At 43.0% G+C, this 142,998-nt stretch overlaps 5 protein-coding genes across 11 annotated transcripts in view; all 5 read left to right on the plus strand.

Moving 5' to 3' along the window:
* Ssmem1 (serine rich single-pass membrane protein 1) overlaps positions 1 to 1,671 on the plus strand; it is an 8,311-nt gene extending 6,640 nt beyond the window's left edge. The window contains exon 3 of the mRNA XM_090333297.1: positions 865 to 1,671. Within this exon, the coding sequence (XP_090189423.1) occupies positions 865 to 1,361 (497 nt within the window). The 3' untranslated portion in view covers positions 1,362 to 1,671. The remainder of the gene's footprint in view (positions 1 to 864) is intronic.
* A 23,352-nt stretch (positions 1,672 to 25,023) lies between these two features.
* On the plus strand, positions 25,024 to 50,101 carry Cpa2 (carboxypeptidase A2). Its single transcript, XM_090333305.1, has 11 exons — positions 25,024 to 25,190; positions 28,841 to 28,922; positions 29,690 to 29,824; positions 30,343 to 30,438; positions 31,961 to 32,062; positions 34,131 to 34,229; positions 35,683 to 35,793; positions 37,308 to 37,398; positions 39,453 to 39,652; positions 43,652 to 43,736; positions 49,903 to 50,101. The coding sequence occupies exons 1-11, from the start codon at positions 25,126 to 25,128 to the stop codon at positions 50,088 to 50,090; spliced, it is 1,254 nt and encodes a 417-aa protein (XP_090189431.1). The 5' UTR covers positions 25,024 to 25,125; the 3' UTR covers positions 50,091 to 50,101.
* Positions 50,102 to 56,391: 6,290 nt separating this feature from the next.
* Positions 56,392 to 78,813, plus strand: Cpa4 (carboxypeptidase A4). The gene is made up of 11 exons (XM_090332240.1): positions 56,392 to 56,475; positions 59,268 to 59,408; positions 59,799 to 59,933; positions 61,489 to 61,587; positions 64,656 to 64,757; positions 66,052 to 66,156; positions 66,826 to 66,936; positions 68,430 to 68,520; positions 71,315 to 71,514; positions 72,412 to 72,496; positions 77,358 to 78,813. Exons 1-11 carry the CDS (start codon positions 56,392 to 56,394, stop codon positions 77,543 to 77,545), a joined length of 1,341 nt encoding a protein of 446 aa, XP_090188366.1. The 3' UTR covers positions 77,546 to 78,813.
* Positions 78,814 to 97,188: 18,375 nt separating this feature from the next.
* Positions 97,189 to 121,406, plus strand: Cpa5 (carboxypeptidase A5). 7 transcript variants are annotated; one of them, XM_090333301.1, is made up of 13 exons: positions 97,189 to 98,126; positions 98,239 to 98,295; positions 98,666 to 98,833; positions 99,633 to 99,714; positions 100,674 to 100,808; positions 111,021 to 111,119; positions 113,572 to 113,673; positions 114,706 to 114,807; positions 115,140 to 115,250; positions 115,626 to 115,716; positions 119,888 to 120,087; positions 120,664 to 120,748; positions 121,116 to 121,406. In XM_090333301.1, exons 3-13 carry the CDS (start codon positions 98,724 to 98,726, stop codon positions 121,301 to 121,303), a joined length of 1,305 nt encoding a protein of 434 aa, XP_090189427.1. In that variant the 5' UTR covers positions 97,189 to 98,126; positions 98,239 to 98,295; positions 98,666 to 98,723; the 3' UTR covers positions 121,304 to 121,406. The 7 variants fall into 7 exon arrangements, with proteins under 7 accessions (XP_090189427.1, XP_090189428.1, XP_090189429.1 ...); XM_090333302.1 differs by lacking the exon at positions 98,239 to 98,295 and having other exon boundaries at positions 97,189 to 97,306; positions 98,068 to 98,126; positions 98,625 to 98,833; XM_090333303.1 differs by having other exon boundaries at positions 97,189 to 97,306.
* Positions 121,407 to 128,062: 6,656 nt separating this feature from the next.
* Cpa1 (carboxypeptidase A1) lies at positions 128,063 to 134,334 on the plus strand. The gene is made up of 10 exons (XM_090332391.1): positions 128,063 to 128,127; positions 128,737 to 128,818; positions 129,203 to 129,436; positions 129,612 to 129,713; positions 130,178 to 130,279; positions 130,400 to 130,510; positions 130,912 to 131,002; positions 131,660 to 131,859; positions 132,555 to 132,639; positions 134,147 to 134,334. The coding sequence occupies exons 1-10, from the start codon at positions 128,063 to 128,065 to the stop codon at positions 134,332 to 134,334; spliced, it is 1,260 nt and encodes a 419-aa protein (XP_090188517.1).
* The last annotated feature ends 8,664 nt before the right edge of the window (positions 134,335 to 142,998 follow it).

Here is a 142,998-nt window from a genome sequence, read left to right on the forward strand (position 1 = left end):
ACAGGTATGACATTGAAATCTGCATTATTAACATGTTCTCTATTACTTTGTTAAGCCTAGACAGTCATCAAAACCACGTGCCAAGCTTTGCTCTCTAGAGTTTGTTCATTTTCACGCTATGGATAGATACTCTTACCTGAACTAGTTTCAAGTTGCTCACATGCTGTCACTGAGCATGGAGTTGGAAGAGATGTACGATAGTACTCCCTTGTAGAGTATTTCCAATATCCATTCACAACAGATATGCATAGCTTCAAGATCATACAGTTTAATAAACTGTAGATGATAATGAGAAAACCATGGTTGTCATGTAACTACTACCTTTTAAGGTTGACTTAATCGTAAGTTTTCATAATTTTTCTGAGAAAAAATATTTATTTTTACACCTGCTAGGTAGTTTTCATAATTTTTAACAATGACAAAAAATGCCTACCCATGTTGCAGTTCTTGCAAATGTAGTAGATTTTGTTGTGAACTGGTATAGGCCAACACACTATTAAAGGATCCATTATAGTTCTTGCTACTCAAATTACATTCAGACGTACCCCTGAATTTCTGAAACATCAGGGCAAAGAGTTAACTCTTTCTCTGGGAAAGTTTGGAGAATTCGCTCTTTAAACTTATATTCTAAAGTCTATAAAACTTTAAAATCAATATCTATATCAAGTGTTTGTGTGATCTCTTTGGTCTTTAAGAGATGGTAAAATGCAGTCAGTTGCCAGTAATTGTAAACCACTGGAGAAACACAGTGACTGGCAATTGGCCACTCATGGTGATCTCACATACGCTGTAGGCCTCCCCGAGTAATGTGAAATCGTAATAACCAATAGTATGCCTAACTTGATTTTTTTTTCTTTTGCCTAGCAAGCAAAGAATCTTCCTATAAGAGGCAAAATAAAGATGATTTCTGGGACTCTTCACAAGTGATGAAGAAATCAAAGCAGAGCCAACTTTCCCCTGTAACTGACTCAGAAGTGGCTTTGGTAAGTGCCTATCTTGAACAAAGACGAGCCAAGCGCCATGCTCAGTTCCACCAAGTGAATCAGAGCCAACAAGACAGTGATACTACTGAATGTGACAGTGAAGAATCTTACTCGGGGGCCTCCTCATGGAAGGAGAGTGAGAGTGAACACCACCCATCACCAGCCAGTATTAAAAGAAGAAAAACAGCTCAGAGGCCAAAGAATCTGGGAAGTTACCAAATTAGGGAAAAGCCCTGCCTCCACTGCAAAGCCATGAGAACCAATGAATGGTTGACACGTCATTTCCTACAAAACAACTCAGCATCAGCCTCCATGAAGGGAGATGCTCAAGAAGAACATTCTATGCCAGATATTAATACAAAATTCAGTAAATTTTGAATGTTCTCATTCTTTCTTTACTTGAAGCCCAATGAAAGAGATGAATAAAACATGAAAAATCATCAGAGTCCTAGGTGAGGAGACTTTTGCAATAAAGCCTTTCTGACAACAACAAACAAAAACATACTTGGAACTCGAGGTAAAATTCTACACAATTCTTTATTTACCAAAAGGCCAGCAAATGTATTTATGGTATCATTTGGAACACTGAAGATCTGTATCCATTATGATTTTTTTTCACTCAAAAGAACCCTGAGTGTATGTCTGTAATACAAATAAGGAAACTCTTTAAAAATATGTTGAGAAACAATTTGTTTATTCAAATTTTGATTATTTCACTTACCAATAAACTAAGTGAAGTTGGTTGGAATAGAATTGGCCCATTCTCTCAAGGCTTATAGCTTCAGGTAATTCTACCAGCGTTTTGTTGTTACATGTGTGCCCATTAGGGGCTGTTGAGGAAGAGATGAAAAGCCTAGAAGAGAGGCCTGATTCCTAGACTAGAACAAGGAGGGGTGAAGCATTAAAGATCTTCTGGTTGGGCCAGGAGTCTAGCTTAGGGGTAGAGTGCTTGCCTAGCATGCACGGAGACCTAGTCTCAATTCCTTGGTACCACATACGTAGAAAAAGCCAGAAGTGGCAGTGCTGTGGCTCAAAGGGTAGAGCTCTAGCCCTGAGGAAAGCCTAAGGACAGTGCCTCAGGCCCTGACTTTAAGCCTTGGGACTGGCAAAATAAAATAAAAAATAAAGATACTTTGGTTGTGTGCTATGCACAATTGTAGTTCCAAGGGCATGACAATAGTTCAGATTTTCTCAGATGCTTGTTAAACTAGAAAGGAAGAATGTATTCAAGACTATTGCAGTAGTGATCAGAAGAGGTAAGCAGCCTAACTCCTGGAAATGGAAGACAAGTAGAGGTTCATAACCAAGAGGAAGGATGGGATCAGTGGATAGAAAATTACTTGAGGGAATTATAGGGATAAGATGATTCTTGCTAAACTGTCTTGATAAGATTATTGTGAAGGCCAAGGGTTTTTTGTTTTTGTTTTTCCAGTCCTGGGGCTTGAACTCAGGGCCTGGGCATTGTCTCTGAGCTTCTTTTGCTCAAGGTTAGTTAGCACTCTACCACTCGAGCCACAGCACCACTTCTGGCTCACTGGTACCACTTCTGGTACCACATATGTGGTACCGAGGAATCAAACCCAGGACTTTGTGCATACTAGCCAAGCACCCTACCACTAGGCCACACTCCGGGCTGCAGGCCAAGGGTTTTTATACTAATTGTGAAAGGTGAGGAACTTGATTAGTTACAAAGAATGAGCAGATATCAAAGTTGGGTGATTATGGGCAGGTCAAGACCGAACAGGTCTAAAATTCAGCCCTAACCAAAAGCAGGGCTTAGAGGAACCTAACGTTTGGTTAAAGACAGAGCCTCCATCATAAAGTAGTTGAAATCCAGACATGGACTGGGATTTTCCATTTAAGTGGAGATCTCATGTGAACAATTCAAGCAGGTCTAAGGGGATCATCATAATTGTGGAGATCATTCCGTTAGATGGAAGAACCCTATATGGGATATAAAATAAGGTCCAGTTCCCAGAGGAGAGGTTTATCTACCTTAAAGGTAGAGTCAAAGATTTTTTTCCTTGTATTTCTATGGACTAGTATAGGGCTAGGCCACATGCCTGATAAATAACATGACTGAATCAGTACACAAAAGGGAGTCCTGAATGCAAACTGGAACAGCTGAGGAAACTAAGCCAAGGAATCCACCTATGATACGGGGGTCAGTATCTACAACTGAGTGAATACATCTGATATTTTCTTTTTCTTTTTGCCAGTCCTGGGGCTTGCACTGTCCCTGAGATTCTTTTGCTTAAGGCTAGCACTCTACCACTTGAGCCACAGCACCACTTTTGGCTTTTTCTGTTTATATGGTACTGAGAAATTGAACCCAGGGCTTCATGCATGCTAGGCAAGCATACTACCACAGAATCACATTCCTAGCCCCATGAATCTGATATTTTCATCTGAACAGGATCAACAAGCTTAACATATTTTATCTAAGTAGCATTGCCTTCACCCCCACAGAAACAGTTCAAAATATAGTAGTAAGTTGCAGAGGCAAGATTTGGACACATCTGGCTTTAAAATTCAGGCTCTTAAGTATTGTGATCTTAATCATTATTCTGTGATTTTCATCTGTGAAGATGAAAAATAGTTACTTCCAGGTAAATTAATCACTATTTCTCACACAGTCATACATGAAATCCAAGCAGAGACAATTCACTGGAACAGGAGGTTGATGGCTATTTTTCAGAAAAAAAGTAAGGGTAGGGCCGGGAGTTTGGCCTAGTGGTAAAGTGCTTGCCTAGCATGCACAAAGACCCGGGTTTGATTCCTTGGTATCACATACTTAGGAAAAGCCAGAAGTGGTGCTGAGGCTCAAGTGGTAGAGTTCTAGCCTTGAGAAAAATCCAAGGACAGTGCTCAGGCCCTGAGCTTAAGCCCGAGACTGGCAAAAAAAAGGGGGGGGGGTTCCTGCCCCAAGTATTTTGCTTGTCTAGACTATAGACTAATGACAGTTACCCAGCCATTTACATCCAAGGCTGCTACTTTTTCTAATCTCATCCATCAGGCTGGAGGGTACCAGAGGATTGAAGGGTAGGAGATAGATTCCATAAGAAGAGGAAATCAGAGTTGGTTAGACACGAGGGCATATAAGTATGAGGGGATTAAAGAGGATAATCTGAGAACATTAAGCCCCAAACAGGCTAAACGTAGGTGGGAGGACATCTAAAGCCAAAGAGTTGCTGGAGTAAAAGAATATGGACAAAAAATGTTTGGCTAGGAGAGTTGTAACTGGATTAATGAGCATAGAACTGGTGAGATGGGAGATGGCTCATGAAAGTGGGGTGAAATGTTGGTTACATGGTTACCTCTGTGCAGAGCCTGGTGTGGTATGGACTGTCAGGATGCATGCCAGGCTCTTTTTTAGTCCTTCCTTGCAGGATGAGATAAATAAGATAATTGGTTTTGATGGGTGAAGCCTGTCATCTGAGCGGCTGACTTGAAGGGATTCTTAAGTTTGCCTCTGTGATCCATCTGTGAAGCTAAGTTTCAGAATGGACTTTTGTGACAATGTCCATTTTTATCAAGTATCACATTTCCTATCAGCAACTGAGAGATAGAGGAAACGTGATGCAGGGAAGGGTCCAACGAAGGTGAATACGATAAAGAGAATATATGTATAAGAGAAAAAGTGGTGAATGAGGGAGCTAGGAATGTGGGTTACAGGATTAAACAGTCTCAAACTCTAGAATCATTCCAGACTAGTCTGTGTGATCCCACTCCCCTCCCCGCCCCCTGCCAAAATTAATTAGGGAGCGTGTAAAGAATGCTTGTCTATTCCAGGCAAACATTTTATAAAGATTATCCTTCATAAGACTGCAAGATAAGTATTATCCCAACTTCATACATAATAAAATAAAGTATGAGCTAATTACATAACATATCCAAAGTTATGTATTTGGTAAATGGGGAGGGAAGGAGCTACAGTTTGGGCTCTATCTAACCATTTGTTTTCTCCCCTAATATAGTACATTATCCATTTTTATAATTACATAAAAAGTTGGGACACCAAACATCGAATCCAATCCAGGCCTCCATCCAGAGGACTGTTGGTAGAAATTCAGCTAAGAGTCATTAGAACGTGACTAGAGATGAGAGTCATTTCTAGGTAGGGAGGCTTCTCAGTATCCACTTGAGTTCCTCTGAAGTGGGCAAGCCTGGCCAGCCTAAGCCAAAAGGGAGAAATGGAGGCTGAGCTGGAAGGTTGGGAGTGGAATTGGACACATGGTCCAAGAGCAGTGAGGTGAGAAAAATCACCTTTTCAAAGTCACCTGCTTAAAAGTTCTTATTTTAGACTAGTGGCTTAGCTATTGTACTCTCTGCTAAGAGAGTACCTGCAAGGGAAGAAAAGCAAAGAAGAGATGCGTCTGGATAAGGAAGAATGTTTGAAATATAAGTTTTCAAAAAAAAATCTTTACTGGTTGTTCCAGAAATAGAGGAATTAAGACATGTCTCATATTATCTGAGAAAGTAGTGTAGGGTGTGAGTAATTTTATCTGTAAGTCTTTTTTTTGTGGGGGGAGGTCATGGGGCTTGTACTTGGCCTGGGCGCTGTCCCTGAGCTCTGCAGCTCAAGGCTACCACCCTACCCTTGAGCCAAGCCCCACTTCCTGTTTTCTGGAAGCTAATTGGGGATAAGAATCTCACTCAGGTCCTTTTGTGTCTGGGCTGGCTTTGAACTTTGATCCTTAGATCTCAGCCTCCTGAGTAGTCTCAAAGTCTTTTAATGGTCACTTTATGTAAATATATCCTGCTTTCTTCGAACTAGTCAATTGTGAGCAGATTGTGAACCTGAGCTCAGCCAATTCCAGCAGAGGAGCAGGGCCTGCTGTGTTCAGGATAAAAAGGGAGGAGCCTGCCTGTTCTGCATGCTTGCTTGCCAGACTTTTAGTTGATTGTTCACCCTTATGTAAAAGTAAACTTTGTCTTGCTGAGTTCCTTTGGAGGCCGTTTCTTTATTCCTATGTGACACCACAACATGCAGAGCCACTTCTAACAAGGTCCATGGCCAAGGGGTTGAGAGAAGGAGAATGAAAAGATGTACCTGTGGTTTCTGGGGCCATGCTCAACCTTGGATACCAATCCATATATGTGTATATGTGTATATGTGTGTATGTGTGTATGTGTGTATGTGTGTATGTGTGTATGTGTGTATGTGTGTATGTGTGTATGTGAGTGTATGCATATATGGATATATATAAGAATATATATTTATATATTCCTCAAATATGTACAAGGGTCAAATATTTTGAGACAGACCACTCACATAATATATTCCACCATATTCTTAGAATTGTACTTTCTTGTTTCAATTGCACTTTCTTTTTCACAGTGAAACTACTGTAGGTGTGTATGTATAGGGAAATCATATTACATATAGCATTCTGTACTGTCTGTGGTTTGGGCAGCCTATGGGAGTTTTGGAACATATTCTCTATGGACAATGAGGACCACTTCAATAGTGAAATTAATTTAGTGGTTGGGAATAACACTTATCAGAAAAAAATAATGAGGTATTTCACATAGGAGAATTGTTTTTGTTTCAGTAAGTGTACAATGAGTTACAAGACAAAAATGAGTTTCTGACTGGGCTAGGTTAGAAAACAAAAGTCAGTGCTGTAGAGTAGTTTTCTTTGGAGATTTCCCTTCATTATCTTGCTACAATCTATGTTAGGGCATTTTTTTCTCTGCATTCCCAATAGTCATATGCTAGTAATTAGTAAGTCTTCATCCACACTATCAACTGTCTAGGTTGGTGAATAACTTGCATTAAATCCTTACTTTTAAAAGAACTTCAAGTTTATTATTTTCAAATATATTAAGGGCTAGCTCCAACTGTGGACCCAGTACACACAAGGGTGAGTTTTGCCTGGGTGAATAGACAAGAGCAATTTGTAATTGATATTTCAAAGAAGACCAAGAAACAGGCCAGCCTTTGTTTAAATCATAATTATCCTGTTTGTATGTAAAAGGATACTTCGAGAGCTCTCAAAACAACTGGTTCTTGTTCATAGATTATTCCTCTTCCAATCTTGTTTACACTATTCAGAACTTCAGAGAACTCTATTCCCCACCCCCATAGATAGTATAAAAGGTTAACTTCAGCTAGCCCTTCCTCAAATTATCACAGATTTCTAATTAGCGAATTCTAAACAGGGTTTCCTTGTAACAATATGCCAAAGACTCATATGATGTGTTCTTTATTGTGATGAACAACATCTGACAGGTTTCCAAGTAATAGGCCACCTGGATATCCTCTATCTGTCAGGAACATGTGGCCCAAGAGGTGGATGGGAGGGTAAAGAGGAAACACAAATCAGGCACAAACTTTCAGGAGCGCTGAAGGAAGACAGAGAGAAAAAGGTCTATTTTCAAAAATATATCATATATGAACTTAGAGGCATCGTTTTTGAATAAAGAGTACATACAATACCCCCAAATTTAAAATGTTATAGATAAAAGTAGAAAATAGCATTAGAAAATGTAGACCAGAAGCTGTTAGAGTGACCTAGGGAAGATGGCAAAAGAAAGGTACATTATAACTAAAATTATACTTGTCCTGTTTTGAACAACTGCTTTTCTTTTTGGTGCTTCATATGAACCTACACCAAGCAACTTACTTTGTGTTGTAAATTTATTCTCTATGCACAAAAGGAAATCTGTGCAATGTTTTTAAGGCAAAAATTTTGCAAACCTCGGTGATACTGTTTTCTAGTTCTTATCTCTTAAGCGTGACTTCTTTCCCAGTCAGATCTTTATACAACCTTACTATCTGGGGCCTGTTATCTACAATGGCCTTTATTTGAGTTTTCTGTCACCATAAAGTTTTATATGTTCAAAATCTCGATTTAGTAGTGAAAACACCAGGCAGGGAGCCAACTTTGCTACTAGCTAGAATAAATCAAAAGACTGAGGGGAGCAGGAGGATAAAAACCAGGTTCCATGCCTGTCTTGGTGGCTCACGACTGTAATCCTAGCTATTCAGGAGGCTAAGAGTTGAGGATGGAGGTTCAAAGCCAGCCAGGGCACTAAAGAATGTGAGATTCTAATTAACCACTAGAAAGTGGTGCTGTGGCTCCAGAGGTAGGGCAGTAGCCTCGAGCTGAAGAGCTCAAGGACAATGCCCGGGCCCAGAGGTCAAGCCCCACTACCAACAAAACAAACAAACAACAAAACAAAACACACACAAAAAAACAGGTTCCAGAGAAGGGTCTATAGCCACAGTTAGTGAGACTGACTGGCAGGTCTGAGTTAGAGTTCTCAGAGAGGCAACGGGCTTGGAGAAATGCATGTGAGGGTCAGAGTTGACTGTTTTCTTTTCTCCCACTCTTGCAGAACCTCCTTTTGTTCTACCATCCCTCTGCTACACAACTTTAGAAATAGGTTCCGATGGTTCTAAGTCAATCATGTTAGTACCATTCCCCTTGATAATGAGTGGTTCAAGCTGATGACTGCCATTTCATTCTAAGAAAGGAAGCTGAAGCAGGTGGGGACATGCTTCAAAAAGTTTCATCTTAAAAAGGTCATGTAGAGAGAAGAAATGGCTTTTTATCTTCTGGTAGATATCTCTAGTCTGCCCAGGATGAGTATACCAGTGACAGTTAGGTAGTGTCCATGGGACATGTGAGAAGGAGTAGGTGTTGTGTTGATGAATTAACAGTTTCTGGAACCATTCTACTTTTGAATTTCCTGGAGATGATATTGTTTAAGCACTATCGGTTGATTTTTCCTGATACTTTACAATTGGCCCAAGATGGTAGTGCTCTTTTAATTTTTATTTCTGTGATTAGTACAACAGTCCCCTTTGTCTTGGAATTGCTCTGTAATGCTTAAATGGTCAATGATGCAACATGAATGCGGGCAGTTCTTCCACATGCACAGATGGTCAGTTCTAGGACCTCTTCAGATAGTCATATCCATGGATGCTCAAGTCCTTTCTTGCATGTACTGGAAATCATCTCTAGAGTACTTATAGTGCCTAATACAATCTAAAATTGGTGTAAGTAGCCATTATATTGTATTATATAGGGAATAATGACAGGAAAAAGAAGTCTGAAAATATTCCCCTTTCCCCAGCAAGATCTGCTGGGGTGATTGATGCTGCAGATGTGGTACTGGATGATATGGGTGATTGTACTCCTTTCGTGGGAGCCTTTTAATAGAGGAACCATTAATAGCTGAGACAAGGTCTTTATGAATGTGTTGCCTCATCCCTTTTCTTGTCTGGGTGCCTCTTCTTCCCCTCAATGTCGTGAACACTGGTACAGCATGCTCCTGCCATCTCTTTCTCACTTTACCTTGAACAGGTACTGATCCTTCAGTAGAACTTTCTTCCAAGCTGAATCCCTTTCTTAGCGTTTGGATTTGGAGTTAAAAAAGAGATTAGTTTCTCTAGATAACTGGACCTAATACAGGCCTTTGGTGTGTGTGGGGGGGGTGGGGTGGGGATGCTCACATTTCCTTCTAGGTAGATTAGCTACTAGGAGAAGCAGGTTATAGTGGAAAGGAAAGCAGGAATCAGAAATACAGAGCATTTGGAGGTTTTTCAAATCTCTAGTTGCGGTTCATCCCTAAGGCTCATGTTACTCACAGCATGACATCATGGTGACATGTTTCAGACACTGCGACACTTCCTTAGCAGCTTTTACAATAAATTTCCATTTGCTTATGCTATCTCAAACATGTCTCTATTGTAGTAAACTAAAGCAAGTGAACAATACCGACAACAAAAATAAATCCTTAAAGTAGTAATATATTGGTAAGTAGCAATTGGTCTGATTATTGACAGCCCCCATTTTGTAGACTTATTGATTTTACTTATATAAATGCATCCATGATCACGGATCTCAAGCTACCAAAGTGCCCTCTACTAAATGTGGAGTTGAGGAGAAATAAGTGCTTTGGCTCTGGTGAGCTGGTCTGAGATGGCTCCAGCATATCACTGTCTGAAAAACACGGCACAACATACTTCTCAGTTCACAGAAGGTTCAGGGACATGTGCTGATGGCTGCTGAGTTAGGAATTCCGGTATACAAATCTTTTAATTAGTTTCAAATGTGCAAGGTCTTAGACTTTGGGGAGTAGAGGATGTGGGATTAAGATTTTAAATCATACTGAAAAAATGCCTTTTCAGTGTAATAATGCTTTCTTGTGTATTGGGAATTTGAAGGAGGTGAAGGGTTTGGACTGAGGGAGGAGAAGCTGGGAAGGCAGCTGGGGTGAGTGGATGGTGGCCTGAGTAAATGCAGGCTTCAGGCCTTGACTTGAAGGAGAGATCACCTTCTCCTGGCGAGGATTAGATGTCTGTACTGCAAATAATTCTGTATATATTGGTGTTTGTACTTTGATTTGAATTTAGTTCTTGACATTTATTTATGCATGGAGAAGTGAATGTGTTGATGTTACTAATAAGAAGAGTAGATCTTATAAACTTAGCTCACTTGAGATCAAGCTGGAAATCATTAAAAATGTTGGAAGGATCCATTTTAGCATCAATCACATATTTGGATTTAAGCCTGTTGACTGTATTCATTTGTGAAACAAGGATCAAAATTAAAGAACGCATAGAAAATGCTGAAGGATATATTCTGTAGAATATATTTAAAGGTGGTGTGAACTAATTTCTTACATGAAAATTAATTCCATGTAGAAAGAAATTAAGATATAATGCAAGGAAATCTAAAAGTACTAGAGACAGGGAAAAAAACCCTAGCAAAAGTTTTCTAATCTAAGACAAAAGAAAGGAAGACTTTTCCAAGTGTAATATAAATAAAATCCAGAAGTCTCAAAGGAAAAGAATGATACTTGGATTCTATGAAAATATTTAAGCTTTTGCAGAGAGAACAAATTGGTACTCAGTAAAGTTAAAAGACAAACTGGGGGAAAAATTTTGGAACCCAAAGAACTTTAGCAATAAGATAAAGCCAAAAAGCTTCATAAAAAATTATCCGAATATATAAATAGAAAGTTCAGGGCCCGGGAGTTTGGCCTAGCGGTTAAAGTGCTTGCCTAGCATGCACAAAGACCCGGGTTCGATTCCTCGGTATCCTACATACACAACCAAGCCGGAAGTGGCAGAGACGAGACTGCAACAAGCGAAAGCAAGCAAGCGGAGCCCAACCGAGTGGTGGCCGGAGCGAGCTGGGCTGGAGCGAGCAGGGCCGGAGCGTGCGGGAGCGAGCCGAGCCAGAGCCAGCGAGGCCGGAGCGAGCGGGGCCAGAGCGAGAAGGGGCCGGAGCAGGGCCAGAGCGAGCAGGGCCGGAGCGAGCGGGGCCAGAAAGAGAAGGGGGCCAATAAAATAAAAAATAAATAAATAAATAAATAAATAGAAAGTTCACAGAATGTGAATTCCAAATGGCCAGTAGAAATATTAAGCAGATATGCTAAACTTCACAGATAAAGAAATACAAAGGAAAAAATGAAAAAAGTTTCTTACTTTAGATTAGTATAGATTCAATTTTTTCTGATACCAATATTAGGAAGATGTGAGAAGTAGATTCTCTGAAAAGCAATGTTGGTAACAAAGAAATCTGTTATAATTTCTTTGGAGGGCAACCTGGGAATATTAAAAATGCTCAATGGTTTACAGATGGTTAACAATACCATTTTAAAGACTTTGTCCAACAGAAATATTCCTAGAAGTGCATAAAAGCATAGATGCCATACTTAAGGATATTTACAATAGTTTTGTCTCTGCTTAGGTTTTTAGGGTTTGTAGTTTCTCTTTTTTATTTTTTCATTTTTTCTCTCACTGTTTATTTTATTTTATTGTCCGGGTAATGTATAGGGGGGGTTACAGTTACATTTGCCAGGTAGTTAGGTGCATTGTTTCTCACATTGATACTCCTTCTCAAGTTTTTGTCCACACTTCACTCCCCCATCCCCTCCCAGTCATCTTGTTTCCCTCTCCCCTTTCGTATTTCAAATAAATAAATAAATGTATACACAATATACCAGGTAACAAAGTCAGATACAGTAACAATATGTGATTAACCAAGGGGCAAAAAAAGAGAAGAGAAATAATATAGTACATTAAGAACAACAATCATACAAGATAAAGCTCTTGTTTCCATATCCTAGAGATCTTTTCATTTAGTCTCATCCCATATGACCTAATGTCCCTAGGATGTGATCTATTGTAATCCTCTGCTAGGAGAGTCCTAGATGTGTACTAATTATTACAAATGAGGGAAACCTTTAGGTCTGGCTTACTTCACTTAATATGACTTTTTTTCTGAGCCTATGTTCCTTTGGGTCTGGCTTACTTCACTTAATATGACCTTTTTCAAGTCTTTCCATTTCCTTACAAATAGGGTGATGTCATTCTTTCATGGCAGCATGGAATTCCATTGGGTATAAGTACCACATCTTGTTGATCCAATCATCTACTGAGGGGCATCTGTGTTGGTTCCATATCTTCGCTATGGTAAATAGTGCTGCAATGAACATCGTTGTGCTAGTGGCTTTACTATGTCCTTGTTTCTGGATGTTTGGGTGAATGTCAAGGAGTAGAGTTGCTGGGTATAAGGGAGCTCTATGTTTAGTCTTTTGAAGAATTGCCATGCTGCTTTCCATAGTGGTTGAATAAGTTTGCACCTCCACCAACAGTGTAGTAGTGATCCCTCCTGGCCACATCCCTGCCAGCATCCCTGTCAGTTATTTCTTGATCATGGCCATTCCAATTGGAGTGAGGTGGAATGTCAAAGTTGTTTTGATTTGCATTTCTTTTATGGCCAGAGATGTTGAGCATGTGTCTATAGGCCATTCTTATTTCCTCTTCAGATAAGTCTCTTTTTAAGTCTTTAGTCCACCTTCTAATGGGTTGGTTGTTTCTTTGAAGATTTGTTTTGGAGAGATTCAATTTTTTTTAGTTGTAGATATATTTTAGATATGAGGCCTTTGTCTGTTGTATGGTTAGTGAAGCTCTTCTCCCAATCTGTGGGCTTTCTATTTAACTTGCTATGTCCTTTGCCATACAGAAGCTCTGCAGTTTAATGCAGTCCCATTTGTCCAAACTTTCTTTACTTCATTGTGTTTCTGGGTCTTTATTAATAAAGTTTCAACCTGTGCCAAGGAGACCTTGCATATATCCTATTCCTTCTTGTAAAGTTTTCAGGGCATCTGCTTTTACCTCAAGATCTTTGATCCATTTGGAATTAATCCTGGTGTAGGGTAACATAGAAGGATCCAACTTTAGTTTTCTGCAGGTGCTTAACCAATTCTGCCAGCATCACTTGTTGAAGAGGCTGTCTTTCTTCCATCCTATTTTTTTTTTTTGCTCCCTTATCAAAGATTAGGTGGCCATGGGTCTGCGGGTTGATTTCTGGGTCTTCAGTTCTATTCCATTGGTCCTCAGGCCTGTTCTTGTGCCAGCACCAAGCTGTTTTGGTTACTATAGCTCTGTAATAGAGTCTAAAGTCTGGTATTGCTATTCCTCCAGCACTGTTCTTTCTGCTAAGGACTGTTTTTACTGTATGGGGTCTTTTATTATTCCATATGAAATTTTGGATTGCTTCTTCTATATACTTAAAGAATAACATTGGGATATTGATGGGTATTGCATTGAATTTGTAGATAGCCCTTGGCAGGATTGCATTTTCATGATGTTGATTCTTCCAATCCAGGTGTTGGTCCTAGGGCTTGAATTTTGGGTCTGCGTGCAGTCCCTGAATGCTTTTACTCAAGGCTAGCACTCAACTACTTGAGCCACAGCATCACTTCAAACTTTTTCTGTGATTAATTGGAAATTAAAGTCTCACAGACTTTTCTGTCTGAGCTTTTCTGTCTGAACTGTGTGATCCTGAGATCTCAGCCTTCCGAGTAGCTAGGATAACAGGCATGAACCACTGGCATCCAGCAGAATCTGCTTTTTAAAAATGATGTGTTTAGGGCCGGGAGTTTGGCCTAGTGGTACAGTGCTTGCTTAGCATGCACGAAGACCCACGTTTGATTTCTTGGTACCACATACTTAGAAAAAGCCAGAAATGGTGCTGAGGCTCAAGTGGTAAAGCTCTAGCCTTGAGAAAAATCCAAGGACAGTCCTCAGGCCCTGAGCTCAAGCCCAGGACTGGCAAAAAAAAAAAGAAAAATGACGTGTTTATTGTGCTGTTTTCTGATTAGAAGTATTCATGCACACTGTAAGATATTCAAGTAACAGTTTTGTTAAAGTGGAAAGAAAATTTTACTATCGAAGATAATTACTACTAACAGCATGCATATTATTTCCATGCCATTTCATGCACAAACACATGTAATAATCTGAACTCTTGCTTTCCAAACCTACTAACCAAATAGATTCAGATTCAAGTTTGAGATGTAATTTTCCACATTCAAGCTCCAGTCACTTTGCTATCCCAAACTTAGAAATTTAATGCTGAGAAAATTTAATATTAAATATAATCTAAATTTACTGTGTAAATTTTAACCATTACTGTCTCATTTTGGAAATAAATCAATTTTGATAGCTAGGGATAATTGCAATGCTTTTATTTTCACATGTTGAATTGTAGCATGCATTGTTTGATAACATGCCTTATTTTTTGCTTGACCATATATGGTAGGCATCATTTCCTGTTAGCAACTAAGGGTCTTTTTTCAGTTCATGTTGGTTTACTTTTTTCTTTTTCTTTCTTTTTCCTTTTCCTTCTTCCTTTCCATGCTCTCTCTTTCCCTTTCTCTCTCTAATGGCTCTCCCTTGAGTCACTGTCTCACTGTATATCCCAGGCTGGCCTGGAACTTGGGATGCTCCTGCCTGAGCTTCATAAGTACTAGTGTTACCTGTGGGTAATCACTATGTCTGCAGGTTATACATTCCTTAAAAATTTTTTTATTACTATATGTTATTTGTACAAGGGATGTTTCATTATGACATTTCCATGTATGCACACAATGTGCCTCATCAGCCGCACTCTAGCACTCTCTCATCCTACTCACTTGCCTTCTTAAAAGAATCTCAGCTGGTTTCATTACTCTACTTTCGCATATGCATATAAAGTACTTTGACCATATTTACTCTCATTCATCCTTTCTACTCACCCTCCCGCTAAAACCTACTGACAACAGAGCCTCTTTCTACTTCTGTGCCATTGATTTTTCAGTGTATACTTAAGTTTTTTTTTAAAGTGGTAAAAAGATGTATATTTATAATTAGCCAGCTGGATGCAGTTTACATGATTCCACTCTTGTGGCAACATCTAAAGCATCCTAATCAGGAGCCAGTGGAACATTAGCCTTCTTCTCTCCATCAGGTCTGAGCAGGGTACTGACCTTAGCTATATCAATGTCAGAGCTTCTTCACTGCCCATTTGATTTGATTGATACTCATTGGCCTTGACATCCACAGTGAACACAGTGTGTTGTTGTCTTCTGTCTTCTTCATGGCTGACTCAGTGGTCAGGGGAACTTGCTGATCACATAGTGGTCAAGCTTGTTTCTCCTGGGACCACTCATTGAGGATATTTGGTCTGTCTCCGGAGCTGCAGCATTTTGGGTTGCCAGAAGGTGGGTGAAGTGTGTATCTTCTTCTTTTTGTGGCTGTGGATGTCTTTCAGCACTGCCTTCTTTGCCTTCAAAACCTTTTCCTTGGCTTTGGCTTTGGGGGAGGGGACAGTAGCTCCCTTCTTTGTGTTTGGCACCATCTTGGTGAGAAGGGCTACGTGTGTGTGTGTGTGTGTGTGTGTGTGTTTGCTTGTATTTGCATATATTAATTGTACCAATAGGTACATAGCATTTTATTTATTTTTGTTTTTTGTTTTTGTTTTTTGTTTTTTTGTTTTTTTTGCCAGTACTGGGCTTGAGCTCAGGGCCTGAGCACTGTCCTTGGACTTTCTCAAGGCTAGAGCTCTACCACTTGAGCCTCAGCACCACTTCCAGCTTTTTTCTATGTATGTGGTACCGAGGAATCGAACCCGGGTCTTCATGCATGCTAGGCAAGCACTTTAACCATTAGGCCAAACTCCCGGCCGGTACATAGCATTTTAATGTGCGTTGTTTTCTCTTTACTCTCCTACTATTCACAATCTTTCCAATTTTGTTTTAATTAAAACAACATTTTGGTGCCAGTACTACTGCTTGAACTCAGGGCTCTGTCCCTTAGCTTTTCCACTCAAGGCTGACATTCCATTCGAACCACTCCTACACTTCCTGCTTTAGGCTAGTTAATTGAACTTTTCTACCTGGGCTGTCTTTGAAACTCTTTTTTTTTTTTTTTTTGCCAGTCCTGGGCTTGAGCTCAGGACCTGGATTTTCTCAAGGCTAGACTCTACCACTTGAGCCTCAGCACCATTTCTGGCTTTTTTCTATGTATGTGGTACCAAGGAATTGAACCTGGGTCTTCGTGCATGCTAGGCAAGCACTCTACCACTAGGCCAAACTCCAGGCCCCGTGGGCCTAACTACTGCTGAGTAGTTAGGATGAAGGATATGAACCACTCACCCCAGTTCATGTTGTGGGGTGTGTGTGTGTCGATGTGTGCTGAGTCTTAGGACTTGAATTCTGGGCCTGAGTGCTGTTCCTAAGTTTTATTTTTCTCAAGGCTAGCACTCTACCACTTGAACCTTAGCTCGACTTCTGACTTCTTTTGGTGGTTAATTGGAGGTAAGAGTCTCATAGACTTTTTTTGCCCAGGCTGGCTTCAAACTATGATTCTCAGATTCCAGATCCCAGATCCCAGCCTCCCGAGCAGCTAGGATTACAGGTGTTAACTACCAATGCCTGGGCCAGCTCATTTTTTAAATTCTTAAATATCATGATTACTTTTGCAACTGAGAAGGATTTGGTTTAATTCATGTTGAAATTAAAGTTCTTTCTTTTTTTTTTTAAGCTCTTGAGAAATAACTACATCATCCTATTATATCAGGTAAGCCTAGGATTTACTTTTTACCCTTCAGACTTTTTTTTTTTATCCATTTCTAAGAAGCTGTTATGTATGTTAGGAGACTATTTAGTCACACACACACACACACACACACACACACACACACACACACACACACCCCAGTCCTGGAGACTACACTCAGCATTGTCCTTGGGCTTTCCCCAAAGCTAGAGTTCTACCACTTGAGCCATAGCACCACTTCCAGCTTTTCTATGTATGTGGTACTGAGAAATCGAACCCGGGTCTTCGTGCATGCTAGGCCAAACTCCTGACCCCTAGTCATGTAGTTTTTGTCTAGACTATGCTGTACAATAAGAGTGCTTTACAAACCATTTACATAATTTTAAGTTTTCTGATATGTAAGTTAAATAAGGTAGAAAGGACAGGTCAACTAATTTTAATAATTTATCTTATTAACCCAATATATCTAAAATATGAGATTTAAAAAATTTAAGTCTTTAAAATCTGGTATGTATTTAACACTTAACTCCATGTTTTGATTTGGCTGCTAAATTTTCATCACTAAAAAACAATGGCCTTGCCAAACATGGTGGCTCATGCCTATGATTCTAGCAACTCATAAGGCTGAGCTCTGAGGATCACAGTTCAAAGCCAGCTCCAGCATTAAAGACCGTGAGATTCATCTCCAATTAACTACCAGAAAACCAGAAATGGTCCTGTGGCTCAAGGTCGTAGGGCGGAATCCTTGAGCTGAAGAGCTCAGGGACAGTGCCCAGGCGCAGGGATAGGGCAGTAGCTTTGAGCTGAAGAGCTAGGAACAGCACCCAGGCCGACAAAAAACAAACAAACAACAATGGCTCTTCTAACAAGGTGAAGTATGCTTGAAGGAAAGATGTTTTACATGGCTCCAGCTTTAAACAGTCAGTTAACTCTAAAATTAAAACAAAACAAAACAATGCCTCAGTTAGACCTTTTCAACAGCCACATGTGGTGTGGCTGGAGCAAATAGTATAAACAGAACCTCCTCCCTGGATAGTAATGGTCTAGACACTGAGTTCTAAGCAGATACACATCTGTTTTCTTTCTTATTTAGAGAATTCTCCAACTGAACTGTACATGATAGGAATTTCATAAATGAGAAGTCTACTCTTGGGTCCTAGAGCGGAGTCATCAAAAATGGATAAATGATGGTGAGGTGATATCTTTCCTGGCAGAACATTTTTTTTTTTGTGTGGGTCATGGGACCTGAACTTGGCCTGGACATTGTCCCTGAGCTCTTCAGCTCAAGGCTACCACCCTACCCTTGAGCCAAGCCCCACTTCCCGTTTTCTAGAGGTTAGTTGGAGATAAGAGTCTCAGGTCCTTTTGTGCCCAAGCTGGCTTTGAACCTTGATCCTCAGATTTCAGCCTCTTGAGTAGCTAGGATTACAGGCATGAGCCACCACGCCTGCCACCCCCACCCCCAGCCCCGCTTTTTAAAAAATTGTTTTTGGAGGTCTTTTGAGTTGGCTGTTGCACATGGCAAATGACTTGTAGAGGAACTATGTTTGTTCTTTCCAACTGACACATATAAAAATGGAATTTGCCAGGCCATGATGGCTCACACCTGTAATCCTAACTGGTCAGGAGGCTGAGATCTCAGGATTGTGGTTCAAAGCCAGCAGGGGCAGGAAAGTCCAAGAGATTTTTATCTTCAATTAACCACCAAAAGGCTAGAAATGGAGCTGTGGCTCAAGTGGTAGAGCTCTAGCCTTGAGTGACAAAACTAAGGGATAGAACCAGGCTCTGAGTTCGAGCCCCAGTACTGACAAATAACCCTTACAGAATTTGGTTAATGAACTCTTAGGCTTCAAAGGCTGACTTGGGAAAAAGGCAAGAGGAGGCTGCATTGACAGTGGTTGTCTGCTGGGGGCAGCAGAGAGCCATGGGGGTGGTAAGCTCTGAGGAGCCCCAAAGGTCAGGAAGGTGAAAAAGAGCATAAGGGTGAACCCAAATCAAGAGTTCATACCAAGAGGAAAGCCAGGCTACAAAGCACAGTGGCAAGAGGGAAGACAAACCAGGAGAGGATGGGGTATACTACCCAGAAGAGGTTGAATATCAATGGTTTTCCTTATCTTGTCAATAGGTTTGGTGTTTTCTTAAATTACAAACATGAGGAAGATACATTATTTGCTCATGGAAGTTGTAGTACTTGAGGGTATAAGGGGGATGGAAAAAGAGGAGAGCTATGCCAGTGACCAACGTGTATTGTACTTATAAACTGATGTGCTGAATTGAAACCCCATTTCTACAACTACCTAATGATAAAAAAATAAATGAATAAATAAAACGTCAAAAGAAAGAAAAGAGTAAAGACAAGTGGTGGTCCCACATACGTATTTAAAAAAAAATTTAAGCCAGGTACAGATGGCTTATACTTGTAATCCTACGTACTCAGAAGGCTGAGTTCTGAGAATTGTGATTCGAAGCCAGGTCAGGTAGACAGTCCATGAGACTCTTATTCCCAATTTACCAGTAAAAAGCTGGAAGTGCAGTTGTGCTTTATGTAGTAGCTATATCACAAAAGCTCAGGAACCTGATTTTGAGTCCCAGGATGGGAACCACAATGACAACAAAATATTAATTTTTAAAAGTAGTTTTGGTGATTGTGTAGCCAAAAAACTTGGGGCCGGGAGTTTGGCCTAGTGGTTAAAGTGCTTGCCTAGCATGCATGAAGACCTGGGTTCCATTCCTCGGTACCCCACATACATAGCAAAAAGCTGGAAGTGGTGCTGAGACTCAAGTGGTAGAGCTCTAGCCTTGAGAAAGTCCAAGGACAGTGCTCAAGCCCTGAGCTCAAGCCCAGGACTGGCAAAAACAACAACAACAACAACAACAACAAAAACCATAATACTCTGTAAACATCTATTTGAATCTAAAAACAATAGTGTTTTTATACAAAATTAAAAAAAATTAGTGCTGGAGGTGAATCTAGGATGTGCAAATTAAGGACATGCTCTACCACTGGAGGAATGTCATCACACTTGCATACATGTTTTGTTTTGCTTTTCTACCTGTCCTAGTGCTTAAACGTAGGGCCTTGATATTGTCCCTGAGCTTCTTTTTCTCTAGGTTGGAGCTCTTTCACGTGAGGCATAGCTCCCTTCCACTTCTGTTTTTGTAGATAAGTATGTCCCAGTCTTGTAGGTAGGGACAGGAGAGACAAGCTGAGAGGGAGAGACAGAAGGGCAGACAAGAATTGTATTCATTACACATTACTTGATTCATGTAACTAGAACCCCTCTGTTTATTAACTCTACAATAACAATAAAAAGAATGGTATAGACTTTTCTGCCTGGACTAGCTTCAAACTGTGATGGTCAGATTTCAGCCTTCTGGGTAGCTAGGATTGCAAGTATGAACCACTGGTGCCTGGCCATGTACACATTTTTTTTTTTTTTGCTGGTTCTGGGGCTTGAACTCAGGGCCTGACCACTGTCCTTGGGATTTCTCAAGGCTAGAGCTCTACCACTTGAGGCACAGCATCATTTGCAGCTTTTTCTATGTATGTGGTGGCAAGGAATCGAACCTGCGTCTTCGTGCATACTAGGCAAGCACTCTACCAGAAGGCCAAACTCCCGGCCCCCATGTACACATTTTTGGGGGTTCATTCATCTTTGGTAAGATGAACTGGTGATATAGATTTATTCTGCCTGATTTAACCAACTACCAGTTAGAAGACACTAAGATTTTTCTGTTTTAAAATTATTTCAAGCACTTTAAATCCTATGTAAGTTTTTGTTTATTTTCAATGATGATTTCATTAGAAAAAAATTCTAGAAGTAGGGTGATAGGCATGAAAGTGTTTGATTTGCCTTGCCAAACTCTGTTTTGGATAGGTCATAACTGGATTTACTCTTTCCTCAGTGCTCATTTCCCTAATTCCTCACCAATTCTGGATACACTAGGCATATATCAGAGACACTGACTAAAACAAAATAAAATGAAACCCAACAATTTTACTAGTTCAATTGGTAGAAAAAAGTGACATCTCATTTTTTAAAACAATGATTTAAGCTCTTGCCACTTAGTCCAGGTTGGTCTCAAACTCAGGATCTTCATGGTTCTGCTTCCTGAATGCTGAGATTATAGGTGCGTGCCCCCACATTTAGCTCTAAAAGGAGGATTTCTTTGATAATTATAGATAATAACTTTTTTTCTGATACTGAGATTGGAACCTAGAGCCCCTTCAGTGACAGGAAAATGCTCTACACTACAGCATTAACCTTTTTTTCCTTAAAATTTTTTTCTAATATTCTGTGTGTGTGTGTGTGTGTGTGTGTGCTATCTCTTTTTCTATTTGTCCACTATGTTTTTTATTCATCCAAAGATTCTGCAATCTTGTAGAGACTCTAAGTGCTCTCTCTATAAGGATTTGATTCTTTCTCATAACATGCGACAAATATTTACTCCTTTTCATTGGTTTTTGGGTGGAGTATTAAAAATATTTTAGGTTTTTGCCAGGTGCAGTGGCTCATGCCTGCAATCCCAGCTACACAGGAGGCTGAGATCTATGGATTTAGGTTCAAAGTCAGCCAGGACACAAAAGGACCTGAGACTCTTATCTCCAATTAACCTCTAGAAAACAGGAAGTGGGGTTTGGCTCAAGGATAGGGTAGTAGCCTTGAGCTGAAGAGCTCAGGGACAATGTCCAGGCCAAGTTCAAGTCCCATGACCCCCCCCCCAAATATATATATATATATATATATATATATGTATGTATATATGTGGTTTTAAAATAAACTTTCTGTTTTAGCATCATTTTCAGAGTAACTTTAGATTTATAGAAAAGTTGTCCAGATGGTAGAGAGAACCCCTGTATACCTTTGCCCAATTTCTCCTAACATTAATGTTGTGTTTATAAGACCATGCTTCATTTATCAAAACAAATGGAAATCCCATAGGGTTATTTATATTTATTTATTTTTTGCCAGTCCTGGGCTTAAGCTCAGGACCTGAGCACTGTCCTTGGATTTTTCTCAAGGTTAGAGCTCTACCACTTGAGCCTCAGCACCACTTCTGGCTTTTTTCTATGTATGCAGTACCAAGGAATCGAACCTGGGTCTTTGTGCATGCTAGGCAAGCACTGTACCACTAGGCCAAACTCCCGGCCCTAATCCCATAGAGTTTTAAAGGTGCTGCAGAAGATGAAGCAGTTTTGATAGGCTATCCATCTTCTGCTATGGAAAAATTTTTGATATTTGGAGGACATTTTTCTCCTCTCAAAACCCAGGATTTTTGTGCATTTCCAGTCAAATCATTAAAGTATATTTCTTTGTAAAATATAGTTTATTCATTATGATTAAAAACTCATTTTTACTATGAATAACCATGCTTTGATTGACAAATGCATCCAGAAGTTTGATTCTGAAGAGCTTTCGAGTCTGGAAATTGTATTGAAAGGTTTAATTGTGGTCATGTGTACTTTTGTCTCGTGTAGTAATCCTTCTTGCCCTGTAGTTAGGCTAGCTCACCTTCTGTGGTTAAAGGGCAAAACCCTGAAAAGTGTACCTCACAGCAACCTCATGGAAGGAACATGCACCATTGGAACACTTTTCTAAAAGAGCTATCATCTTTCTCTTTTTAAATCATAGCTTCCCCAGAGAAGGGTTGATAAAGAAGCATTTGGTCTAAAATAGTTTTTTCCTAGAGCTGCATAGAATTACCTGGGATAATGGGGGCACTGCAGAGTGTCAGAGCTGGCAGCCAGGGCTCCAGAAGGGAATCTTGGCGCTTGCTCTACCTCAGGGAAGCCCTGGGACTTTGTGGAAGCCCTTCCCCTAGGGGGCCTCATTTCTTTATTCCCCAAAGCAAGGGGGCTTTAATGATCTTGTTCCAGCTGGAGCTTTTCTCTTCAAAAGCATTTTATTGGGCACGATGGGTACGTGATATGTGATATTGATTGTGGTGATCATTTCATCATGGATATCTACCTATGTCAAAGCTTATAAAATTTGAAATATGTGTGGTTTATTATATGTCATACGTTTTGTGCAACTTGAAAAAAAATAGATTTCAGTGTAGGGGATGATGGTGCTTGCCTCCAACCCCAGCTACACAAGAAGAACTGGTACCAGGGTCATTGCCTTGAGGCTGGTCCAGGCCGAAGTTCAAGACCTTATCAAAAAAAAAAATAACTAAAAGCCAAAAAGACTGGGGGCAATGGCTCAAGTGGTAGAGGTCCTGCTTGGCTAGTGCAAAACTTAGAGTTAAAATCCCAGTACAGCCCAAGTCAAAAACAAAACTCCACAGATTTCATCCAGCTAATAATCTATTGGATAAAGATCGTTTTAACAGTAGGAATAGAACTATAGGGATTTTCTGGAGCTTTCCCTTCAACTTCCTGTTGAGGCTATACTTAACTCTCCAACTTTTATCTTTTTTCTTTTTTATTGCAGTCCTGGGCTTGAACTCAGGGCCTAGATGAGCCCTTTGTGCTCAAGGCTAGTGCTCTATTACTTGAGCCACAGCTCCACGTCTGACTTTTTCTATGTGTTACTGAGGAATCAAACCCAGGGCTTTATGCATGGTAGGCAAGCACTCTACCACTAAGCAGCATTCCCAGCCCCTGTTTACTTTTTTAAAATATCAGGCCTATCAGTTTGGTTCAAGTGGTAGAACACCATGTGTCTAGCGAGTGTGAAGCCCTGAGTTTGAACTCCAGTACCTCCAAATAATTTGCTAATGTTCACCTATTTGAGAGGTGTTCATTTTTCCCAGTCATGTATTATCCCCAAATGCTCACTGTCCTTTGAACTGAGGGCAAGGGTTGAGGCCTCTTGTAGATGTAGATTAGTAATCAATCTCTCTTTCTTTCCTCCTCCTCCTCCTCCTCCTCCTCCTCCTCCTCCTCCTCCTCCTCCTCCTCCTTCTTCTGTCCTTGAACTCAGGGTCTGAGCACTGTCTTGGAGTTTTCTCAAGAACTCTACCACTTAAGCATAACATCTAGCTTTTTCTATGTATGTGGTACCAAGGAATTGAACCTGGGTCTTCATGAATGCTAGGCAAGCACTCCACCACTAGTCCAAACTCCCAGCCCCAGTAATTTTTTAAATCAGAAATAACCTGAAATAACACATATACACATATCTATGTATATATGCACATGTGTGTATGTATGTATGTATGTATGTATGTATGCTTTTCTCCTTCATGTAGGCGCTTGAGCATTGAAAACCCAGAGATTTATACAGATGAAAAATTGGGCACTCTAGGGACAAATGAAAAACTGCAGCTGTCAGGACTTGATTCTTGTTAGGCTGAATATAGTGAGTGTGAGTGACTTCAAAGCAATGAAGTATGATTCTTAAAAATAGGTGTATTTTCTTCTCTTACAATGAAAAACAAAGTCAGCCAGGCTATGTTTATGGGTAAAGAGGGATTGCGTTTTGTTTTTAATTAAAAATCTAGTTTTGTTAAAAAAAAACCTCGTGTTTGCAATGTGGTCTAATCTCTGCTTAAAGAAAAACTCTAAAGCACTGAAAAATTTCCGGAAAGATAAGTACTCTGTGGTTTTCTTTGGGCAAAGGAATTTACTAGTCATTAAATAAAAACACTTCCTTTTAACCCGAACTTTTCTATAATAAGCAATTTCATTGTTTTAATCAGAAAGACATTTTCATTTGGGGAAAATGCGCAGAAATAGGGATATCAATTTAGTGCAAATGCAGATGGATCACTTTAGAGACAGTGCAAAATTAAATATTAAAAGGCATTCTGCTTTGTTTATTTAATATAGAGTGAGGACTGGAACGGGCCACATCTACAGGGACCTTTAGCAGATGTGGACTGAGCGTTGCAGTTTTAGGGTAAACACTATAAAAATAAACAAATGAGCAAACTAATGGAATGTGATAGACAGGATGCCTGAGTAATTACTATAAATGTTTTGCCCTTATTTATTTTTTTTTGTAAGAGTCCCAGAAAGGACTTTAACCTTTAGGTTTATTAATCTGGCTTCTATCACTGAGCAGAACTAGTGGCACTTTATGTTCTGAATCATAAATGTATGATTTGCCCTTGGTATATGGTGGCAATTTTGTTTTCTTTCCATTAAAGTTTGTTATCTCGTCCTGGGAATGGAAAATATACAGACTAGTATTAGCACACCCCTGGGTGCTATTTACAACCTTGAAGTTTTCCATGCAGGTGAGAATTTTCTCATTCTCAGAGGACCAACAGATCTGCCTCAGCTGTTCTACCTATAAATAAAAGTTCAGGAAGAACTCTGAATTCTGGACTTTGAGTAAAGCCTTGACCATGAGGTTGATCCTGTTATATAGTGTCCTTTTTGGCCTTATCTACTGTCAAGAAACCTTTGTGGGGTAAGTTTTGCTCTCTGGTGCTCATTTGAAGTTCATTTACCGCATTCTTGGAGCCTCACATTGGATATTGCAGGATAATGGGTGTATGGCTGAAGTGTTCTCAAAGTTCTCTTGGCTGGGTGTGGGGGAGAATTGTGGTGGGAGAAATGGGGGGTGATCAAAAAAGAAATGAATGACATTGAAAAGGAAAAATGAATGAAAATTATGAGAATACAGAAATGGATTGCTAATGAAAGGACGTTTCTTTGAGACTAAAGAACAAGACTAAAGACTGGTGCTGGTGGCTCAAACCTGCAATCCTAGCTACTAAGGAGGCTGAGATTTGAGGATCCCAATTCAAAGCCAGCCTGGGCGCAAAAAGTCCATGAGACTTACTTACAATTAAACACCAGAAAGCTGGAAATGGCACTGTGGCTCAAGTAGTAGAGTGATAGCCTTGAGCTGAAGAGCTCAGGTGCAGAGTTCAAGCCCCACGACTGACCAAAAAAAAAAAAAGAACAGAATTGCTATTAGGGGCACACATGCTTAGGCCAGGCTGAACTCTGGTATGTTTAGACAACAAAGGAAAGGTTATGGGTTTTTGTTTAGACAGAGAAATCTATGCAAGCGACTTTGAGTACAAGTTTATTGGCCCTTTAAGTGCCTGTGGGAGCTGCCATGGTGATTGGCAAGTTGGGGCAGTAATTGGGTAAAGCTAGGGTTAAGGTGAGAGTTGGCAGTTTATCAGTTGCTGAATAAAAATGATATTGAAGATAGGGCAGGCAGTTCTGTGAAATAAATTCTGGAGATGGCCTTTTCTTTCCCATGGTGCAAACTCAAATACATTTTAGTGAGGAGTGACAGGGATGAGTCCATTTTGAATAAGGAATTTTCAGCAAATAGATCATCCATAACTTCATTTCTCTGTCCTTATTTTACCCTGCAGTAGTCAGAATGTAAAAATGGTAGATCTCAGGGAAGATCATGATGCTTGGCCATGTATCTCAGGTGTCAGTGTCAGATATTTCTCTTACCTGCTTCCCAGATTTGGTGTCTGGATGGTGAACCTCAAGACACAGGAAGAGCAGGGCTTTGATTCTCAGCCCAGGTTCTCATAACTTTAGACCCATCCTTGCTTGCACAATTCTTTTTCTTCTCTCTCTTCTCTCTCTCTCTTCCTCCCTCCCTTCCTATCTCTCTTTCTATTTTCTTTTTCTTTTTTTGCTGGTCCTGGGCTTTTTTTTTTTTTTTTTTTTGTGGTCAAGGCTGGCATTCTACCACTAGAGCCACAGTGTCACTTCTGGATTTCTCTGAGTATTTTCTTGGAAATAAAGAGACTCATGGACTTTCCTGCTTGGGCTGGCAGCAGCAGCAGCAGCAGTAGTAGAAGTAGGTGTGAGCTGCTGGCACCTGGTTGCTTGCACAGTTCTATGAGGGTTTTAGGTAATATGTTTTGAAGAGTGTTCCAGAGAACTCATGATATAGTCAAATGAATTTGATCCCCCAAAGTAAGTGATTAAATGAATTTGGAAATCAGACAGCAAAACAAACTTAGAGGATTTCTAGAACTTTGACTAAATGAGAATGCATTATAACACAATAAGAGAGAATCTGGATTGCAGCATGGATTCTGATTGTGTGTGTGTGTGTGTGTGTGTGTGTGTGTGTGTGTGTGTGTGTGAACTATGGGACTTGAAATCTGGTCCTGGGCATTGTCCCTGAGCTCTTCAGCTCAAGGCTACCGCCCTACCCCTTGAGCCACAGCACCACTTCTGGTTTTCTGGTGGTTAATTGGTTATAAGAGTCTCACGGATTTTATTGCTGGGGCTGGCTTTGAACCTTGATCCTCAGATCTCAGCCCCCTGAATAGCTAGGATTACAGGTGTGAGCCACCAGTGCCTGGCTTGGACTCTGATTTTTTAAACCATACACACTCCACCTTTGGTTGAGCAACCAAAAGACTTCTGTTCCTTAGAACACACACCAGGAAATGACAGCCTAATACATCGTTCTTTATAGCATCTTCTCCTCCCCTTCCTCCCTTCCTCCCTTCCTCCCTCCCTCCCTCCCTCCCTTCCTTCCTTCCTTCCTTCCTTCCTTCCTTCCTTCCTTCCTTTCTTCCTCTTTCTCTTTTTCCTCTCTCTCTCTCTCTCTCTCTCTCTCTCTCTCTCTCTTTTAGATTGTGGGGGGCTTGAACTCTTGAACTCAGGGCCTGGGTGCTGACCCTGAGCTTTATCACTCAAAGCTATTGAGAGTGCACTTTGAACTACAGCACCACTTCCAGTTTTCTGGGTGTTAATTGGAGATTAGACTCTAGTGGACTTTCTTACCTGAGCTGGCCTTGAACTGTGATCCTCAGATCTCAGCCTCTAGATGGTTAGGATTACAGACGTGTATCTCCTCCTCTTAAAGGAGGACTCTTAGGTATCTATGCACTAACCAAATGTAATGAGCCCCTAGTGGAAGAATTTTTAAGGCATTCGTGGCAGATGAGTGCTTGGAGGCAGCAGAACCTTGAAGCGTTTACGTATTCCACTAGGGTTTATTGGAAATGTGTAGGGCTTGGTTTCAGAAGACCTGCATTCTGGGCCCTGTATCTGTTTCTTCCTTATTGCCTAAATAGACAGGAAATTAGACTGCTTGGAGGAGGCGATAGAAGAATCTAACTCTTCTGCCCTGCCCAAACTCTTCTCTAAGAATCTAGTTGCTATTTTTGTTGTTGGTCATGGGACTTGAATTCTGGGCCTGGGTGCTGTCCCTGAGCTCTTCAGCTCAAGGCTACTGCCCTAAAATATTATTTTTTTTTTTGCCAGTCCTGGGCCTTGAGCTCAGGGCCTGAGCACTGTCCTTGGGCTTTCTCAAGGCTAGAGCTCTACCACTTGAGCCATAGCACCACTTCTGGCTTTTTCTATGTATGTGGTACTGAGGAATCGAACTCAGGTCTTCGTTCATGCTAGGAAAGCATTCTACCACTAGGCAAAACTCCTGGCCTATTTGCTAATTTTGAGATCTCTCTCTGCCTCTTTTCCTTCTTCCTTCTTCCGTGTATGTGTGTGTGTGTGTGTGTGTGTGTGTGTGTGTGTGTGTGTGTGTAAGGAGAGGCACAAGTACACCTTAATTGGTCTGAGTCACAAAATTTCCTGTCCAAAATTTTGGTTTGCAGATGGTGCTCTGATACATTTTCAGCTTCAAAAATATGAATAAAAAGAAAAAAGAAAAGAAAAAAAAATCACATTAACTCTACCCAGATGTGAATCTAATTCCTCTTACAAGCACCAAATTAATTATCCTTTTTTTTAAAAAAAACACTTCTTTCTGAAAAACAGGAACAGACACGTTTTAAAAGCTAATGTTATGAGCAGCAGGTGTGACTTGACAAATTCTCATTAGCTAAAGGAAGGGCAACTTTAATGGCAAGCTTCCTGCTAGGAGCAGATAGCCTCTTAATTATTATTTAGATAACATTTCCTTGGAGGAAATAAAGCCATTCTATCACCTCTTCACTCTGGAGATGTGGGTCAGTATGCTATTTATTAGCTTCTGGGATGTCAAAGAGATTATTGACTGTTGCATTCATCTCTTATACGCAGAGGCTAATAGGAACAGAAAATAAAGGAATCAGTGCCTGGAGTTTTGCTCTTAAGGTCATGTCTGTGGTTAATATTCTTTAGAGACCAAGTTCTTGAGATTGTCCCAAACAATGAAGAACAAATTAAAAGTCTGATGCAACTGGAGGCTGAAGAACATCTCCAGGTATTTGTCCTAGTAATGGCTTTTGTTTCACAGAGGGAATACTGGACAGCTGCCAGTCAAGATGATTGACATCTATTCTGGACTGTATTCTGACTCCTCTGAGATCATGTAGGATGTTAACTCATGGAGCAGGAATTCCAAAAAAAACTGGGCTCTAGTTTCAACTACATGACACTGGGAAAACCACCCTCCTTTCCTATGACTTATTTCCTTGATAAGAAAAATAATGATAGGTTTACCATTCCCCTAGCTCACAGGCATATTATAAGAATGAGATTGGATATTAAATGTGAGTTATTTTGAACACCTTTAGCATTATTTCCCCCATAAAATTAATGTCTAATTAATTTCTGATTAGGAAATGAATTGGTTCACTTAAGTGCCAATTAAAAATTGCCATTAGAGCTGAAGGCATAGCTCAAATGGTAGAGTGACTGCTTAGCAAATGCTAGTCTCTAAGTTCAAACCCAGAGTGGCTAAGACCAAAATTCTGCTAGTTTTAATATCTATCTATCCTGTCTGTCTGTCTGTCTGTCATAGGGGGACATTAATAACCATGCACAGGAGGGAAACACAACACATTTTTCTGTGACTACATATTTATAAAACTCTTTTGGTGTTGTAGTGATTCTATAATGATTCTGATTATGTGGGCTCAAAATAACCTTGGTAACAAATTGATTTACTGAAATCCATCAATACTAAACTATCCATTTCTCCCAGAAAGCCCCACTCTTTGTATTGGCTTAGCCCTTTATCCTTTTCAGCTCGACTTCTGGAAATCACCGACCATCCCAGGAAAGACAATCCATATCCGAGTTCCCTTTGTCAGTGTCCAGGCAGTTAAAGTTTTCTTGGAGTCCCAGAAAATTGATTATTCCATTATGATTGAAGATGTTCAGGTAATTATGCTTTACTGTAGCCTTCTAGAGGCTTGCTGAGCCTGGAGTACTCTGTCAGGGAGGGAACCCATGGGTATCACTGAGGCCTTCTAGGGTGTGGGATAGAGTGGCAAAGAGGCAGTATCTCTTTCCCTTTTGCACTGGATACAAGTAAAATAGGGTAACAAAGAATTGAAGGGACATGGGCAAAAGAGAGACTTCAGCATGAAATGTAAAGTGCAAATGGAAGAGTGTTAGTTAAAATAGGGGCAAGCACACTTTGATTAGTTCTTCATTAGAGGTTAGCTTAGAAAGACAGGCTCTTCTAAGTACTGTCATCTTACACTGGCAGTGGCAGATTGGTCACACTTCCATGAATGCCCCATCTTCTTCCAAAGTGCTACCAGATAAAGGACATGATCTTGAGCATAAGGACAAGATGAGACCAGATTGGTAGTGGAGATTGAGGATCATGATTCCCTCCAAACTTGTAAACAGAAATTCTTTCTATCTACTAACATATCATTGGTTTGTTTTAGGCGCTGTTGGACCAAGAGAATGAAGAAATGCTATTAAATCAGAGAAGAGAACGGAATGGTAATTTCAACTTTGGGGCCTACCATACATTGGAAGAGGTAGGCATTTCAAAACAAACATCAGAGAAAAGTGCCATTCTTTCTTGTGAGAATGGACTGGTGACTTAATGATCTAGTTATTATTCTCCATTTTGTCCTTGCTTCTCCAAGTCTCCATAGGATTTCACAGGCAGTATCCATGTCATTGGTTCAATGTAGGACCTGAAGTCAGCTTGCCCATAATCATGCAGTTATTATGGTAGTGTTCAGAATGTCTTAACTGAGCTAACAAACAGCTTTCCCATACTTTTCCCCTCAAGACTTTGATGCTGATTTCTGACCTGCACTTCCCATAGGGCAGCTGTGGTTTATGGTTGCCACTCATGGGCCATTTGATACCTCTAACTTCCAGACAAAGGTAGGGTCTCCTAGCCTGTATGGTAGCAAAGTTTGTATAGACTTGTCTATCTTTCCTGAGTGGTCTTGGTCCCTTTCTTTATTTGTGTCACATGATACTAGGTGGGCTGCATTTGCTATGTAATAACAGGTCTGCAGAGGTCTGTACAGAGTGGAGGCAGAGGGGTGTGTGTGTGGAGATGGAAGTTGGGAGCTTAAGGGACCAGGTGGGTGGAGAAGAGACAAAGAAAAGTTGTCTGGTAGGCAGCAAGTCTGTAATTCACAATTTTAAAAAGCAAAGAGCTTTGAAATTTATTTTGCTCAATTTTATTTGCTAGCCAAATCTTTTCTGATCTATACTTATTTGAAGGCTAAAATCTGACCTGACTAGTTAATTGGTTTCACTGCCAGAAATATCTATGTGCTTAAATATGAAGCAATATCCCATAGATAGTGTACAATATAGGCAAGTCTCTCCCTCAGTAAATATATATATATATATATATATATATATATATATATATTTATCTTAGTTTGGCACGAGGAAGAAACAAGACTCACTCTCATCTTTACTGGTCCCACACACTGGCCTGGGTCCTTGGAATGGCAAGCATTGGCAACAGCTGGCAAAGCTGTTTTTATCCTAGGAGCTCTTCAGGTGCGCCCAGGTTGGTCTCAGTCCCAGCAGTAGACACAGCCTGGCTGCCTGGAGGACATACAGAATTTCAATGAGGCTTGAAAATCCGAACTGGAGTGGCCTGGGGCTTGGGACTGTCTGGGGCTGGTGTCCCTTCGTCCCTCAGCCTGCACTAGCCCCTTGCATTTTGTGGCACTAACCTCTACACCCCTCCTGCCTTTTTTTGGGGTGTTAACTACCAGTTTGTTTTATTGTGCGAGTTCTCTGTCTGGAAAAGCTGTACCTCCAAGCTGGGGGGAGGAAGCTACAGGCCGACCAGACAAGTGTCATTGTATTGTGCACAGAATTGCCTGTATTGCGGCAAAATGGCTTCTCCTATTCAAATGAGTCAGCATCCCTGGGCTGGGATTCCAACGCCCCCCGCCATACCCCCAGCACCCCCACCTCTTGCAGCGATGTGACCCTGGGACCCATGCCTCCCAGGGAATGGATGGAGGGGAGACAATTGTCACCACGATCACAGCTTTGCAAATATTTTCTCTCTCTCAGATCTCCCAAGAAATGGATCGCCTCGTGGCTGAGCGCCCTGATCTAGTGAGCCAAGTGAATATTGGCTCTTCTTTTGAAAACAGGACCATGACCGTGCTCAAGGTACCCCCCCCCCCCCGACAACGTGGGTGTTGGCTCCCCACTCCTCTAGAATCCGCCTAGCGTGGCCTGCGGAGCAGCTTTCCTTTTTCTTTTTTTCCCTTCAGATCCCTTCTCCTAACCGGTCTTTGCTGGTTTGGAGCATCCTCTCCCCCGCCCCCCCTTTTCTTTTTTTTCTCTTTTCCTGCGCAGGCTGACGCAGGTCTGCAGAGAGAATTAATGCTCTGGTCCTGAGAGATGCGCTCCCGGGGACGGGCTCGCCAATAGGAGCCGAGGAGGGGGAGGACGTGAGGGCCAGGCTGGGGGGAGGGAGGAGGGGAAAGGGGACCAGGAGGGGAGAAGCAGGCTGGAAGGAGGAGAGGGAGGAAGAGGAGGGGAGGGAGGGGGAGGGTGGGAGGTTGATAGGTATTTCAGATTGATCAAGGTGGGGGGGTTCTTTGGTGTTTCTCCTCCCCCCACCTCTCTTCCTTCCTTTCTTTCGCTAGCTTCAACAGTATTTGCCTGAGCGCAGGAAAAACAAATAATTAACCCCCCCCCCAATTTTACAATGCGCCCTTCCCCCAAAGCAGGCAACTAAACTACAAAGGTAAATGCCCTGAAATGAAGGCATATTTTAAAAATGATGGATGAAAAAAGGCTAAGGTTTAACTGCAAGTTGTTAGCCCTCACAGTACTGATGTAATTTCAAGCTTTTATACTTTTCCCTAAAAAAGAGTGAAAATTATTTCTTCAGACTTCCTAGAAAGAGTTTGTTAAGGGGGGCAGATAGTAATGTCACAACTCCCTACTAAATTTGGAAAAATTATGGCTGGGAACCAAACTGACTAACTGGGACAGCTGGAATTCTCCAGAGCTGGGTTTTCCCAAAGCAGATCTGGGAAGAGTCATTTGCCTTTTTATTGACCTGATGTATACAGTTGCTAATTCATTTTTCTCTCTGTATCTCTGTCTCTGTCTGTCTCTGTCTGTCTCTGTCTCTCTCTCTGTCTCTCTGTCTCTGTCTCTCTCATTCCTTTACCCTATATTTCCTGCCATTGAGTCAGGAAAAAATCCAGATTATCCATCAGGAAAATTCCAGATTATCCATAGATTTGGATTTTCCTGGCTTTCCTTTTTTCTAGATCGTTTGATGGGGTTGAGGTTATTCTGTATTTTTGAAAGTTCTCAGCCTTTTACATTTGAACTCTCTAGAGCAAAAGATACAAATCACTTCCAACTAAAACTCCCCACACCTGGGAAATGTAATATTTTAGTGAGAATTTGCATTTCTCATTTACCTTATCTGCTGTGTTTAGGATGCTGCATAGAGATAGGAGTTGATGATGCAAAAATAATCTTTTTCCTCCCTATTTAGTCATCCTATTGGCATAGCTACTGTTCCAAATTAAACCCAGCCACTTAGATCATAAAGTTTAAACTCTGGAAAGCAACTCTGGAGCCTGCCATCCTGGCTCATTTTTCATTCATTCATTTTTTTTGTGTGTGAAACATTCAAAAGATTGTCATGAGCATCCTTAAATTAAGATAATACAGTCTTTGCATACATTTGGAAAAGAGAAACAAATACAAAGAAAACAATTGCCCATCATTCTAATTTCACCAATATGCAATAGTATCCATAAGCATTGTTTTTCCTCCCTTTTTTTTTCTATTTCTCTTCCTTTTTAAAAATCACATGCACACTCACATACACACACCCACACATACACTTGTACTAGTGTTTACAACATGGCATCCTGCTCTGTAACCTGTTTTTTCCCCAGTTTACAATATATAAACATAATCATCATGCCATTACATTATCTGCAATGATTAAAACAAGAACAAAAACAAAAATAAAGATCAAAGGAGGAAGTCTGTTACTCTTGCTAGCCTGCATTAAGCTTATGTTAAATGAAGGGAGTGAGGAGAGAAGAAAAACCTTCAGTGAGAAGAATGAATTCATAGTGTCATATTTGTATCCCCTCCCTCTTTCTATCACACGGAGACCATGCGGAGAGGACAGGGGAAGAGGAGGGGCTGAGGTGCCGTCAGCAGTGGGGCTCTTTACATTGCCTGGCTTGTTTTGCAGTTCAGCACCGGAGGACAAAAGCCAGCCATTTGGCTAGATGCTGGGATCCATGCTCGAGAGTGGGTTACACAAGCTGTTGCACTGTGGACTGCAAATAAGGTCATTTTGCTTAAAATCCCTCACTTATTTGTCTTTCTGGGGTCAGGCTCACTATGTAAGCTCACTATGTCCCTTAGAGCTGGCTGGAGTTCTCAGTCAAGCTCTTCTCTAACCACACAGGCAGAAAACAGACCTAGAACCTTGTCTGGTATTGTCCCATCAAGAGACCATGCACTGTGCCTCTGTGCCTACCACTGGGCTCTCAGTTAAAAGACATAGCAAGCTGGAGGAGATAGAAAAAAGTGAGGCAGACCCCCTAGGGTGAGATTTTAATGAAAGAACAGATTAGAACAAAACTTTGTTCCTTGGAGCTCCGAGGCCTGAGGCCTGATATGCTAGAAATCTCGACAGTCATGAAGGGAGGCTCAGATGAAAAATAAAGACAGGTACAAGAACAGTTTACTTTGATCTACAGACCCAAAGTGGAACTAGTTAAGGATGTTTGGGTTGTTGTGAATAGTTCCCAAATCTGATTTTGAAGTCAAGATGTGGCAATATCTTTCTTCCCCATATTTGCTGGCACATGGGCTGGGTGTGACTTAGTCTGGTATTTCTTAAGTAATTAAAAAATGACATGCTATAAATCAGAATGTTAATTCATGAGCAAAGGAAATCAATCCACATCAGATCATTCAAGCATGTGCAACCACGTGTATACTGACTGATACATTTTTCCCTTCAATTAAAATGCGCTTACCTTTAGGGTATTATGAAATGGATATTTAACAGTTGAATAATAATGCCTTAGGATGGCTGAGCACAGGAAATGAATAAATTTTAATCCAGCAGAAACTTCAACTCTATTGCAATTGATTACAAGTAAAAATGTAATTCCCCTGAATAGAATTTAGCTGGCTCTCTGCATCTTTTGCAAAGTCCTCACATGTTTACATAGTTGGTTCTGAGTTCTTTTGGAAAGTTACCTTGGGTGAGGATTAAGGATTATTAAAAACTTTTTCTTTGGTTCATAGATTGCTATTAGCCACACATACCATTGTTCACCATTTCAGAGACTTCACCTGAATTTATAGGAAGGATGTTACTGCTTTTGAGAGAAACTGGATCCGTGCTCACTCATTTTTACTTCATATAAGTAAATTATTGTGACCAGAATGAAAGAATGCACATTGGCATATTTAACATAATAACATGGAAGAAGAGAAGGAGGGAGAGAAGGAGAAGGAGGATGGGAGAGGTGATATTGAGAGATGCATTGTACTCATAAATTGACATGTTGCCTTGAAATATTTATGTAGAGCTATTCCAAGATAATTTTTAAAAATGAGCGTATTAACTCTGCTGGAAACTGGAGAACAGCGGACCTGGCCGATTCTCACTGATCAACAGTGAGCTCTAGTTCATATTTGGAAAAAGACTCATTGTCTTACTAGTGTGTCCTGTGTTCCTCAGCAAAAAGAAGCCGTGAGGCTCAGAGGTCTGTGTCTCTCCTTAGATCGCCTCTGGTTATGGAAAAGATCCATCCATCACTTCTATTCTGGAAGCCCTGGATATCTTCCTGTTGCCTGTTACAAACCCTGACGGATACGTATTCTCTCACACCAAAGTAAGCTTGGATTTCATTTTTTCCTTCTTCCACAAGGACTCCGGGAGATGTGTAGGAACTTCAAAAACCAAATAAAAGTCATATTTCTGTTCTTGATTTACTCTAAACAGAATGCCTAACCCTCAGTAGTGGCTCTGACATGAGGCATAGAGAGGTGTTTATAATCACCTTTTATTCCAACACATGATGTCTTTACATGTCGCCTCAGCTGGAGCTCATTTCGGCGGCTAGGCTGGGATATTAGAGCACAGTATTCTCTGGGAGTCACCTAGGAGATTTGTTCCAATTATCTCTACGGTTTTTTTTTTTTTTTTTTTTTTTTTTGTGGCAGAATTGATAGAAAAGAGGAGGCGGATGTTACCTGCTGACAATTAGATTGCAGTAGGATTTAGGTAGGCAGTACAATGCATCCTAGCATTTTACTTAGAATCTAGAAGAAATCCTCAGTAATATCTTTAAAAGGAGTTAGACAGTTTTATTCCCCCTTAAAAAAATCTCATTACAAAACACCATTGTGGCAATTGTGACCCTTTGAATATTTGAAATGAATCAGAGCTTCAAGTTTATTCTTGTAGAGTGCTGATGACAGCAGTGGCACTGTCAAAGGAACTCATACTAATGCTTGTACTCATAGTGTGAGATAGATAGTTTGTGAATAAAGGGCTCTACAGGCAGGTGTGAGAAATGCTGCCTCCATGTTCTTTTCAGAGGATCATAAAAAGCATTAAAGCATGAAGAAACCTTTGTAATTCTGCAGTAACCTTACCGATTCAGCCTTACCTTTTCACAAAATATTCAGCCACAAAACTCTTCTCCCTTGCTTTAATTTGTGTGTGTGTGTGTGTGTGTGTGTGTGTGTATGTGTGTGTGTGTGTGTGTGTATAAGAGAGAGACAGACAGACAGAGGCAGAGACAAAGAGACACACACACAGAGAAAGAGAGAGATGGAGATAGACACAGAGACACACAGAGAGACAAAGTGAGGGAGAGACACAGAGGCAGAGAGACCAAGACAGAGAGAGAGCTAGTATTAAGGCTTGAATTTAGGATCTAGGTCCTGTACCTTAGCTTTCTGGCTCAAGCCTGGTGCTCTCTCACTTGAGCCACAACCCCACCTCCAGCTTTTTGTGGGGTTTGTTGGATATAAGAATCTCAGATTGGTCTATTTGAGTTGGCTTTGAACTGCAATCCTCAGAGCTCAGCTTCCTATAACTAGATTACAAGTGTGAGCCACAGGCACTGGGCTCCTTTGGCTTTTTTGTTGTGGTACTTACTTGTGTGCGTTTTATAGAACATGGTTTGAGAAGTGTTTCTTTGAGAAGATAAGAGAAAAATCCCAAATGAGTTCAGTATGTGGACCATCCCACACGCCTGGGGTCGAGGGCAATAAGTGCAGCAACTAAAAGGGGATTTTCTGATAGAAAACAAGGAAATGCAAAAAGGGGCTGTCTGTTTTATTGGGCTAAATAAATATCCTTTTTCTGTATCCTTTTTCTTTTTTCTTTTCATTCAAGAATCGCATGTGGCGAAAGACCCGATCCAAGGTGTCAGGCAGCCTCTGTGTTGGTGTGGACCCTAACCGGAACTGGGATGCAGGTTTTGGAGGTGAGCACAGGGACTTATCCTCAGGGATGGTCAGATTGTTGTCTGGCCAGCTAACTGGTTTACAGAATTCTGCAGTGCAGCCTGCTCAGTCCACTTAAGATTCAAGCCATTTTAAGAAACCTCCTTGAAAAACACTCCACTAAATTCTCTTCAGAGGAGTGCAAGGCTGTCACAGAGCTCTGAGCAGCCTTTAATATATTTCATCTCATATCTTAGTTTTCCCACAAGCTGTAGCAAGCAAGGAGTGTTCAGCTTCTGAACTGAGAAAGCCACATTTTGCACAATGGCGGGAGATCAGGAAGCTGTTCATCAACCACTAGAGGGGGTTAAGATCTATTGGGAGGAAAAGCATTACATCATCTATGGGTGCTTTGAGGAGGAAAACTTATAAAAGAAGTACAAATAGGATCAAGAAATTGATTTGAAATCAAAATATTATCTTGCTGTTCTGATTTTGTTGACCTGTAGTTCTTCTTCTTTGGGGAAGTAGAATTTGTTTGGATTTTCTTCCCTAGCCTACAATTACAGGAAGTGGAGGAGCTGGGTTGTTTCTCTGTAGCATTCCTAACACAGAATCTGCAACATAGAAGGCAATCATTCAGCATTTGTAAAAGAAATGAATGAGTGAGAGTTACCCAACTGAAACAGGACTGCAGGAGGGAATCTGAGAGAATAAGCATGAGTGGTAATTGTCCTCATTGTTTATACAATTTTTTTCTTTTTGTATAGAGGAAAAATAAAGTACTACACCAAAAATATTGAACAATGCCCAGCAATTCTGTGCCATTTCCCTCCACCCCAGGAATGTTATCCTTCCTTTGTATTGTGTGTGTGCCTGTGTGTGTGTGTGTGTGTGTGTGTGTGTGTGTGTGTGTGTGTGTGTGTGTGTGTTTTGGTACTGGAGTTTGAACTCAGTGCCTTGCATTCTTGCTTGGTTTTTCACTCAAGTCTGGCACTCTACCCATTTGAACCATACTTCCATTTCTGTCTTTTTACTAATTAATTAGAGATAAGAGTCTCTTAGATTTGTCTGCATGGGCTTGCTTCAAACTGGGATCCTCAGATTTCAGCATCCCGACTAGCTAGGATTATACAGGTATGATCCCCTGGCACTGGGCATGAAATATTCATATTATCTAATTTTAATGTAAGATGACAGAGGCTGGGAACTGGTGGCTCACACCTGTAATCCTAGCTACTTAGGAGGCTGAGATCTGAGGATCATGGTTCGAAGCTAGCCCAGCATGAAAGTCTGTGACACTCTTATCTCCAGTTAACCACCAGAAAACTGGAAGTGGCACTGTAGCTCAAGGGGTAGGCCAGTAGCCTTGAGCTGAAGACCCCAGGGACAGTGCTCAGGCCCAGAGTTCAAGCCTCATGACCAACAAACAAAGAAAAAATAAAGATGACAGAGGTTGTATGTATACTTTAATTTATAAAGTAGGGAGCTTGGGGAATTTTAAGTTTGACCTGTCTCCTAACAGATTCTCTGGCATTTCAAGCCCCTGCAGGCTGGCTGTGACCTAACCCACTGGGCCTTAGGCAACACTGGCTGTGAAGAGAATCAAGGCCAATGGTGGCCATGTCAAATATGCTTGTGATTTCTTCACTGTAGAAAGGGTGTCAGAGGTTCTTTGCATTTGTGGCGTTGTGACTTGGAAACAGGGATGCATAGAAACTTCTGTTCCTGGACTCTACAAGTTGGCAGATGTCTCAGAAGAATGAACATGATAAATTCCCACCCAAATGGAGGAATTTCATCTATGCTATTAAATTTAGCTTCCTTTCCAACAATTCCCATTGAGAGGAGATGATTTAATTGGAAAGTTCTTTCTGCCATATAGAATAAGCTTATTTGAAAAGAAAAGCTGTGTCCAGAATCATTTCTGTTAGGAATCTATACTATGACCTTAGGAAGAGACTTCATCTAACACAAGGATAATCTTGCTCTGATTTCCAGGGGAAGAATCTCTCGATGGATGTAATAAGACATTTCCTTTCAGTGTCTTCTTACAGCTCACTGTTCTTATTGAGCCTTTTCTGCCTCTCACCAGGGCCTGGAGCCAGCAGCTCCCCTTGCTCTGATTCATACCATGGGCCTAGAGCCAACTCAGAAGTTGAAGTGAAATCCATAGTGGACTTCATCAAGAGCCATGGACAAGTTAAGGCTTTCATTACCCTCCATAGCTATTCCCAACTGCTCATGTTTCCTTATGGATATAAATGTACCAAGTTAGACAACTTCAATGAGCTGGTAAGTTTCTGAAACATTTTAGCCTAGTAACAACATTTATTGTCTGGCCAAATAAGTTGCAGTCATAAAGACTGGGCTCTGAGAAAATGGTGTACTACCTAGAGGTCTCAAAGGTGATGAGGCATAAACTCAGCTACTGAGAAGATTGTGATGTTGTCAAAGTTTGGATTTTCCTAACTGGTTTCCTTATGAAATTAAATTGATCAAATTATTGTTACTTTAGATAAGAAAAAATATGGGTTTTTATTTTTCTTCCTTTTTTTTCTGAGTTAGAGTTGCACTATATAGAACATTGCTGAGCTTTAGTAATCTGATTTAATTCTGTTGCTGAGTGGAATAAAAACCTCACCAGAATTTGTATCTGAGACTGGAATGATGGACAGATGCTCCATGCTAGGTAACAGTGCTCTCGGCAACTCACTTAAAGCTACTTTCTTGGGGTCATGATCTGCCACGACAATGTACTGTACTTCACAATGTCCTGGTATACAATGTAGGGCTCAAGACACTCTGTTTCTTCCTTGGATTCTTTCCCTCACTTTTCCCCTACCAAAAATAATCAAATTGGCCACAGCTTTATATCAGATGGTGACTTCTCAGTAGTCTGTACACAACTGAGCAACAGTTATCCCCAGCTGAAGAGAATGTGAAGATAGTCCCAATCTGGCTTTTAGGCTTGGTTTTCGAAACTTATATGTTAGGGAGAAGCCCAGAATTAAGACCTTTTGGATATTTTATCTTCAAATAGATTATCAGCAGCAGTCCTAGGCAAAAATGGAATAGATTATTCCAATTCAGACATATCTTTTATCTCATCAGTTGGAGTTTAGGCCTGTAGGGCAGTTTTCAGGATTTTGAATTCACTATTATCAAAGAAGAGTAGGGAAAAAGAACATATATTTTTATTTTCTGCCCATAATCCTAAAATACACCATTAATAGACCCAGATAATCTTACATTTTTCAAACCAGATAGTCAATGAGCTATGAGTGGGTGGCTTTTACCTCCATGAAATTTATTTTATGTTGGCAGTTGGTTGGTAAAGGACTTTTTTTTGTGTGTGTAGTTAAGTGGAAATAAGAGTCTTACAGATTTGTCTGCTTGAGCTAGCTTTGAACTATAATCCACAGATTTCAGCTTGGATAACAAGGGTAACCCACAAACACTTCATTTTAGACTTTATAGAGAGTTAAAACCTTTTCTCTATGTCTCTTCTACCAGCTTTGGCTGATTAGCTTGTGCTGGTGAGCATACATATTTCTCTTTGGGAGTTAGATCCATCAGTTAAATGACTAGCAACTTGCTTCTCTGCTGTCTTGCCTTATTTTGTTTAAATCACCCCAAGTTCTTTAATAACTCAAATTCCCTCACCATTCTCATGGCTGTTTTCTGAACATGATTTGTTTTGCCTGTATTTTCCAGGGGTAGATTCTAAGATAAATGTGAATCTTGTGTTGTGGGTTAACCAGAGCAGAAAGGCCATAAGGAGCTGTCATCCAGACATGAGCTTCTACTAATGCAGTTGAGAGTCACATTAATTTTTTGGCAATAGCATCATGGTGTTGACTCATGTTGGGCTCATTGACAACTGACACCTCCTCCCCCAGCTCTCTGAGGCTTCATTTGAGCCAGGTTCCCTCCATCTGGTAATTGTAGAGTTGTTTTCTTGGACCCAAGTTCAAGGCCTTACATTTATCCTTAGCAAGGACAGTAAAGCCTCAATAAGTCAAAATTGGAACCCTTAAGTAATGGAAAATACATTGCTGAGCTCTACTTCTTAGAAAAAGAGACAATCACAGGGAAATAAACCAAAATAAGGATGGAGTTTAAAAAATTCAACTTTCTGGGTATATCCTGTAGTTAGTATGCATCCTCTGTAGTCCCCTCTGTCCACACTCCTGAACCAGGAAAGGTAAAATAATAGAACTTGGAGGGTTAAAACACCTGGATGATCAGCTGGGTATGGTGGCTCACGCCTGTAATCCTAGTTACTCAGGAGGCTGAGATCTGAGGATCAAGGTTTAAAGCCAGCCTGGGCACTAAATTCTCGAGGGACTCTTATCTCCAATTAACCACCAGAAAACCAGAAGAGGAGCCATGGCTCAAGGGGTAGAGTGATAGCATTGAGCTCAAAAGCTCAGGGACAATATCCAGGCCCAGAGTTTAAACCCCACAACCGACAAAAACAAAAACAATAACAAAAAACAACCCACCTAGATGATCAAACAAACAATGAAGGTTTTCATGTTGTATTTCTTTTTTTAATTGTAATTAATAGAAGAGTTACATTATATTCACCAGATAGAAGGTGCATTACTTCACAAACATTGATACCCTTTCTCATGATATGATCCCCATTTCCCTCCCCCCATTCCTCCGCTCATCTTGATTTCCCCCTTCCCTATCTAATTTCAAATAACCAATTAAGCACATATAAAATATATCAGATAACAAGGTGAAATATTGTAACAATATGAGATAACCAAGGGATAGCAAAAGAGATGAGAGATAACATAGTACATTAAAGACAAGCGCTCATTATATGGCTTTTGTTTCCTTATCCTGGAGGTCCTTACATTTAGTGTCATACTATTTGGCCTTATGTCTCTAGATTTTGTTCTATTGTAAATCTCTGCTAGGAGAGCCCAAGGTTTCTACTGATTATGACAAATGAGGGAGACTCTTGGACCTATATTCCTTTGAGTCTGGCTTACTTCACTTAATATGATTTTTTCTAAGTCTTTCCATTTCCTTACAAATGGGGCAGTGTCATAGAATTCCATTGTGTATAAATACCACATCTTGTTGATCCACTCATCAACTGAGGGACATCTGGGTTGGTTCCATATCTTTGCTATGGTAAATAGTGCTGCAATGAACATCGTTGTGCTAGTGGATTTAGTCTGTCCTTGTTTTTGGATGATGGGGTAAATTCCAATTAACTCCAAATAGATCAAAGACCTCAAGGTAAAAGCCGACACATTGAAAACTTTACAAGAAGGAATAGGAGATACACTAGGCCTCCTTGGCACAGGTCAAAACTTTCTTAATAAGGACCAAGAAACACAACAAATCAGAGAAAGGCTGGATAAGTGGCACTGCTTCTGTATGGCAAAGGACATAGCTAGTAAATTAATTAGGAAGCCTACAGAATGGGAGAAGATCTTCACTAACCGTACAACAGACAAAGGCCTCATATCTAAAATATATCAACAGCTCAAAAAATTGAATCACTCCAAAACTAATCTCCAAAGAAACAACCATCCCATTAAAAGAGGGGCCAAAGACTTAAAGAGAGTCTTTTCTGAAGAAGAAATAAGAATGGCCTATAGACACATGAAGAAATGCTCCACATCTCTAGTCATAAAAGAAATGCAAATCAAAACAACTCTAAGATTCCACCTCACTCCAGGTAGAATGGCCAGGATCAAGAAAACTAATAATAACAGATGCTGGAGGGGATGTGGTCAGGAGGGATCACTACTACACTGCTGGTGGGAGTGCAAACTCGTTCAACCACTATGGAAAGCAGTATGGCAGTTCCTCAAAAGACTAAACATAAAGCTCCCCTATGACCCAGCAATTCCACTACTTGGCATTTACTCAGGTTGTATTCTAAAGTCAAAAAAAGTACTCTTGGGGAGTTTGACCTAGTGGTAGAGTGCTTGCCTGGCATGCGTGAAGCCCTGGGTTTGATTCCTTGGTACCACATATACAGAAAAAGCTGGAAGTGGTGCTGTAGCTCAAGTGGTAGAGCACCTAGCCTTGAGGAAGAGCCCAAGGACAGTGCTTAGCCCTGAGTCCAAGCCCCAGGATTGGCCAAAAAAACAAAAAAAAAAGTACTCTTGGGCTTACTCCTCAGTGAAAGTGAATGAAACAATAATGGTATATGCTTCTGTCTTAGTTAACCAGAGCTTCCAGTCTAGATTCATCTATTGGGCAGTCAAGTTCTTGAGACATCTGTTATTCTCTCATCTTTCTTTGGTTATTTCCCTCTAGGATGAAGTGGCCCAAAAGGCTGCACAGGCTCTTGCTGGCCTGCATGGCACTAAATATGAAGTGGGACCAATCTGCTCAGTCATTTGTAAGTATCTTATTGTGCTCACGTTTTTACAAGTGATCCATTAAGAAGATAGGTAACACCGGGCGGGCACGGTGGCTCACCCCTGTTATCCTAGCTACCCAGGAGGCCAAGATCTGAGGATCGAGCTTCAAAGCCAGTCTAGGCACAAAAAGACCTGAGACTCATCTCCATTTAATCTCTAGGAAACTGGAAGTGGGGCTTAGCTCAAGGGTAGGGCGGTAGCCATGAGCTGAAGAGCTCAGGGATAACGCCCAAGCCAGAGGTAGGGTGGTAGCCTTGAGCTGAAGAGCTCATGGGCAGCGTCTAGGCCAAGTTCAAGCCCCATGGCCCCCCCCCCACACAAAAATAGTTACCAAGAAGCTGAAGGCTTTCCATTCTTGGCCCTCCTTCCCCCCTCCATTTTTCTGTTGTTGTTTGTACTGGTACTGGGGCTTGAATTCAGGGTCTGGGTGTTCACCCTGAGCTTTGCTCAAGGTCAGTGCTTTACCCATATGAACCACATAGTAGTGGCTTTTTACTAGTTAATTGGAGCTAAGAGTCTTAGGGATTCTCCTGTTGGGGCTGGTGGGGGTCTGGCGGTGGGATAAGATCAGTGGTAGAACATATACTTAGCATGTACAAGGTTTGGGCTCAAAATCTAAAACAAAAATGAAAATTCAATAGAAATTATAGTTGAAGCCATTTGTCTATTCAATATATAGGAGATAAGAATAAGTTTGGTGATCTACTGTCTGAGGGATTACAGTACAGTGCTGCAGGAAATTCCCTTGTATCCTGGTATAGATTTTGAATCCTTCAAAGGAACAGTCTCTCCCTTATAGATAAAGCAAGACTACACAGATAAGTGCTTAAGAGTTCCTTAGTGCTCTTATACCCAAGGATCGTTTGAAAACTGGTTCCTGTAATAGGCATCTATTGTATTCAGTTTACTTAATGAAGTATCTGGTTTGTGCTATCTATTATGCCAAGTCTAAAGACACAACTTACTTTTCAATAGGAGGGATAACTAGGAGGACAGAACAATATGTACAATGGTAGGTAATATATGGAACAAAAACATGAATTTGCAGGGATTTGATGGTGACAGAATCTTCATATAGGAAGAGGTTGATCATCAGATAGCTAGAGAAAGGGAAGAGGAAGAATGCTTTTGACTAGTTACAACCAATAGCATAGGCATATGAAATTGCATGAGGGGCTCTTGGAATTTCAGGTAGGTTTGCGATTGCTGGAATAAAAGGTGTAATATGGTGAGTCTAGGGAATCCAGGCTTTTGTGTGTATGGTTAAGGGTTTGCTATCTACTGAGAGGATCCTGGAAGCCACTGGTGATTTTCAGTAGGGCACTGAATTAAAGCATTATATGGAGATATAGCATCCTAGCAGCAGCAGTGTGGTGGCTGCAGTAAGTGACAGATTGGAAGTAGGGAATGTTCTATTTGGTAGCCACTTAGTCACCATGGTTTTCCTAATGGAAGTCTTGGACAGTAAAGGGATGCTATTTTACACTCAGCATACTCTATGGAAATGTAAAACTTACTGATCTGGTACTCTATGTCATAGAAGTTTGTCTTTTCTTAGAGTATGGTTTTTTGATTTTGTCTCTTTTTTTAATTTTGTCTCTTTCTTTTTTTTCTTTTATTTTGATGTATTAAAAAAACCTGCCTGGGATAAAAGAACCCAATGATTAGCATGCTTTATTTTTATTTTCAATTTAACCAATGATTTTTTTTAAATGGACATGCATACATTTATCCAACTGGAATCAATGTCTTATGTTTTATATTCAGCTGCTTGACATTAGTATCATTTCATGCAGTGTGTTATATATTTACCTTCTAGGCATTTGTTATTCCATTAGGTCGTTAACTGTGGTTATTGTGTTTTGAATTATTTCAATATTAAATAGTACTTGATGAAGCTGGGTGCCAGTGGCCCCTGACTGTAATTCTAGCTATCTAAGGATTGCAGTTGAAAGCTAGCATGGGCAGAAAAATCCCTATGAGACTCTTATCTCCAATTAACCACTCAGAAACTGGAAGTGGTGCTATGGCTCAAGCAGTAGAGTGCTAGCTTTGAGCACAAAGAGGCTCAGGGACAGTGCTCAGGCTCTGAGTTTAAGCCCCACAACTGACCAAAAAAAAATGGTTGCACTATGAATATGTTTTATAAACTATCTTTCCTATTAGATGGAATTTTGGGAATATATTACCAAAGCAAGTAAATAGAATTAAATAGACTAAATTACATAGAATAAACAGCTTTGGAGCTCTTTTAGCATATATGTTCGGCTGGTATTTGGGAAGACTAATGTGCCCAGCTGCTAAGACCTTTTAAGTCCTGTTCTATGAGGACCTATCCTCACTTTTATGGTGGGGGGAGGGTGTTCTCCAGGTGGCAGTGGGCACAGACAGGTAGACCTAGCTTGAGAACATGACGATGACAACTTAAGACCGAAGAGTGTATGTCTTTGTCTGGGTGGCTGACAGTGTCTTTTGGTGGAGCCCAGAATGTTAGCTGAATGATGTCGTATACTACTTCAGCCAGCAAATGGGTCTTTGTCATTTTTCCATGAGTGTAGTTTTTTACCCTGGAAGTGTTTGTGAATAAGGTAGACCTTTGAAGATTGAAGCTAGTATATTTTTCTTGACGAGATAGCAATGACACTTCTAATAAGCAACTATGGAAACAGAAGTGTGGCTTAACTGGTAGAATGACAACTTTGAATGAAAAAGCTAACCAAGAGTGTGAGTCCCTGAGTTCAAGCCCCAGTACTAGCACACACATACACACAAATTAACATCCATCCAATAAGTAATTCTCAGACAAAGGTATGCTGTGTGATCTTTTGAAAGCTGATCAAACATCCATCTAATAAGCAATTATCAGTCAAAGGTATGCTGTGTGATCTTTTGAAAGCTGATCATTTATTAATGTAAATTCTGGCTTCATTTCTTCTAAAATTGACTGCACAATCTTTCTTTTTTTTTTCGGCCAGTCCTGGGGCTTGAACTCAGGACTTGAGCACTGTTCTTGGGCTTTCTCAAGGCTAGAGCTCTACCAGTTGAGCCACAGCACCACTTCCACCTTTTACTATGTATGTGATACTGAGGAATTGAATCCAGGTCTTCATGTGTGCTAGGCCAAACTCCCGGCCCAATCTTAACCAATCTTAACTGACAAACACTGCCTCTAAGGACCAGTCCCATTGAGTACCTTTTACCTTCTAGCCCAGGCTGGTATGTAACTATGAGTTGACTGTCTGTTTTTCTGGCCACTTGAGAGGTAGCTGCATTTTCTCACCTAAGAAAGGCTTTAAGCCGGGCACTGTGGCTTACGCCTGTAATCCTAGTTACTCAGGAGGCTGAGATCTAAGGATGACGGTTCAAAGCTAGCCTGGGCACTAAAGTTCATGAGACTCTTATCTCACCAGAAGAACAGAAGTGGCGCTATGGGTCAAGGGGTAGGGTGGTAGCTTTGAGCTGAAGAGCTCAGGGACAATGTCCAGGCCCAGAGTTCAAGTCCCATGATGGACAAGAAAAGAAAAGGCTTGAAGAGCTGCACTATCAAAACCCACCACTGACAAAAAAAAAAAAAAAAGAGTTGTTGAGAGGCTTGAAAGATGACACATGGAATAAAAGTATTCTTTCTAGAGTGAAATATGACTCTAGAGTACTATAAAAGCATTGACTCCTAATCAATTAATTGCCTGGTGACTTGCTCTTCTCTAGATAGCTCTGACTCTTCATGTGGTCTCACTTGACCAGATTCTAGTCATTAATTGAGAATGATTATAATTATATCTGACATGTATTGAATACCTGATCTGCATATATATTATTGTAACTCCCTCCCTTAATTGCATTGAGTTTCAGTTTCCTCATCTGTAAAATGGAAGCAGTACTAGTACCTATCTTGGATTAAGTGTGCTAAGTTAACATGTGCCTAACATATTTATGAGCACTCAACAAATGTTATAATCCTTATCATTACATTCATTATCACATTTAATTCTCACTGTTCTATGTATTGAATATATCATCCCTATTGGATAATGAAACATCTTGCGACTCAAGAAGCTATGTGATTTGGAAGGGAACCAGCTATTGATTGGCAGGGTCAGGATTCAGTGTGAAGCCAGTGTTTGATCCGTTCTGCCCCTCTTAGCAGCATTAGCTGTGGGATGTAACCACATTGAAGGCATAAGGTAATAACTTGGTACCCAGTTCAAATTAGTATATGTTTGGCATTTTATTTACTGACACTGTGATGGCCGCTGTGGGGAAAAACTAAGTCATAAGTCATGAGCTCTCAGCATTACAGGTCAAATACCCCTCATCCAAAATCTACAATCCAAAATGCTCCCAAACCCAAAACTTCCCTCCCCCAGTTTTTAATACATTTTTATTGTACTAGAAGGGTTCCATTATATTTGCCAGATAGAAGGTGCATTACTTAACAAGCATTGCTACCCCCACATTTTTTATTAGCATCAATTAATTATGCAAGTGGGATTCGTTTTGATATGTTCACATATGCATACCATAGCCCTTGATGAGACTTAGCTCCTCTGTCAGTCCCCCCTCCCTTCTCTTCCCATCACCATTCAAAACTCTGAGCATCCGTGACAAGTAAAATTTTCACACATGGGCTAGGAGTTTGGCCTAGTGATAGAGTGCTTGCCTAGCATGCAGGAAGACCAGGGTTCAATTCCATGCTACCACATACATAGAAAAACGCCAGAGTGGTGCTGTGGCTCAAGTGGTAGAGCTCTAGCCTTAAGAAAATCCAAGGACAGTGCTCAGACCACGACCTCAAGCCCAGGACTGGCAAAAAAAAAATATCCCACATGACCTTAGATGGCAGGTACAGCTAAAGGTATAGCTTAAGAGGTCTAGCACCTGCTGGGTAAGCATGAGGCCCTGAGTTTAAGCCCCAGTACTGATCCCCACCCACTCTTGGCTAAGGTGATAGCGCAGTGGTAGAGTGCTTGTGAAGCCCTGGATTCAATCACAAGCATGACACAAAAGAAAAAAATTATACAAAATATACAGTGATGTGTAAATAGTATATGTGAAACATAAAGGAATTCTGTGTTTAGACTTTCCCAAGATACCTTAATTAAGTTTATAAAAATGTCTCAAATCCAATATATTTCTGGTCTCATGCATTTTGGATAAGGGGTACTTAAAACGCAATTCATATTAGCCTCTAGTGCTCTCTTTCCTGGCAAACCTCTGTTCAGACATACAACATGGCTTCCCTCAAGTGTCCTAGCCACATCCTCCTTTTGACCTCTACTTGACTTTCCTGGAAGGGAATCTCAGGGCCAGTCCATTGCTCAGTTCTTTCAAGTCATGAATGCTTTCAGCCTTCATAGATCAGATGGATGCCACCTTCCTTCATCGCTTCCATCAGTGGCCAGGCATTTCTCAGGTGCACATTTTATTTATTTATTTATTCATTCATTCATTCATTCATTCACTCATTCATTTGTGGGTCATGGGGCTTGAACTGGGCCTGGGTGCTGTCCCTGAGCTCTTTAGCTCAAGGCTTCCGCCTTACCCCTTGAGCCAAGCCCCACTTCCCATTTTTTAGTGATTAATTGGAGACAAGAGTCTCAGGTCCTTTTGTTCCCAGCTGGCTTTGAACCTTGGTCCTCAGATCTCACCTCCTGAGTAGCTAGGATTACAGTTGTGAGTCACTGCACTGGCACATGTTATTGTACTGGCTTAACTCATCAGCAAAGGTGCTGTTGGTGATCAGATCTGACATTAGAGCAGAGCCTGCTCCATCTTTAGACTGAGAATCCTCTGAGGGCTGGAACCACATCTCTCACTACATTTTCTCCCACGAGAGAAAACAATGTGTCTTCTAATGAAGGAAGTGGTGTGGCCAGGCAACTTGAAGAAGATGCCAACTGGGGCAGCAGGCAGGATTCCAGAAGGGTGGGTAAAGTCAAAGGCTCCTAAGAACACCACAGAAAGGCTAAGTACAGGGTCCATTGGAATAAGACCTTTTGCTTTTCAAATTACTCTTGTAATTTTTTTCCTATTAAATTATGTCTGCTCCTGCAGCCTGGGTATGTAGGGGTCTGATTAGCAGTTATATTAAGAGAATAGTTGGAAGAGTGTAATAAGGCTTTATTCTTACTATTTGTCTATCAGACCAAGCCAGTGGTGGAAGCATTGACTGGGCCTATGATTCTGGCATCAAATATTCATTTGCCTTTGAGCTGAGAGATACAGGCTACTATGGCTTCCTCTTGCCAGCCAAACAGATCTTGCCCACTGCGGAAGAAACCTGGCTTGGGTTGAAGACCATCATAGAGCATGTGCAAAATCATCCCTATTAGGGATCTGTGGAGTAGACCGACATAATAAAAAATCTTTGATTTAAAGCAAAACTGGGCTGTGATTGTTCTGTTTTCTAATCAGAATCTGAGAATACTATTTCTTCCGTGTATGTGTGTCTGTGTATTGGCCCTGGGGCTTAAACTCATGACTTGAGCACTGTCCCTGAGCTAATGTGCTACTACTTGAGTCACACCTCCCGTCCCAGCTTTTTGCTAGTTAATTGGAAATAGGGGTCTCTCAGACTTGTCTTCCCCAGGCTGACTCCATACTGTGATCCTCGAATCTCAGCCTCCTGATGTTTCATTTTGTTTTTAGTGCTGGTCCTGGGGTTTGAATTCAGGGCTTAGGTGCTGTCCATGAGCTCTCTTTGTACAGCTCTCTAGTGCTGTACCACTTGAGCTATAGCTCTACTTTTGGCTTTTTGGGTAACTAATTAGAGGTAAGAGTCTCATGGACTTCTGTGCAAGGGTTAGCTTCAAACCACAGTCCTCAGATCTCAGCTTCCTGAGTAGCTAGGATTACAGGTGTGAGCCACTGGTACCTAGCTTGATTTCTTTTTTTTGCCAGTCCTGGAGCTTGAAAGCGGGGCCTGGGCACTGTCCTGGAGCTTTCTCAAGGCTCGCACTCTACCACTTGAGCCACTTCTGGCTTTTTCTTGTATATGGTACTGAGGAATCGAACCCAGGACTAGATAAGCACTCTACCTCAAGGCCCCACTCCTGGCTCTCTTGATTGTTTTAAGTGGCATTCAGTATATTCACAATGTTATTGCACCTTTACAGCATCCATTTCCAGAATCTTTTGATCATCCAGTACTGAATACTTTGGCTTTTTTCTCCGTGAATTTGTCTCGTGTAGTGTTTACCCTTTGTATCAGGCTTATTTCACTTAGCGTAGTATTTTCAAGGTATTGTCAGTCCTTCATCCTTTTTTTTTTGCCAGTCCTGGAGCTTGAAAGCGGGGCCTGGGCACTGTCCTGGAGCTTTCTCAAGGCTCGCACTCTACCACTTGAGCCACTTCCGGCTTTTTTCTGTATGTGGTACTGAGGAATCGAACCCAGGTCTTCATGCATACTTGGCAAGCACTCTACCACTAGGCCAAACTCCCAGCCCCCTTCATCCTTTTTTAAAAATTGTTTTATATTTTATAGGGACCTACTATGTAGCCCAACTGGCTGACCTCAAATGTGTGTTCCTCCAGCTTCAGTCTCCCTAATTGCTAGGGTTACAGATTTGTGCCATCCTATGCAGCTCAACCCTTTCATCTCAATAGTGTAGCATTGTAGAGCTAGCAATGGACTTTTTTTTTTTTTTTTTGCTAGTCCTAGGCCTTGAACTCAGGGCCTGAGCATTGTTTTTGGGCTTTCTCAAGGCTAGAACTCTACCGCCTGAGCCACAGCACCCTTTGGCTTTTTTCTATGTATGTGGTACTGAGGAATCAAACCCAGGTCTTCATGCATGCTAGGAAAGGACTCTACCATGAGGCAAGACTCCCAGCCCAGCAATAGACATTTTTTTTTTTTGGTTCATCATGGAGCTTGAACTCTGGGCCTAGGCACTGTCCCTGAGCTCTTCAGCTCAAGGCTACTGCTCTACCCTTTGAGCTTCAGCCCACTATCCATTTTCTAGTGATTAATTATAGATAAGAGTCTCTTGGACTTTAGTGCCTGGGCTGGCTTTGAACCTTGATCCTCAGATCTCAGCCTCCTGTTTAGCTACAGGCGTGAGCTACTGCGTCTGGCTCCAGCAATGGACTTGAGTTCATTCACTCAATACTAATGAAGCAAGGTCCGGGCATTGTTCAGATCTATCCAGACCCTTTGGTCACCTTGTCAACTTCTGCTGACCCAAATCCAGCACTGAGGGCCCCAAACTATGTCACTCCTCTCTGGCTGTCCCAGTAAGTTTCCATCTTCACTGCCACAAACTTCTCTTTAAACATTCATTTCTACTTAGATTTTTTTTATGTTAGTAGTGTTTTCTGGGGAACAAAGGTGGGAAGTAAATTTCAACTTGTCTAAATTCTGAGTAATTAGGTTTTTGTTTTTGGTCTCACATCTCTAGCCACTTCTATTAATACGGAAGTAGAGCGCCATCCTCGGTGGTAGACAAAATTGGTATAGAAGAAATTCAGTTTAAGTGTTGGAAAGAGAACCTTGAGGGGAAAAGGAGAGTAGATACCCCTAGTTCTTGGCTCTCTCCTGGACCACATCTTAGACTCAGGCTTTTTTTTTTTTTTTTACCGGCCTAGTTTGTGGGACCTGTCAGAACCACTCTTAGTAAAGATCCTAATAAGTCATCCCCCCACCTGGATAGCTGATCAAGTTCCTGTTGATGTCTAACTTCTTGGCCTACCTGTTAGGCCAGTTTACTTAAGAATCCCCTTGTCTTGCTGTTTCCTCTGAGTGATTTTCCATGCCTAGATCCCCTCACTCTGCTGTCTTTGACTTGAGGACAATGAGCTTCTCATATTGCTATAGTCCTGTCCTCTAGTACATAGTCTTTTTTGGTGGGACTGGAGATTATATTCAGGGCCTCTTGCTTGTTAGGCAGGTACTCTACCACTTGCCATGCCTCCAGGTCCTTTTTCGCCTTGGTTATTATTATTATTATTATTATTATTATTATTATTATTATTATTTTTCCAGTCCTGGGCTTGGGCTCAGGGCCTGAGCACTGTCTTTGGACTTTCTCAAGGCTAGAGCTCTACCACTTGAGCCTCAGCACCACTTCTGGCTTTTTGCTATGTATGTGGGGTACCCGGGTCTTTGTACATGCTAGGCAAGCACTCTACCACTAGGCCAAACTCCCGGCCCTGCCTTGGTTATTTCTGAAGTCTTTTTATGCCAGGACAGGCCTGAGCTCTGACCCTCCCACTTGTGCTTCCCCTTATCACTGGGGATGACAGGAATGCATCATTGTGCTCCGACGTTGTGTTTTTCCTGTAGCTCAACAGGCATGAGACATGAGTCAGCTTGACCAACCATTGGTTGACATGGCATATCATGAACTTTTATGTCAAGGATGGTCTTGAACCTCTATCCCTCCAGCTAGCCTCCCAGTTAGCTAGGGTGACAGCTTTGAGCCACCAATCCCAGCTGCACTTGTTTTGAGTGTTTCCCTTATTATTTTATCAAGTCTCAAAACGGTTTTTCCCTTAATGCTTACAACCATGACTCTGGGTTCTACTTGCTCCCTGCGTGCAGGTATAGTAAGAATAATAAAGAATCTTTATGGGCACAGTGGGATGGGGAAAGCTTGTGGGAACTGAGGCTCCTGGGATTGATCCAAAAGCATTAGAGCCTAAAAAAACATAGAAATTATGAATATAAGACATAGAGACTAGGGGGAAAAACATTTCCATTGAGACTTACCTGCCATTCAGACCCCAAAGACAATGGATAATTTATTCAGAATAATGCATTATTTCTATACCACTTGCCACATGTATTTTTTTTTTCCTTAGTGAACTCAAGAACTAGGCCTCAGATCCATAAGAGAGGCCCCAAACAGTCTTTATTATGAGCTGCCCTGGTGAAATGTTCTGGCTGGGTCTGTCAAGCCTGGATTTCTAAGTTGGCTTGGGTTCATGTTGGTATTGCTCTAGAGATAACAACAGCCAGGATTATATCATGGCCTTTCTATTGGTCTAAACTTCATTTCATCCACCATGATGAGACTAGATGCCAGCACTGGAGTTTGAACACAAGACTTAGGTGCTATCCCTTAGTTGGTGGTTTTATTTCTTCCTTCTCTATCAGTTGAGCCACAGCTTCACTTCTGGCTTTTTGGTAGTTAATTGAATATAAGAATTTCATGGACTTTCCTGCCAGGGTTGGTTGGGAACCTCAGTCCTCAGATCTCAGCTTTCTATGTAGTTAGGAATTCAAGCATGAACTACCATGCCAGTTTGAGAACTTTTCATAAATTAAAAAAAAAATCACTAGTTAGATATCATCCGGTAAGCAATATCGTACCATCTATTGGTAAGGGCTTTTCTGTTTACATTTTCATGTAAATGAAGAGGCTGACTTTTTCACTGGAAAGGAATGGAAGAGGCACCGCCCAGCAGAGTTGCAAGGGTGCCTGGGAATCATACTAGCATTTCTGGGGACATGAGTCTGCCCTAGACTCCTTATAAATACAACCTGACTTAGTCACTGTGACCAATACTCTTCTTCAGACATGTGGTGGATCTTGTTCTTTGGGGCCCTTATTGGGTCAGGTATGGGCAGCCGAGACAAATTTTTTGGGTAAGTTCTTTTTGTGCTTATTATTTTAGCAATATGGGAACCAACTGGGCTTGAGAAGGATGGTCTGGACTTTTTACTTATTTCTTTGCTAGTACTGGGTTTTGAGCTCAGGTCCTTAAGCTTTTGCTTGGCTTGATTACTGGTGGCATATTACCATATGAGCTCTACCACCGGTCCTAGTATTGAAAAGGAAAAGGTGTCATGTCCTAGTGGAGTCTTGGGGGAAGAGGACCTGTCTCACCTTTGTCCTGTGTCATCCTGGGTAAATGACTGCTCTGAGAGAGCTGAATTTGTCTGTGAAATTAGAGCAAATGGTCTCCATAGACCCTCTCAGACTCCCTAGCCTGTGAATTCTTTTGCTTCCTTTTTCTTGTTTGTAAAATTGGTTCAAGAACAAAGAACCTCCCTAACGTCCATAATCCTACACCATTAATTCAAAATAATGCCCCCAAATGGCTTGTTGGGAATTTATGCCATGATTAAAGAGAGAAATGTAGGTTTCAGCCTCCCTGGTCCTCTGCGTTATTGGCGAAAGCTGGATAGAACTGGCACTTTTGCACTGACTTCTGGGACAGAGGTCTAACAGGTCTTTCCTAGCCACAGCTGGGGTACTGACAAGCAGAGCAACACACCAGTAGTCTATGTATGTGCTGCACATACATGCTCAACGTGCTCCATATAGAGGCTTTGAGGTTTGCAAAGAAGAGGAAATTTGGGAGATAGGAGAGATGAAAGAGATGCTTGGTGCCCTGCTAGAAAGATTGCATTATAATAACTCATTACTGTATAATACGTCGCTATTTGCGAAGAGCTTTCATGTTCATTATCTTTTGGATCATGTAACCACTCTGCCAGGCAGGGGTGTTATTTTCCTCAATTTAAACATGAACAAAAAATGCAGCTTTAGGAAGGTTAAAGAACCTGTCCAAGGCCTCTTAGCTGGTACACAGGGGAGCCAGAATGGAATACAAAACCCAGGCCTTTTTTCTTTCTTTCTATAGCACAAGTTATTCTCCAAATAGAATCCTCTATCCCACTGGTCTATCTATATCTATTAGTTTATTTCTTATTATAGTATCTGATTAAGGGAACTTGGGAGCTGTTTATTGAAGCAATTATTTATACGAGATTATTTGTATGAGTAATTTTATAGTGATGACTGTTCACACTCATGGGTCTGTTGCCAAATAGCTCAGAGGGGTTAGGTGGAGCAGGTGGCCAGGGAGGGAGATTTTTTTTCTACCAGCAGCTCAGCAGTAGGTGTGTCCTAACTACACTCACTGCTGTGTGAGCTGATGCATAGTGCTGTCAGTCTCCCACTGAAGCAATACACGTGCCTGAAAAAAAAATCTGTTACTCTCTGATGATGCACCTGCGACAGGTCACCTTAGACCTGGGCAGGGCCCCAGAGGGCTTACTGCAGGAGCTGAACACAGGAAGGGCTGTGTACTTGAGCTGAATGATAATTCCAGATGGTTTTAATCAATAGTGTCATTCTCTTCCCCTCTGTCCAATAATTTCTTACTCCATAATAGGGATCCCGGCAAAAGAAGGGCAATTTTTTGGGGGGCTGTCCCAATAACAGGTTCTGATCACCTAGTTCAATGAACATGTAGCACAGAGAACTTAACATCTGAGCATCTGAGTGGTTTAGAGCCAAGGCAGGAGCTTGGGTAGTGGGGAAGATGATGATGGTTCCTTTCTACCACTCAATCTGCTCCTCTTCTTCCTGATTCTCCCAACTTCTCATTATGTCATGCTTTGCTAGTGTCTTTTGTCTTAGTCTGTAGTCATTTTAAGGATGAGACAATGGCCAGGACCTCAGGAGGTGTCAGACAGGCAGAAAACAGGGAGTAGCTGCAGAACTGGTTGGAGTGTCTGATTGACAAGCATCTAAGAATTCTGCGAAACCATCTCAGTATTATTCATGGTGGTTGCTGAGCCTGGCTGGAGATGAAGGTGAGAGGAGCACAAAGAACCAGCCACTCAGCTCTCTCTCCCCACATGATAACAGGGGAGGGGATGGAAGCTCAGCTCCCAAATCAGTCATGAAGATGAGGGAGAAGGCATCAATACCTGTCACTGCCAACAGCCAACTGTATATTGATGAGAGCCAGAAGAGCTATCAGAAGGTTCGTGTAGAGCAGGAAAGTTCAACTCAGCAACTTCTTAATCCCAACATGGTCCCCCTCTCGGTTCAACTCCCCTCTTTAGGAAGAGCTTGAGTTCAAGGCCTTCAAATTCCCAGTTAGTGGAGATTCTTAGGATGTAGGCAACCATCTATCTATCCCCTCATGACCTGGAGAGGGAATGTTCTAGATAGAGACCAGGTCAATGAGGATGATGAGAAGGACTGCCCCTCCCATTTTGCTTTCAGGTATCTATGTGCTGATGGTCATGAAAACAATGTTAGACCCTCGCATCGCTGTTGCTGTTCAGTGCTCCTTGAAAACTGTCCTTTTGTTAGGGAAAGCTTCATGGGTGAGATGGGCTGTTCGGGAAGACTAAGTAGGTGATTGCCAGACAGTTAAGAAAACAGCCAGGATTACAGGCAATAATCACTTTTACAAAGGCCAAAGCACATGGTGGATTTAGGTTTCAGTGGGGCTGGCTCTTCTGCCCTGTCTTCCTGGTATCTTCGTGGTATTACACACATCTGTTTCTTTCACCTCTGCACCTTGGCTGATTGGATTCTAATAAAGTGGGTTGTGGACTTAGTCATCATTGGACCTAGCTTAAATACACTGTGCTCCACTGTTGTGGCCTGGGCCTGAGCATGGAAGTTCTGGTACTAAGTTACCCCATGGATATGCCATACTTCCTTTACGGGTTAACATGTGCCAGGATTGTCATACCCCAAAACCTTTTTTTCCCCACATCTTTCCTTTCCCCCCTTCCTCTCTCTCCTCTTTTTTATGATTGCTCTAGTCAGGACTGTTTTACAAATGCCTAATTTTGCCACTAGAGTTGTCAGTGTGCAGTCTTTCTACAATGCCCATTTCTGAGGCATCTGCTCCTCTTCTGGAGTGTTGGGAGTAGGCTGTGACTGAGCATGAGTTTGGTAGACTGGTCTTAGACCTCAGACCGGAGTAAAGATTTTCCTATGATAATGACCTTTTCTTTTCTTTTTGAGACTGTCTTTGCCTGGATTCTTCATCTTTTCAGGGCTTCAGTACAACTCTTTGTGAGCCTGATGTGGTCTGTAGTCTGTTTTCTGTTGCTATAACAGAATATGTGCAGCTGTGTAATGTGTAAAGCAAAGAGGTTTATTTCACTCACAGATTTGCAAACTACACGTCCGAGGTTGGGACTCTATTTGGTGAGGACCCCCAGTCTGTACCACCTGGCAGATAACATCATGATGAGTGCATGTGTGGGAAGCTTAGGTCACATAGCAAGACAGGAAGCTAGAGATAAATTCAGGGGCCAGTATCACTTTCACTGGAACTAACTCCAAGACATGGTTATTAATCCCTTCCCAGGGACCACCTCTTAAAGCGCCTACTACTTCTCAACATTGCCATACTAGAGACTAAGCTTGCAGGACATGAACCCTTGGGGGTACATTAGAACCATGTTCATCCTGTAGTTGGTTCAGGAGAGCCCTGACTCACTAGACACCCCCCCCCCCCACACACACAACTAGGTACCTGGGAGTGCTTTTAACTATCTCCTTCTAGGACCCTATGGGGACCAGCTCGGGGCCAGCTGGGGTAGGAGCCTCCTTCAGACCAGCCACATGCAGTGAGAACTGCTCTCCATGGGCCTCAATCCCTTTGGGCTGGCCTAGACCTCTGGATACCCCCTCCCCCGCCAGGACTTTCTAGAACCAAGCAAAACCCTGAAGGTCTATCTGGTCTGGACCAGTTTTTCTGGTGAAGAGCTGCCACATGAGACTGCACGTTTAGTTCCCTGTGACAGAGTCATTTACTCTGTCAACAGGTCCTTCAGCCCACAGCTCTCTCAAGCAGCTCTTCCTGCACTCATTTGTGTCAAAGAGATGATGCATGTGACAGCATCTAGCGCAGATTCATTGGGGCCTGTCACCTAGCAACCGCCTAATGGCTCCCCTGGCTCCCTGAGCGGGCTGAGAGCTCAAAGGCAGCTTTTCATGTCCAGCCTTCTCCCACTCACCACCCAGGACTTCAGGGCCTCTTTCCCCTGCCAAAGCTCCAGAAGCTAAATTATGTATATGAAAGAAATGCAAGACAAACCACAAAGGGGCTGCTATGGCCGATCCCTCCTGGGACCATGTGGGACCTGGCAGGTATCAATGGATCCAAAGTTCAGCCTCACACCCTGGGCTGCATTCAGTTCATCTCAGAATGCACATGTGTCCTGGGCTCTGGGGCTGGCAGGAGGCTGTGAGTTCCCAGCTTCTTCTCTCTTCTGGAAGAAGGTAGCGTCTGTCCTCCTAAGATGGAGAGTCTGCTTGATTTCCCAGTTCTTCCCAGCACAGAGGTTTCAGCCTTCACCCCTGACAGGGAAAAAGTATTCCTTTATGTCTTCAGTGAGCTTTGTGTGCAACCCAGGAACATTCCTTTGTGTAAAATATATATGTGTTTTTCATTATAAAGTAATATGATCACATTACAGAAAACAGATACAAGGAGGAAAAAAAAAGTAAGCCATCCATAATCCCACGACCCGAGCTTGAGCACTGTCAGCATTTGGTATATTTCTGTTGCCTGTTTTTCTTCTAGAGCATCTGATTTTTCCATACTTGCAATCATGGCATACATACAATTCTCTGTCCTGTTCTTTCACTTAATATTTCCATTCACGTTAAACCATAAGTACTTTTTCATATTTTTGCCACATAGTCTTATTTTTAATGGCTATACATTATAACCAAAGACTAGACCATTTCCTCTCATTCGACCCAGTTCTGTCTGGGTTTGTGGGTTTGGGGTTTATCTGCCAGCTGAAAGTTCACCGTCATCTTTTGCTTTTTTTCCCTCCTCTCTCCCATCCTTTCTTCAGGGACCAAGTTTTTAGGATAAATGTCAGAAATGGAGAGGAGATCAGCAAACTGACTCAGCTAGTGAACTCGCATGACTTCAAGGTACATGGTTCTTCTTAACTTATTGACTTTGTTGAAAGAAGAGTCTTCGACTACTGGAGTTATTACTAGTGTTCCTGAAGATTTCTGCTCCATTGAGAAGATCACATGTGAGAGGGAAAGATGGGACGTAGATCACAATGGATGGCCCAGGGAGCTGAAGTAATGAACTCCGTCCTTCTAGCTGCTCTGGATTTACTCCTTAGATTCTGCCAGGCATTGCCTGCTGGGGAGATCTGACTAGATACAATTGTGAAATGGTCCCTGTTTACCCTTGAACAGGGATCCCCTCAGGGATCCCCTTGGCTTCTGGTAGTGGTTGTACAAGAATGAGTTGATTGTGTGTTTTACCTGAACTATCCTTTAGCCTGGTTTGATTTCTATTCTTTTCAGCTCAATGTCTGGAAATCTCCTTCTACCTTTGGCCGGCCTGTGGATGTCCTGGTTCCATCTGTAAGTCTGCTGCCAGTCAAATCCTTCCTGAAATCCCAGGGCTTGGAGTACTCAGTGACCATTGAAAACCTACAGGTAAGTAAATCACAGTTTCATACCAATCTTGTGTAGGAGCAAGCCACCACCAGTCAGGAGCAGACCAGGGGTGTAAACCTTTTCCGTTTGCTAGATGAAGAAATTTCAGGCAGATGAAAGTACAGTAATGTGTTAGAGAAACAGTGAGTTACAGTAGATAGGGATCATGTATATGACAGTATCTGGATTCAAATCTCAGATTTTTTAGTTTGTCTTTGGACAAGTTTCACTCTTTGGGACCTCCATTTCCTCATCAGTAAGATACTAATGGTTATACTCATTTCATGTATTTTATTGAGAAGATTCTATAATCAATATACATAAAATGCTCCACAGTATCTGGTACATTATGGATGTGCCTCTTCCTTTTATGTTTGAAGTTAGGAGGCAAGAGTTGTGGGTGGGAAGGTATTGGTGACCAGTAAGAAAAAGTGCCCTTTTCAAAAGGGAGAATGTCACCACCCAGCCCCATGGCAAGTACTGAACAGCTGGATAGTGTCTGGCTCATGTTGTCTTCTTCACCGAGGTAGGTTATGGACTAATTGGTGATTTGGCCTATAAGTTTCCTGATGGTGCGAGCAGCTGTGGGCTTAGTAATCACCCTCACATGTCACAGCATCTGCCAGGAACCTTCAAAGTATGAGTGGTTATAAGAATGTCTTTGTTTCTGAATGGTTTCCCAAACTGCATTTTTCAGAGGCACTGGGTCCCAGCTGCAGGCTGACGTCTAGAGATTGCATAGCATAGAATAACCAAATAGTACATATGTTCCTTACAGGGAGTAAGCAGGTTTTGCATGGTGGAATATAAATTGCACACCAAGAAGGAAAGCTTTATGGATAGAGGAAAGAAATCTGATCCCCCCATATATATGGGTGGGTATGGGGCTTGAAATCGGCCTGGGCGCTGTCCCTGAGCTCTTCAGCTCAAGGCTACTGCCCTACCCTTGAGTCAAGCCTCCCTTCCCATTTTCTAGAGGTTAATTGGAGATAAGAGTCTCAGGTCCTTTTTTTGTGCAGGCTGGCTTTGAACCTTGATCCTCAGATCTCAGCCTCCTGAGTATCAAGGACTATGAGCACTGAGTCACTGGTGCATGACCAGATAGTTTAGTTCTTAAACGGCATCACACTGATCGTGAAGGTCAGAATACAAGATAATGACTTTCCTCCTGAGTATTAGCATTGCAGTATTTATATATACTAGACTGCTTCCATAGAACAGTGAATGTTAGAGGGTAGTCATCTTAGATGGAATGAGCACAGATATTCTCTTGTTCTAGCCTACAGAATTGATTCAAACCCCTTATGAAACAGTGAGAGTATAATGTATGTTCTTCTCAAAATCAGAAGTTCTTTGAGAAGTAGACACTATGAATTTGTATTTCCTCCTACTTTGATCTTTAGTTTGTATATTTGACCTTGGCCCTTGGGCTCCTCTGTGGGTGAGGGAGATGCCAACTTGGCTGGTACCTATATGGGGATAGAGCAGGAAAAAAGCCAGACTTTCCATCTTTACTGGATCAGTTCACCAACCTGTTGTGTCTCTGTACGTTTAGGCTCTTTTAGATGATGAAGATGAAGAAATACAACGCAATGAAGGGCAAGAACGGAGTGGGAGTAACTTCAACTATGGAGCTTACCACTCTCTAGATGCCGTAAGTGCTTCCTGAATTTTGTAACCTCTCTCCCTCCTTCCAACTTCAGTACAATATCTTGGTACGGAGAGGCTAACACATGTGAACTTTCATTCCTTTCCAGTCCTCAGGCTGTTTAACTCCCACCTGCACCTAAGAGCATAGTGAAATGTGAACTGGACATTTCCGCCCCCCCACATCCATCCTCAAGAAAGCTATGAAATAATTGCAATCGTTTCCAGTCTTTGTAATTCAACCTTCTCCCCCCACCCCATAATCCTTTGCTTGGAATAAGATGTTATTTATTCTGGGCAAGTAGACAAGTGGTTATTTGCAAGGTTAACCAAATATTTCCATTCATTTATCACGACAACTTATATAATATTTGTTCCATAATGCATTTTGGTACTGTGCTTAGTTAGAAACCACTTTATATAGATGACTTTGAGGGTATGCCAGAATTTTAGAATGAAAAGCTTGGCACAGAGTAATTTCATATCAAAAGGGAGAAATCAAAAGGGACTTGAGAAATCAAAAGAGACTGTAAGTATGGGACTGTACCATGAAGTGCTCATCATTTTCTTATGCTCCTTCTCCCCCAGTGTCTACTTTATTAGCTAGCTGATAGTTTTAGTAGCTCAGGAACTCATTCTCAAATCAAAATATATATCCTCAGCTGGGTTCCAGTGGCTCATAGCCATAATCATAGCTACTCAAGAGGCTGATATCTGAGGATCACAGTTCAAAACTAATCCAGGCAGGAAAGTCTGTGAGACTCTTATGTCCAATAACCACACCAAAAATCAGAAGTAGAGCTGTGATTCAAGTGGTAGAGTGCTGGTCTTAAGTGAACAAGCTAAATACCCAGGCCCTGACTTCCAGCCCCCAAATAGGCATATACACACACACACACACACACACACACACACACGTTTTTCTCCCTTCATCTGCCTTAATGAATGTTCTTCATATATAAACAGTGTTCCTGGAATACTTTTCATGAGTTGTATATTTTGAGTTGTTCTTCATGATGAGTGATTATTTCAAAGGCTGATGGACTATTTTTACTTCTCATGAGTGTTAGTAGCTTTGTTTATTGTAGATAAATCAATCACACTGCCCATTGATCCATCTTTGTGACCAGTGACATACATCTGCCAAACAGATGGGTGAAATTAAGAGTTCAATCTTGGGCCATGGAGGAAAGCAGAGCTCAAGGCTTATGCCGCCATGGAACCCATAACATTAGCCCATGGCCCTGGAATCCTTCCCAGCTGAGCTAACCAGTTGCAAATGTCCCCTGAGGATTATAGAGGTGTATGTGTGTGTGGGGGGGTGGGGGATGGGGGGGTGGATCTCCTCATCTGCTGGCTGTCTGAGCCTCATTTTCTCTTTTACTAACCCCTGTGTTCCTGGCTTTGGTGCCTGGCTCCCAGTTATCTCCTATTCCTTCAAGGTCTTTTGCTGTATGTCTCAGAGCTAGCTGCCTCCTCTTGTGCTCATTTTTTTTTCTCTAAAAACAGCTATGTATTCATAGCACATAGCCCATAATGGTTTACACTTGCTTAGGTCTCTAGAGGGAATTTCATGATTGTCTCTGCCAGAATTTTGGTTCCAGAACCTTGGTTTGTGTCCTGGTGATAGTTGCTAGTGTGATTTTTGAGCTTCACATCTGGATATAGCTTTGGTACTTAAACTTTTCTTAGGTGATTCTCTTTCCTTTCATGGCTAACCTTGATTTTCTTCATCTCTCCGGGAGTCGGTTGTGGGAGTAAAGTTTCCATGCTGTGTGTTGGAAGCCAGATTTGCCCATTTCTAGTGCAATTTTCAGTTCTCAAATATGGTAGTTTTCTCTTCATTTTTCTCATCTAAAATTTCCCCTTTTTGAGCTTTTAAACTGATTGCAAGTCACTTCTTTTGTACTTTATTTGGTTGCCTATATATTTGAGAGCTTGGGTTTTTGTTGTTGATTTTTGCTTATTTGTTTGCTTTTGTTCAGTATGTCATATTAACTGCCAGTCTATAAACCATTTAAGCTTGATTTTATTCTGTATTGATTGCACATTTTCCTTCTGTGTATAGCTCTTTCATCCAATCTTAAGGACTAAACAAATTTATTTCCTTCTTTTGGCCTTCAAATGACTTGAAAAATGAAAATGGATGAGCTATTTAAATCAAATTTTGTTTTCTTTTTTTCCCCCCTGAAAGTAATTGAGTGTATGCTTACCATTTTCAAGTCTTTATCACTTGAAAGTAGGGTGCCCAACATAGGGGATCGTAAGCAAGATGGCCCACAAACATAGAAGGAGACATTATTAATAACATATATGAATGTAACTATTTTGATTTCTTTAAAAATTTTCCAGTGTTGGGCTGGAAGCATGGCTTAGTGGTAGAGTGCTTGCCTAGCATGCATGAAGCCCAGGTTCAATTCCCCCATACGACATAAACAGAAAAAGCTGAAAGTGGCACTGTGGCTTAAGTGGAAGAGCCCTAGCCTTGAAAAAGTCCAAGGACAGTGTCCAGGCCCTGAATTCAAGCCCCATGACTGGCAAAAAATTGTTTGTTTTTTTTTTACAGTGTTAATAATCTATTTCATCTATTTGTGTGGTGTTAGATACATGGCACGGGCTTTATTTTTGCTGGTGAGGAATGTGCTTAGTGGGATTGTTCTTCTTGTCCAACTCAGGATGTAAGAAATACCACACTTGGTAGTGGGATCTGTGTAAGTCTACTGAGTTGAGTCAGCTATAATTTTGTGGGCAAATGCAAGGTATTATTATTATTTAGGAAATTATACTAGAAGACTCTTTAGGTACTTTCTTTGTAATAAGCATTCCATGCTGATAATGTGGTCAATACGAAGACATCATTTCAGACTGACATGATAAAGCTCACACATATCTATCCAGAACTGAACACAATTTTAAAAACTCTCCTTAAACCAGGCACAGTGACCTGAAATCTCAGGTCTTAAGTAGCTGAGGCAGAAGAATCTAAGTTTGAAGCCAAGTCTGTAACGAGTCCTAGTCTAAAAAAAAAACTTACAAAATTAAAAATGTCCTTGAGTTTACTATTTTTGGCTTCAGATTTACCATGAGATGGATAGCATCGCTACAGATTTTCCAGACCTGGCAAAAAGAGTGAAGATTGGGCAGACATTTGAAAAGAGGCCGATGTACGTCCTAAAGGTGAGGCTCTAGGCCTTTGTAAGGTCCTGACTGAACGTAGGCTTCTGGTTCCTTGAGTCCAAGAAGGATCCACCTGTTATACCACTGAAAGAAATAGTGATCATTTTCTTACTTGCTCTGGGAATGACAGAGGTTCATTTTTCAATGAGGGACAGTGAGAAGGAACACTTCCATTCTGTGTTTTGGCTGAAGGACAGGATCGGAGGGGAGATGGCTAGTATTCCAGAATGTTCTAGAAAGCCAGTCTTGCCTTCAGTCTCAAGCAAGGAAAGGGTGAATAGACCTATGACCCTTATTCTACTTACTTTCAAAAGCTATTTAGGAATGAATTTTAAGGTTGTTGTAATATTATACCCAGCCTCTGGTCCTTGGCTGCATGAAGCTTCATTTTCAGATATTTCTAACAGATTCAGGTCTGTTACCAACAAAGGAGATAGAGAATGATAACAATGACATAAGTTACATAAACAAGCCCAGCTGAACAAATCAAAAGGAACCTGGGCATATACCACAGAACCATTGATGCCTTGAGAATTCACCGAACCCATGGCCGGGAGTTTGGCCTAGTGGTAGAGTGCTTGCCTAGCACTCCTCGACACCACATACATAGAAAAAGCTGGAAGTGGTCCTGTGGTTCAAGTGATAGAGCTCTAACCTTGAGGAAAGCCCAAGGACAGTGCTCAGGCCCTGAGTTCAAGCCCCATGACTGGAAAAAAAAAAAAAGAATTCACTACCACTGAGCTGGTTGCTTTAAAATAATTACATTTAGATTATTTGCCCATCTGATGGAGACCCTGGTTTCATTAACAACAAGCTCTGACCTAAGGGGCCCAAACACTATAGCAAAAGCAGGAGGCAGAATTCATTACCACCATTTACAAAGAGCTACAGTGAGCCGCCCTTTTCTTCCTAATTTAAAACTGAATTCATTTATTGCATCAACCCAGCAGCCTGGTTTACACACCCTTATGTGTGTCTCTGTTGGGATACTATTTGAGGCCTTTCAGAGACATACGATTATCTCTAATGGCACCAGCATTCTAATCCACAGTAACAATTGGTTTTCCTTCCCAATTTGCTCCCAGTGCTAGAGAGTTTCAGGCTTCCTGGAGCTGCAACCAACCAATTAAGCTTCCTGGTCACGGCTAAGCCTGATAAATAGATGGGGCCCTCAGGAACATTTGGTCTCTGAATTATCTTAAATGAATTAAATGAATAGGAGCGAGCTGGGGAGAGGAGAGGTGAGTGGAAACGCAGGCAGGCAGGTCATTTTCTGGTCTCTTCTCTTCTGCAGTTCAGCACGGGAGGAGGCAAGAAGCGGCCAGCCATTTGGCTGAATGCAGGCATCCATTCCCGAGAGTGGATCTCACCGGCTACTGCCATCTGGACGGCAAGGAAGGTCATGTCACTTTGGAATTTGGGGCCAAAGGACTCCTTGTAGAGCAGAGGAGTCCTATGGCTGGGTGTAAGGGATGGGATGAGAAATTGCAAAGAATGGGGCCTTGGACCCCAGTAAGCTGGGGACTCTTCAGATGTGACAAGTAAATGGTCAAAGCCCTTCCTTTGGTCAGCCCACCGTGGCTAAGTGACAAAGTGGCCGTGATTAAGCTAATGCACAGCAAAAGTGGGTCTGAAGCACTGAGTTGCAGTGAGCTCTGTAGGGAGCAAAGCAGCCCTACACACCAAAATCAGAATAGCTTTGCCTTCAACCCTCCAACCCCACAAGTCCTCAGGGTCTAGCAACTTCTAGGTCTGTTTCAAGCCAGCAATGAGAGGGAAGAATAGCGCGCAGAGAACTCTTTCCTAGGAAACAAGAAGAAGGCAAATGTCCCTGGTCTCATTGCAATTGGCACAATCATAAGTCTTGTCCCTGGATTTTGAGGGGCTCAGAGGGCTTTGCAGAAAACCATGCTTCTCAGGAGATGGGTGTTGAGTCCTGGGATGCTTTCAACAGTGGAGGTTTTTCTGGGGCATCCTTTCTAAAAACTGGGTGTCCTGGAAAGACATAGGTTAGACCTAGCAACCAAGCCTGCTACAGCTTGACTGAAAGCATCTTGTTTCTGCTTAGATTGTATCTGATTACCAGAAGGATCCAGCTATCACCTCCGTCTTGGAGAAAGTGGATATTTTCTTGCTGCCTGTGGCCAATCCTGATGGATATGTGTATACACACACCCAAGTGAGTAAGCCTGCTTGGGTGAGGTAGAACTGAAACTGGCTTTGTGATGTTCCTGCTTTGCTAGTGCTTGGGAGAGAACCTCTACCTACACAATATTATAAGCTTTGTGAGGATTTCATTTTCTCATCATTCCCAGCACGGAGAGTCACCAGAGACTACTTTGTTGATTCATTTTGTCTAGAGAGAATAGTCTGAGGAACTCTCCATCATGGGTCTTGAATAATTATCAACATTTTGCCAACTGTTTATTTATCATTTTCTCTCCTACATGATTTTCTCTTTGAAGTATTTCAAAGCAAATCCTACACATGTTCATTCCCCACAACTACCTAAGCATGCATCACTAGCTGACTATCATGATGATAATAATAATAATAATAATAAAAAGCTCCAAACCCCCTACCCCACTGACCCAATTTGAAAAAGGAATGAAAGTTCTTTAATAGCATCCAACACCCCCAATTGTCTTAAAAATGTCTCTCAGGAGTCAATGTGTTGAAGTAGGCAAGGTCTGCATGCTGCATCTGGTGGCTGTGTCTCTGCTGCCTCTCTTACTCAGCAGCAGCAGCAGCCCCACACTTCCTTTTCCAATGCCATTCATTTGCTGGGGAAAGCAAATAATGTCTTGTATAATGTTTCACATTTTGAATTTGGCTGATCGCTTCTTTGTTGTGCCATTTAATTTGTTTCCTTATTCCCTAGTTGAGCTTTTGACTGAATTCAGATGGAGTTATTTAGGCAAGAATAGAATAGGCACTGTGTACCTCTGTGGTACTGGTAATCATCAGTGTAAAGGACTATCAATCTCACTTCTGTAGAGGCCACAAGTTCTTCAGAAGATGCAATTGGGACCAGCTCGGACTCAACTTGCATGCAAAGTTTTTCAGCAGTGCAATTTGGAGGAGTCCATTCTTTGTCTCTTTCTCCTTTTTTCTTTCTTGAAAGTCTTGAGGCTTGAACTCAAGACCTTGTACTTCCTAGGCAGGTTCTCTGTCACTTGAGCCATGCCACCAGGCCTTTTGCATTGGTTATTTTCAAGTTAGGGTCTGACCCGGGCCAGGCCTAGACATGAGCCTCCTGCTTATGCTTCCCTGTATTGCTGAAGATGACAGAAACACACTATTGTACCTTGTCTCTGCAGCTGGAATAACAAGCATGTGCCACTATGCCTAGCCTTTGATAGAGATGGAGTCTCCCAAAGGTTTGATGCCTGGGCTGGCCTTGAACCTTCACACTCCACCCTCCATTCCCATTTATCAAGTAGCTAAGTTGACAAGCTTGAGCCACCACTCTCAACTGGATGGCAGTGTCTGCCTTAAACCTTCCTTGGTCTGGGATATGAGAGCAGGCTGTGTAGGTAGTGAGGAGAGGGCCCAGGCAGGGTCACAAGCAGCTCAGTCCTCCTTTGTGGTCACCTCCATCTTATTCCCTAGGGAAACCATTCACCACTCTTATAGTGTGACCTAACTCTGGGTGTTTGGTGACATTTTCAGAACCGATTTTGGAGGAAGACTCGGTCCCTGAACCCTGGAAGCCGCTGCATAGGTACTGACCCAAACCGAAACTGGAATGCTAGCTTTGCAGGTAGGTGGGCAACAACATTGAACAAACCTGTCCAACTGTGCCCTGAGCTTGGGGGTACAAAGCCAGCATCCACACAAGTCTCATTGCTCCATTCATGAGAGAGGTATGTGCAGGTCTTAGGCTCTCTATGTTTATCACTTTTCTTGAAGAAAACATTAGGTTGGGAGTATGGCCTAGCAGTAGAGTGCTTGTCTGGCATGCACTAAGCCCTAGGTTCGATTTCTCAGTGAAACATACACAGAAAAAGCTGGAAGTGGTGCTGTGGCTCAAGTGGCAGAATGCTAACCTTGAGAAAGCTCAAGGACAGTGCCCAGGCCCTGAGTTCAAGTTCTAGGACTGGAAAAAATATATTACTATAATTTTGAAATAGAAAAGTTCATTATTTCCTGTCCTCCTGAGACAATGGTGGGACAGAGAGTCTTTGCACTGTGCTTATAATCATGCTGATTTTTTCTTTTCTTTTTGGTCTATTTTTTTGGTAGTACTGGAGTTTCAACTCAGGATCTAGGCACTCTATTACTTAATCCATGCCCCCCGGACATTTTTGCTTTTGTTATTTTGTGAAGAGGTCTCACTATTTAACATGGCTGGCCCAGACAGCTGTCCTTCTGTTTACAACTCTTCCCACGTTAGGAGTCAGCAGCCAATTGCCATGGTGCCCCGCTTTTTATCGTTTGAGATGAAGTCTCACAAACTTTTTGTTCAGGTTAATCTTAGACTCCTGAGCATCTTGGATTACAGGTGTAAGCCATCACACCCAGATTTATTTTGGAATACTTTTATTTTCTTTAAGTAGTTCTACAAAGGAGTTTCCATTCAACAAAAACAGCTTATGAATATAGTTCATCTATCAATGTTACCTCTTTCAGCATCCTTTCTGCACTCTTTTTTAAAAGAAAATTTATAGTAAAGGAGTTACAGTTACATAAGCAAAGTAATGAGTACATTGCTCATTTTCTCCCACTTTCTCCCTGACTCTCTTCCCCATAAGCTGTAAAGTTCATTTCAAACATAATGTCTAGTGAGTATCACCTTTGTCCCACCATTTCTGTGATTTCCACTTCTCTTTCCAAAATCAGATGAATTTATATACAAGACAAGGGTACAGAAATTTAAAAAAAAAAACATTGACAACAGGGAATAAACCAAAGGAAGGATAGAAAGAAAATAATTGCAGACAGTACACTAAAAAACCTCTTGTTACCATTTCTTGGAGTTCATTTAGATAATTTCCTTATTCTTTCTTTCTTCCTTCCTTCCTTCCTTGCTTTCTTCCTCTTTTGCCAGTCCTGGGGCTTGAACTCAAGGCCTGGGCACTGTCCCTGAGTTTCTTATGCTCAAGGTTAGCACTCTACAGCGACAGCACTACTTCTGGCCTTTTCTGTAGTACTGAGGAATCAAAGCCAGGCTTCATGCCAGCTCTCTTCTGATTTTTTTTAGGATCTGTACTGAATTTTTTTCTGCCATTTAATGAAATAGTTTATGTATACAATGCATCTTGATTTGTGTTTTCCCTTCAACACCTTCACTTCCCTTCAACCTACCCCTTCTCTTATTTTCTTGATTTTGTGGTTTATACAACAAATTCTTTTTAAAATTTTCATTGTTATTATAAAGGTGTTACAGTTATACAGAGGTGTTATATAAAGGTGTTATAGCTATATAAGCCAGGTAAAGATTACATTTATTTTTGAACATTGTCACCCCTTCCCTTGTTCTTAGTTTTTTCCTCCTGTCCCTACTCACAAGTTACATAGTTCATTTTTTTTTTTTGCCAGTCCTGGGCTTGGGCTCAGGGCCTGAGCACTGTTCCTTGGGTTTTCTCAAGGCTAGAGCTCTACCACTTGAGCCTCAACACCACTTCTAGCTTTTTTCTATGTGTGTGGTACCGAGGAATCGAACCCAGGTATTTGTGCATGCTAGGCAAGCACTCTACCACTAGGCCAAACTCATGGCCCCACATAGTTCATTTTACATTGTACTCTTGACTGCATTCTTCCTCCTTCCCCCTCTTCATCCCTCTCTCTTCATCCCCCCACTTTCCCTCTCTTCATCCCCCCACCTTGGCACCACCTCCCTCTTGCATGTTCCCATCTCCTGTTGCATAGAAATGCCACAAAAATCATTGTGGGAATGGAATAATCATCATAGGAAAGGAGCTGATAGGACTGTGGGACCTGAGGTTGTCAAAGTCAAGGCAGATATTCCCACAACTGGAGTGGTTGCAAACACACACACACACACACACACACACACACACACACACACACACACACCCCACACACACACCCTGCAGGGAGCTGTATGGGGAACTCATGCTTAAAGCAATATTTCTAAATGCTTGTCAAAGAAGCAAGAAATTTTAGCCACAATAGATTATTTTTGGCAGTGGTTGGCCATTAGAATCTGAACCAAGAGAAGAAGTTGACACTAGAATAAATGGAGTCATTTGCATTATTTATTGGTATTCATATTAATTATCTAGCACACATATTAATTACAACTCATCCTCAAGTATGATATTAATTATGTATGACAACAGCTATTGGCACAATATAAGGTCAACTCTATCCATTTAAAGAAGTTCCAACAATTTTCTTTGTGAGCTGTGGTAGCTTCCACAGGCCTGTCTTCCCTCCCTGACCACCCTCTCCCAGGCTGCACATCTTGGTAGATTCTTATGGGACATCTGCGGGTCTGTCTATTCCCACCTCAGCTCTGTTAGGGATTGAGTGTCCTCATTTCTGTCTTCTTGGCCTATGGGTCACTGTTTCTGGTTGGCTTTCCCCAACAGGAGCAGGAACCAGTGACAACCCTTGTTCTGAAACATATCACGGTCCCCATGCCAATTCTGAAGTGGAAGTGAAATCAGTGGTAGATTTCATTCAGAAGCATGGGAATTTCAAATGTTTCATCGACCTGCATAGCTACTCTCAGCTGCTGATGTATCCCTATGGGTACTCTATCAAGAAGGCCCCGGATGCTGAGGAGCTGGTAAGTGACGGCAGCCCTGGAAGGTTTCTGGACCTTGAAGTGCTGGTGGCCAACTACAGCTTAAGAGCAAGTGTAGTAGTCTGAGTAGGTGTCATTAAGGGCCTGCACTTTCCTCCCTGCCCTTTGAGATGTGTTCTCAGAACTGCTCTGGAAGGGGGAAGATAGTCCCTCTTATTTTTATGTTTCTTATGCGTTCCAAGAACTGTGCTAGCAGTCAGGGGCCTGTGGCACACTCTTAGCTACTGAGATCTGAGGATCACAGTTCAAAAACCATCCCAGGCAGGGAAGTCTGTGAGACCCTTACCTCTATATTACCCCCAAAAGCTGGAAGTAGAACTGTAGCTTAAGTGGTAGAGTGCTAGCCTTGAGCACACAATCTCGGGGACAGCGCCCAGGCCCTGTGTTCAAGCCCCAGGACCAGTATAAAAACCCAAGACAACTACAACAACAACAACAAACCTAACTGATCCTACAGGGCTATCTCACTTATTTTCCTGACTAGAGCATGTTGTGTGTCTATGGTTTGCTAATGGCTAGGCCTGGCACCATAGCATTCCCAGGGAGGTGCCCTGGCTCTGGTCAAGGAAGGAGTGAAGGCCATTGCCTATAGGAGTCCAGTATCATATCCAATGAGTCACCTCAGAATGGGGAGGGCTGGTGAGGATGGGGCTGAGATCAGCAGGGTGACATAGCATAGGCCACAGCCAGCCCACAATCCTCAGGCAGAGGAAGCCCCACCCAGGCTCCTGGCTAGTGGGGACTGGTTTCTGACTTTCTCCATTCTAGGGTTTCCACTTGAACATAACTTGGCCTTCCCTCATGCTCTGGGATCGGACATTTCTCTTCGGGGTCAGGACCGTGGGTCTGTCCTTTCTCACTCTGGTGCTTCCTTCCTAGGATGATGTGGCCAGGAAAGCCGCTGAAGCCCTGGCTTCCCTGTCAGGCACCAAGTACCAAGTGGGCCCAGTCTGTACCACCGTCTGTGAGTACTTCCTCTGTATGAGTGTGTGTGTGTGTGTGTGTGTGTGTGTGAGAGAGAGCAAGAGAGAGAGAGAGAGAGAGAGAGAGAGAGAGAGAGATTCTTTAGACAGTGCTCCAAGACTTTTAAACAGTGCTTGGAGGGGCAAGTTACACCCTCTGTGATGTTGTCTGATTGTTTCTGTGGTTAGTAATAGACTAAATTTATGTCTAACCTGTGTGGCACTAACTGCAGCAGGCAGTTGTCTTCACCAGCGTCCTCTCTGCGCTCGAGCTATTTATCATGTGCCCTTATGAGTTATGTCCTGTCAGCTGGGTAGAAGCTGCATTCTTCATATTGCATTAAGGATCTTGACATAGTTTACCTAGAGATTTAGCAAGCCCATCCTCCTATTTTCCAAGGGAACCGTTTTTGCCATGGCAGATTACTCATAGTGGTAGTAGGGCAAGTGGAGGGTCTATTTTCCTATCAGAAACGAACAAGGAGGATTTAGGGGGTCCTTTCTCATCTAGAAAGCCCCAAATGGTTTTTCTTTTTTTCAAACAGGATCTTTTTTTTTTTTTGCCAGTCCTGGGCTTGAGCTCAGGGCCTGAGCACTGTCCTTGGACTTTCTCAAGGCTAGAGCTCTACCACTTGAGCCTCAGCACCACTTCCGGCTTTTTTCTATGTATGTGGTACCGAGGAATCGAACCTGGGTCGTCGTGCATGCTAGGCAAGCACTCTACCACTAGGCCAAACTCCCGGCCTCAAACAGGATCTTGTAGAGCAGGCTGGCTCCAAACTCTTAGTTCTCCTGCCTCAGCCTCTCAAGTGCTGGGATTATAGCCTAGGCTTTGAGCTCAATTCCTATAGCCTCATTTTGAGGCAATACTTTTGTTTTGATTCCTTGATGAAACTTTTCATCAGAGCAATTCACATCCCTTCTTTTGGGAATCGGTCTCCTAATGCTTCTGTTGGGGAAAAAAATCATAAAGCACAATTCTAAGCCCTTTTAAGGGAGTGTCCCCCTCTCCAGAGCCTTCTCTTTTAGTGTTCTAAATGTTGGTCCCTCCAGAGACTGCAGATTTGCTGGTGTTTCCCTGCTCAGTCCTGGAACTCAGATCCTCCCCACTGTCTCCCTAGCTTTCCCTTCAGCCCTGTCTTCTGGGAAGATGCTGCAGTCTCCACTTGCTCCATCTCAGCACCTTCTTCTGCTTCACAGGCCACAGAGCTGCATCAAGCAGTTAGCATGGTGCTGGCATTTGTGTTGCTAATTGCAGCAACTATTAATTATTCATTCATGGCTTATTGTTATGGATGCTGTGAAATGGGAGCTTTTCAGAGGCACATTCTGAGACTTTCTCCATCTTTTCTACTTGATTAATCAATCCTGGAGCCGTGGGGGCTTGCCGGGGTCCTGGGAGCAGGCCCCTCCCAAGATCTGTGAGGGTCACTTGGGCCCCTGTTTGGAGTCAAAGAATGACCTGTACTCCCACATCAAACAAATTCTTCTCAGCCTGAGCTGTGATAAATCAAGGGACACTCACCAGATGCCTCCCACGGGAGAGGGGAAGGCTCTCTTGGAGGGTCTGTCTAGAAGCCCTCAGTTTCCTCCTGCTGGCAAAGCCCATCTTCTGTATTTTTGATAGGTTTTTCCAAAACACAAAAAGGTGTTTTGGTTTGTATGATCATACTATCTAACCTTAAAGGGTTCTGCCATGTACTATGGATACAGTTGATATTTATCTTTTCTTCTTAGATGAACCGTTTCAGTGAAACGAATTCTAAAATGGACTTCATGCTTTACTGCCTTTTTTTTTTTTGCCAGTCCTGGCTTGAGCACTGTCCTTGGACTTTTTCTCAAGGCCAGAGCTCTACCACTTGAGCCACTGCGGCACTTTCAGCTTTTTTCAATGTATGTGGTGCTGAGGAATTGCATGTGGGTCTTCGTGCATGTTAGGCAAGCACTCTACCACTAGGCCAAACTCCCGGCCTCAAATATTCACACTTCTAAAAGAAAATATAATTGTTATTCTAAATTTATCATCTGGAATGTTAATTCCAGTGTAATTGGAAATATCACTTCCATTTAATTTCTAAGCTTGTTCTTTTCTCTCTTTTCTTCTTGCATCAGCTTTTTAGGCTTTTTATGTCTTCTTCTTTCTGACAGACCATCAGTGGTTGCTTGGATTGCTTTCAGGTCAACTGCCTTTAGCAACTGGTTCTTTACTCATTCTGGTCCACGAAGGGTTTAGATGTGGGCTCATTTGACTCATGTATGAATCATGAGTATGAAAGAGGTTTGCGACAATATTACTTATCATCAGGAAAGACTGGGAGCATCTAAAGCCAATCTGGAGGGTCCTGCATTCAGACAATAAAGTACTAGGCTGTCCTTGGATGAATGAGGTAACTCAAGATGGGCTAATAGGGAGTACCATTCGGTTGCTCGTTGGGAAATACAGTGCTCAGAACAGTGTACTTTTTGCTTAGGCATGGTGATTCATGCCTAGAATCCCAGCTACTTGGAATTGGATATCTGGAGCATCAAGGTTCAAAGTGAGCCTAGATTTAAAAAATAAATGGAGGGCCGGGAGTTTGGCCTAGTGGTAGAGTGCTTGCCTAGCATGCACGAAGACCCGGGTTCGATTCCTCGGTACCACATACATAGAAAAAAAAAAACCTCGTGGTTTTGTGGTTTTGTCTACACCAGCCTAAGCAACAATCCTCTTATTTATGCTTTCCAAGTAATTGGGATTACAGGCTACATTCAGCTTTTTATTGAGATGAGGTTTCATCTCCATTTTTTTTTTTTTTTTTGCCAGTCCTGGCTTAAGCTCAGGGTCTGAGCACTGTCCTTGGACTTTCTCAAGGCTAGAGCTCTACCACTTGATCTTTAGCACCACTTCTGGCATTTCTTTTTTTTCTATGTATGTGGTGCCGGTGCCGAGGAATTGAACCCAGGTCTTCGTGCATGCTAGGCAAGCACTCTACCACTAGGCCAAACTCCCGGCCCGAAACCACGAGATTTTATTTAAAAAACAAACAAACAAATAATTAAAGCAGGAAGGGCTGGGAAATATGGCTTTAAGTGGTAGAGTGCCTACCTAGCAAATCCTAGATTTCAGCCTAGGCTTTGTTTGTTTGAAACAAAAATATGTTTTTGAAAAATATGTTATAATTGTTTGCTTGTTAATTTTTTAGTCGGTTGTGGAGCTTAAACTCAAGATTCAGGCACTGTCCCTGGAGCTTTAGTACTATAGCACTTTGACCCACAGAGCCATTTTTTTTCTTTAGGATAGGTGGACATTGAGCAGGGACTTAAAGTTCATGAACTTGATCACTTTAATCTTCTGTCTTCCAGAATCACTTGAGCTTGACATAAAAAGAAAGTTAAAGTAGCACTGTGTGTTTGGGTTGGGTAGAGAGAGGCTGTGGAAATGACAGAAAAATCTCAGGGAACAGCAGAACCTCATGGAAAAATCTTGGTGGAAACACCAAGAGTTATTTTCTGAGAGAAGTTTCCCAGAAATAAGGAAAAGGTGAAAAGACTTGTCTTTTGAACATACATGTTAATATAGACAGTACTCTGAGAGGAAAGGAGATGGTGGGACAAGTTAAACTCCCTGTGATGTTGTTGGATTGTTTTTGGGGTTGGTAATACCTAAATTTATGTTCAGTCTGTATAATACTTCTAGACCAAAGAAATCCAGGTCCACCCAGGTTTAGGTTCCAGCATGGTCATTTCCACCTGTAAGTTCCTAGACAAATAATCCATTTTCATTCTGTGTTTCCTCATCCGTAAAGCAAGGACAGTAATGTCTTCCTCAAAGTTGGAAAAGACAGTGAAGGCATAAATATAAACTTTTAAAATACAATGTTCAGCATTACTTAAGTGCTAAATAATAGCAACTATTGACATTATTTTACCATGCAAGATCAGCAAACGTTGCTCACTTTTAACCAATTTTGCCTGAGAAGAAGTAGAATTTGACTGGGAAGAAGCAGAAAAATAGGCCTCCTGCCCTTCTCAAGCCTTTTGGCCAAGGGATTCTTAAGGAATGTATTTCCTTTGCTCTGTAAATCAGTTATCTCCTGCTATGTAAAAAAGTTTTGAAACTTAGCAGCTTAACACAATAAATATTTATTTCCTTATATACTCTGTAGGGTTCAGGAAGTCAAGAGACACTTAACTGGGTGGCTGTGGCCCAAAGTCCCCTGGGGTTGGGGTCAGGATGTCTTCCAGGACTTTAGTGAACCCCAGGGTTACTGGGCTGAAGAGAGTATTTATAGAGTATGGCTTACTCAGATGGGGGTGGGGGTGAGGACTGTCTGGTGAGTTAATGCTGATTATTGGCAGGAAGTCAAAGTTCTTCACATCAGTCTCCTTATTGGACTATTTGAGTATCCTTACAACACTGTAGCTGGCTTTCTCCAGAGCGAGTGACCCAACAGAGGGCAAGGCAGAACCCCAAAGTTTTTCATGACACTCCATTTTGGCTTGTTAGTTACAAGATAGGGCCAGCCCTGTGTTGGCGAGGTGTGATGTGCAGGAGATGAGGGTTCTTGGGCTCTGTTGGAAGTGCTTACCATACGCTGTGTTTATGAGATTAGTTTTCAGTAGCCTGAGGGATTGCAATGAATTAGGGACAAAATGGGAGAATTTCAAGTCTCTTAGTTTGAGATGAGTACACACACTCACGGTGTATTGACCTAAGGCCTATTGGATGGAGCCAATGTGTCCTTTGGGCATGTATATTACAGAGGCGATGGCTTGCAGAGATCACTTTACACTCCCAAAGAATCCCAGGTAGATAGAGCTATGGCTTTTTCTGAGGCCTAAAGGCAACCACACTTCAATAATGGTCACTCTTTTTTCTTGCAGATCCAGCTAGTGGGAGCACCATTGACTGGGCTTATGACAATGGCATCAAGTACTCATTCACATTTGAGTTGAGAGACACTGGGCATTACGGTTTTCTTCTGCCAGCCAATCAGATCATCCCCACCGCAGAGGAGACCTGGCTGGGACTGAAGACCATCATGGAGCATGTGCGGGACAACCTCTACTAGACCAGGGCACTAGTAAAGGAGTTCATTTCTTCACTTGGGAGTCACAACCCTCTGAGTGATCGAGAGCCCAGCCAGGCCCCTTCCAGCCGCACTTCTGGTGGGGCATGTGCGAGGAACACGTCTACCAGCATTCTCTGGTCCTGCTGTTCCGCTGAACTTTTGTCGTGCCTCTCCTTGCACATGGCTGGTTGGACAGGCTATTCTCAGGGTCATCCTTTCCCGGCAGCATCTTTCTACTTCACTTTGAGAACATGTCTTCCATGTCTAGCCAAGCCAGGTCCCCTGGTGGGGACCCATGGGACATTCTGGGCTTTAGTTGGGTCTCAAAGAAGATTCAAAGCTTTAATTTCTTTCCTTCCAGAACATGCTTTTTTCTTTGCTCTCTTCCTCCCTCCATATTCTTCTTTTTTGAGACAAGGTCTTATAAGGCTGTCCAGGCTGGCCTGGAATGCCTGGTCTCAAGAGATTCTCTTCCTCCAGCCAACTTGTAGCTAGCCAGGGCAGCTGAGAAACATGTTTCATGTTTTTTTGTTTTTGTTTTTGCAACAAATCCTGTAGGGTCATCAGTATTGCCCTCCCCTTCCTCATTTTTTTTTGGCCAGAATATTACATAGAAGCTCTCTTCCCATCACTAGGCTCAGAATTGCTAGACTCCATAGTTCCTAGCACTTTCCCCCTTCTTGTTCCGTGTTCCTGAGAGCCTGGAAGGGGATTCGTGGCAAGGTAGTTGATGCTTACCCAGGATCTCAGCAGTAGTGGTGGCCTGGATTGCAGAATTCCTCACTTAGTCCTTTGTATCCTGATAGACTCTTCTCCACTTTGCTTTTTGAACTCACTTCAAAGATTTTGCCCTCACCACACAGGTCATAAACCATCAGGCTGGCCTCCCCTCTGCTCTGGATATTCTCAGGGCCTCAGCACATTCCTGCTTATGCTCTAGTATATCTTGTGCTTTCTTCTCTTCCCCCAAGTCCTCCCCCCCTTAAAACTTAACATTCTATTTTGCATCCTGGACCCTGGGTACTCTGGAGAGCACGAATTCATCAGTCACAGGCCTCTTGGTCCATCTCTCCTTAGCATGTACCATCTGTCGACTCTCCCTTTTTTGTTTTGTTTTGTTTTTGTTTTATTTATTTACTTATTTAATTTTTTTTTTGCTTTTTCAAACATGTCTGTAAATCTTAACCTTCTGCTTAGGATCTATGCAGCATCTGGTGTGTCCTTATAAGCCAATAAATATTCAATAGGAGCCTCCTGATCATCGTCTATTCTTTGCTTCCACCTGAATAGAACCAAACCATGGTTTTGAATATGCAGTTCTTTGTAATGTCAAAAGTCAATGCTAATCCCTGCCTATGTCTCGTGACACATGGGAAAGCCTTCTTGATCAGGCTGAGGGTCTCTGGGCCTCTGAGGTAATGTTATCTTGGTGATTTCACTTAGGTCTGGGTCTTGTTCTTCATTCTCAACACCGGAGAAGCTTGCTGCTCTCGGGGTCTGTGTTGATGAGACCCGGCGAGGCTGACTCACGTCCTCGGAGCCCAGATGAGGCAAATGATAAAATCAGAATACAAATTTATTAATTTACATCATGGCATGTAACTGTTTAATGGATTGGAGCCTCACGTCGTCCTGAACAGTGCATTCTCAGTACATTCTTTCCCGGTAGGCAAGATATATGAGAAGCCAAATTATAATCAGAAGGTTGCTTAGTGCGTGAGCATCAGAGCAAGGAAAGTTAATTACAGTCTCTGATTAGAATTTTTAATAGCACCCAGATTTAATAGCATGATATATCTAGTTCTGTAACCAGAACACACCTACCAGCCAGCCAGCTGGTCACTCATGCTGGCTAGACAGGGTCTCTGGAGGACAGGTGCCTTCATAGGCACAGCAATGCTTGTCTCTGTGATCTGCCTGTGTCCTGATTCCATAGATGGTCTCTGCCCTCAGATTGAGATTGTTTTTGAGGTTTTCTTTTTGGGGGGGATGGGGGGAGTTTCTTAAACAAGAACCATTTATAAAGGAATGATACTGTGATTGTAATTAAATCAAGAGCTTAGTTCATTAAGAGTCATCAGGAAGAAAGTAAGAAAAGTTATTAGGTAGGAGATACCCACAATATTCACAGACACACACACACACACACACACACACACACACACACACACGACAAAGGGTGTATGAAGAACTACATATCGATGAGGAAAGTATAAATAAAACCCAATGGAAGAGTGGAGAAAATACGCAGGCAAATTATTCATGTTAAACAGCTGATAAACTTATGAAGGGATGGCTAGTGATATTGTGACATACATAAGACTTCAATGAGATGTATTTTATTTACTTTTGTGCCAGGACTGAGGCTTGATCTCATGGCTTCATGTACTTGCTTGATTTGTTTTTGCGGCTGGTGCTCTACCACTTGAGCCATACTTCTTCTTCTGGCCTTTTGCTGGTTTATTGAAGATAAGAGTCTTAGGTTTATCTACCTGGGCTGGCTTTGAACTTCCATCCTCAGATCTCAGCCTCCTGAGAAACTAGTATTTCATAGGTGAGCCACTGGCACTTGGATATGATGTCTTTTCACACCATTCAACTTATGAAATTCAAAAAGTTGTAAGGAAAGTGGATGGCAGTGTGTCTTGTACATTCATTTATTTGCCAGTCCTGGGCCTTGAACTCAGGGCTTGTCCTTGAGCTTTTTCAAGGCTAGGGCTCTGCCACTTGAGTGACAACACCATTTCTGGCTTTTTCTATGGATGTGTGGTACTGAGTGCATGCTAGACAAGCACTCTACCACTAGGCCAAACTCCCAGCCCCTCTTGTACATTCTTTATGAGCAGGTGAATTAGTGAAATCGCCTTTGAAAATAATTTTACACTATCTTCTGAAGTTTATACTATGATCTAGCTATTCCTAACTCAGAAATAAACCCAAGAAGATCTTGCAGTTATTCTACACAAGATACATTCAAGGACTGTTTATCAACATTAAAAAACCTGGAAACAACGTGATTGGGAGGGGGTGGGAGGAAGGAAAGGAGGACAAAAACACGAGAAGGGGTATCAATGTTCAAGAAGTAATGCACTCATTACCTGACAAATGTACCTATAACCCTCTATACATTACTCTGACAATAAAATAAAGTAAAAAATAAAAATAAAAAACTAGAAACAAGTACAAAGACCATCAGTGAGAGAATGGGTGAATGATGTGCGGTATATTCACATGATGAAACATGAACATGCTGTACATGAATCAAAACAAAACTGAGAGCTGGAGGCATGAATGGCTCCAGTGGTAGAGCCACTTGCCCAAAAGCTCAGGGTTCTGAGTTCAAATCCTAATACTGCCTCCAAAACTTAAGTTTGAACGATATAACAATGTCTAGAAAGGTATAAACAATGGGATCATACACATCCATACGCACATGGACATTCACATGTAATTTTAAGGAAGACAAACAAATCTTGATTAAGCCACCTAAAGGGGAAGCAAGGCTTCGGGACATGCCCAGAGACCCTCTTCCTGTTTCAATGCACAGAACCCCCCACCACCCCAGCAGCTGTATTGGCTGCCAACAAATTTCCCTTGGCTAAATAGGAGCTGCCACATTTAGGAGGGATAGGTGCCTGTCTTTCCTCCCTTACCTCCCCAATATCAGCGCGTCACTCAGGCTGAGGGATGTAACAGCTCCAGAGCTCCCAGGCAACTCCAGTAGGCTTAAGCAAGTCAAGCTTGCTTGACTCCCCTCCCCCATCTCCCCTTTCCCTGCCCAGTGATGAGTGCAGTTCTAAAGATGATCACAGATAGGGCGAGGCGGGAGGGTTAAGGGGAGGACAGATTGGGCAGCTGATTGTGTTCTAGGTTCTGCTTTCTCAGTGTTTATGACAATTAATTCGATTGATTTTTACCATGCTAGGGATAAAGTCCAGGGCCTTGAGCAGGCCGAATGGGGAACTCACAGCCTAGAAGCTGCCACTGAGCTTTTTGCTCAAGAACAGATTGCTACCACTTGAGCCACAGCTTCTCTTCTGGCTTTTTGATGGTTAGTTGGAGATAAGAGAGAGTCTCATGGACTTTCCTGCCCAGGCTGGCTTTGAACTTAGATCCTTAGATTTCAGCGTGAATAACTAGGATGATAGGTGTGAGCCATCGGTGCCTGGCAATACATGATTTTTAAAAAACTATTTAAATAATTTTTTTAAAGTATCAACTGATCTAAGGATCACTGATCAGAGATTTTGATTAATCTGATTATATGAACCTGAATCCAATGATTAAAATATCTATAAAGGTTCAAAATTTTTAAATATAAATATTAAAATTTTAACACAATAATTTTATCATTTAAATTGCATTGAGTGTCTCTTATGTTCTGAGGACAATTTTATTTTATTTCTTATTATATATCACTTATATATATTTACATTTGTGGCAGAACTAGGGTTCTATTTTTTATCTTTTTTAGTGGAACTAATGTTTGAACCCAGGACCTTGAGCTTGCTAGACAGGTGCTCTCACTTGAGTTATTCCTCAGCCCTTTTTGCTTTAGTCATTTTTCAGTTAGGGTCTAGCATTTTTGCCGAGGATCAATTTCAAATCATGATACTTCTACCTATATCTCCTAGTAGCTGGAACCTCAGTTCTTTATAACTTTATGACCAGCTATTAGTTGAGATGGAGTCTAAATAAGCTAGGTAGCTGGGATTTCAGGTATGCGCTACCACACCCAGAGCTGAGTTTTAGATGCTGGCATTGCAGTGGTAAACAAGCAGACAAAATTCATCCTTGAGTGGAATCTCATTGTAGTTAGAGAAACAGGGAGCACTGAGATAACAACTAAATTAAGAAGTTAATTTGGGTAAACAGAAGCTGCTATAAATAATAGAAGACAGGCTGCTATAAGGAGATTGATGAGTAGTAGCAGACCTCTTTGGACTGAGAAAACTAGAAGAGATGGCATTTGGGCATGGGTTGCTAATTACTCTTAACTTTATTTTTCATATTCTTTGCATACTTCCTATGAAAGAAGTGAATTAGATTTATTATCTACATCTTATACGTGGAAAACTATAAATTTTTCCTTAGCTGAATAATTAATAGTTCTGTTCTCTAAATGAAGACTTGACTATAAAAGAAAACCTAAATTATTATAATAGAGCTTCTTAGAACCAGGAACTGGTAGCTCATGCTTGCAATCCTAGCTACTCAGGAAGCTGAGAGCTAAGGATTGCAGTTTGAAGACAGCTTAGACACATAAATCTGAGAGGCTATTATCTCCAACTAACCAGCAAAAATCCTGAAAGTAGAGCAGTATCTCAAGTGGTCAAGCACCAGTCTTGAGCGAAAAAGTCAAGGGACAGCACCCAGATGTTGAGTTCAAGTCTCCATATGGGCACATAGACACACGCAAAAAAAAAAAAATGTCTGGTTTCTTGGGAATTCCCTATGATATATATCTGTCTATAGATGTCAATATCTAGCCTCCTCTCTATATGTTACAGATACCCCTGTAGGAGATTAAAAACAAAAGACAACTGCCTGAAACTCTCATAGGCCCAGTTTGCAAGCCCAATCCTGTCAAGAATATGAAGTCAACTCTGAGTTTCACAGGTCCTGGGAAGGTCCTCTAATCTATTTTGGGTGAAGTTGAGGGTATGTTCCAACTTTGGAATGTCCTATGTAAGTTGAATTTCTTTTATGTTACTGTATAAAGGCCAACTATGCAGAATCATTTGAATCATATCATCCTCCTCCTTATCTTTCTGTTTGATGAATTCTGGAATTTGGCCAACCCAGGCAGCTTGTAAAATAAATTCTCTCTGTTATTTGTATTAAGTCTTAAATCACGAACACCAGCTGTTTCTTGTATTGGAGGCAAAGCTCCAGGTGTACTGTGGGGATCAAGGGAGTACAGACTGCTCCCCCTCCCCCCCACCGGAATATATACGAGAACTGCAGTACAGCTGGACAATTTGCTCCTTTAATGTAGAAAGTGAGTCTCATGTACTCTATCTCTCTCTTTCTCAGTTTCTCTGTCTCTCTGTCTCCTACATGGCCAACCTCAGCAGCTAGCAAATATTTGTAGATTTGATTTGCTGCAGGCAGCCAGTTAACAATCACATCAGCTATATTCTCAACAAGTCAGGGCAGCAGGGAAAGTGCTTTTTCCAGCAAATATGATCCTAAGTGCAATTCTGGAAAATAGATTGGAATGCATGTCCCTATGTTCTAAGGGAGAGCATAAATTAAACATCCAGAGATAAGGAAGTCTTGATATTGGCTAAATTGCTTGCAGTTTTGCAATGATTAATAGCTTAAATGCTTTTGAAATACCAGATTATTAAATTATCACAACCACCTGGCCATCTCTGAAGGCTGGGTATTATTCTCTCTCTTTAACTTTGGAGGGGAGGACATTTTAAAGAAGTGAAACAACATGCCCAAATGTACATGGGCAAGGCTAGTTCTAGATTATTGCTGAGGCAACACACAAGATTTTGAATTTTCTTATGAATGAGGAGTGTCTGGTTTTTTGAATTTTAGGGAGAAAATGGAAAGCAGGTCTCACTTGTGAGCTGTCATTGCTGGTGGAGAGGTCCTGTACCTGAGGTTACCTTCTGGAGGGGGGGTAGGGAGGGGGAACTATGGGTAATGTCATAGGAAACATCTGGAATGGACTGATACTTAGTTCCACTGGTGGGGACATTCTGCCTTCTTGTAAGGACAAGCTACAGAAGCACCTACCCCTAGCCTCTCTCAACCTTGGATAATAAATATCCACTTCTCTTAACAAGCTAAATGGATAGATTCTGTGTAAATATTTAAATAGTTTGGTCTGGATGAGAAATGCATTAACCAGGTAAGCCCTTCAAGTGCAGAGCCAAGGTTTTATTTAGTTTGGCTCTCCAGCACCTGAGCACACAATGGAGTACCCATCAGAGAGCTACAGTTTATGGATATCTGCAACATGCAGATATTGGAAAGCCTAATATCTTCTTTCCACTTTGCTAACTGGCTACAGGGATCTTCCTCTAGTATGCCAGAGCATTGTTCTTTCTGATGGAGGTCAGGGAAAGGAAAGACCTCTGTTTCAGACCTCAGTGAAGCCAAGCCCGGGGAAAAGGCTAATCCACATCTCTTCATTGTGAAATGGTGTTTCCATCATGTTCCAGAGGGCAGGTTTTAACTTGGTTAAGGAGGGATGGCAAAGAAGAAGGTTCCAGTTCTTCCCTGCTCCTTGCTGCCTCAGGGCTACCAAGAGGATCAATATCCAGCATGTGTGTCTCTGTATATATTCAAAACTCCCTGGCATCCAACTCCTGTTTAGGTTCTTCAGTTTACTCTGTAGCCAGAAAGAAATCTGCTGAAGTTGGAAAGGGAAGCAGGTGCTAGCTTTCCAATTGCCAATGAGATCAGGATCTGTAGAATTCAAGCCAGGGGGCTGGGAGGAGGAGCAGAAACCGATTTTTTTAAAGTTTGATTTTTTTTTTAGTTTTGGTTGCCTTATTCTTTGGTGTTGGTGATGATGAAAGAGTTTGCTCATACCTGATGGAACTTTTATTTACTCTAGCAACTGAAGATTTTACCTTTTATTTCTCTGAAGTGTAGGTCTAAATTCATAAATCCTGCTCCAGCTGCTGCCATTAACACATAAGCTATGGGAGGTTCAGAGTGAAGATGTTGGTTGGGACTTAATATCCTGTGTTCAAATTCTCTGGTTTTGTTTTTTTTAAATCCTAAAGTGTATCTCACAATTCCAATACCTATGGCACTTCTGTGGTCTTGGGAAAGAATATGCCTGACTTAAATTATTTTCTAGTACTTGGCTCTCACACAAGCTAGGCTAGAGCTCTCCCAGGGAACTATAGGAGCCATACTCCAAGTCTCTCCCCAACTCCCCTTTTTGTTTTAGGCTTTGTTTTGAGATAGGGTCTCCCTAAATTGCTCAGGCTGGCCTTGAAATTGTGATCTTTCTGCCTCAGTCTCCCTAGATTACAACCTATGGCATTATGTCCAGGTGGATAAGCCTCACTCTTTTTTTCTCTCTTTAAATTGCACAAAGGTTCATCACTGTGGTACTTATCCACACACACATAATGGAGTCTGATCAAATATATCCCATCTATGTTACTCTTTATGATTCCTTTTTTTTTTTTTTGGCCAGCCCTGGACCAGACCACTGTTCTTGAGCTTTCTCAAGGCTAGAGCTCTAACCCTTGAGCCGCAGTACCATTTCTGGCTTTTTCCTACATATGTGGTATCGAGGAATTGAACCTGGGTCTTCATGCATGCTAGGCAAGCACTCTACCACTAGGCCAAACTCCCGGCCCAACATGATTCCTTTTGAGTAGTTCCCCCCCCCCCCATTTTGGGTCTTGAACTCAGGGCCTGAGCACTGTCTTTGGACTTTCTCAAGGCTAGTGCTCTACCATTTGAGCCACAGTACCACTTCTGGCTTTTTCTATGTATGTGGTACGGAGAAATTCAACCTGGGTCTTAGTGCATGCTAGGCAAGCACTCTACCACTAAGCCAAACTCCTGGCCCTTTCGAATAGTTTTTAGTGGTTTTCATTAGGGTATTTTCATAATACTCAATGCGTATTTTAATTATATTCACACCATAGCCCTCTCCTTTTCCCTTCCCCACCCTCAGAGATTCTCCCTAGCCATTCATCTCCCCTTAACAATCAGGTCATATTCCTTTTCTTTTTCTTTTTACATGAAGGAAAACATATAACAATTACCTTTCTGAGGTTGGCCCGGCCTCACTCTTATTGCAAGCAAGTACCATCTTTTCCAGTGTCACACTACCTTCTCCTTTGATGCACAAATCAGTTCCTAAAGCCTGGAGTAAGAAAATCTAGCAGGAGACAGATTACAATGAGATATCTAGTCATGATAAGCCAAATCCTTGTGCTCAAAATGGAATGACAACCGCAGAAAGCTCGTCAGAAACAGAATCTCTGGCCATGCTCCAGACTCATTGATCAGAATCTTCAGTGAGCATAACGCTCAGGTAATTAAAATACACAGCAACATTTGGGAAGCACTGAGCAAAAGAAAAATATTGCTAATTACACCTTTCAACATGACAGGTGATCTTTATTCACGCTTTACATTAGACTCACATGGGTGTTCTTGTGAACTACTCAGGCTTAAGCCTCTGTACCACATCATAAAAATAGAACCTGATTTCAGGGCCTATGCACCGAGCTGCATGTCTAGGTTTTGGTAGTTAGTTGGAGATAAGAGTCTCCTAAGTCTCCCTCCTACTTTGAATTGCAATCCTGAGAGCTCAGCCTTCTGAGTACGTAGGGTTACAGATGTGAGCCACTAGCACCCAGCAAGAACCACATGTTTCCCCTGGCATTTCCAGTGCCTATGTCCTATATGTCAGAGGAGAGACAGTTCTCTATGGCTCTCCTATGTTTCTGCATGTCCACTATACTATCAAGAATATTAGAACAGTAAGCAGCCTTAGGAAAAAATACGTATAATTTTTATTTACTGTCCTGCATCATACAAATAATGTCTCTTGTAAAGGAGGGGCAATGAACTCTTGGGTTCATTGCCTGTTATAAAAGTTCAGGGACTTCTGGTCTCAGCTCAGACACAGAGAGCTTGAAAATGTGTCACTCCACCTTTATTAATGAACCAAAAGCTGAACAAACTGAAATCAATGACTTTTCTTTGACTTAATAGAGAATTGAGGTCATAGAGCAACGTGAGACCCTGACACATGGATAAGCAGCGAATCCAGCAGCATGGCTGAGATCCACCACAGGTGATACAAAGACCTGCGTAGTAATTGTGATGAAAGGGGAGGCCAACTGGATTTGTAAGAGGAGAGGTCTGTAGTCTTAACCCCACCCTTCCATGCATCGTGTGTGTGTGTGTGTGTGTGTGTGTGTGTGTGTGTGTGTGTGTTTGTGTGTGTGTGGTTCATTAGAGATTTAAAAAAGTCTCATGGATTGCTCTGTCTGGGATGGCTTGGAACTATGATTCTTAAATCTCATCCTCCTGTGTAGCTAGGATTACAGCCATGAGCCACAGAGCCCAGGCATTCCACACTTTGGTGGCTCTTACCTCTAAAAGCCCAACAAATTCTCCTGATGAAGGACCACAATTATCTAGTGTATTTGCAGGGGGAGAAGAAAGTTAACCACTTTGAAATATATCCAGACCACTCTCTTTAAGAAAGCTCTATTGCACAGTGGAGATCATTTTTTTGCTTGTTTTATTTTGGCAGTACAGGAGTTTGAACTCAGGTCTACACACTTGCTGGGCAAAAGTTTTGTTATATGCCAATTAAAAAGCAGCCCAGTCTGCCGAGTGATGACTGCCATGACTTTTTGTTTGGAGACGATGTCTGGTGCTAGGGCTTGAACTCAAGTCTTGTGCTCTTGCTCAGCTCTTTCTGCTTATGCCTAGTGCTCTACCACCTGAGCCATACCTTCAGTATGGCATTTTGCTGGTTAAATGAAGATAAGGATCACATGAACTTTCCTGCCCCTGCTGGTTTTGAGCCTCCATCCTCAGATCTCAGCTTCAGGATTATAGGTGTGAGCTACCAGCATAGCCTGGCAGAACAGTCTTATCTGACATGGGAGAATAAAAGTCTCCAAATCTAGCTCCTTCTGGTCTTCCTCTCTTCCCCAAGAAAGAAAAAAAGCTAAAAAAAAATTATGAAGATTACAACCCGGAGACACACAAAAGAAATTCAATCAAAGGCTGTAGATTTTAATTTCCTCACCTCATACTACCCTACCAACAGGGCTGTAAAGAGCTATAAAATATGGTCAGAGGATGATATTCAGAGAAACTCAAAGCCAACAGAGTGGAAAAATAACCCTTGAGCCATTTGTAGCCTCTGGCATCCATATCTACAGCAAACAACATAGCCCGGCTCCTCTCTGGACTGATATGAAGTTCACACCATAGACCTATTCACTTAGACATAGTCCTCAATCATCACATCCTGTTTTCCACCAGAACATTACAAGACATATCAAAAACCAAGGAAAAACACTGCAACTCAGATATGATACAAACATTTGAATTGCCATGGCAGAAATTAAAAAATATATATGTATGTTGAGAGCTCTGGTAGAAAAAAATAAACATGCCAGAAAAGATGAGCAATGCAAACAGCAGAAAGATGAAAACTAAGGGCCAGAGACGGGGAATGTAGTGCAGTAGTAAGGTGCTTGCCTAAGATAGACAAGGCTTGGGGTTTGATTCCCAGCAACTCCCTCCCCTCCTCTCTTAAAAGGGAGTGCTAGGAACTAGAAACACTAATTAAAGAATTCCTTTGATGGCTCATTAGTAGTAGACTGGAAAAAGCCAGAGAAAGAATCAGTGAGATTGATGTTATGTTCAGCAAATATTCTTCAAATTGAAATGCAAGAGAGAGAAAAAAAGAATGAAACAAAATAAAGACAGGACAGCACATCAAAGAACTGTGAAACAATTTCAAAAGATGTAGCATGCATGTAATTAAAATATCAGAAGGAAAAAGGCCAGAAAACAGGAAAAAATATATTTGAAATACTATGGCTGAGACTTTTCCAAAGTTAACTGCTACCAAACTGGTCATCCAGGAAATTCAGAGAACATAAAATATATATTGAGGTCTGAGGATCATGGTTCAAAGCCAGCCTGGGCACAGAAAGTCCATGAGACTCTTATCTCCAATTAACCAGAAAACTGGAAGTGGCATTATGGCTCAAGTGGTAGAGCCCTAGCCTTGAGCTGAAGAACTCAAGCCCCATGACCAGAAAAAAAAAAAAGGTATATGTCTAGGTATATATAAACTATACCTAAACATATATAATCAAACTACAGAAAGTAAGATTTAGGCCAGAGGCAATTTCTGGGCACCTGTGGTTCCCAGAGGAGGCTGAGATCTGAGGATCATAGTTTGAAGCTAGATTGAGCAGAAAAGTTCAGGAGACTTTTTTCTCTAAGTAAACTCGGGGACAGCCCCCAGACCCTGAGCACAAGCCCCAGGACAGGCAGACAGACAGACAGACAGACAGACAGACAGACACACACACACACACACACACACACACACACATCCCAATCAAAAATAAGAATCAAGAATAAGAATTTTGTGGATTTCTTGTCAGAAACTATGCAAGAAACTACGGAAGACAGTTTTGGAAGAAAGGCCCACCAACCTAGAATCTCCAGTGAGATTATCCTTCAAGAGGAAAAGACCAATACTGTTTCAGTCAAGCAAAATCGGAGGGTATTCATCACAGCCACTTCCTCTGCAAGTGATATTGAAAGTGCCTCTGGAGGAGGAAAAAGATAAAAGTCAGAAATTCAAGTATACATGTAGAAACAGGAGAAAGGACTAAGTGAAGGTAAAAATCGAATGTTTTTCTCACTCTTCACTGATCTGAAAGACCAGCGGCTTAAAGTAATTATGGTGATAAGGTATTGCATGACGACAGCAGATGAATAAATGAAATAAGCCTTAGTATCGACATAAGGGAGTCAAGGAAAGAATTGGGAATATTTGTTACAAGGTGTCTTACATTTGACATAGCATAGCATTATTTGAAGGTGGACATAGATTAGTTAGAATTATATTGCGAACTCTAGGGAAACGACTAGGTTAAAAATGTTTCAGTACGGGAGGAAGAAAATAAATTCACTATTACTGTTGTAGACATCAAACCTCTTCTTTCAGAAATTTATAGGCAAAGTGAGCAGAAAATCAGTAAGAATATAGTTGAGTTGAATAGTACATCAATCAGCTTGATCTAATCGACATTTATGGGATAATCTATCCAACAGCCATAGACTACTCATTCTTCCCAAGATCACACGGAACATTCACAAAGATAGACCACATCGTGGGGCCATAAAAAGATCAGCAAATTTCAAAGGAGAGAAATCATGCACGGTTTCAGATTCTCTATGCTTACAATTCCTGTCCTGTAATTCAATCTACTGGCTTTGCAGGTGTCACCTGGACCTGTGAAAAATAGGGTTCAGAAAACAGGCATAAGTGCTGACGCTGCCACAGGGGATAAAGTTCTTGATGTCAGTCCCAAGATTTGGGTGTCTCCTGCCAGCATCTACAAAATTTTAACAGGCATTTCACTGTTTAGCTTATATAACTAAAGTAAAAATCTCCAAACTATCTCTTACAGCTTTATTTTTTCCTATCTAATCAACACCTACAGGTCTGGATTAATTCTATCCATGGTGAGGAAGGCCAATAATTTGCCTACATTGTGTTTAGTTCTTTTTGTCTCATGGGAAGCCCCTGCCACTCCCTCTCCCCTTCCATGGTGCATTGAAACTTGAACTCAGGGCTTTGTCCTCTCCCTTGGCTTTTTCACTTAAGAAGATTGGCACTCTACCACTTTAGCTTCCATCAAGCAGTTCCACTTCCAGCTTTTTGTTGGTTAACCGGAGGTAAGAGTCTTGTGGACATTTTTGTCTGGGTTACCTTGGAATGGAGCTCCTCAAATCTCAGCCTCCTAAGTAGCTAGGATTACAACATAGGCACCAGTGTCAGGGCAAACACGTTAAAGTCATCTCAACTCTCTAACTACTGGCAGTAATCATATCAGTGTGCCATTTTCCCTGAAGCTTTATGGAAGGTTCATAAATGCTGCTGTTTGGATGAAAATGAGGAGGAGAAGGAAATGAACTGGCAGGCTGAGCTCTCTCTACCCCACTTGCTATTTTTCCATGCAAACGGGCTTTGTACAGGAGATAGAATTTAGCTCATTAGAGCAGCATTTCTGTGTAATTTGTGTAAGTGAAGACCCAGCTGAAGTCAACGTGACTCCAGCAGGAATTCTGAAAATGATTGAGCTCAAGGGCCTGTGTGAGGTGGTGGGGAAGACCACACAAAATCTCCACCGGAACCAGCTGCAGAGGGAGCAACCTTGCTTGCAAGCCATGCCTGCATGGATAGTGAAAGTCTCCAATATCTATCAACCTTTATTTAACTAAATTTTAATTTAAAAAAAATCAAGATTTCTGCCGCCCAAGGCTATGTAAGAGAAAGATGTTTATAGAAACGAGAAGACATGACAGTGTGAAGCTTTTCAGAGTTAATTGAAGTAAGATTAGGCCAGCTTTCTTCGGAATATTTTTTTCCCCATCTTGTACCCTTATAATTAAAAAGAAAATTAGCCTGTCACATCCAACCTATGTAATTATATTACTTACAAATTCTGCAAACTACCATGTACTCATATTTTGTATTTTATGAAACACAAAAATTGAGATTAAAAATAGAAGCCTTAATCTTCCCTCCACCCCCTCACCCCCGGGGGAGGAATGACTCTCATTTCCTCTTCAGCACTCCAACGCATTGCCCTGTGTCTCACTCACTGGCTCCCTCCCATAGGTATGAATAGTCTCTGAAATGAATGGCTGCTCTTCAACTAGGGGCCGGGACTTCCTTTTGCTGTCAAAGGGCCATTTGGATATTTTTAATGTCTTTTGAGGGCCATACAAAATTACCAATACAAGCAGATGGTTGCAGGCAGCAGCCAGGAAGCCTATGTCTTACCTGTCACATACCAAATGATTTTGAAGCCCTCATATGATCTGAAGGTTAGACATTCAGACATCTCCCTACCCCACTCCCTCCAGCCTATAGATTAAATCTACCCTCTGCCTGTTGTCCTACCGTGAAGAATGACTTTTCCTTTTTATTTAAAAGTTCAAAAGACAGACTCGTTGGTGACAGCCGTTACTCTATCCTACTTCACACAATTTCCTTTTTGGCTGTTTCTAGAAATGGTCTGGTGGGCCCCAGGCAGGGACAGTGCGTGCCTCACCTCTGCATTTCCTTTGCTTCTCCAAGGCCTGCGCAAGAGGACTGTGTGAGTCCCAGGGCTGCAGCGCTCAGCCTGTACTGCGCTTCCTTCTCAGGAATCAGGGCTTCTCCCTGCAGTCTGGGCCCTGCATGGGGGTCATTAGCTAGACCCTGAGTGGCCACACTGCCAGGCACAATGTGGCAGGAATGAGAGACCGAATAGTCCTCACCCCTGTCCAGAGATGGGGTGCTGCGGGCTGGAAGTAGGAGGTGCCTTAGTAGGTGGCTGGGCCAGTAGGAAGGGCATAGGTATAGAAGAGCCTTGTTGAAGGTCTGTACTTAGGGATGATGGCAGATGAGGCGTGTGTGTGTGTGTGTGTGTGTGTGTGTGTGTGTGTGTGTGTGTGTGAAAGAGACAGAGACAGAGACAGAGGGACAGAGAGAGATAGACAGAGACAGAGGAAGACAGAGACAGAAGAGTCAGAGAGACAGACAGCAAAACAGAGAAAGGACAGAGAAGAGGGAGGGAGAGAGAGAGAGAGAGAAATTGAAAATAGGATTAGGGAGCAGGTCAAAGAATTGGGGATTCTAAGGCAATGATTACAGAGCTGGACATAGAGGAAGGACAAAAACCTCAAAAGTGAGATGTGTTCTCCTAAGCATTCTTCATGCCAATGAGTAAATTGACAGATGAAGCAACAGATAGTGGCCAGGCAGTGGCGTGGGCCCTATACAGGGTCACTTGGACGAATGACATGGTGCCAGCCCATAAGGAGTTTGCCACAGGCTGGAGACTGCCTGGAAAGCGTTACTCTGTGCTGAGTGAGAATAGCCCAAGACACATTTGGCTAAATTGGGGAGATACGGGGAGGGGAGAGGGCTGGGGGCGGGAAATCCAGTGTGAGATTTTTGAATGAGGAAGTGGATTTCCAGTCCCCAGTCTTTGCCCCTTAGCTCACCTCTTGATGGGTCATTGTTTTCTGGGGTTTTCAATAGTCAATTTCCTCTGAAAGCACCTCTTTGGTATATTTCTGGAAGGTGAGCTAAGCCTGTGTTTTAGTGAATTCAATAATCATATTCAGAGTGTCCTGGTGGGGCAGCTCATTTAAGAGTTTGGGGGGATGGGGAGTAATCCTCTTGTTATTCAAAGAATTCAGTGTGAAGGATGGCACTCCTGTTTTTCTGTTATTTTAAAGATTACACTTGATATCTTAATTTCCATAAAGCACCCAAAGGGGACTTTTGGAGATTAAAGGTAATTTAGTCTGGGAGTTGATTTGCGAATGTTAGCATACGTCATGGTCTCGGGACGCCCTGGGTGGTCCTCACCAGCGCTGGGAATTCATGTCTTTAATGAGAAAGGGATTCAGGACCAGAATCAGGTTTTCTGGAACTTCCCCACTGTGCCTCACTAGCTAACTGCCTCCATCTTCCTCAACAGCTCAAATGCCACTTTCTTTCAGGTGTGTGTGTGCGTGTTAAAATGTGCACAACACAGATGTTACCATTTTAGTCATTTTGAAGCACACTATTTTGTGGGTTAATACATCCGCATGACTGTTCACCCATCAGTACCAGCCATCTCCAGGGCTTTTTTCATTTGCTAACCTGAAATTCTACCCCTTAAGCAACTTTCCTCCCTGCTTCCTGCCCATTCTTCCCTGGGCTCCTGCCATTCTGCTTTCTCTCTACAAATGTGAGTTACTCCAGGTACCCAAGGCCACTTTTAAAATTCCACTTAGTTTAATCAGTTGCTCTGCACATTGTCTACAAAGTCAAATCTTTCTACAAGACTTGTCAGGCAGGCAATGGGGTCTTGCTTCCTTGTCCTTCCCTCTGACAGGAACCGATGATTTCTTTTTAGTCTTGGTGTTCATACTCATACACCTACATAAAGCACTTACATTGTTATTGCTTTGTGCCAGTCCTGGGCTTGAGCTCAGGGCCTGAGCACTGTCCTTGGACTTTCTCAAGGCTAGAGCTCTACCACTTGAGCCTCAGCACCACTTCCAGCTTTTTTCTATGTATGTGGTACTGAGGAATCGAACCCCAGTCTTTGTATATGCTAGGCAAGCACTCTACCACTAGGCCAAACTCCTAGCCCACGAGTTCTTAATTTTAATGTAGCTGATTTGAATCTACTTTTCTCTTCATGAGATTTTTATTTTATTTTTTGCCTTTTGTGTCTTACTTTTAAAGGCTATTTCCTACCCCAATGTCATAAAATGATCCTCTATATTGTCTTCTTAGTGTTTTATAGTTTCTCCTTTATATTTAAGAATTTTAATCTGCTTGGAATTGATTTTTGAATGTAGAACAAAAGAGATTTAATTTCATTTCCCCACACAGATCTATAGTCATCTTGGGAACATTTATTGTATAGTCCCTCTGTTCCACATTGATCTACCATCAAGTAGATCTGAAAAAAATGAAGTTTCCAAATATGCTTGGGTTTGTTTCTGGGCACCAAATGATCTATTTGTCTTTCTACAATATCTTGAGATTTATAGCTTTCTAATACCTTTTAATGTTTCTTCAGAATTTGTCTTGATGCTTCTTAGGATCTTTGATTTTTCCTATGCATTTAAATCAGTTTGTAAATTTTGTACAACCATTGGGCTTTTTGATTGGAATTACACTGACTCTCTGGATTTGTAGGGGAGAATAGATAATTTTATGACATTGCATTTTATTATTCAAGAATACAGACCTCAAAGGGTTTCCGAAGATACATGATCAAAACAAATGATCAGCTCACAGCTGTACCCACAAATGATGTACCTCTAGTGAGAACCAACAGAAAAAGAACAAAGGCTTCAAGAACTGTAATGATCTCACATCGCATATACAATAACCATGTTTTGTAAGTTTAAAGAGGCAGAGAAGTCCTAAAATAGATAAGGAATTTGGATAATTTGAGCTAAAAATATTAAATAGAACTTCTAAAAGTGAAAAAGTGAATACCATATTGTGTTGACTATAAAACAGAAGTGGTTATAGATGCATGTGCCATCAAACACTGCCACATATCACTACAATATGTCACCAATTGTGTGAAGCATCTTGATTTCAGAGGTGTTAAAATGCAGGGGAAAATGTTTTAGAATCAATGTTCTATAAGTAATAGAAATTTGAAACTTAGCAGATCAATTGAATCACGTATTAAATTCCATCAATGAGAAAATCAGTTAAGTAGAATAAAGAAACAAATGTTTGATACAAATACATTTTCTAAAATGTTGCCCAGAGAGACAAGGAAATAAAAATACAACAGAATGGTTCAAAAGCTTGGAGGATAACCTGAGAAGGCCTAAGGAGCAAATCCAAAGCTCGAGCTGCAGGTAAGAGAGAATGGAAAATACAATGGCTGAGAAAATCTGCAAACAGTGGAAAGAGAGTGAGATTCGCCTACAGGAAACTAAATGGTCCTCAAGCCAGGAGAGGGCAAAAGAAATCTATGCCTAGATGTATAATGGTATATCTGAAGAATATGTGATAATTAAATTGTAGAACTTCTAGAGTTAAGAGATCTTCAAAGCACTGGGGAATGGGGAAAAAAAATCCCATTCTAAACAAACATGAAGAGGACCAACTGATAAAATATCAAGAATGGAAACAAGAATTTTTTTCCAGTATGTTGAGAGTAACAATTATCAATATAGACTCTACAGCTCTTTCACATAATTTTCAAATGAATACAAAGAAACTTTTGCTCAAGGAAAGTTGGAAAAGAAAGACTTCCATCAGAAAGGAAATGAGCCTTAACACAAGGCTCCAGTGCCAGGAAATCCTCACAGGAGACGTGTTTACCTCTCAGGTGTCTGCCTGCCTCCTTCTACAACTGTTTGGCATCTGTAAATGTCTTTTGTGCCAACCCAGTGATAAATTAGAAAAGTTACTATTCAAATATCTTAGCCCACAGTTGAGGTTGATTTAGGCAGCTTAGATACCTGCCCATCTCTAGGGAAGAAAAGTGCTCTGACAGAATTTCTTTAGGGAAAATTTTAGGGAGTCTGTGTTAGTTGTCCTCAGGGACAATGTATCCTTCTGATGGAGCACATACACTAGTTTTATCTTTCCATTTCCAAATATGCTCCTTTTTCCATATATTTTTATTATAATGAATAGAAGGGTTACATTATATTCACCAGATAGAAGGTGCATTACTTCACAAACATTGATACCCTTTCTCATGTCTTGGTCCCCATTTCCCTTCCCCCACTCCTGCCCCTCATCTTGTTTTCCCCCTTCCCTATCCTATTTCAAATAACCAAATAAGCATATATACAATATATCAGGTAACAAGGTGAAATACTGTAACAATATGCGATAACCAAGGGACAGCAAAAGAGATGAGAGATAACATAGTAAGGATAATAATCACTCATTATATGGCTTTTGTTTCTATATCCTGGAGGTCCTTACATTTAGCCTCATACTATCCATATATGCTCTTTAAGTTCATTGTCCACTTACCCCAGAGCCATGTCAGTCTCCATTTTTACGTTCCATACCTATTGATTGCTTATGCGTGAGAAGCCACTAGGAAGCGTTAGATCAGTCAGAGCTGTGGCTCGTTGATTCAAATTCAGCCCACGAAGGTAATGCTTTTAGAGTTGGTGGTTTCCCATTGTAATCTGCCATCCAACATGGTAGCCTTGTGGCTACTGAAATTTTATGTTTTGATTACAATAAAGAATTCAGGCCCTCAAGTCATGTGGCTAATGACTCCGCTAGGAACAACGTGGATGTAGAACATTTCCATTATCACAGAAAGTTCTATGGAAGTGCTGCCATAGAATTTTCAAGAATTCCGAACTGTTTCTCTCTGTTTCTCACTCTTTTGCTTTCACTTTCATTCCGTCTCTCTCCTCCCTAAACCAAAGTCCAGGAATAGCTGTCTCATTGTGACGGACTTAAAAAGATGCTTTTGAACCAGAAGATGCTGGGAGCTTTTGGTGACTAGTATCATTCTCACTTGTGTTTTCTTCATTCCTGAGCTATTGATTGTTCACCAGCCCATTCTTTTATTCCCATTGCCGCTAAAGCTGCATGTTGCTTGCACAATTGCTTTCCTTTCTAGTTTCCTTAAACTCTTTGCTGATGTTACTGTCTGAGAATTGCCAAGGTCAGGGCTCTAGGGGAGCCCAGGACATCTGATCAGCTGACCCATGAAGTAATGGAGTAGGGCAGGAGAGGCCAGGTCCAGGGAATTCTAGCAACAGAAGAGCTCTTTCTCTGCACATGGCTAGTTAATTGGAGATTCTGGGAAAGTATGGCTGGAGAGGGGGGGACTTCTGAAAACTTCTGGTGACAGTTAAGTGGCCTTTTGTTGGCAGACTGTGTGCAACAACTTGAGTGGATTTTGTCTCTGTCTTTTCTTACCTTTTGTAGATTTTCTGTTAAATTTGTCACTCAGGCCTCTTGTCCTTTCCAGTATGACTGCTTTGTTTACTGTCTCTTCTTTCCTCCTACTATTCCTAGGCCATAATTAGGGGAGAGTGGGAGGGGTGCTTGGGAAATCTGAAGATAGACCCAAAGCATCTTGGTTGGATTCTTTTTTTCCTAGTCAATATATACTTATTTTGCTCCCCTCCCCATTCTCTTCTCCGTTCTTCCCTCTTATCCCTTCATTGTAACTGGAATACAGACCTAATGCAGACTGCAGCTGTGACTCAGGGTCAATGCCTTTGAAATTGTAATACATTATATTTTGTAGGCTTCGCCAAGCTTATTCACGCAGGCTGTCTCATCTAATGTCCCCAAAGCCCCTGTGAGGTAGGGAGGGGAGATATTATTAACCCACTTAACTAGAGAGTTAGTTAACTGTGATTGGATCAGGTCAGAGGTCTTAGATCCTGAGCAGCCCGTTCTCTGTCTCTGAGCCCAGTGGCCTTTCAGTGACGCCCATGCCTTCTGTGTAAGGAAGATATGGCCCAGGGACAGTGTGAGTGGATGGGGAGAGGCAAGGAATGGAAAAGAACAATGTTTAGGGGAGGGAAGAAAGGAGGGATATCCCAGGGCTACTAATGACTCCTCTTTCTCTGGAGATGGAAGATTTGCTGTTCAGGAAGGAACTGGCCTAACCAACCTCTTTCCCAGCCCTGAGAGGAAAGAAAAGATGAGGATATGGTTTCCTTTTCCTTTCTTCCTTCTCCCCTCCCAGGAGAAGATTTTTCCTAGCAGTGGGCGGGGAGAGGACTTGATTTGGTTCCCTCAAGGCTTGACCTCAGGGAACCACATGCTGGGTCCATACAGATCCTAACCCATTCTCAGGCCAGGTCTGCTGGCCTGTATGTGTTGCACTGTCTGTCCAGAGCCTGAACCATGCGTGGGCACAAGGAAAGCCCGTGAAGCTTGCCTGGAGGAAGAAGCATGCAGGGCAGTCCCTGGGAAGGGCCTGGGCTGTCCCCTGTGGATGGACGGACACTCCTGGTCTGCAGCTTTATCTTGGCATCAACTTGGGGCCAGATGAATTTCACAGGGTGAGTGGTTCAGTGGGAAGAAAGTCCTGCTGGGAATGAGAAGATCCAGATCTCCTGGGATGTGTGTGTGTGTGTGTGTGTGTGTGTGTGTGTGTTGGGGGGAGGGAGTGAATGTGTGGTGTGTGTGTGTGTGTGTGTGTGTGTGTGTGTGTGTGTGTGTGTGTGTGTGGTGTCTCTCTTGCTAGGACTAGATCAAGGTGAAGCTAGAATCCAGTTCCCATCCAGAACCTACTTCACTTTGTCATTATCACTTCCCAAATCTGAAGTTCTTAATCTGGGGTTCAGGATTGGTTTTAGGGCCCTGGGAATTCTCTGAAATCATAAGCCACAGTGTTTGCATAGGTGATTCTTTGGGAGTGAAGGGTACATTTTTTGATCTCCACAAGGCTATGGACCCCTGTCCCAAACAGATAAGTCATTGTTGTCCTTCAAATAATAGTAAGTTGTAGTCTACACCCCAGGACCTCTGTAAACATGACTTACAGAAAAGGTTCAGTCTCAGCCCATTACTGGTTCCCTGAGCCCTTATAAACTGTGCCTTTCTCTCCTCCATTCACTTTCCTGCACATGTATGCATGCGCCACACAGGATCCTTTACCCCTCTTCCTCCTTGATAGGCTTGATTTGGTCCTTGGGGTGATCCAGCCGTGGGTTAAAGGATCGTCTAGCTCTTAGAGCTCTGAGTCCTTCCTGCCAGGTCCCCACAACTGACCCTCTTCCCCACTCTGTGTTTTCAAGTGCCATAGACTTCCTGGAGGTGCCCTCTGCAGCTTCCTCTGCCCTCTCCATGTCTTTCCAGGGACCAGGTTCTTCGAGTCCTGGCCAAAGATGAGAAGCAGCTGTCACTTCTCAGGGATCTAGAGGGCCTGAAGCCCCAGAAGGTGAGGACTACTCAGGGCTTGGGGCCAGCTCTCCCTCACCTCCAGCAGCTGACACCTCAGCTCTTTCTCCAGCTCTCCACATCTCAAATGTCCCCTTCTAGGAACCCAGCAATGATCATTAAATTGTGGGAAATTCACATGTGGTTCCTCTCCCTTAACACTTACAAAGTTGGGTGGTCTTTTTAGCCCTCCTCTCTGTCACAGAAGTAGGGGGCAGTTGCTGAATGCATCCTACAATGTCCTAAAGCCACACAGGAAGCACAGATGTCCCTGGTGGGATGCGGTATGGCCCCGGGCTTGATAGATCTACTTCCTGATTGAAAGGACTTAGCTTAGCAAACCTGTGTTTATTTGGGTTCCTCCTTGTCAGCTGGAGTGTTTGTTTTCAAGAACATTTGCCTCTCCAAGCTTTCATAATGGAAAACATTTTCTACAACTATAATAGAAGGGTTTTGTTTGAGAGCTGAAGAAACAACCAGCTACGAAAGTAGCCCAAAGCCCTTGCTTCAATTTGTATGATACATTTTATAAGTGTCTACATTCTAAAAACTGAAAACCAAATGCAGAACCTGAGCTCCACTTAGGCCTTTTCTGCTTTTCTAGGGACAATGATAACCTCCTGCTTTCTACCTGAGTCCTTGTCTGTGTTCATGTGTCAGTAATCAACAGTCTTACCTTTAACCTTTAGACACTCCTTAGTGCTCCGTGGATCCAGGGGAAGTTGCAGTGGAAGAGAGAGAAACTTGGAGACAGATGCATCAAAGTAGAGAAAGTCACTTTTGTCACTTTGAGGGTGTGCTTGTTTACTGGTCCAGGTCTTCCTGTTCACCTTAGAGCTTTCGTTATGGAACTCGAACCCTGTTAGTATTGGAGAAAACCCTCTGGCATTCCAGGGCACCTGTAAGATTGTGCAGGGAGAAGCAATAAACACAAGTGCTTTTCTTTCCTTGGTGACCCAGGTGGACTTCTGGCGAGGCCCAGCCAGACCCAGCCTCCCTGTGGACATGAGAGTTCCCTTCTCTGAACTGAGTGACGTCAAAGCTTATCTGGAGTCTCATGGCCTTGCCTACAGCGTCATGATAAAGGACATCCAGGTGAGGTCCCATCTGGTATGTGGTGAGGGTCTTGCCTTTCACATTTCTTTTCAGATGAGGGCCCATCATGTCAGAAACATAGGCTGTAATCTGGCAATCTCCTTTTGAATCTCTACATGGAAATGGACATACCAGTTCTCAGAGAAGCTTTAAACCTCTGACAGAGTTCACAGGGGTGGAGAGAACTCTTAGCAGGGTACCAGGAAGGATGCTATGAATGAGTCTTCTACAGGAAGACTTTGTAGTTAACAGCAAAGCAGGAGACAGGGAAGATGGATACAGGAAGAAACTGCCTGAGTCTTTCTGAGCCTCTGATGGCTTCCTTTGCTTTTCTGTCCCGTCTCCATTGTGTCTCAGCTATTCAGGGCCTGGTGCAGGTTTGGGGGGGATCCATGGGGACCTAAGCCCAGTGGGAGCCCTGCAGTGCTTTGCCTCCCACTGTATCTAGTTCTGGAAGATTGGCTGCAGAAGAGGGTGAAGGAAGCCTAATCTTTCTGTCCCCACCTGATCCTGTATCTGCTAATAATGTCTTTCCTGAACACCATGAAATTCCAGCTCATCTGTTCTGTCTACAAGGATACCCCAAAGACCCTTTGATATGCTCTGGCTGCACAGATTCCCATGCAACACATGTTTTTGGGTTAGCACTCAGTGTAGTCTTCCTGGGCTGCGTCCTTCTGCAGATGCTGTGGCTGGGCCTTGTACCTGTGGAATTGTATCCACCGAGACCAATTCTCAAATGTGTGGCTCAGCAATAATCCCTCTGAGGATGCTGAGTGTGGGAACATGGAGCCTCCCAGAGCACATACACTTGACACCGCATGCCGAGGGATAAATGCATTAAGCAGCATTCCTTTCCCAGGCGGTTGCAGGGCTGTGACACTCACATCCTTTATCCTTCATCAGGCACATCTGTTTCCCGCCCAATATGTAGGGGTGGGATGTTTTTCTAATTGAATCCCCCACAAACTAAAGTGGAGAAACTCCCACAGACAAAAGAAGCCACCGCATCAAAAGGGACTAGAACTTAACTTTTCATGTTTAGCCTAGTCTATTTTGAAGTTCCTATTTCCCTGCTTCTGCTGTGCCCTGAAAAGGGGTGAGGGGGGTGATTTGGCAAAGACATATGACAGACCTTGGAAAGCTTTGTTGATTTCTGTACATCGGGGGTATTTCTGGAGTCCCCCAGTGGTCCCTCTAGAGTTGTCATGTCCTTTCTAGATGTCTCCAGCCCTGAAGCCCTCTGGGGCTTTGTTGTGTTTCTCAGGAACATGCCCTGAACTGTCATCCTAACCCTAACCCTGCCAGGCAGAAGTCTGCAAACCATCCTCAGTCAGAAGTCTGACTGCCATCCTCGAAATCATTCTGTGACTGTGAAGGCGCCTGGGGTGGGGAGAGGGCATTCTCTTGATCTGTGGTAATGATGGGGGAAGAATCTCAAAGAGGACTGGCTCAGAGGCACCAACAGGATGGGAAGGGCTGTGTATCCTTTGTTGGAGACCAGGCTTAATTCACACGCTGACACAGGCTTGATTTTTCTGTTTGTCCCCATGATCAGCTGAGTCAGATCCGGCATTTGCTGTACAGAGCAAGCCTGTGACTATGTAGACTGTGTCTGCAGAATGACATAGTCCACTGGCAGGTTAGACCACGAATGTTTAGAGGGTCTTCACTAATGGATCTATCTTTGTCTCCTTGGCCCCTCCCTTCTGCCCCTCAAGGCTCGGTAATATTATTCGTATCATCTTTACATCCCTGCTACTTAGGCTTAGTTGAGGTTTACTAAGTGTTAGTCAAACGAATGGGTGTGAGAAAGAAAGAGGAAAGGAGAAGGCTGTTTGAGGGTGAGGGTGGGGCTGAGGGGAGTGTGGCCAGCCTTTGCTCTCTGAATTCACTTTAGACAAAGGCTACAAAGGTTCTTTTTTTTCCCTTGGTCCAGGTACTGAACTCAAGGCCAGTCACTATCCCTTAGCTGTTTACTCAAGGCTAGTACTCTACTGCTTGAACCATATCTCTGCTTCTGACTTTTTGCTGGTTGACTGGAGATAAGAGTCCTTCCCAGGGTGGCTTTAAACTGCAATCCTCAGATCTCAGCCTCCTGAGTAGCTAAGATTACAGGAGTGAGCCACGGGCTCACTGGCTCATAAAAATTCACAAGGAAGGAAAGTACTTCCCCTTTTGCCTGGCTCAGGGCTCAGCTGCTGCTTGAGATGGTGGTGGGTCATGAGTCAGGCCATTAGAGAAATAGAGATGCCTACTGTGTGTTGGGCAAGAGGCTAGAAATACAAAGATTAAAACAAAAGAAGAAAATCCAGAGCTGCATGCAAGGGATTTGGAGGGTGTGGGGGATGGGAGGGAGGGGTGTGAATGGGTGATTACAATAGAGTGGCTGAGAACAGGTTGCTATGGGAGCAAATACAAGAGAGGCGCTGCTAGTCCTGGTGTGGAGAAGGAGGTAATTACGGTGTGACTGAAGAGCTGGGAAGGAGGAAGGGGGAGGGAAAGGGGGGCTTTCACCCCAATTGATGAAGCTGGATCCCATTGCAAAAAGGGCATCCTCCACTCTCTGCGGGTATTAGGATTTTGTCCCCAAACCACAGTGGCTTGGACACAATCAGATTTGCATTTATACTGACAGTGACAGTGTTGAGCTGGGGATGGGGCCAGGGAGAGACTTGACAGACAGGTGGGTGGGAAGGAAATTGCAGTGGGCCAGGCAAGAAATTATCTGATTCCAAGCGTGTTCTATTTGCATTTAATTTCGCTTTACCTACCTCTTTCTTTTGAGCCCTTTGGTCTGTTTTTTGTTTGTTTGTTTTTTGTTTTGCCTTTTTTCTCTCTTGGATGAGTCACCATGGAAAAGCTTCACACCAGCAATCAGTGCTGTGGGCTTTAATGGATTTTTTTTCTGATTACAAAAATTAATAAATATTCATGTTAGATAATTTGAAAAATAGAAGAAAAGTGTCAGAAGAAAACAAAAATCACCCCTGCTCTGACCATCTAGAACAGAATCCAATTTAGTGTAAATATTGCATCACCAATTTCTCCTTCTCCACTGGATTGTTCCCATCAGCATACAAATTGAAAGCTATTTATCCCATCTGCAAAAATCCTCTTGATCCCTTCCTTCCCTGCTCTAGCCTATGTCCATTTTTCCCGAAGAGCAAAGCTCCAGGAAGCACTTGAGTTTCAGTTTTTGGCTGTGATGACCCATTGCCTTGGCTGGTCTGTCTGCCCCCTGAGTCACCAGAGAGACCTTATATTAATAATGACACTTGACTTGCAGGGTCAGCTGTCAGTACAGCTGACAGACGCAGCCTTGTGCCTGAATCAGGTGTGAACTCTGGGCAGCCAAGCCACTGAACTCTTCTGGGTCATTGTCACCTGTCTGATGCCCTTTCATAGTCATTTTCCTCCTTCCAGCTCTGTCTTTAGACTTCAGTCCTCCATGCTCCCATCCAGTATAGATGCTAAATCCCTTCTACTTCCTCTCTGTGTCTCCAGCCAGTGCCTTTCCCCAAATGCCAGCCGTCTTCTCCATTTCCACTGCATGTGATGGGCGCCACAGAACTTATAGGTCTAAGCATATCCTCACCTCCATCCCCTCCCCTGGGTTTTCCTCAGCTCAGACAAAAGCAATGGGCTCTTCCAGACACCCAGAGCAAGAAACTTGAAGTCATTCTTTACTCTCTCATAGCCCACAGTCAACCCAGCAGCAAATCCTCTGAGCTGTTCTCTCAGTCTTTCTCTGCACAACTCATACTACCACCCTAGGTTAGCATGCCATCCACCCCGAGCCAAATTAACCCAGCAGATGTCTGAATGCTTTCTCTCTAGTCTTGCCTTCTCTGCCTCTCAGCAGCCAGAGGGGTATTTTATTTATTTATTTTTTTAGCACAAATTTTATTTATTTATTTATTTATTTATTTTTGCCAGTTGGACTGGACCTCAGGGCCTTGGAGCCGCCCCTAAACTCTTTTTTTTTTTAATTTTTTATTGTAATTAGTAAAAGGGTTACATGATATTTGCCAGGTAGAAGGTGCATTAATTCACATACAAAAATCTATGTCAGGCGCCAGTGGTTCACGCATGTAATCCTAGTTACTTAAGAGGCTGAGATCTGAGGATCACAGTTTGAAATCAGCCAGAGCAGGAAAGTCCAAGGGACTTTAACTTCAAATTAACCACTAAAATGCTGGTAGAGGACTTGTGACTCAAGTAGTAGAGACCAGCCTTGAGTGAAAAGCTCAGGGACAACTTCCAGGCATTGAGTTTCAGTCTCAGTATCCACACACACACACACACACACACACACACACACACCCCACAAGGTTAATTGTGTCCCCTGCTTAAAGCCCTCCAGTGGCTTCTTACCAGCTCTTACAAAGAAAAAGCCACAGTCCTTAAAGGGGACATGGGCATCAAACCTGTACTCCCTGTTCCATGTCATTAACCATTCTGTCTCTCACTCATTGGAGACTTCCTTGATACTCCTTGAACTTGCTTCACCTATTCCTGCTTTAGGGCACTTGACTGGTCCCTATCCCTAGAATGCTATTCCTGCAGATAACTATATGGACACATTTGCTTACAGCTTTTGATCTTGTGGGATTTGTGATGCATGCTCTTGTTACATAGTCCAGGTGAGCCTTAAACCTGGAATCCTCCTGTCTTCTCAAGTGCTAGGATCATAGGTATGTACCACCATGCCCAGCTTTACCGTGTGTATGTGTGTGTGTGTGTGTGTGTGTGTTAGTACACAGTCACTCTCTTAGCTTTTTCACTCAAGGCTGGTGTTCTACCACTTTAGCTATAGCTCCACTCTTTTTGGTGATTATTTAGAACTTTCCTGCCCTGGCTAACTTTGAACCACGATCCTCAGATCTGTTTCCTGAGTAGCTAGTATCACAGGCATGAGCCACTGGTCCCTGGCTTGCCTCACCTTATTTTAAATTGGACCCTTCTTCTCTCACATTTCCCCAGATCCCTGGGTCCCTCTTGGCATCTACTACTTCCTTGTCCTCCATAGTCACCAGCTTTCCTTGTTGGTCTGCCTTCCAAAAGCTCCAGGAGGAGGCAGAGCTTCTTTGTAGCCATCCAGCTTCTTTGTGCCCAGTCCATGGTATGCACTCAGCAAATGTTTGCCTAACAAAAGGGTTTTTAAAGAGCAGAAGAGCCACTGGCAGGTGTGGTGTGGGTGGCAGCTGTAAAGATAAATGAGAGGAAGACAGTGAAGAGGGTTGCAGGAGGAGACAACAGGGAGGAAGCAGTTATTGGCAAGGCCCCAAGGGAGAAGTGGTGTGGCTGGATCTGGAGGGCAGGGACAGAAGAGGACCAGACTCCTCTGTTGGGCCACATGAGGGACAGGTGCTGGCTAATGCATCCAAGTTATCATCTCCAATAGCTGCCATGTTTTCTGAGAGGGAATCCTGATTGTTTTAGTCATGCTGATATGATTCATCACGGATCCTCGTGTCCCCCTGTTGTCTTTGTCGTGGTCACGGTTGTCATCATTGCTAACATTTGCCAGCACCTACATGCCAAGCAGCCTGGGATGAATCTTCATCTTCAGGAAAACACTTGAAAGTATGTGCTAAAGGATGTGATAACATGACCCCCATTTCATGAGGGGAAACTGAGGCTCAGAGAAGTTAGTAATTTGCCTGAGTTAGTGATACTGTCAGGGTCTCAGTGGAGACAACCTGCCTTGGTGACTAAACTCTGTTCTAGTACCACCTGTCTTCTCAGTCTTCATGATGGTTGCTTGTGTGGTGTTTCAACTTGACTTTGGGCAAGTAAAGCCAGGAGTTCCATTTGGACCTCTGAGAGACTCAGTTATCGCATCAGATCTGTAATCTCTTCCCACTTTTGGTGCCTCCATAGCAAATGTTAGTTTGGAAGAGAAAGCCAAGGACATCCCAGGAGAGGCACCTATTGTCTCTGGATTTGCATGCATGCATGTCTGAATTGGAACTCAGTTGCTGCGAGGCATGCATTCAACTTTCAGACCCTCAGTGTCCTCCCTTCCCATCCCTGGGGATGCGCGCACCCTTTCTCAACCCTGTCATAATTGAATTGACACTAAGATGTCACTGCTTCTGTCATGGTGTGGTTTCTAGGGTGGCAATGGTGACTTATTTCTGAAGGTCTTGGTCTCCCCTCACCCTCATTTCCTGAGGAGACTGACAGGGATGTCTTAGATATCCTAAACCATGGTGAGGCTCTTTTTGTCTTCCCTTAGGCCTGGAAACGGAGCAAACATCTGTGTAGTTTTCAGGCCTGGGTAGATTAATGTTCCTGGAATTGGGGCCCAGCTGTGAGGGCTGAGCATATTCCCAAGGCTAGAAGGGCATTTGCAAAGTTGTTTGCAGTTTGGTCCAGATCTCCAAGCTGCTTTGCGGAACAAAGCATAGCCTCTTAAGGGCTCTCCTCCTGTAGGGGTCCCTGGCTGTGTGGGAAGAACTGGCTCCTCTGGGCCTTTCTTTCCAATTTCTCTACTCCTATCTTAGACCTTTACCCCACCCTAGGAAATCAAGCAAAGGAACCCCCAAAACTTCATTCTAGGGAGGTCATAGCAGGAATAGGCTGGCCCTTGCCCAGCTTCTGTCCTTCCAGCAGCTGCTCCCCACAGCTGGCTGCAGCAGCCCACCGTGGCAGGCACACATTGGTCACAGTGGGCCTCGGTGATTTCCTGGGAAATCCTGGGATTTCCTGGGGAGGAGAGACACATTCTTTAGTTAGAGCTTCCCAGGGTCATGCCTATGAGTGGCTGGTGAGAATCAAGACTCCATCAACCATGTCTCACTTCACCAGTAATCCCAGCTCTGCCCAAGTGGGAACTCCTAGCCTGGCCAACCCAGCTAAGGAAAGATTGCAGTTATAACTGAGCCTCAGATGTTGGTGTCCAGTCGTATGTTGAAATTTGTGAATGTGTGAGTTGTAAGCAAGGGGACTAGGTCCTCAGGAACGAGTGAGTCACTGGCCAGCAGCCTCATCTAGAGTCGGGGTGGGGGCCTCCCTCTTCCAACCCCTGGATTGAAGATCTCACAGCTGCTACTTCACATTAGCCACTAGAGAATTTGCTCTTGGTTATATTTGTTTACTTAAGAGTCCCTAGTCATCGAAGTACTGTAAGAACAGTGTCAAGATGTAAAAATAGTTTTCCATGTGTAGAACATCTTTGAGAATTTTCTGTAGTGTTGGTTTTGTTGCTACATAATGGTGAAGCTTTTCCTTGGAATGGAATGTTTTTATTGTTCCCTCAGTTATGAATGAGAGCTTAGCTGGGTACAGTATTCTTGGTTGGTAGTTATTTGACTTCAGGGCATGGTATATATCGTTCTAATCTCTTCTTGCTTGCATGGTCTCTGCTGAGAAATCTGGGGTTATTCTGATTGGTTTGCCTTTATAGGTGATTGTTCTCTCCTCCCTGACTGCTTTTAGGATCCTATCTTTGGCCTCTATGGATCCAGTTTGGATTATAATGTGGCGGTGGGATGTCCTTTTCTGGTCAGGTCTGTTTGGGGTTCTAAAAGCTTCTTGTATCTGGATGGGCCTGTCTTTCTGGACATTTGGGAAGTTCTCTGAGATGATTCCCTGAAGTATATTTCCAATACCATTGACCTCTTTCTCTAGACCCTCCTCAATACCAATTAGCCTTAAATTAGGCTCCCTAATTGTATCTTGGACCTCCTGTAGCGTTTTCTCATATTTACTAGATTTGAATTGACTCATTTTCTGTTCTTTTTCTATAATAACTAAATTATCTTCAACCCCGGAAATTCTCTCTTCTGCATTGTCTAACCTGCTATCAAAGCCAGACTCAAAGGAACATAGGCCCAATAGTCTCCCTCATTTGTCATAATCAGTAGAAACCTTGGGCTCTCCTAGCAGAGATTTACAATAGAACAAAATCTAGAGACTTTAGGCCAAATAGTATGACACTAAATGTAAGGACCTCCAGGATAAGGAAATAAAAGTCATATAATGAATGACTGTTGTTCTTAATGTACTATGTTAATGTACTATGTTATCTCTCATCTCTTTTGCCATCCCTTGGTTATCTCATATTGTTACAATATTTCACCTTGTTACCTGATATATTTTATATGTGCTTAATTGGTTATTTGAAATTGGATAGGGAAGGGGGGAAATCAAGATAAGCGGGGGGAGGGTGGGAGGGAAATGGGGACCATGTCATAAGAAAGGGTATCAATGTTTGTAAAGTTATGCACCTTCTATCTGATGAATATAATGTAACCCTTCTATTAACCACAATAAAAAAAGAAAAAAAAGATGTAAAAATAGAGGGAGAAAATTGCTTGAAATCCTAACCTTGCTATCCTAACAGGTGTTCATGGCATTTTGGTGTATATTTTAGATATTTTAGTGTCTTGTTTTTCTGTGTTTAGAGGTGCTTGAGTTTTCTTTCTTTTTTTTTTAACTACAAATGTTTAATGGTAAGAACAGTATGATGGGGCTGGGAGTGGTGCTTCCTGTCTATAATTCAAACTACTTAGGTGGCTGAGGTAGGAAGATCAAAGACCAAGGACAGCTTGGCCAGGCTGGCTTGAGATCCTACCTGAAACACAAATTAAGGCCAAAGGACTGAGGGTATGACTCAGTTGGCAGTAAACTTGAGCCCCTGAATTTAATTGCCATATGGAAATTAAAACAAAAAAAGAATAGTGTGATGGATTTCTTGGTTATTAACCTTTTTGCACATTTGTGTTCTCTCTTTCCCTTTCTGTATCTTTCTCTTTTTTATATATATTTGCATACAAATATCTATCTATTGGCCTATCTATCTATCTATCTATCTATTTATCTATCTATCTAATATTACTCTTGTTGGCGTTTAATTTTGGTAGCTTGGCTTAAGGAATCAAAGTCTAGGATCTCTGGTTCCTACCTTGAACACGTGTGAGCTTAGCCATTCAGTCGTGCCTCCTCTCCAATCTCTAAAACACAAATAATTAAGATGCAAGTGATGCTCTGGCATCTGGTCATCTGACCAGCCCAAGTGATATCCTAGGGATAGATATGCTTGGTAACCCAAAAGGCATTGGTCTGAATACTTGCTGCAAGCAAGAGGCATCTATAGGTTGGTAAGACTGTAACAAGTATTCTCCATGGCTGAGGGCCCAGGCACTCCTCATACTGGAGAGTCAGTGCAGAATCCTAAAGTACCTCAGCTCCCCTGTGCCAAGATAAGGGTAAAAACTTAGGTGAAAAGTACCTGCCCATCTCACTATGACCCAAGCTGGACAAAGTATCCAAGGGTGAGGTGAGTGGTAAGCAGTGAGTAGTGAGCCAGGCCCGTGCACTTGACTGCCTTCCCTATGGCCCGTGGGAAGTAGCAGAAACAAACTAGCCTCAAGGGCATTGCTTTGGCTTCATCTAAGCTGTGTTTAGGATGTAGTTAAGATAGTGGATTCAACACCATGGTTAGGACTAGCTTTGTCCATACTTAGTTCTCAGAATGGCTTGGAAGCCAGTTATCTAGGCTATTTTTGGGGTGGGGGGTGGGGTATGATGTTGCAGTCTGAGAAACCTTCTGTTTCCAGCAGGAGATCAGGGCCCTCAGGTCAGAATGGGTCTAATCAATGGAATGTTTATAAAGAGTGAAGGCACTGTTGAGAGTAGACAATGGGGATCCTTTCCAATAGGATCCTGCATGTCCAACATTTCACCCTGTGATGTAGTATGACAGATATTTGCTGTCTCAATATAAAATGAGGAAGATAATGACATCAATAGAGTAGACGATAGCGATGTTTTTACAGCAAAAATGAGACTAGTCTCTCGAGTTCTTCTGGAGTAGACAAAAAGAACTGTCCCATGAAAGAAAGACCTTGTGTCCACAGAAAGAGCTGGGTCCTTCTTGTATATTTTTCCTTGTGAGTCATTATTGATCACATCTGCTCTAGCTGGTGGGAAACTAAGGTTGCAGGAAGAAAGTTGGTAGCAGAGACAGATTTAGAACCCAGATGCCCTGTCCTGTGTGCACTTGGGAGATGGCAACATGGATATCAGTGTTTCATCAGGAGAATCATCTAGCAACCACATTTCCAGTTGTGTGGCTCACACTTAGAGTGGCTCATTTCCCTGTGTCAGTATTGTCTGAATATAGCTGGCAGAGGCAGAGCTCAGAAAAGGCCAGATGGCTCAACTCTTTCCTGTCTTCCAATGTACCCTCCTGTCTCCTAGGTGCTGCTGGATGAGGAAAGAGAAGCCATGGCAAAATCTCGCCGGTTGGAACGTAGCACTAGTAGCTTCAGCTACTCCTCTTACCACACCCTGGATGAGGTAGGTCTGTTGGGGACCAGTCCAGGCTTTCTTGTGCCTCTGAGCCCTCATGGAGTCTCTAGGCTCAGACAGGAACCAGGGTCTATTGGAGAATGTCAATTTGATGAGTGCAGAGAAGAGATTAAGAAAGGTCAATTGGGCAGACTGGCAGGTTTAGAAAGAACTCTAGATGCACTGTATTCATAAATTACTTTGTTGAGTGGAAAATCCTTTGTACAACCACTTAAAGATAATAATAATAGTAATAATAACAACAACAACAAAAACTCCAGAGGAAGGAAGAAAGAGGTCTAGAAGCCAAGAGTCAAAAAGAACAGATTGGGGGCTGGGAGTTTGGCCTACTGGTAGAGTGCTTGCCTAGCATGCACAAAGACCCGGGGTCGATTCCTCGGTACCACATACATAGAAAAAAGCTGAAAGTGGTGCTGAGGCTCAAGTGGTAGAGCTCTAGCCTTGAGAAAGTCCAAGGACAGTGCTCAGGCCCTGAGCTCAAGCCCAGGACTAACGGAAAAAAAAAAAAAAAAAAAAAAAGAACAGATTGAAGTTCAGCAATACAGCCCTAAACAGGTATCAAGTTGAGAAAGGATCTAGGCACACTAAAGTCAAGACCCTTCACAGGCCAGAACAGACTAGCAGAGGCTCTCCCTTATTATCCCATCCTCTTCCCAGTGACCCATTGACCTCTTCTGTCACCAGCCCTCGTGCTCACCCAGTCTGTGAGTACTTAAGGTATGAGAGGTGGAAGTCAGGCACATTGGGGAGCTTTTTTTTTTTTTTTTTTTGCAGAATCAGCAAGAGTCACCTTCTCTTGCAGGGGTGATAGCAGATAGAGTGAGATAACCCATGACCTGTTTATAAGGAAGAGATAAGAGATGACCACTCCAGAAAGAACTCAAGACAATGCTCTCATTGTTTCTTGTAAAGGACATGAGATTATTGATACCAGCCACTCTATTTATAAGTAATTTTCTCATTTTATAAGACCTATACTACAGGATCCATTTGCTTCCATTTCTTGATTCAGTCATGTGCATTGAAAGGACAAGAGAATGAATTAACATAGTCTTTCACTTGATGACAAAGATAAAGCATAATTCTTACCTTCAACAGGCTGAGAGCCTGAAAAGGTTTTCGAGAGATTTGTTAAATGGATTGGATGGCCAAAGAATGACAGCAGAGAATTTCTTTTTTAATTTTTTTTTATTTTTCTCATTTTATTTTTATTATTGAGGTAATGTATAGAGGGGTTGCAGTTACATTCGCCAGATAGTAGATGCATTACTTCTCACACACTGATACCCCTTCCCCTTCTTATGTTTTTCATCCCATTTCCTTCCCTCCACCCCCTCCCAATCATCTTATTTTCTCCCTTCCCTTTCTTATTTCAAATAAACAAATAAGTGTATATACAGTATACCAGGTAACAAAGTCAGGTACAGGAACAATATGAGATTAACCAAAGCACAACAAAGGAGAAGAGAAATAACATAGTACATTAAGAACAGCAATCACTCAAGATAGAGCTCTTATTTCCATATTCTAGAGATCCTTTCATTTTGTCTCATCCTATATGACATGTATCTAGGTTTTGTGCTATTGTAATCCTCTGACAGCAGAGAATTTCTAACAGACCCATGTCTGGAGATTTGAGAAGGCTCAGCCTATGTCGTTCTTCCAGGCAAAGTCACAACTGCACCCCTTGCCAGCCTCACTTCTCTGAACTCTGAGGGCCTATTAAGATTTTACTTCTATTCCTTCTCCTCCATGTCCAGCCTCTATCTTCTCCTCCTCCTCCTCCTCCTCCTCCTCCTCCTCCTCCTCCTCCTCCTCCTCCTCCTCCTCCTCCTCCTCCTCCTCTTCCTCCTCCTCCTCCTCCTCCTCCTCCTCTTCCTCCTCCTTCTCATTTTTCTTGCAGTACTGGGGTTTGAACATAGGCACTCACAATTTCTGGGTAGACTGGCATCTACCACTTGACACCACCTGAGTTTATTCCCAGCTACTTTTAACACAAGGTCTTGATTCCCAGCTGGGCATATGCCTGGTCTGTAATCACATAGTTTAGGCTAACCATCGCTGCTGGAATCACAAATACATCGCATTGCATCCGGCTTGCCTCCATGGAGATGGAATGTTGTTGACTTTTCTGCCCTGTTGGCCTGAAAATTTGATCCTTCCAAGCTCCCAACCTTGGCCTGCCAACTAGTTTGGGGTGACAGGTGTGCACCACTGTGCCTAGCTATGGGTTGAGAAAGGGGTCTTGTGAACCTTTTTTTGAAATCCACTGGCACCCAGCTGAGTTTTACAATTCTAGATTTGGATTCTTTTAGACTCAAAGGGAAAAGTGGGGCAGCAACAAAGAGGGTGGAATGGTGGAATGAGAAAATCCAGAGATATGTAAGGTTCGCTTTACTTCCCACTCAATTACAAGTCTGATAGACTTCATTGCTTTTAGATATATAACTGGATGGACAACTTTGGAACGGAGCATTCAGATCTCGTCTCCAAAATTTACATTGGCAACAGCTTTGAAAATAGGTCCATTTTTGTCCTAAAGGTAAAAGCTTACCAAAGGTAAAAGTTCAAATAGAAACTCAATAGTGAGAGCCTCTGGCAGAAGTCTGGCTCATGGGGGATGGCAGGGTGGGAGTTTGGGCAGAGAAGCAATACTGCCTAGGACAGTCTTCAGATGGCCCTTGAAGTTTGAGATGTGTCATTTAGGGACACACCCTAGTATGGATGTCCTGGTGATGGTGTAACGATGTCAGGAAGTAGTGGGAGGATTGCAAAGGAGATAGAGCAGCAGAGAGGCTGTTGTCATCTTGGACTTGGGGTGAATGAGTGAGTCAGTATTCTTCCTGTTCGTTTGGTTGCTTTATCTATTAACTAGGAAAAGAGGTATGCAGAGGCTTCATTTGACAATGGAGGTCATCTGGCTCAGGGAATTCCACAGATATGACTAAGCCTCTAGGGAAACCACCCAGCCCTTCACAGGGCCACTGGAACAGAACTTGAGCAAATGTGACAACTGCAGTGCCCATAGCCACGAAGGAAGCAGGTGGATGAGTACAATGCCCGCTGGAAAGCAATTCTTAATGCACGCCCTAAAGGGAACCAGGAATGTGGATCTTGTGGGACACTGTGCTACACAGGTGCTGCTGCCCTTGCCAAGGCTCCCGAGAACGTTCCCAAACAGCCGCCTGGCCTTGCCTAACTTGACCCTTCATTTTATCTGTTTGTTTCCATCCGGGACCGGACACTATTGTAGTGTCTCTAAAGTGAAGAGCTTGCACAGCAAGGGAGCAGTAGTCTTATGACATTTCCAACTCTCCATTCCGTGCTTTGGGTGGCTTACCTTGTTCTGCGAGTGTACCACCATAAGTCAGAGTTCCCTGCACATGTGCACCTTCTGGGCTTATGCACCGGTACCCGTATGCACTGCCTCGCTTGGGTTAAGTGCACAGGATTCATGGATCCTGCCTAGGTGGTGAGGGTCTATCTGGGGCCTCCTTCTAGGAAACTCAGGGACAGCAGCATCACTGTCTCTGGATATACCTCTGTCTGGGGGTCTGTTTCTTCCCCCCCCCAGTTCAGCACTGGAGGGTCTAAGCGCCCAGCCATCTGGATTGATACTGGGATTCACTCTCGGGAGTGGATCACCCATGCCACTGGAATTTGGACTGCCAAGAAGGTTAGCAGGGACCTGCAGCTGAGAGGCAGCTGTGGGGTGGGGAGCGAGGGGGAGGGATGGAACCAGTGGGGAAGGGTTGCTCAAAAAATTAGACTCAGTTCCTCTAAATTCAGAGGGTTCTATTCTCTCTGGACCTTCAGGCCAACTACCATGTGCTGTGACTTCGTGCAGCACAGGTCCCATGTCTCTTCTCTAACCTCCAGTTGTTTTAAACCTTTGTTTCTACATGGGGGGATGTACACATGATCTGACATCACTGCTTCCTATAGTTACTGTCCTTCCCCCATCTCTGAGTGACCAGCAAGGCCTCTTATCTGTCCTTCTTTCTGTAGATTGTCAGTGAATACGGCAAAGATCCTGTTCTGACAAATACACTGAAAGGCATGGATATCTTCATAGAACTTGTCACCAACCCAGATGGGTTTGCTTTTACCCACACCATGGTGAGGGCACCTGGGAATTAGCTTTGGGTGAGGTCTAGGTTACCATGGCTTTTGGAGCTGGCCCCTTTACGGGCTTCCTGCAGAGCCTGGCTGAAAACTGGAGGGCTTCTCAGGGCTGTAGCCTCATGCCCTGCAACCTCCTGCCTGCTGCTCAGGGAAGGCCTGCACTCAGGCCTCTCCTCAGAGCCTAGCTTCAACCTCCCAATCAATATCTGATCTACAGTCTCGGCTCACTCAGCCCCATCCTATCCTAGAGGTTCCTTCCCTTTGCTCCTCTCTGCCCTACCAGACCCCCGTTCATGGGTCAGGATGTCAGCGCTCCTATCCCTGGGAGTGGGCCCAGTGGATGAGGTCACCTGACCTGGACTTTCTCAGAACCGCTTGTGGCGGAAGAACAAGTCGAGCAGACCAGGCATCTTCTGCATTGGTGTGGACCTCAACAGAAACTGGAAGTCAGGCTTTGGAGGTACGGCATGCTGTGGTGGTGGGGTGGGACTAGATGGTCCCTAGCAGGTTCTCCCACACTGCTGGGTTGCATGGACTCAGGACAACATCATTAGCTAATGAGTTCTGGGCCTGCCAGGTGAGCATGTGTGGAGACTGACTGAGATACAGTGGAAGATTGCATATATGTCAAATGGGACACACAAATAGGAACCCTGGGCTCCCCACATGGGGATAACCTACAAGGGTTCAAACTCTAAAAAGTTGCAGGCAGAGGCCCACAGAAGTACAACTTGTTCAGACTTTACAGTTTCCCCACAGGTTCTCCAGGCCTTCTGTAAAGGAAGCACAGCCGGAGAGAATGCTCTGAATTCATTCCTTGTGACTTGAACCTTTCCAGACTGGAGCTTAGTTTGTCTGCTTAGTTCTTTTCTTTTCTTTCTTTTTTTCTTTTCTTTCTTTTTTTCTTTTCTTTCTTTCTTTCTTTCTTTCTTTCTTTCTTTCTTCCTTCCTTCCTTCCTTTCTTTCTTTCTTCTTTTTTTTTTTTTTTGCCAGTTATGGGGCTTGAACTCAGGGCCTGGCCACTGTCCTAGAGCTTTCTCAAGGATAGCACTCTACCACTTCAGCCACAGCACTGCTTCCAGCTTTTTCTGTGTATCTGGCACCAAGAATTGAACGCAGGGCTTCATGCACGCTAGGCAAGCACTCTACCACCAGGCTATGTTCCTGGCACCTGTTTGCTTATTTTTGTGCCAGTACTAGGGCTTAGATGCCCAGCTTTTTTGCTCAAAGCTGGTGCTCTGCCTTTTGAGTCACACCTCCATTTCTCGCTTTTTACTGATTAGTTGGAAATAAGCATCCCTTGGATTTGCCTTCTCAGGCTGGCTTTAAACTGTGATCCTCAGATCTCAGCCTCCTGAGTAGCTACAATTATAGGCCATTGGTTAACAGCTCTGTTTTTTTGTTTTTGTTTCTGTTTTTTTTTGTTTTGTTGTTGTTGTTGTTTTCTGGTTTTTTTTGGGGGGGGGGTTACGGGACTTGAACTGGGCCTGGGTGTTGTCCCTGAGCTCTACAGCTCAATGCTACTGCCCTACCCTTGAGCCAAGTCCCACTTCCCATTTTCTAGAGGTTAATTGGAGATAAGAGTCTCAGGTCCTTTTGTGCCTGGCCTGGCTTTGAACCTTGATCCTCAGATCTCAGCCTCCTGAGTAGCTAGGATTATAGGCATGAGCCACGGCACCTGGCCAGCTCTGTTTTTGTCCTTGTTTTTTCTTGACTCATCACTTTGAGATTCCGGGCTGGTGGGTTATTGAGTTGGTGGTACATATTTGTAGAGTGTAAGATTGCATTACTGGCTGGGCAGCCTTCTCCTGACGTTCCTTGGTGTTCTCTGATTGTTCTTCTCTCCTTCACATGCTGGGGACACAGGGATTAGACAGGGAAACAGAACTCCAGAGAGCCCAGAGATGGCCTCAGGCCTACAGTAGTTTGATGGTGGAAGACTGGTTTTACCCAAGACAAATTGTCTAGGACAGAGTCTCAGGAGCAAAGTCTCTCCGCCCCAGATGAAAGTGGTATTCACATTCCATGTTGGACAGTTTGGTGCCACAGGTGCCACTGCCATAGGCTAGTAACACAACAAGCCAGTAACACAACATTGTAGCTTTGGATTGTTCATGTCTCTGAAAATCTGGTTTCGTTTGCGTATGTTGAAAAACTAAGACAATTCTGAAGCACTGGGGAACAAGACCCCCAGCCCATATGGTGGGGCAGCCTGTGAGAGTCTGTCTGGGCTGTGAAAAGATGACTGAATAAAGTTAGATGTTTCTACCTTCAAAGTGACCTGGTTTATACTGGGTGAACACTCATATGGGCCGTACAGACTATTTGCAGTCAGTGCTCACATGCTGAGATTAGCCCAGCTAAGTAGAAAGACAAATTATTTCTTGAAGAAAATAACTTTCACAGGTTTCTCCAGAGGAAGAAAGAAAAATCTTTATGTATACAATGTAAAAATCAATTATCAAAAAAAAAGCCCAGTGGGGCCCAAAAAGCTCCCATAATCTCACTACCCAAAGATTACAGCTTTTAATAATTTACCATGTCCTTTCAGAGATTTCCCTTTGCTGTAAATTACATTTTTAGAGAAGGAAAAATAAATAGCTAATGAATCCATTAGCAAGTACTTGTGAAACATCCAGGCTCAGAGGACCTTGACTGTGAATGTTGGAGAGGCGGGCAGCTAATTCCCATTTGGTCAGAGGAAGATTAGTTTATTCTGCTTAGCTCCAACCAGAACTAATGGCCTGGAGTGTTTCTCCATATTTGGGCAAAGCCACCTGGTTGCTGGCAGGGGAACTGCGTTGCTTGCGTGGGCTGCACAGATAGACAAAGCTTTCAGCATCCTCTGCTCTGCTCATCTGTTGCTATTTGTCATTAATCAAGTGGAGCAGGTGCAAAAGCTCCCAGCAGACACAACAAACAGGGCCATTGTTAGCAGGGCCCATGCCACATTACAGGGCTTCTGCTCATCACTTTGCTCTGTAGGCATGCTCCCTTCTCATCAGTGTCCACAACCCCAAGTCAGGACTGGCCAGCCAGGATGGGCTGTGCACTCCATTGATAGAATGGCTTCTAGGCTGCCTATGGCCAGAAATAGCAAGTGCTTGGGCTGGTGACTTAGAAAGATGTGGTTTATGGTTTTCTTATTGCCTTTAATTTGATTGCATCATGAGATGTCTGGAGACAATCTGTCCCAGTGACCATCTCACCTGTGCTCTTCGTGAGAACCATTTTGATCTAGTTTACTGTTCCTGAAGGCAAGAGAAATACTCTGGCATCCTCAGGAGATTTCAGAAGTTGAGTAGTTCTCTGGCCTCTGAAACCTCTGAGTTGGGCTTGGATGCTCCCTCCATTTCAGAGAGGAGGAAGAGGAGGAACTGGAAAAAATCCTTTTCATGTTCCCATAATCCAGGGGACCTGTCTGACTTAGCCCTCTATAACATGGCGCTTAATGAGGGGAAGACAGCACAACACGAGTGACAGAAGAAGAAAGGAGACAAGGAAACAATGGGAGATGGGGACAAGTTCAACTTTTCAAAAATAAAGCATGAGTCCCCTTTGCCCTCTCCTCCAAGTAGGGCCCCAGAAAGAATTATCAAAGGCTTCCTGCATTGGTGGCACCCAAGGCAAGTGTCATATGACTATGGGGAGCTGCTCTCTCTTTTCTTGGTTCCCCAGAATTTTCCAAGAGCCCTCAGGGCTCTCCACAGGGCTGTAGTGTTGCTGAGGCATGGTGTGGTTACAGTTGTGTGAGACCAAGTTATGCAGCAATAACAAATACTCCCCCATGCCAGGCACCAATCGCTTATGGCTATAATTCCAGCAACCAAACTCCAGCCTTTACTAAAATGCTGCAAGTGGAGCTGTGACTCAAAGGGTAGTCAGTCTTGAACAAAAGCAAAACAAACGAAAACATAGCTAATGATTAAAAAAAAAACCTGAGTGCTGGTGGCTCACACCTGTAATCCTAGCTATCTAAGGGACTGAGATCTAAGGGTCATAGTTTGAAGCTAGCAGAACAGGAAAGTCCTTGAGACTTTCCTGAAAAGGATAAGGAACAGTGGATAGGCCCTGAATTCAAGCCCTACAACCAACAAAAAGAAAGAAGCGAAGAAAGAAGAGAGGATGGAGGGAAGAAGAGAGGGAGGGAGGGAAAAAGGAAGGAAGGATGGAAGGAAAGAAAGAAGGAAGGAAGGCAGGCAGGCCCAGGTCATTAGTTCAAATTCTAGTACTGGTACACACATAAAAAATAATTTTAAAAAATACCCCTTCAAATTTTGGTAGCTTAACACTGTAAGTTTATCGGGTATGCATACTAAAGACAAATGTGGGCAGGTGACTCTTGGAAGTTCTTTTCCAGTGATGACAGAAGGAATGCTGTGTCTGTTAAGAATGTTTTGCTTTCCACCACCACAGGTGGTGAGGATGTGAAGTCACCTTTGTCTTAATAGCCTGAAACTAGGAGTGACATATCATTTCTGCTCATATTTTCATTGGTCAGAAGCAATCATATGACCTCAAGCAAATTGTAAAGGAAGCTGGGAGACAGGAGGGTTTTTGTTTGTTTGTTTTGTGAGCATTGTCACACCTGAGAATTCCAACCCTTTGAGGGGGCTTCATTTTACTTCCAGGAAATGGTTCCACCAAAAACCCCTGCTCAGAGACTTATCATGGGCCCTCGCCTCAGTCAGAGCCAGAGGTGGCCGCCATTGTGAACTTCATCACAGGCCATGGGAACTTTAAGGCTCTGATTTCCATCCACAGCTACTCTCAGATGCTCATGTACCCTTATGGCCACTCTCTGGAGCCTGTTTCAAACCAGGCAGAGCTGGTAAGATTTGCTGATCAGGGCTTAGGGGGAAGAGGAGGCCATTCCCCAGGAAACCCCGTGTCTGGCACATAACCAGAGGGTTATATCACTGGATCAATGGGCCCATCGCTTCTTTGGATCAAGTTCAAAGCCAGAGATGCTGCTAGGTGCTGAAATCTGAGGACTATGTCTCAAACCCAGCCTTGGCCTGAAAGTCCCTTAGACTCTTAGCTCCAGTTAACCAGCAAAAAGCTGGAAGTGGAGCTGTGGCTCATGTGGCAGCATGCTAGCTTTGTATACAAAAGTTCAGGATAGGAAGTAGAGCTGCGGCTCAAAGTGGTAGAGCACTAACCTTGAGCTGAAGAGCTCAGGAACAGCGCCCAGGCTCTTAGTTCAAGCCCCAGGATCAGCACCAAAAAATCAGACAACAACAACAACAACAACAACAACAACAACAAAAGCCCTTGGCAGTGCTGAATTCCCTTCTCACAGGAGCTATCTGCACCATTGGCTTCCATGTTTCTCATCAGCCGAGAGAGCAGGGGTACTAGAGCGCTCCTTTGAGCTCTGGCCTCCATCTCTGACTATCATTTGCAGTATCATCTTGCCAAGGACGCAGCCAAGGCCTTGTTCGAGGTGAATGGGATCGAGTACATTTTTGGCAGTATCAGCACCACCCTCTGTGAGTAAGCCACATCTACCTGGGCTTGGGCAGGTGAAGCTTGAGCTGCTTGGCAGGCCTGGCTGGACACAGAGCAGAACCACAGACCTAGCTCAGCTGGGCCAATCTGTTTTCACATCTGCACAGAAGGGTGGACAGTGATACCCAGGAAATTGCTTCTTTGTAACCTCAGTGCACAGCTCTTGATACCTGGCTTGTGAAAGGAAACATGCTTAGTCTGATAGCCTTCAGGAACTTTCTTTTGGGCAAGGATAGAGGGCTGAGAGTGTCCTGGGACTGATGGGATGGAGTGGGGGTTTGACTCTAGAGTGCCTCTTTACCATCTGACCATACCTTCTCTTCCCCTTTGGGGACCTTTTGGTTTTAGATGTGGCCAGTGGGATCACCGTGGACTGGGCTTATGACAGTGGCATTAAATATGCCTTCAGCTTCGAGCTCCGGGACACCGGACGCTATGGCTTCCTGCTGCCAGCTTCCCAGATCATCCCCACAGCCCAGGAGATGTGGATGGCAATACGGACCATCATGAAACACACCTTGAATAATCCCTACTAGCCAGAGCAGGCAGGGCTCTTGCTCTCTCTTCAACCCAAGACATCCATCCCCCTCCCTGCACCCCTGTGGGACCTCTGGGAAATAGATTCAAGTTTGAACAGGCTTTGCTGCCTCTTGTGTTGGCTGCCATCCCTTTGGGTCGGCGGGAAGTGCTACCTGCAGGAAAATGAGGGGCCTGAAGTTTGTGCCATTTCTTCACTTGTGTTCTCAAGGTCAGAAGAGAAACCTCACCTCTGGTCCCAGTACGGTTTAACATGACCTCCAAAGGGACAATGTTACCTAAAGGACAAGATCTCCAATCGTCTGATTTATAGCACCTCAGGGGAAAGCATGGGTCTAGACGGAGAGCCTGACAGGTGATTCATGTTCCAGGATCGGGGAGGGTACATCTCAGGGGACCCCATTAACCCCATACTGAATTGGGAGCAAGTCACTGGTTTGTGATCACTAAGCAGTGACTTAGGGAGTTATATAGGGAGGCTTTTTTAAGACGGTAATGAAGCACCCGCCCCCATTTCAGCCTTCCTTCTGACACCCCTAGAACAAGAAAGTCATAACTGAATGGGTGGCTTAACTTTGTGGCACAACTACTAGTGTAAGAACAAAGCTCTGTGTGTGTGTGTGTGTGTGTGTGTGTGTGTGTGTGTGTGTGAAAGAGAGAGACAGACAGAGACAGAGAGACAGAGACAGTGAGAAGGTTGTGGATATTCATGAGCCAGCCCTTAGAGGTCACAGACAAGGAAGAGAGCGGCGTGTAAAGGAGGAGCTGTAAGGAGGTGATCTGAGGCACTCAAACCCTAGGCTACCCACTATGGTGCCTAAGCGGCAAGCAAAGTAATTGTTGAGGAGGGGACAGGACATGTTTACTGAGAAGGCATTTGAACCAGAATCTTGAGGGTAGTGGGTGACTCTTTGTGCCAAGCAGGAGAAGCTCTGGCCTGGAGAAGGAGTACTGAGGTTCTGATGGGTATCCTCATAGCACTGCACATGCACACTCTTCTCCCGCAGTTACCAAGCGAGGCTCGCAGGGCATTGTGGGAGTCATACATTGCCTCCTCTCAGCTCTCCTGAGTGTGACTATTGATGTTCTCATTGTTTTTTACATGAGGAGGCACAGGCTCAGAGAGATTGCCAAGTAGAAGACACATGCCACTGAAGAATGGAGCTAGGACTGGCTCTCAGGCCTATGGTTCCCTATTGGCCTTCGGACCCAACAACAGCCTATTTTTGTAGCCACGTTGGCAAAGATCTCTATGTAGCCAACAGGTCCACAAAATTCAGGCCTGAAGATGGAGATCTTAAAGGCCAACATTTTCCTAATGACCTTCCCTGACTTCAAAACCTACCATAGAGTGATCGGGCCTATCTGTCTCTTCCATCTTTTTTAAAAATTTTTTTAATACCCCTTCTCATGTTTTTGTCCTCTTTTCCTTCCCCCTCCTCCTCCCTGGTGTTCCCCTTTCCCTTCCCTATTTCAGATAAATAATCGTTTATTCAATATACCAGATAACAAGGTAAGATACTGTAACAATATGTCTCTCCCATCTTGATGCAGCATCTCTCAGCCTTTCTTCACCAGCTCCAGCCTTACTTACTTCTTCTTTCCTCTGACATCAAAAGCTCCCTCTCCACCAGAGGCCTTGGCACATGCTCTTGGATCTTATCTGGAACATTCTCCCATTCTTCCTCTTTAATAGTTCCTCAATTGGCCTAGAACCATCCACTGTGTCTAGATCTTCTCCCTATTGTCCTTCGCAAGGCTCTGTCAGAGCAAAGATAATGAATCGAGTCTTTGTTTACTTGTTGTCTCCCAGCTGCTCTGTGAGTTCTGTGGGACAGGCACCAAGACACTCAGCTCCTGGAGGTGCCCAAATGCATGGTAGATACTTGATGTCTTCTCAGCTGACGTAAGTTTCACTGTTATGTGACAGAAATGTACCTCTGTAGTGACCAGTTCTCATTTTCTATAATGTAAGAAGTCATCTGAGGTGGGCAGTCCAGGTGTATTTACATTAACTTATAGTCAACTATACACCTAGTATTTATCTATCTATCTGTGCCTATCTATCATCTATCATCTATCTGTTGTCTCTAGGGCCATGATGAACAAAATAACATGAGATTAAGTTGAGCTCAAGAAAAATGGATACAATCAAAAGATGTAAACACAAGAAGTGAGAGGTTGCTTCTGGAGTGACACATTACAGTTTTATAGTAAAACATTTTTTATGAGTAAGTGCAGCTAAAAAGTTATTCTGCAGTTTAAAAAAAGTATCATAAAGTAAAGGCTGGAAACATACCTTCACTTACCATGCTCCAGTAGTAGAGCATTTGGCTACCAACTGCAAGACCCTGAACTCAAACTCTAGTACCCTAGAATAACAATAATAATAATATAGCAATTACAGCAAGTAGCAGAATAGCCATTCACTATCATCACATGCCTGCAGTATATAGAAGTGAATGCACCCTTTTAGATGAATGCAGTACAGTGAACTCAATTATACCAGTATCACTGCAAGTATCCAAGAAGTGAATTGCACTGCAATGACTTTATGGTGAATACCAGGAAATATTCAGCATAAAGTCAACCTTATGCAATCACCCCCACCAGTGACTGACAGAAACATCATGTGAAACTTGGTTGTATTTTGACTTCTGTTTTCACAATGGCTGCTATACTAGACTCCATTATATTCCCAAATTCCAGTCAGGAAGAGCAAAGGGTACAAACAAGCCAGATGAGTTGGCTGATCCATGGACTTAACTGTATATCTTCTTGGTTGAAAGGGTTGGGAATGTAGCTCAGTGATCCAAGCACTGGCCCAGCATGTGCAAAAGTCCTGGGTTTGATTCCTCAGTACTGCAAATAAGTAATATATCATTAGTGGTTGGACTGAATCACGTACCCGTATCCAGTTAGTTTCAAGAGAGTCTGGGGGCACATTCCTACCCCAAATAAAAATGGAGTTCTAACTGGGCGCTAGGGGCTCACATCTGTAATCCTAGCTACTCAGGAGGCTGAGATCTGAGGATCATGGTTCCAAGCCAGCAAAGACTCTTATCTCTAATTAACTAACAGAAAACAAGAAGTGAAACTGTGGCTCAAATGGGAGAATACTAGCCTTGAGCAGAAAAAGCTCAGGGACAGTGTCCAGGCCCCGAGTTCAAGCCCCATGACTAGCAGCAACAGCAGCAGCAAAAGGAGCTTCTGCTCGTAAGAAGAAAGGAAAGAATGGCTATTGTGAAGATGAGCTGCCTTAGCTTCTGTGAGGGGCAGAGAAGACCCAAAGGGCCTTAGAATCAGTTTCTTGCTCTAGTCTTCATAAAACCATAGAACTTTCCAGATCTTCTAACCCAACCCTCTCATTTTGTACCCATAAGCATTGGGGCTTCTGGATCATGAGACTTGCATACGATTTATACCCTAATGACTGAGAGACAACTAATGGTATCCACTAATCTAGACCTAGTTCTCTGCTGATTCTTTGGGATAGAGAAGCTCCCGTTAGGGTCTCAGCAAGCTCAGAGAGGTGCTCGTGGATGGCGGTTCAGTATGACAAGCAAGAGCTCAAGGCTTAGGTAAGTGTTAGAGAAATTACCAGAGAATCTTCTTTTTTTTTTCCTTTCATAAAGCTGAAGTTATTTTTTCTATTAAATATATAATTCTCAACAAAAGCTCAGTTTTTCTACTTTCTACGTGTATATGTGTGCTTCTTTTTCCAACAAAATTGCTTCTTTTTTTAGGCATGTTTTTTCATCCTGTTCACCAGTAAAATTTATGAGCATTTATTTAAAAGAAAAAAAAAACATTGGAAAAACTGAAGGGAGAAAGAGTGATTATACATATGGAGAGCCATAAAGAACGGCAGTGAGCTGGTGTGGTTACTGCTTTCCTAAGAAAACAAACCAGGCAGCCAGTTTGGAATGTAAGCGTCCTGTGTGAGGCTGGCTGGTGGCAGAGGCCCAGGGTGATAGGTCAGTGGCTGCCATCCAAGAGGCCAGTGAGGTCCCCTCAACTTCCCGAAGTCCCCTCCATCTCCCCTCTGGCCACTCTGATTGAGACAGAGACAAAATTGACTTTAGTGAAAAAAATGGAAGCAAAACCAAACTGTGTGGCCCACCCAGACCCTGAGTTGGTGTGGGCAATGAGAGAATTCCACGGATTCAGGGCTCTAAGTGCTTCAGAGCTGGACCCACATGAGGAGCAAGGAAGGGGCCTGCTGCAGACCAGGGCAGCGTTCGGCTAGCAGCAAGCCCAACAGGATGGCCTTGCGGAACGTGTGTCATTTTTTCCAAGGCTTGTTCCAAATACTCAGGCTCTGTGAACCTCACGGGCTGAACAGCTGCCCTGTTTGTCCTTCAGGATCTGCCCTCCCCCCACCTCCCCTGTAAAACACTATCTGTTAGTCTGTCATTGATCCAGAGCTGGGTGCTGTCACTGCCAAGCATGGTCATGGGGGTGTGTTAGGAGGGCCTTTTCACGATATTCCCAGCAACAATTCCATTTCCTGACATTTCCTGTTGACAGCATGTGGTGATGGTCCCTGTTTGCCATAGGCCTCTGAGGCAATGTTATATTGCCAGGCTCTTCCCCAGAGTGGTCTGCCTTAGTGGGCCAGGCCTGTCCCATCTCAATTTGGGGAGTGGGGGAAGGTTAAATTATTTCTTTCTGGGAGATGGGAGGCATTGGTCTTGAAGGACAACCCTAGACTCTGGGCTTCCAAGGTTCCCTTCCTTTGAAATGTCAGATCCATCTGATTGTTCTTTCCCTCACTGGCCTGGTCCTGAGGTCTGTGTTTGACCCCCTGCCTCCTCCTGCCTTCTCCTGCCCAGCTTCACCAAGCACTGTGGCTTTTATCACCTCCCTCCCCCTCCCTTCAGCCTGACTCCCAGTATTCCCCAAAGCAGGGCTGAGACCACAGGGGAGGTGGGAGGGGGTTGGGGGTGGGGGGATATTTCATAGAACTGTGCTGGGGATGCAGAACGAAAACAGAGTTGTGGGTATATATTTGGAGGTCACTATTGCTTGGGACAGGAAGACTGGTCAGGTGGGCTGGGGATGGGGAAGCAGAGGGAACAGATGGAAACTAAGGAAAGCTACCTGGGCTGTCATCGGTAGATTTGGACAGATCGGAGTTACGTGTCTCTAGGATGAGATCTAGGGCCCAACAATTTCTTGGTGAGTCCCCATTTTTCCTGCATTCTGTGTAGGCCCAGAGCACATCTGGCAGTGTCTCCCACTACTTTTTGATTCCAAGGACATGTGGGTCCATTTCCCACCAAGAAACCCTGGGATGTGGTGGGGTGAAGGGCCTCTGATGAGGGTTGGACTTGAGCCTCAGCTGGTGCTACTGTGGTGTAAAACCCTGCAGTAACCCTCTTCCATAGCCTGGACTCTAGAAATGGATGTAATCTGCACAGAGCAAGGCAGAGGAGCCAAGAAGATAGAGGTGCAAGATAAGGACAGAGGCCACAGCTGGTTTTGTGTCTGGGGACACAAAACTGGCTCGAGGATGAGAAAAGGGGTCACTTCACAACCAGTGTGGCCTCTTGGAGTCTTGGCACATTTGTCCCACCTTGTCAGCAAACAAGGCAATGGTCCAGCTGTGTGTGTTGTGATGGCAAGGCTGTGATCTGATCGGAGTTCTTTCACATTATACAGAACAGTAGCTTTCAGGCTGTTCTTTAACTTGAGCCACTCCATTTTATAAAACAGCAGTTTGGTTTTGTGCATGAGTGCTGATGCCAGTGACTCTGCATCTTGTTTGTGCAAGTAAACAACCACCATCTGGCCAGCTCAAACCATGAAACAGATTAACATATAATTTATTTATGCACAAAAAAGATATTAGCTGTTGTGAACTTGTGAAATTAAATCAGGAACACATGTCTACATAGCTGTATGCAAACCATATCAGAAAAAAACAAAGGAACAAGAATCAAGCCTAAGACCTTATCAAGTTCATTTGACCAATGAATGATGCAACTCCTGAACTTGGATCATATAAAAGAAGGGGCATCTGACCCTGGGGCACAGCAGCACCCACGGATCCATCATTTGAGTACCCAGTGCATGCACTGATATTGACGGGTGATAAACTTGGGCTTCTGTCCTTGGGGTATCAGCTCAGCATCGCTTCAGCCCCAGCTCAACTTGGCCCCTCATTGTCATTCGTACAGAACCAGGAGCTGGAACCAGCTTTGTACCTTGACCCAGCTCTGTGCTTTGGCAGCTCAGGGACTGGACTCCTTCTATTAATATCTTATCTAACCACCTGCAGTGACTTTATTTACATCAGCTTTTTCCTTCAGCAAGGCCTCTTGGAACCCTGCACCACTTTAATCCCTTTTGTAACCTGTCATTTCATTATGTTAAGAAGAATGTGTGACTGGGTAAATACTAGTCATTAAGAACAGAATAAAAGAACCTAAACATGTCCATTTATATTTCTGATATAACCCATTCATAATGAAGTCCTAATGCTGTGGGCAGCAGAGTGAATCCCTACAGGTAGGCGACTGGCCAGCTGACCCTCAGGCCAAGAGTGGAAGCCTGGGTTATCTCTCCACCTGCCTTGTTCCCAGCCATTTTATCAGAGAGGGTGAAAATGTGCCAGAATCCAGAACTTCCATCCTTCCTTCCCATGAGATTAGATCCAGGTGCAAAGGGAGGAACAGTCCTCAGGCACAGCCAGGAGACCTCTGCCCTGGGTTTAAAAAGCCTCAGACCTCAGTCTGGCCTCAACTAACTTCAGAATGCAGGGGCTGCTGATTTTGAGTGTGCTCCTGGGGGCTGTCTTCAGCACTGAAGACTTTGTGGGGTAAGAGCATAGAGAAGACGAGGGACTGCCCTGAGGGATGCTCAGAGGATTTGTCCCACATCAATATGTAGAGGAGACAGGCAGGCAGGCAGGCAAGACAGACAGACAGACAGACAGACAGACAGACAGACAGACAGACAGAAGGACACACAGACAGACAGTTGAGCACAACCAGACAGTCTAGACGGTACCACCGTCTAGACTACTAGGCTACTGAGGGAGAGCAGGGCTGGGAAGGAACAGGCGTGTTAAGGAAATCTCCTGAGCCTTAAAGACTGCAGAGCTCCGAGGAGGAGTTTTCTGAAGATGAGGAAGGCAGAGGAGGACTGGTTGGCTTGGGGGGGGGGGTGTGAAAAAGTTATCTAATCTGGAATGAGGACTGAAACAAAGTCTAGAAGTTTCTAAAGAAAAGAGAAAAAAGATGAGGGAGCCCAGGCCCCGCCCCCCTCATTGCTGAGAACATTTGTGCTTCCACTTGTTTAGTGCTCATGTTCCATATCCTGTCTGGGGACTCAGGCCACTGTTCCCACTCCACCTGGAGTGGCTGGTGGCCAGGACAGAAGTGTCTTCTTGAGCTCAATGACACCACCCTGTGCATACTCTGCCCAGGCACCAGGTACTCCGAATCTCAGCAGCCAGCGAGGCCCAGGTACAGAAGGTGAAGAACCTGGAGGATCTGGAGCATCTGCAGGTCAGAGGCAAGAAGAAGGCCTCTCTGAGGCCCGAGGAAGCCTTCCAGGCCCGCTGAGCCCACAGAGCTCTGCAGCCCATGGTGCTGTGGATGAGTGCTGTTAGGAAATAAACTTCAACCTCCACCCCCAGTCTCTGATCTTTCTGCCCTTGAGCTCTCTCTCCTCCCACCTCCCTCCACTCTGGCCATTTCCTGTCCACACTAGACATTCTTCAGTCCCCAAGGTTTCCCCTTTTTTTCTCTGTCCCTTTCATCCACACCCCAGCCCCAATTTTACAGGTGGTTCTGGTGTCCACACCTCTTCCAGGCTGGCCCTGTCCTAGCCTGGTGTTCTGGTTGGTGCTGCCAGCCCACTGTGATAGTGCTTGCTCCTCTCCTCCTCAGTTGGACTTCTGGCGGGACCCTACCCGACCTGGCACCCCCATCGATGTCCGAGTGCCCTTTTCCAGTCTTCAGGCTGTCAAAATCTTCCTGGAATCACATGGCATCAGCTACACAATCATGATTGAGGATGTACAGTCCCTGCTGGATAAGGAAAAGAAACAGATGTCCACCCTCCAGGCCAGGGCCCAATCTACCGACACCTTTAACTATGCCACCTACCACACCCTGGAGGAGGTGAGGGCAGTCCTGGTGGGCACTTTCCACAAGCACCTTGCTTTTCATCAAGGCTGTCACGGTGGGCCAGAGAGAGCCAAGCTGGCTTGGGTGTGGGTGGGTCCTGGGTGGGGTTGCAGAGGGAGGAATCTGGGTACCCTGGAAAGCCATGGGACTCTTTCATTTTTCATCTCAGATCTATGACTTCCTGGACCTGCTGGTAGCTGAGAACCCACAGCTTGTCAGCAAGATCCAGATTGGCAACAGCTATGAAGGTCGCCCCATTTATGTATTAAAGGTAATGCATTCACAACTGTTGACGCACAAAGACACATGGATGGGCCCTGTCTTTAGGTGTAGGCGCTCTTGGGAAGCCGCAGTGTGAGGTAAATACCATGACATAGATTGCCTGTGTAAACTTTTAAGGACATCTGAGCTTCTGTGCCGGCCCAGAAGTGTGCACACCATTTCAACTCTGACGTGACTCAAGTGTTTCCAAGGAATATGGAAAGTATCAGTCAGGGAAGTCCAGAGAAAACACTGTGTTGAGGACATTCCCACAAAGAATTATCTGGGCCTGGAAGTCAGACTGATTTATATGGGGCTGAAGGAAGAAGGCCAATATCTGGGGCCCCATGAAAAGAACTTTCACCTTAGATACACAGAGCAAGTGGCTTGTGGCCCAGGTGGGTTCTCTCTCATGGGGCTGAGACAAGGTCACGGGTATGAATTATCCCTCAACTATTTTCCTGCATCCTCCAGTTCAGCACTGGAGGTGCCAACCGTCCAGCCATCTGGATCGACACTGGCATCCATTCCAGGGAGTGGGTCACCCAGGCCAGTGGGGTCTGGTTTGCAAAGAAGGTGAGACTGGGGACCATGGCTCATGTGGTGGAACATTGGTGTCGACCACAGGGGGAGGCCAGGGAATGTGTCTGTTGTTCTCTCATGCCACTTGGCCTTCTCGTCTCCTATTCTCACCAGATCACCCAAGACTATGGCCAGGACACAACTTTCACTCCCATTCTTGACAACATGGACATCTTCTTGGAGATTGTCACCAATCCTGATGGTTTTGCCTACACCCACCGCTCGGTATGGGCTACCTCTTCTCAGGGAAAGCAAAATCCACCTCTGAGACCCACAAGCCAAATCACTTCTAATCTCAGACTTCAAAGTCAGAGCGGATGGCAGAGATATCCTTTAGGACTGGCAGTACTCAACAGTGGCTCTCGCTGGCATTTTGGGCGGTTGGGTCTGTGTTTCGGATGGCTGTCCGGTGCATGCCTAGCAGTGGTTTGATCTGCAACCCACCTGAGGCCAGTAGAAACTCTACTCCCTGTCATAACCCAAACCATCTTCAGAAACCACAGACTGTCTTGATGCGAGGTCAAGACTGTCCTCAGTGGAGAGGTCCTGTCCCCGCCCTTCCTGCAAATGCAGCATCTGGTGGTCCCACGCGCGCTGTGGGTTTATTAATCCCTTTCCTTCCTCAGAATCGTATGTGGCGCAAGACTCGATCGGTCAGAGCAGGCTCCCTCTGTGTTGGGGCGGACCCCAACAGGAACTGGGACGCTGGATTTGGGAGTAAGGCCCACGTGGCGGCGGCCCATGGGACAACCCAGAAGACCTTCTTCCCCTGTCTGCACTTACTGCACGCCTTTTCTGCCTGGGGATGTCGGGTGGGGTGTGGGCTGTCAGCTCTGCTCAGAGTTCAAGGCAGTACTTAGAGATCTTGTCTGTAAACAGAACGTTCCTTCTGAATGAAAGGAAGATCTGAAAGCCTGTCTCCAGGACTTCCACCTTACCTTCTGCTCCCCTCCTCTGCCAGCCTCTGCCCAAACCTGGCTGTGAAGGGAGGCAGAACCCCAGATTATGAGGCCTCTCCCCTTTCCTTAATCAGGACGTGGGACTGAACACTTCCCCTTTCCTTCAACTTCATGCTGGCGGCTTACACCTGTAATCTTAGCTATTCGGGAGGCTGAGATCTGAGGATTGAGGGTCAAAGCCAGCCCGGGCACAAAAGTCCACAAAAGTCCCTGAGACTCTTATCTCCAATTAACCACCAGAAAACTGGAAGTGGCACTGTGGCTCAATCCGCAGGGCGGTAACCTTAAGCTGAAGAGCTTAGGGACAGCACCCAGGCCCAGAGTTCAAGCCCCGCCACAGACAACAAACAAACTGGGAGTCATGGGAGTATAGAAGTGACACCACATGCCAGGTATGCCCTTTGTCTGTCCACAGAGCCCGGAGCCAGCAGCAACCCTTGCTCAGAAACGTATCGTGGCCAGTTTGCCAACTCCGAAGTGGAGGTCAAGTCCATTGTGGACTTTGTGAAGGCTCATGGGAACATCAAGGCCTTCATCTCCATCCACAGCTACTCCCAGCTCCTCCTTTACCCCTACGGCTACACATCAGAACCAGCCCCTGACCATGAAGAGCTGGTAGGTGCCGACTCTGCTTGTCTTTGTCCCAAGGGCTTGGGTTTTCACCCATCAGGACTCTGGCGGGCTGAGGGTCTTCCTGTGCTCAGTACCCCATGCCTCCCTTGCAGCCCTGATGGTCTGGGAAGACTAGCAGGATGAACTAGCCTCACTTTCTTTCTGAGTGATCAATCATTTCTTTTTTTTCTTCTTTTTGTGCTGGTCCTAGGGTTTGAACTCAGGGTCTAGATGCCATCCCTTAGCTTTATTGTTCAAGGCTGGCGCTCTATCACTTGGGCCGTAGCCCTATTGACAGCATTTTGGGGGTTTATTGGAAATAAGAGTTTCACAGACTTTTCTATCCTGGCTAGCTTTGAACTGGGATCTTCAGGTCTCAGCCTCCTGAGTCACGAGGATTACTGGTGCCCAGCTTGGCTGAGTCGTCTTTCTAGGACAGAGGAAGGCACACTGAGCTAGACTTTGAACTTGCAGCACCACACCTGGAACTGCAATGGCATCAGAGGGCAGGGAAGTGCCAGACAGCCATCTTGCAGGGACAGAGGACTCGGGTGCTGTCAGCTCCAGGGCTGACCTCCATGACTGAGAAGGCTCCCTTGCCAGGGACCTGCTTCTGCTGCTGCCTGTTCCTGGACCATTCTGTCAGCCCCCAGACTGGCCTGGTCCTGACCAGAGGTCCTGCCTCCTATTTTCTCTAGGATCAGGTGTCCAAGGCTGCTGTAACAGCACTGGCTTCTCTGTATGGGACCAAGTTTACATATGGCAGCATCATCAAAACAATTTGTAAGTGGCATCTCCTGGCATCAAGTGGCTCTTTCTTCTCCAGGCACCAAAGTCTGGGACCATGGGTTGGGAGAAGGAGCCCGGTGAATGGCTTGCCATCTGGGCCATCTGGAAGGGTGGGTCATGCCTTTTCCAGGCATGAACTCTGACTTGGGGTTCTTGTGAGCCCTCTTGTCTTTTTATCCTGGGTTCAAGTCCAGCCTTGTGGATAGACGGCATGGTAGGTTCTGTAAATGTACAAATCTGTACAGATCGACAGATTGGCACACCACCAGGAAATTCTGCTTTAAAAAACAAAACAAACCACAAAACAGCACTTCTCCTCTAATGCCCTTTAGTTAGGGAATCTATAGTCTTTTTCCCCACTTACTTCCACCATCCATGAGATGCCCTAGTAAGGGGCATTGCTGCACCAAATGAAATTCAGCTGGCAAGTATTTACTGAGCACTTGCTTTGTCCCAGGTCCAGTTATGTATGTCTGGGCGAATACAATAAACAAGAAGCAGGAAAGTTACATGACGGATATGCAGGGAAACTGACAATGAGTTTAGTGTTAGGTGATAGATGCAGGGAGAGGCCTCTCTCCAGAGCAAGGGTGGGGTGAATCAGGACCATTAGGATAGAGGTTGAAGACTGGGGCCAAAAGCAGGCCCCATCAACACTGAGGAATTTGGGCCCGCACTGAAGTGAGGGGGAGGCTGAGCTGTGTGATCTGGCTGGAGTGTGTGGGGCCCAGCCAAGCAGATCAGTGGAATGCCTCAGAAGGGGGAGGGGGAGGGAAGCAGGGGAGGGTACAACCCACCTGGCTTCTTGGGTCCTGTGACCAGTTTTAGGAGACAAGCGAGTGTCCATCTTACCCAAGGTAAGATCCTAGGCTTTTTAGAAACTCTTTCAACCCTGGGTCAAACCATTTCAAACTTGCAACAGTGTCAAGTTAAACATCTAACTTGCATGTGTGGAAATAATCATAATGAGTCCCTTTTGTGCACTAATTGATGCTAATCACTCAAAACCAAAAACCTAACATGCTACCCACGCCTGCTATACATACAGCCTGATACAAAGAGAGTGGCTTCAGTATCTATTATTTACTGCAAATTTGGTCCAGCTTCCTTCTAGATGATAGGGGACAATTTTGCTTTGACTCTGGGTCTGCAGGCCAGACCACTGGGGTGTGTGGTGGGGGGAGGCAGGGGATCTGATTTCTCAAGTGGTGTCATGGGGTGACTGTTGGGTAGAGTTTTCAGACAAGCTTTTGTAACGCACAGCTTTTTTGGCATCCCCCAGAGAATAAATGGTATAACATTGCTGGGCTCCTTCTTGAGCCTTGGGCTTAGTGCCAGTGAGAGATTCCTGAAAGCTAGGCTGTTTGTCTACAGTACACCCTGGTAGACCCAGACTCCACTTGGCCATGCATGTAGCTCTGGGCTTTGGGTCACTAACCAGGCCTGTGAAATTTCTAAAGTGACTGACCCTTGCTCCCATGTGCTCCTGCTCCTGCCCCAGATCAAGCCAGTGGGAACACTGTCGACTGGACCTACAACCAGGGCATCAAGTACTCCTTCACCTTTGAGCTTCGAGACACAGGGCGCTATGGCTTCCTGCTGCCAGCCTCACAGATCATTCCCACAGCCCAGGAGACGTGGCTGGCACTTCTGACCATCATGGAGCACACTCTGAATCACCCCTACTGAGCCGGCCCTGTGGCTCCCTCTTCTTCTTGCCAGCCCCATCCAAGCAACCAAATAAAGTTTGACTGTCTCAGGAGCAAGATTTTGGGGGCTTATGTATAGAATGCATATAGTACGGCCACTCTTTCAAGATGGGGATAGAAGTGGTTTAATTCTTGCAGGTCTTGATGGAAATAGATGGATGGTTGAACTACATGACCCCTAAATTCCCCCACATTCCAGGGTGCTGGGAAGCTGTATCCGAGAGGCATCTGTTTTAACTAGACCACCCTGAGCTCAGCTTGCCAGTGGGGTGATTTGTTCCTATCTTGGTAGCAAGCAGCAGCTACAGCTGCTAACCAAATGCCTGGTACCCTGTGGTGCAAGGAATTCAGCACATATGCAATAGTCTAACTGGTTGTATCCATTCGTCTATCAAAGCAATAACCTGGATGGGAAATACAATAATCTTGGTGGCCACTGCTGTCTGAAATAGATGTTTTAAGCCAAGTAAAACAGCAAAATGTGGTCTTCTACTCCTGAATTACATTGGAGGAAAGCAACTGAGTGAAATGAAATCATTCACTAAAGACAAAGTTTTGAACCTGGGGTATTTTATTAATTGTAGTGAATCACAAATTGCTTTGCATTTAGAGGTAGAAGTAGTTTATTTTTCCTTTGCTACAACCTTCCTGGCAGGACTCCAGCACATCCCTATGTGCTTGTTCCATCATCCCACTCTTTCCTACAGGAGTTGACTTCTCTTCCCTGGCTTGGTCATGCCAAGGCCTATGACAGTACACTTGGTGGCTGGTACAGTGCATAGAGTACCTCAGCTTTTAAGCTAGGATCTACCTTTGTTTCTTCCATATCTTCTGAAAATGTGGACCAGGGGTTAAAGCTAAGTGGTAGGAAAGAGTGGGGAGAGGGGCTCACTCAGCTCAGGTTTCAAGATGCCTTCAGCTCTACTGACTCTTCTCTTTGTCACATAAAATACCTTCCCCTCTTTTTTTGTAGAAAAAGGAATATTAGCTTTTGTTTTTTGAAAAAGGGATATTAGTTTTCATCATGGAAGTTTGTTTTTCCTACCAAATATTCCAGTTTCACTTTGTTGTTGTTGTTGGTGGTGGTGGTGCAGAGGATTGAACTCAGGACCTTGTGCTGGCTAGGCAGGTACTCTACCATTTGAATCACACCTCCAGGACCTTACCCAACATTCTAAAAAAGAAGAAGGAGATTCACCAGATATGAACTTTTGTGTAAGTAAGTTTGTGACACAAGGTGAAAAGGTGTTTTAGCTAGGTATGGTGGTGTATAAAAACTAATCTCAGGGCCAGGAGTTTGGCCTAGTGGTTAAAGTGCTTGCCTAGCATGCACGAAGACCCGGGTTCGGTTCCTTGGTACCACATACATAGAAAAAAGCCAGAAGTGGTGCTGAGGCTCAAGTGGTAGAGCTCTAGCCTTGAGAAAGTCCAAGGACAGTGCTCAGGCCCTGAGCTCAAGCCCAGGAATGGCAAAAAAAAAAAAACAAAAAACTAATCTCAGCACTCAGTGGTGTGATCAGGAGGATAGTTTTGGGTCAGCCTGGTGCTTGAGATTGTCTTTAAAAAAAGTGCTTCAGTCTTTACAGAAAGGTAATTCTCCTTGTATTATCTTCTTTTTCATATATTTTTTATTATAATTAGTAGAAGGTTACATTATATTCACCAGATAGAAGGTGCATTACTTCACAAACATTGATACCCTTTCTCATGATATGGTCCCCATTTCCCTCCCTCACCCCCATCCCTCATCTTGTTTTCCCCCCTTCCCTATCCAATTTCAAATAACCAAATACACATATATACAATGTATCTGATAACAAGGTAAAATACTGTAACAATATGAGATAGCCAAGGGACAGCAAAAGAGATGAGAGATAACATAGTACATTAAGGACAACAATCACTCATTATATGGCTTTTGTTTCTATATCCTGGAGGTCCTTTCATTTAGCGTCATTCTTATGGCCTTATGAATCTAGGTTTTGTTCTATTGTAAATCTCTGCTAGGAGAGCCCAAGGTTTCTACTGATTATGACAAATGAGGGAAACCATTGAGCCTATGTTCCTTTGAGTCTGGCTTACTTCACTTAATATGATCTTTTCTAAGTCTTTCCATTTCCTTACAAATGAGGCAATGTCTTTCTTCCTTATATTATCTTCTGAAAGACACTTCCCTTCAATCCATGTATCAAAGGATTATAGGTAAGTTAAAACCCATTTCAACTGAGTTTGGCCAAGTAGGAAGCTAATCACCTTTTGTTTAAAATGTGCAAAAGAAAAAAATAGCATGACGATATATCCCTTATATAACTGGATATTCATATGGCGGAATGGCTTAATTTAAAAAGAATTTTGCTATCTCTAATAGCGATATCCTTGTTTGGCATCCAATCTCTGACACCATCAATAATACCTGGTCTATAGATGCCCAGTTACTCTTTATTGAAGGAACCTTCCCTGTTTTATTAACGAAGTCATAAATTTTATCATGTATAATGTGGCCTTGGACAAGTTATTTTGCATTTTCAGAGATGTACCTTAGAAAGCAGGGCTGAAGTAAGGATGAGGTTTTAGGAAGTTGCAAAGTTAAGGAATGAAGCAATGTAGGATCCACAGGTGGGGACTTGTTTTCCTCTCTAGCACTCAGCCGATGTGTGCCATTCACTAACAGTGTTAATATTAATAATAATATATTTCAATTAAAGGGAGGCATAGCAGTGAATCATTCATTTTTTCAGCTGTGAGAAGAGCCTTACATTGTTTGAAAATATGTATTTTTACTAACCTATGGGTAAAAAATTTAAACTTATTAAAGCATAAAGCTGAAATAATTTTATAAATATGCAACTTCTATAGCAATAAGTATTAACTGAGGAGTTTAAGGTAAAATAAGTAAATAGGATTAAAGAAAAAAAACATTTCAAAATACAAATAGGTCTTCCCCAAAGAAACAGAAAAGGATAATAAATGAATGAAAGATACTGATTATGGGGAAATTCCTAACATGTTGAAGAAAAAAAATATTTTTCTCTCATTGATTGACAGGAATAATAAGCCTGAGTACTCTGTGTTATCAATGGCCTGAAAAAATAACAGTTAGATGGGAGGATATATATCTGTGCCACCTTTCTGAAAACTTGGTAGTTTCTTTCTGCTCAGAAAATCCACTTGGAAAAACTAAATTTTTTCAGCATTTATTTATTTATTTATTTATTTTGCCAGTCCTGGGCTTTGAACTCAGGGCCTGGGCACTGTCCTTGGGCTTTCTCAAGGCTAAAGCTCTACCACTTGAGCCACAGCACCATTTCTGGCTTGGGAAAACTAATTTTATAAAAATATTTGAACAATTCAAAATATGTAATATTCAAGAAAATGCTCACTGCATTTTTTTTGTGTAGTGCTATCAGCTTAAATAAAAGAAAAAGTATGCCATCTCTAAAAAAAAAAACCTCATGAGAATGGAATAGTAAAAACCAAAGAAAAGGATGTGAAATAATGGTCAGCATTGATGCCCACAGGCCAGACACATCCACAAGACAGAATATCATGTCACTCAAGGTCTGTGTGGATGGGGGAAAATGGTGCAGCACATGAAGTGAAAGCAGCTCAGTACGAGATGGAAATATTCTAAAAGTGGGTTATGGTGATGGCCATACAATTCTGTAAATTTCATAAAAATCATTGAACCAGAATGAGAGAATTGGATGGTATGTGATTTGTAACACACACACATGCACACAGTACCCAGAAGGGCATATCCTCCAATAATAACTGTGAGTATTTTGGGTAATGCTACTGAACTTTCTGGAATTCCTTCCAATTTGCTTTCACAATCAGCTCTGAGTATATGTGTGTGTTGAGACACACCAGCTGGCAAATCATCAGTATGTCATTACCTAACTCATTTTCAACAACAAACATCTAAACGGCTATCTAATCTTTGCTGAAACTTTTTTTTTTTTTTTTTTTTACAATTTGTTTAAGCCTATGCCATCCGTGGCATCCTACTTCACTGACTTTCCCAAAACCCTGTGCTGCTTCTTATCTTCACACTCCAGATGTCGGGGAGTGGCTGTGTCACCAGCCAGGATTTCTCAGGTCTCCCCTGGGATCATTCCCCAGCATTCTGTGAAGCTCCCAGGAGCTCAGTCTCTCATATCCGGTTCCCATCACCGACTTGGATACTTACACTGATGCCTATTCTCTAGGCCCCCTCCAAGACCTTTAAATGAACCCATTTTGACTTCGTAGAGCCTTCAGATGGTTCTCAGTGTGGCCTGGGAACCACGGCTGGTCCATGAATTTCCTCCAGGTGCTGTCTGGAGTTAATACTGATACACATACCTAGCCCTCTGGTTTGGGCCTTAAGTTAAAATTGAAATGTCATTGAATACAATCCAGAGATGACCTCACTAGTTCCTCATCCAGGGCTGAGCTATTCATCATTCTGGCCACAGTTCTGCAAGGGCAAAGGGGACCTGGTGGACTTGACACAGAGCAGGGGCTCTGGCTTGAAGGATGATGCAAACATCATGTTGTAAACACACCAAGATCCAGATGTTACCTAGAGGGAACAGAGGTGACCTACTGTAACACTTTCAGTGGCTAAGCTGAGGAAGAGCTCTGAGAAAAACAGGGAGTGCCTAGCAAATCTGAAAACCCATCAAAGGGTAATGAATTCTTCCCCAAAGCTTTCAGGATTCGCATTAATTTGGCAACTCCAGCGAGGAGCATCATCTAACAACCCCGGAGGCTGAGGTGGCCAAGGGTTTATAGCCAAAATAGAAGGAGAAAATGTGAAGTCCCTGCTTAACTGCTGCAGTGGTGTGAGCTGAATTTTTAGCAGAATGTGGTGTGGAGCAAGGATTCTGTGGGAACAAGTTGTGTATGGGAGAGGCTTTGTCTGTTTCCCAGGTATACCAGGCTTGTTACCACAGCCTGATTCTTCAATTTATGTTCCACCACAAAAGAAAAAGATCAGACACAAATCAAATCAATATGGGTTATTGAATGAATAGTTTTAGCTAAGAGTAGTGTGCCCTAATTCCTAATCTAGTTAAAAGTTTGGCTCCCCTTTCTTAAGTGGAAGCTCACAAGATGTCCCTTGACACAACTGTCTTCAAGACAGGATAGCTCAGAGATGATGCAAAGGTAGAAATACATAGTCTCAAGGACTAGTGTTTCAGATCCTGGACTCCTAGCGTTCTTGTGGAGGCAGGAGGATCATCAATGATGGAGAATCTTGGTGATGAGGACAGAAGGTAAAAATGAAAGAAGTTCTGTTTTCATGGGTAAACAGAGGCATCTGTTGCCCAGGGATAAGCAAGGCATGAGAACATGCTTGAAGGCTGCTTTCTCAGACCTGGATCCTTACTTCTCACCACCTATCCAGTGATGGACAAGCTGCCTCCCTACCACCCCAGCTGCAGTCTCATCTGAAAATGGGGTAATTTGCCTCTTAGGATCGCTGGGAGCATCAGGTAAACCAACAAGTACTAGGTAGAGGCTAGGAGTTCCATTGAATACACAGTGACCGCTCTAAGTATGTGCTAGTGGTTTTTAAGGGGGAACCTTCAAGATTTGAAAAACAACCCTCTCAGATGGGAACAATAGTTTATCTCCACTTGATGAGTGCTGAAGGCTACTGAGGAGACAGTGAAAATGCCTGGCAGGTGGAGCCAGTCAGGGTAACCATAACTCCTGAGATCCCTGTACTTCCCCAAGATCCAAAAGCCTCAGAGCTGTGGATGCCTCCTGGACAAAGGCAGGATGTCCCAGGGGACCGCAGCAGGTAAATTTCTGCACGTTCAGAGGGGCAGATAAGAGTCTGTGGCCGCCATGATGGCCATGACATAGGCCCAGTGGTCTTGACAGGCGCAGTCATTTATTCACAGATACCTCTAGAAGGGCCACTGTCACTGAGTAGGTCATCCACATTGTCTGGGAGTTTATAGTCTAAAAGGGTTTAGGTTAAAACATTGATACTCTTGGAAACACATGGTCCATCAGCCAGTAAGTGCCTTTTGCTTGTCATATTTTATCAGGTGCCTCAGTATGTTATATAGATAAAGAGAATTTGCTTCTAAATTCAGAACAAAGGCGATCAAGCACCGGAGAGTAGTGTGACAAATACAAAAACCCATTCATTGAACCCTATTCCATCAGAATTCATGGCAAAAATAATGCCACCAGGGGCCGGGAGTTTGGCCTAGTGGTTAAAGTGCTTGCCTAGCATGCATGAAGACCCGGGTTCGATTCCTCGGCACCACATACATAGAAAAAAGCTGGAAGTGGTGCTGAGGCTCAAGTGGTAGAGCTCTAGCCTTGAGAAAGTCCAAGGACAGTGTTCAGGCCCTGAGCTCAAGCCCAGGACTGGTAAAAAAAAAAAATAATAATGCCACCATTATTACTAGAGGTGCGTGAGTGGAATGTGTGTGTTTGTGCGTCTGCACACATGTATGTCTGTAACCCAGCTACTCAGGAGGCAGAGGACTCTATTTTGAAGTCAGGCTGGAAAAAAAAAATACATTGAACCTCAACAAATAAAAACAAACCATGCCTGATGGTAATGTCTGTAACTCTAGCTCTGCAGGGAGCGTAGATAGCAAGGAGGATCTTAGTCCAAGCCAGCCTCAGGCAAAAGAGCCCAGGACACTTTCTGAAAAATAACTGAAGCAAAAAGGGCTGCTTAGTTCAAACCCCAGTACTACCATCCCTTCAAAGGTTTCACCATTCGATTTTCTTATATTGTAACTGCGTAGGCGCCAATTTAAGGATGCTGTAATAACAATCACTACAACTCTAGAAAAGCATTGGTACTCAAATGTACTCTGAGAAAGTGGAGCTGTGGCTTAAGGGGTAGAGCAGTAGCCTTGAGCTGAAGAGCTCAGGGACAGTACCTGGCCCAGAGTTCAAGTCCCATGACCGACAAAAAAAAGTTCTGTACTCTGAGCCCTCTAAAACACTGTCTTATTTATTGCTTTGATATGAAAAATACATATTTCTCAATTAAAAATTAATTGAAATGTATAAAGTACTCAACAGGACCATTAAGTGGATGCTTATAACCCACATTTCTGATTTTCTGGGGAAAAATACTATGAGATTTCGTCTTTGAAAGACTTGTGGAAAAAAAAAACCCACAACTGTTGTCCACTAAAGACATTGAGAACATTCTGGAACCAGTTCTTAATGGTTATCGTCAGGGTTGGGCAAAAGGGCAGACAGGGATTTAAATGTTAGATAACACAGAAGACAGTCTCTATAACCCACAAACAACATGGCAGAAACTAAAGCCAACCTAAGAAAAATCACAACATATTTCCTTTAGAAGGGAAGAATTTTGTTTTGTTCTGTTTGCTTGGTGAATAGCTTAAAGTCTTAAGATATTTTTGTTAGTTTAAATAGCACCAAGCACCAAGGAAAAAAAATTAAGCAACTAACGAACATTATTTATTCTATTTTATTCCAGTCTACACCAAGTCCAATAGGCCTGTGCTGGCTCTGACTTCCTACTGCAGTGAAAAATGAAAACTGACTGTAGGATATATGACAGTTTTCAGTAGATTGAGCCTGACATTAATACAGCTCCGGATATTCTCATTTTCCAACAAGTACTGTGGCTTCTTCCTCGCACCCTCCTCCCTTTTTTTCCTTCTTCCCCTTAATCCTTTGAGGCATTTCATATGTTATTAAATAGTTGCTATCATTGTTGCTGGGCAAAGCTATTGTATACCCATAAAGCACCTTCTTTCTCCGAGGTTACCAGTTCCCAGGGAAGGCAGTCTGTCAGTCTAAACTGCTGGCAGAAAAGCCATTTTTCAATCTGTTCAAAAGTGGCCACTGAGGCTCCCACCCCTCCCCACCCGGCCAACCCCAGCCTTCTAACTAGAGTGCTGAGGTGTTTTGCTCTAACTGCAATGATTTCCTGATTCAGTTATACAAAGAGGCACTCATTCAAATCACACCAGTCTCCTGGGGCACCCCAAATCATCCTGACAGAGAGGAAGAGAGACGTTGGCAGGTTTCAGCACATTAATAGCAAACGACAAATTAGTAACTATGTTTCTTAACTATGTTTCTTTAATCTTCAACATTCATAATCACACAAAGTATCACTGATCATTTAAATAACACATGTCAAATAACCTAATGAAGGAACTAGTAAAGCAGAATGTTAAAGGGACTTATCTGGAGCATGTAAAAAACATCTGTAAGTAATGCTGAACACACAATGTGTAGAATCACAACAGGCCTTTTGAAATTTTAAAATCTTTAACAGGGCAAAGTGCTAAGGAGAAAACATACATAAATATATCTATACATCTATAGCTTGCTCTAGGTAAAATCACTGCTTTCCACATATATCCAAGAGTTTCTATCACTAATATCTGAAGAAGGATGAGGAGGAACTATCTGTTATTTTCAGAACAGAATTGGTGGGGAAATCTAATCTCCTGACTAGCCAACTTGAAAATGGCATATCCAGAACTTGTTAGAGAAAAACTCTTTTCTTTAAAAACCTATATGTGTCAAAGATGGATGAAAATCTTGTCCATGCTAGGGGAAAGCTATGTGTGGAAACATTTGCATTTTCCTATCTGTGCTGTAAAGAAAATAAAAAGCCAGAATATTTTGGCATTTG

Source organism: Megascapheus bottae, chromosome 5, assembly GCF_031878675.1.
Source record: "Megascapheus bottae isolate mThoBot1 chromosome 5, mThoBot2.hap1, whole genome shotgun sequence".
In the NCBI taxonomy this organism is placed as follows: Eukaryota; Metazoa; Chordata; class Mammalia; order Rodentia; family Geomyidae; genus Megascapheus; species Megascapheus bottae.

Coding starts and splice junctions, on each gene's coding strand:
- Cpa2 (XM_090333305.1), top strand. CDS start 25,126: ATGAGGTTGATCCTGTTATATAGTGTCCTTTTTGGCCTTATCTACTGT. Junction 35,794..37,307: donor ACGTATTCTCTCACACCAAA/GTAAGCTTGGAT, acceptor TTTTCATTCAAG/AATCGCATGTGGCGAAAGAC. Junction 39,653..43,651: donor TAGACAACTTCAATGAGCTG/GTAAGTTTCTGA, acceptor ATTTCCCTCTAG/GATGAAGTGGCCCAAAAGGC.
- Cpa4 (XM_090332240.1), top strand. CDS start 56,392: ATGAAGATGAGGGAGAAGGCATCAATACCTGTCACTGCCAACAGCCAA. Junction 66,157..66,825: donor CCATCTGGACGGCAAGGAAG/GTCATGTCACTT, acceptor GTTTCTGCTTAG/ATTGTATCTGATTACCAGAA. Junction 71,515..72,411: donor CCCCGGATGCTGAGGAGCTG/GTAAGTGACGGC, acceptor CTTCCTTCCTAG/GATGATGTGGCCAGGAAAGC.
- Cpa5 (XM_090333301.1), top strand. CDS start 98,724: ATGCAGGGCAGTCCCTGGGAAGGGCCTGGGCTGTCCCCTGTGGATGGA. Junction 99,715..100,673: donor AGGGCCTGAAGCCCCAGAAG/GTGAGGACTACT, acceptor TTGGTGACCCAG/GTGGACTTCTGGCGAGGCCC. Junction 120,088..120,663: donor TTTCAAACCAGGCAGAGCTG/GTAAGATTTGCT, acceptor TATCATTTGCAG/TATCATCTTGCCAAGGACGC.
- Cpa1 (XM_090332391.1), top strand. CDS start 128,063: ATGCAGGGGCTGCTGATTTTGAGTGTGCTCCTGGGGGCTGTCTTCAGC. Junction 130,280..130,399: donor GGGTCTGGTTTGCAAAGAAG/GTGAGACTGGGG, acceptor TATTCTCACCAG/ATCACCCAAGACTATGGCCA. Junction 131,003..131,659: donor CTGGGACGCTGGATTTGGGA/GTAAGGCCCACG, acceptor GTCTGTCCACAG/AGCCCGGAGCCAGCAGCAAC.